The sequence below is a fragment of the Anopheles moucheti genome, chromosome 2 (genome assembly GCF_943734755.1).
Source record: "Anopheles moucheti chromosome 2, idAnoMoucSN_F20_07, whole genome shotgun sequence".
Classification (NCBI taxonomy): domain Eukaryota; kingdom Metazoa; phylum Arthropoda; class Insecta; order Diptera; family Culicidae; genus Anopheles; species Anopheles moucheti.
The window spans coordinates 83,873,534-83,980,242 of NC_069140.1; the positions used below are offsets into that span (position 1 = coordinate 83,873,534).

A 106,709-nucleotide genomic window follows, 5' to 3' on the forward strand; every position below is an offset into this window, starting at 1 on the left:
GAGCAGGAAACATGGAGTGCCACTATTTCCGAAGACATTATTTAGTGTTTATTGTTCGATTATTTTCCAATATTCATATCTCTTGTCGTCATGGGTTTAGAAGGACTCCATTTATAAATATATTCCATAAATATTCCACATTGTTATTTCTATAAAAATAAACTTGTGTACAGTTATGGTACGCGCTGTGCTGTTTGGACGAACGGAGAGAGATGAAAGATCAGTTGACGGATCAAGCGATATGATCAGTAGAGGGAAGGGTACAGGTAGATGAAATGCTACCGTCTGGTACGGATTTTTGAGCTATCTCTTCGTTTGGATGCTCTCTTGGTGTCGGAAACCAAAATTTTCACCGTTTCTGAAGCGATTTCGACGGACGGAACGGCGCAAAATACGAAAGAGATGCAGGATCCGGTTTGCCTTTTCCCCCACACTCTAATGCGTTTGATAGGAATGTGAAAGGAATGTTCTTTGATAAACCCTAATTCTCACATTCCGGTCACCAAAGAAATGGAATTTATGGGTATATATATGGGTTTGTGCCTTGCCTTGTTATCACTGACAACTATGAAAGTAAATAAACGTGAACATGGTTAGTTACTGCATGCTATTCAGTGCCAGTGCCAATCTTCTTATTCAAATTGCTGAGCATTTGCATTTGGATTGGGTAACATTACCAACCTGTGGATGCTGTGCGCAGCATCACTACGCGAACTGTTCCGTCCTTGCCAGGATGAACCGAAATAATACGCCCCATTGCCCACAAGGAAGGATGCATGTTGTCTTCTTTGACGATCACCAGTTGGTTTTCTTTTAGGGATACTGATCGACCATTGCAATACTTGGCTTGCGCTTGCAATTGCTGTAAGCCAGTGAACTGTGACTCCTTTCATGATTTCAGCCCGAATGTAGCAGCAAGCACCATACGCCACTTGTGATGCATCTGCGAAAATGTGTATCTGCAGATTTGTAGCCGAGTGTTGTGAAACCTTAACCATTCATGCTGTAAGTGCGATGGGAGTTCGCTATCCCAGTCCCATGCCTTTCCATCGTCTTAAGCGACCATAGTTGCTGCATGAATAGTTTAGCGATGATTATCGTTGGACTCAGCAAGCCGAGAGGGTCGAAGATCTTGGCTATATATGATAAAACTATCCGCTTTATCAATATCGCTGTTACAGAGGGCAAAACACTGTAATGCGTTTGATAGGAATGTGACACCGACAGGCAGACGTGATTAATGCGATTATGCGAGAAAAAAAAGCTTTATTAAATATATGGTGAGAAGTGTTACTTCCACTTGTGGATGCTCGCTTGGGATGACAAGTAACAAAACTGGCCGATTCCGGAGCATTTTGTCCAAACTTCAAATTTCGCCAGGAGCCTCTCGTGGTAACCCTTCAAAGCCCCCTCTAGCATAGGAGACTGGGCCTATGTATACAACTACTACACACATTTTTTTGGGGCCTCCAACACGGCGAGGCCCTAGGCGACCGCCTACTCCGTCTACCGTTTGATCCGCCGTTGCTCCAACATTGGACATTTGATAAGGCGTTAGGTAAGGTTTTCGGCCATCTGGCGTATGGTTAGCCAATAGGGCTTCGCAGCATTTTTCCTAAATGTATATTAGGCATAGTATTTAAGCAAACTTTAGTTCATTCAATTATCTTGAATTGTTGAATCGTTTCATCCTCATTCATAGTTTGACCTTTTGTGATTTAAAGCTTACATTAGCCTTCATCAGCTGGGACTGACAGACCTTTTTTGGATATAGCCTAATCAAAGGATCTTCAAGGATAGGATAGGATCAAGAATCAAAGGATAAGCAATGAAATGCGTCGTACGAATCGAGGATTCGGGTATAGTTCGCAGTTAGACAACACCATTCGAATTTAACCCATTTTTCAGACATAACATAAGGAAATTAAAACTGCAAATGATGAAATATATTGTTTGGCTTATCTCGATGGATGGAGCATTTAGCAGGCTTAGAATAAAATAATTGGAAGGGCTCCATGGTTCCGAAGCATCGCCGTTTAGTGTAACGCACCGAAGATTGTAGATCAAATCACTACAACTAACTTTCCTTGCTAACTTGTATAGAAAGCTAGATGCTGATTAATTTCCAAACCGTCGAAACGCATACAGAAAAACTAATTTAAGATACGATCGAATCCTATATGTCAATCGCACACATTATGATTGTAATTGTCATTTCGAAAGTATTATAAGTGTACTAAACTATATTTAATCTAACGCAGCAACGCTACATAAACAAACTCAATAGAATCACCGTCACAGGTCATTAAGCACGGCACTGTTTCTTCGATGTTCAATTACTTCAAATGAACAACAAGAACAACGAATTACGATTACGCCATTTTGCTCAATGCAATCTTCGCAGCAGCACGGCGGGCATCTTCCTTGTTCTTGCCAAAACCGTACACCTTCTCTCGCTTAGAGCGATGCGTGTAGGACAGCTTCACGTACACCACCTCATCATCCACGATCGGTGCGCTGAAATATGGTTTCGCTTCAGGATGTTCGAACAGCTGGCGTACGACCTGGATCGGTGTATCGTGGCTGAAGGAGGTAATCTCGTCGCGCATCAAACGGTAGCACACCTGCCACACCACGTTGAGATCGTTCTTGCTGTCGAGGTAGATGGCACCGATCAGTGCCTCGAACACGTCGCCCAGCACCTTCGGCACATCGACATATTCCGCCATCGGCATGTTCGACTCTTCCGTCAGCAGGCGGACCCAGTCACCGGTGCGGTTGTTGTTTTTCCCCTGCACGTCGACAAACTTTCCAATCGTATCGGTCAGCATCGGTGACTGGGAGAGGATGTACAGGTGCAGCTCGTACCGCACAAGCACGCAAGCCAGATTCACGTTGTTTACCAGCGCCGAACGGAGATCGGTCAGCTGGCCGGGTGACATCGTCGGATTCCGCTCGAAGATGTACATCGATACGAGAAAGTCCAACACGGCATCGCCAAGAAATTCAAGCTGCTGATACGACGAGGTTAGGCAATGCGCACTGTACGAACTGTGCGTGAACGCTTGCAGTAGATATAGTCGGTTGTGGAACTTGTACCCCAGTATCGATTCGATCCGGTCCGGATTGCACAGCAGCTGGTCCACCCGGTGACGGACAGCAAAGTAATCACTGATTGGGTAGCTAGCGGTACGGAGCAGCTTCGCAACGTCTGCATCTTTCGGTATCACGCCCAAATGCGACAGAATCCGGAACGACCGTTCATACCCGACCGTTTTCACACACACGCCCATCAGCGCTTCGGTTGCGTCCGCTACGACCTTGTCCGCGATTTGCACCTGCTGCAGCACGCTGTGCATGGTGGAACGGGGCGGTTGGTCGATCTTTACGATCAGCGGTAAGAACTTTTCGATCGTCGCCTGCGACGCTACGCCGCACTGGATTTCCTCCTCGGAAAGCTTCAGATTGTACAGCAGTGCGGGTGTTTCGTTCGCCTCGATCATCGCCTTGCGTATTTGTAACGGCACGCTTGACAACGGTGGCACCCAGTCGTTATTCGGATCGAACGTGTGCACCTTTATCTTGCCGGGCAGGCCGTAGTTCATCGCACAGTACAGCAGGTTACGGTTGCTAACCATACGGCTCTTACAGAACGTCAGATACCCTTCGTGCCAGCTGGTGTGCCGGAACAGTATGTACACCGATACGCTAAACTTGAGAAACGCGTCACCCAACACCTCGAACCGCTCGAGATTGAATACATCGCCAGACGATTTGGTGGTCATGGCTTGCAACAGATCCGCCTGCTGCAGGCACACGTTGGCCGTATTTTCTACCGTTAGTTTCAGCATGTTTATCACCCCTGGTCGCCCGTAACCGTCGGTAATCGCAGGCATAAGCCGACCCGCAGTAGCTTCCGCTTCCACGTGTTGCAGATCCAGCTTCGCCAACGCCTCCTGAACGTTGGACTCGGTAATCGAACTGTAGACCCTGTTCACAATCGCCTTCGCATTGGGTTGGTATTTATTCACGAACAGCGCATAATAGTCCAGATCTATCTTGCTCAACGTGTTCCAATTCCGATCCAAATCCTTCGGCTCTTCATTGCTCTCCCAAGGGAACGTGAACCGTTCGACCGCCGATTCTGTTTCGCTGTGTATCTGTTCCAACACGGCGAGCAGTTGCTTACTATCAGGCTTTTCCACATTGCGCACTTCTTGGACCGTCTCCATCTCTTCGTCGTCTTCATCATTTTCATCCTCCTCATCGTCCTGTTCGTAGTATTCGCTCAACTTTTGACTCCCGGCGGACAGTAGCCCGTCGACAACAAGGTCATCAAGCTTGCCGCACTGCACACTACCAATCTGAGCGTTTTGAGCCAGATCCATCCGTATGTCTTCCGCCAGCAGCAGATAGTGAACCCGGTGCAAGGTGCTCGGTAGCAAAGTCGCCTTCAGCCAATACTCTGCCGGAAATTCATAATTATGCACAAGCTCCGGTATCAGTATTTCCTGAAACTCCCAAAACCTCGAACGAGTGCTGATGCCGCCATCCGATTCCCCGCCCGGATGCAATCTGTTCAGGCTCGTCGTGATGCCTTTCACCTCGATCAGGAACTGATCGTCCCGCCGCACAACGACCTGTTTATGTTCCTTTTGGTAGTACTCCTCGTACGATTCATATTTCTCGTTCGGGAAAGCACTCGTCGGTCGCAAATCTTCACGCACCTGTACCACCACGTGATTCTTGTGGGGATCGTTTTTGTACCATGGATGGATCACACGCAGCTGATAGTCTTGCGGTTCGAACCGCAGCTGCTGCCTGGCACGGGTGCTCAGTTCCGCAGCCGGTTTTAGGTATTGGAACTTCCTCACCAGCTCCCAATCGATCACCTCCGAGCGCAGCATCGGCACAATAATGAAGCCATTCTCCTCTGGCAGCGCTTCCAGGACCGTGAACGATTTCCACAGCTTAAGCAGGTCGCGAAACAGCATTAGATGGAATCGCTTCAGCTTCTGCAGCTCGTTTGAGTCGGGTGCGAGCGTAATGGGAATCGGGGTTGGTACCACCACCACCTCGATCGGACCGAGCGTAACGAACAGCTTCATCATCGCCAATGGTGGCAACTTGTTGCGCGTCAGTATGCCAAAGTTATTGCCGCTGTTGTATAGCTCACTAAACAACCGCACGTTCTCGACACGGTCGCCTGCGTCGAATTTCGCTCGCATGCGTATGATGTACACGAAACAGCCTTCTCCGTCCGCACTCGGTGTACCACCGATCGTTTCCTTTGGATAGCAAATTTTATGCCCACGCACGTGCTTCATCGTTCCCGGCTGGGATTTTGCCGGTTCTTAAGGCATTCCGGAAAGAAAAAATAAAACATATTAAAAAACAATTGAGTTCATCTAAAATAATAGAAATTTCGTGTGTAAGTAGTAAAGATTAAGGCGTGTCTTGGAATCGTTTCAGGTACAATATTGAAGAAAGATGTAGAATATTGACACCTATAATGCATCTTTTCTGTGCACCTTTTTCTTAAACTTACATGCTTGTAAAGCCGTCAAACATAACAACTTTATACGCATTATTGTTCAAAATGGTGCTCGTTTGTGATTTGTAAAGTTTTTTTTTTCTTATTTTACGCGAAGTTCACCGAACTCGCTCATTGAGGAGAGATGTGCATGAAAAGTATCCAGAAATGGATTCAACCGTACCATTTGCCATTTGCCTTGCAACGTTAAAAACCATCATTAACAACCATTCTTACCATTGGACATTTTGCGCCAAAGCTGAAAGTACTGTTCGCTTAATTCCTCTATCTTTTCACGCGATGTTACTGGTAGCAAATTCATGTTCAATTCGCCAGCTTCGTACAGCCGCTTACACGCATTAAATGCGGCCGACTGCTTGGCCAGCTTCACATTAGCCATCGGCTGCCCGTAAATCGTTTCACGCACCGTTGATTGTAGCGGCAGCTTTACCGATACAGTGATCGATTGCGGTGTCTTGTCGATACGCTCCCACGTAACGTTCGAGTTTGTGAACAGATCGCGGGGCATGGTCATGCAATACCGGTTCAGTAGCTGTATCGAGGAAAGCACATCCAGTTTGGCACCGATCGGTGTATAAAACGGTGGTATCATATCTTTCAGCAGCTCTTGCTCAACATCGGATATCAGCGGTTCTGGGCGATTGATGGTTTTTCCAATCAATTCCTGTAATAAAAGCAGACCAAACCATGCATCAATGCAACACACAGCACGACATTGCTTGTAAATGGTAGATCAACCTACATCCTTCAACTTAGCTTCAATATCGCGGTACAATTTCATGCGAGTTGTAAACGCTGCATAGTCCTCCAACGGAATCATCAACAGATATCTGCTCGTTTTCATCCGAGCCCGTCCCTTCGACTGCATATAGGATGAGTACGTTGTGGGTTCATCGAACATGATTACCATGTTACATATCTGCAGGTCTATACCTTCTTCCAGCACGTTTGTCGCACACAGTACGTTTATCTTGTGCTTACGGAAATTTTCCAGTACCTAGAGAATGAGAGAAAATAAAAGAAGAATAGCTGCACCGCCTCGAATACGTTCGTTTTGTACCCACGCCTTACCCGACGATCTTCCTTGCAAACGAGGATCAGTTCAATGGATTCTTCCAACGGTGAATTATTTCCTACGATAAAATTGGGCTTCACTATCTGTCCCGCTGTCTGGGCATCGGTTTCCATACGGGCCTCAAAGTAGATCTTGATCAGATGGTAAAGCACTTTCGCGGTAAAGCGCCGTTTCACAAACACAATAGTCTGTTTCTGGTTATCCTGCAAAGTGCGATAAGACATCTCAAGAAACTTCAGCAGTTTAATGGATCGGTCGCTGGAGAATTTCATTATCTGCTGCACCACATCAAATCCGCTCATTGCCTCAACCAAATCATGCCGCACCATATCGCAAACTAGGAAAGGAAAGATGTGTTACTTACTACAATACAGAAGATTCAACAAAGCCACCGCATCACGTGTTTATCAATAACTACTTACATGAAAGCGCTGCACGATACACTTGTCGTGCTTTGTTGCACTGGGCCTGACGTTTGCTAACCTCAAGTTGGACTATCACCGCCAGTATAGCGAGCGAACCGGGGTAAATGCCAAGCTCTACCGTCTGGTGTACAAACTCGTTCAGCGCCTTCCTTACTTCCTTGATTGGTTTCGCAACGGACTTTTGCAACGTTTGGGATGACTGTGTCGAATACTCCGGTAAGTATATGTTCTCGAGTGAAACTAGGAATGTTTTCAATTTCACCGCTATATCGACAAATATCGGCGACAAATGCACCGTTGATTTGCGATATTGTACCATTATTTCTTCTGGATTGGTAGAGAAGCTGGACACAGTTGCGTGCTCCTCGTAGTTGGCAACTGTTGCTATAGTTGCGTTGAACGTATTTTCCAACCGTTCCAGCTCTGCTGGCACGTGTGCCGACAACTTCAGCTCCTTGAACAGCAACGTCCCGGACAGACCGAGCACACGGGGCCGTTCCTTGGCAGGAGCCGCCACTATTTCTTTCATTATCGCATGCATCGGGTGCTGTCCAACCGCCCGGTGGCATTCGTCGAACACAATCATATTAATGTTCGACGGACTCATGTAACCGTGCCGAAGCACATCCAGCAAAATTTGAGCCGTGCTGACAATAATCTATTAGTATAACAAACGGAAAATTTTGTCCCATGAATAATTGCTTCCTTATCATCGCTAGAGTAAGATCTTTTCTTACCTGGCCTTCGGTGAACTCTTTGTGCCAACGATCGCCTTTCCAGGCATCTACGTTCACTTCACTCGTGTAAAGCTTCACGTTGAATGGCATATGCCGGACAAAGAACTGGGCTTGCTGCTTCGCCAGGGCCACCGTGTTTGCGAGGAAAAATGTACGCTTACCGCCTTCCTCGATCGTGTTCCGCACCTGATAACTTATCTCCTTCATCGCCAGCAGTGCGATGAACGTTTTGCCGGAACCGGTCGGCAGAAAAATGATGGTGTTTTTGGCCAAACATATCTCCTTCATCTGCGTCTGGTAGTTGCGAGGTGCGAAATCCTCCATCGGTGCTGATTCACTCTATACCGCCGAAAGTATTTGGTAAGAAATTGGTTAGTTTTTATGCACTCCAGCAAATCCAGGTCTACGTGTCGCAACAAACTGCCGTCTTCTTACTTCTGCCAACATTGTAACAAGCAAGTCGAGACGAAGAATTGCATCAGCTATGTATTACTCATCGAATTCGTGCCGGCACGGCCTACCGAGTTATTAATGTACGATCTGCACATTACGATGTGTTTAGTCGATCGATCGACATTTCTTACATCAATTATTTTAGTACAGCAATATCACAAATTCATTGCACATTGCATAGGTGAGTTACAGAACACGGAAATACATTTAACAATTATTAATTTTTACCAGCCAGCCACATTCCAACAAACAACAAGAGTCGAACTGCCACTTGCAGCCAAATTGCACTTTAAACTCAAGGTAAATATAGAATAGAGAATAATATAGAGCCGACTGACGTTTTGCGTTTTGACAACTGTATTTCAATGTGATTTCAAACAAAAAAACTGATGTTCGAAGCGTCTGTTATTTCTAAACGAGCGATTGCTATCATTTTGTGAATTAATAGCTTCCTGGTTACACACCAGGTCATCGGTACAAAAAACCATTTGGACCGTTCTCCAAAGCTAAGGGCTTTCTATCAGACTCACTTGGTAAAAATAAAGCTTGGAAGCCGGAAATGGTTTGTATAGGCAGGACGTAACGACAAGAAGAAGAAGAGCCCAATTAGGCCAACGATACTCGCTTGTGCGTCAAGGATTGTAATACACGCGTAATAAATTTGGAAAAATACATAATTGTATGCTAAACATGCATCGGATGGAGTTTGGATCTATTTCCATTGCATTCCATTTCCAAACGAAACGCAGGGCGTTTTGCGCGTTGCATGCGTGTGTCACGTAGACGAAATCACAGCAACTTTTAAAACAAAAAATATATCCTCTTGAAGTAAAACCAAAACAATCGCTTGCTGTCAATGTGAATGATTTGACATACAATATGGCGTCCCCTGTATAATGTGTACCAACCTGAATGTATGCATATCACAAGCGCACACGGGCTAGTTGCGCATTTCGGGGACTAGCTGTCGATTCAACCAAATACACTTCCTCCATTTTCCTGAAGCTGAAAGATGAATGAAGTCGCGAAGCACAGTCCGTGTAACTTAGCCTAAGCACGGTAACGTAGTTCCGTCGTGCAGGAAGCGTACGAGCAAATGGTGATATCGTGAATACTGTTAAACCCCTGCAATACAAACGGTGGTGCGCGCTTATCGTAAAATTTGTGTTGCTTCTCGTTGTGTAGCGTTGAGTGGCTGGTACCAGAAGTCATTCAACTTGAAACAAAATCGATGCATCGGCGCTACCGCCGCCGTCGCGTTGTGCAATTTTTTGCCTTAATCCCCGGTGTGTTGTGTACGGTGCGTGAAGAATTATAAAGAATGCCATTCTGCTTTATGCGCTAATAGTGCTGATAGGGAAAATATGCTCCCCAGTGTATGATGTGTGCAAGTGCGCTAAATTAAGTTTCGGTAAATTCATTCCATTCACCTGTGCCTGCAATTAAAGCGCCACAGTGCATTCCGTACTTCCCTGCGTGCGCGATTGTGTTAGTGTGTGGTGCGTTTTTGGCCATCGGTGCTGTTTTGTTACAAGGAAAGCGTCACGTTTAATTGCAGAAACGATTTTTTTCTCTCGTGGAAAACAGGCGAAAAACGGTCATTGGTGACCGACATATTTGCGTGAACCGGGCGACAATTCCCTCCCGACGGGGAGTCCACCGTGTACGGTCAGCAGCGTGCCAGAACGGGATGCAGAGAGCGCTAAATAGCTAACTGTAAGGGCCGGTTTTTTACCTTTGTTTCGTCCGTCGTCACCAACACCAGTGTGGTGCGCCTGGAACGCGTCGTACAACGCTGCGCCGCGGAAGAAAGAACGCGGAACGCGTATGTGTGTGCTACGTTGTGCCTGCGAAGGAAATATGTCTTGTCCGCATCAACGTGGGAAATAGTGGAAAATCGTGGTATTCGTGGTGTTAAATGAATTGTGACTTTTTAATCGGCTTTGATACATTTTGTAGGAAGCTGCGTTGTAAACAGCGAACACAGAGTGTGACGGTTGCTAAGCAACCGATAGCGGGCAGGTGAATAAGAGGTGACAAGCGCTATACAAAAAAAAAAACACTTGCTAATGACGGCAGTAGCAGCGGCACCAGCAACGCCAACAATACAATCGTTTCGATGGGCACGATGATGGAAACGGAGTCGGTTAAGTCGGAACCGGGCAGCAAAAGCAGACGATCGCGCACATCCCAAAATCACCAGCAACAGCAGCAACAGCACAGCACACTCGGTTCCCACCGGACGCGTCATTCGCATCGAAACAGCAGCAACAATCATTCCCGCAGCGGTAACAACAAGCGTCCCGATATGGCACCGTTTCAGACGAGCGTCAACCTCGGTGACGATGGCCGTGATGGGCAGGAGATCATCGAGGTGTCGATCCTGCCACAGGACGAAACGTGGGGCGACAACACAACCGCCATCACGGGCAACACCTCCGAGCAGAGCATCTCGATGGAGGACGTCAGCTACTTCCAGATGGCGGATGATCGTGGTGTTGGGTTCGCTTGCCAGCGGTACCTGGAGCGCGGGTTGGCCGTGTTGCTCTGTGCGGTCGCATTCGTCGGTCCGCTGGCCATGGTCGTTCTACCGCGGCTTGGCTTTTTCCCATCCGCCTTCGAAAGTTTAGACCTCACCCAGAACGAACGTTTGCGACTGCTGGCCTGCAATGCGGAGTGCAAAGGTATGCTGGTATCGCTGGCCGCGCGGCTGCTGCTGCTGGCGATCGGGCTGTGGGCGCTGTTTCTTCGCCAGCCGGCCGCCATCATGCCGCGCATCTTTCTGTTCCGTTCGTGCGCGTTGCTGCTCGTGCTGATCTCATCCTTCGCGTACTGGCTGTTCTACATCGTGCAGGTGACGGAGGGTGCCCGCGCGATCGTGTCCGGTTCGTCGGTGGTCGACTACAAAACGTTGGTCGCGTACGCTACCAGCTACTGCGACACGCTACTGTTCGTGCACTATGTGGCGGTTGTGCTGCTGGAGATACGCCACCTTCAGCCGCTGTACCATGTGAAGGTGATCCGCAGCCCGGACGGGGAATCGCACAGTTACAGCGTCGGGCAGCTCAGCATTCAACGTGCCGCCGTATGGGTGCTGCAGCGGTACTACACCGAGTTCAGCATCTACAACCCGTACCTCGAGCGGTTGCCGGTGTCGAAGGCCCAGCGAAAGGCGGCCGCCGTATCGTCGTTCAAGTACTACGACGTGGACGGTGCAACACCGGCCCAGCAGCAGAGCCAATCGCGTGCCGTGCTGGCGGCCCATGCACGGCGCCGCGATTCCTCCCACAACGAGCGCTTCTACGAGGAGCACGAGTACGAGCGGCGGGTGAAAAAGCGCCGTGCGCGGCTTGTAACAGCGGCCGAGGAAGCGTTCACGCACATCAAGCGCATGCAGCAACCGTCCGGTTCGCAGCAGCACGAGCAGCAGCAGGGCGACGGGGGAACCGCACCACCTGCCATACCGCTCGATCCGCAGGAAGCGGCCCAAGCAATCTTTCCTTCGATGGCGCGGGCACTGCAGAAGTATCTGCGCGTCACCCGGCAACAGCCGCGCCACACGGTCGAATCGATCCTGAAGCATCTGGCGCACTGTCTCAAGCACGATATGTCACCGCGTGCCTTCCTCGAGCCGTACCTCGTCGAGGCGCCGGTACTGCAGAACGATAAGGAGCGCCGCACGAACCACAACTGGTCGCTGATCTGTGACGAGCTGCTGTCCCGGCCGCTCTCCGACGGCTGCACCTTCCAGCTGATCCAGAACGACGTGTCGCTGACGGTGTCGATCCACCGGATACCGCACTTCACCGTCAGCGAGGAGGTGGTCGATCCAAAGTCGAACAAGTTCGTGCTGAAGCTCAACTCGGAGACGAGCGTGTGACCGGTGGCGGCGATGCGTGGGGTGCGAAATCGGACCGGGAAGCCACCGAACGCTGGTGAGCAACGGCGGGCAGAAATATTGCATCAACTGAACCATCTACTCATTACCGGTAAGCGCCGGAACCGAAAGATACAAGACCGGTTAGTTTGAAGTGTCTGCAAGCGAGGCGAGGGTTAGAATATGGCGAGCTAGCAGAAGGACACATTAGATTCCTTCCCTTACGCGATAAGAACTTAATTTAGTAGCTTAGCTTAAGGCCTCCGGCTTGAGCAACGTGTTTATCTGGTTCATTTGGATTCGACTCGCCAAAGAGTAGTAGGAAGTAACGCAGGAACGTTTAGTACGAACGAAGAATCGGAACCCGGAAGCCAAATCTCAGTCAACCAGAGAGACCCAAAGCCGCACCACACATATCCAATGTCCCTCTGTATTTTGGTTTTAAGTGATACGATATTCTATTCCCATCGTTCGCTATCTCGCTCTCTTAACAAACAGAAAAACACACACACTAATGCACAGACCCATAAAGAAAAGTCAACTGAAAAGACCCCCCGAAGGGATACGGGCCACCGCCGCCACCCAGGGTGGCTAATGACGACAAAGCTGTCGCTTTGTCTTTGGCGTCGTCCAGAAGGCTTACACGTTTAATGAAGACACATTTGGGAAGCGTTGGGTAATGCTTCGGGAATGCATTATACAAAGAACCGATCGATTAGGTCCAAAAACCCATCCGGTCCATCGATCGAGTCAGTCCCCGGCCGGCCGAATGCGTTCCCCGAAGCTTTAATTCGTTTTTGATCGTAACGAGATTTTTTTATTTCTTGTTTCCCTGGGCCACAAGTGTATGTGGGACGACGCCGATTCGAAACTGTTTTGCCGCTAGTGTTTATTGGAAGAAAATTCCGAGAGTTGCACGGACGGGGGGAGAGAACACGCGTTCCCACCTGGGGCCGTAGATGTTTTGTCGTTAAAATCTTCCTCAGCCCCATTTTTCCGACGTCTAATTGCATGGATCACTCGGATCACGCCAAGATTGATTCCCCGGCCAAACGGTCGATGCTGTTCACCATTTTGTTTCGTTTCATTCCAGTCAAAACTGTGTGAAGCAATACGCAGGTGTATCTTCACGATCCGCACACTGCACGAACGAACCGGCGCACCCAAACGGCTTTTGGGATGGACGTTTCTACCTCATTCGGTGGTTTGATCGAATGACAACCGGAACGGATCGAATTTGTAGCCCGTACCCCCTCACGTCTTTCAAACGAACGCGAATCATGAATCGTGACCGGCGTAAAGGAAGAAGCTCGAATCGAATCATCCGGTACGAAACTGCGTTTTGTACGATCCAATCGGGTGTGGAAAATTGCATTCGCGCATCCCTTCTTCCATCAATCAACGCGATGCGGAATGTGTAATTCTGTGGGATATTATACAAAAAGAATCTTGGGAATTTGCTTCCTTGGGTGGTGCACCGATTGTGTCTTGTGTACACGCGTTTAAACAACTATGCAATTGTTTCCTTTGTAACACTAGAACTTCCAATTATGGGTGGTAATATTATAAACAATAATATTTGTTGAAGTTCCCGGTATAGAATAGATTTGTAAAAGCGCCCGAACAGCGCCCTCTTCCGTATAATACAGGTACCTACCGCCAATCTTAAGATTGCTAGTGAGAGGTCCGGTAGTTACGCTTACCAGACAAAACAACGATTCTATTCCGGAACTCTAGTACCACGCGTGAACCTCTCCCCTAAATTAGTGATGCAAATCATGCTTCTCGCTAGAAGCACCAATGTTGTTGTTCATCGTCCAAAAGCAGATTAATATGTAACGCGCGTTGAAGATACATTCCCTGTTTTGTCATTTTGGACAACGTTCTCGTTTTGTCGTTTACGCAGTGTCTTTGCCATTCTAAGGGACCAAATTAATGCGAATCCCCAAACATTTGTCGTCAGCATCGTTCAGTGAGAGAAGAAACTCGCAGATCGCTCCAGGAAATAACCGATCCGACGATTTGACGCTTCTTTACCGGCCACAATGGGTCCGTATATAAGATCAAAGCAAAAATCCCGCGCAATCGCGAATCAAATTCCGTTTCGTTTCTGTTTTTTTTTTCGTCTCTATTTGCAGTTTGTGGAGTTATGGTTTTAAGCTACTCCCCCGGGGTGGGAGCCAGTCATTAACGTGTGTAGTAGGGTGCATAAATTGGTCCGGGGTGGTCATTCCACGAAGATGGCCCGCTTCGCAAAGTGTTGGCGGGCAGCATAAAGAGAGGGAGAGAGCAAAAAAAAACAACAAAACAAGCGCTGAAAACTATTAGTCGGATTTGCATATCATTTACTAATCAAATCATAATCCTACCAGCTAATAATCGTGCGGCATAGGGGTTTTTGCTGGAACGCTGTGTCTCACGGATGCCTATGGGAAAAATCGTGCCGTGTGCAACGGTGGATTATTGTTTTAGTTTCGGTTCGACTCGGGGTTACTTCATAACTCGGGACACACCACGGCCGCATCCAGAACCGGTACGGTAAGCGTATCTTTATGTGCCGCCCCTGTATCGGGACAACTATTGCAATTAATGTCTAAGACACAGATAAGCAGTTGGAAAAAAGTAACATTAGCCTGTGAGTTACTTTCCATTACTTGTCGTTGGGGGCTTGTGTGAACCTGTCGTCGTCTCTCCATCGTTGTGCATCTTGTTTCAACATCCATGTTGCTCGAAAACCTTTCGAAACTCGATCTTCCAACTTAGCAGATCGAATGAAATTGTTTTCGCTAATAATTTATATTTTTTCACTTCCATTTTAGGCAAAAGACACTCCAAAACATTGGAAGAATCATGAAGAAGTAGTGATGGGTTAGACCAAGGTCTGTGTAGGATAGAGGTCGAGTAATATAGAGCGATTTGACAAGTAGCCAAAAGTTCGTTACACGTGATTTGACGTTTGGATGCCCTTTTCCATTCAAATGTTTTGTGTGTAGTTGTGTTGATTAATCGGGCCGGTCATAGCAACAAGATTTTTATTGTTTTAGATTTGGTTGGAAATTTGTGTCTCTGTTTTTCGATTTTAGTCCGGAATAAGATCTGAATATCTTATCGGCGATTGGTGTTCAAGGCAGGTGAAAAGGCAGAGAATCGGATTTTGTAATGCGATCATTTGGCAACGAGTAGGTGAGGCTCTTCACATATGAGGAAGAGGATGAGGCTCATCATATCTCCCGGTTCACAGTACGACGTGAAAGTCCGATCCGAAAGTCCGACCGTGTGATCAACCCTTGGTTAAGAACACTAATAGGTGATGACCACACACCACTTTATAAAACCATCAACAGTTGGCTGTTTTAACTAAAGGCATTCAAAACGAAGGAAAACTTTAACGACCAAGCTAATTGTGAAACTTTGCGATATAGTAAACAAGTAGACTAGACGCAAGGAATCTTACACGGGCGACCAAACGTCAAATGAAATCCAAAATGGCGAACCTCTATCTTAGCTATTACTCGACCTCTATCCTATACAGACCTTAGGTTAGACGTTAAAACAAACCCACCTCTTTCAACTTTCAACAAAGACACCGGAGCACAAAAACCAAACAAAATGAAACAATCGGCAACAAATAATAATTTCGATTTATAATTTTCGATCAAAGCAATCGAAAAATTACTCAACACCGTCACCTTTGCTCCTTTCATTTCCACGGTGTGACCGACCGTGCCCCGGTCGGTTGGATAATTTGATGATCTCGGGGCCACATCGCAGATTCGGTTTTGTGGTTTTCGTTCATTTTATATTCTCGATAGCTTCCTCCCGCCCTGATTGGTCTGTACCGTGACACTTGGAAGGTTTCTTTTGATTCTCCGTTCTTTGATCGGATCGAGAGCATGGGTTGCTATGCAGGAATGTGTTTCACTTCATGCGCACCGGAAGCTGCCATCCAATACTTCACGATTATGGTCGATCGGATTATTCCCTGTGCTCACGCATTCGGTATGTGTTGGAATTTTTCGAAAAAGCGTACAGATACGTTCTAATAAGATGAAAGAGTTTTTTTTTATTCTTATTGATAAACTTACGCATCGTTACTTACGTCACGTTCTTTCGTTTTAGTGTCGCCGAATGAAATTAAACGAATAGACACTAGTGATGGGAAAAACGGGTCCAGCGACGAAGCCTACTTCAGAAATGTTTGAAGCCGACTCTGAAACATCTCCAATGCCTATGACATATATCCATACCACTCCAATGTAGTGCAGTACTTGATGAACCCGAACTTACTGAACCATTTATTCCTATTGGTTCGCTAACGACATTAGGTCGATCCTTGAAAATGGATTGTGTAACTCATCACCACTCCGGAGTCGTTAGTTCGTCCGCTCCGAGCACCCCGAAGCGCGCACATCACTAACAGACCGATCTATTTCCTTACCGATAAGCCGATACCTTCCGGGCCAGCATTCGGATAGCAGCTCGACCCCTTCAAAAAGCCAATGCCGCCGCAACACACCCGCATCCCCTGTACCTTTTTGTTGTGCGTACTGCGGCTGACTACCTGCCAGCATGAGCATGAGCCAATTGTGTGCAGCCGATCGATCGACCACCACAGATGGCACAGAATTCCGCACCCGTGAAATGAAGGGAAAAAGGCATTATTCTGGTGTTTGCGTCTTTTATTTCGCTTCTCCTGCACCCCTGACCGGACGTCTTTACCCCACACACACACACACGCACGCGGTGGTGCGCTTTGTTGTACGCGATTGTGGACGTACACGGGGAACCCACCGGGTTTTATGGACAGTCGTGACTTTTATGACCAATACCGTCGATAGCGGTGTGCCCTTGTGAATCCGGCGGGGATTGTAATTTTGTTTAATTTTTCGCTCTTTTTCGTTGTTTTCTGCCGGTTTTCTTCCACGGGCACCCAATTGGTGGGAAATCGTTTTCTTTCCCTTTTTTCCACACCCGAAAACCTGGAGGGAAATTTATAAAACAAGTAGTTTTTAAGAGTATGGCTTTGAACCCGAAAAATTTCAGTTAAGAAGGATAGTTAAATTGCCAAAACTTTTGCTATTAGTTTTGTAATTTTCCTTTTCGGAAAACACCTGTTTCGGTAGTTTTAGTGTTTTCGTACAGACCTAAAATACACACAAGACAAAAATCCCCATTAGCCAGGCACACGGGCGCGCACACTACGTTACGGATATAGGTAGGTGTTGCCCTCGATCAGCCCATATATCGCGTCGTGCCATCGAAGGTCAATTAGACCTTTCGTCGAGAGATGCCGGCCCCCTTTGGTGGTGTTCCTTTGTTCCGTTTCTCTCTCTCTCCTTTCCCGGCTCTTTCCGGTGATTCGGGTGTGTTTTTCGGGACCGATTGATATTACCTGCTTCGTTCGCGGCCGATAACCATGAGTCACACAGAAGTTGCCAATGAGCCAAGATAACTTTGCGCCCTTTTTGATACCGCCTGAAGGTAGGAGAGAGGCTTTCTAGACTAGGGGCTGCGCTTTGGCGCCCTCCCGGACCAACCGTCGGATCAGAGGTGGGTTGCGAGTTGTGTGAAGGCTGAGAAATCTTCAAAATGAAGCTTCCCCCAGCCAGTAGCTCAAGGAGGTTTTGTGACACCCTGGTGAACGCTGGTGGTAGAAATAACCCATTGACCACAAACAGTCCACAAACAATCTTCACAGCCGCCACCAAGGCGAATCATTAGTTTTTCCTCACCCAAGTGGTGTGTGCGTGTGTGTGTGTGTGGGTTAATTTTTGTTGTTGAGGGTTTCGATTTTTTTTTAAACATCACGAGAAGATGTAGAAGCGGTGGAAGAAAACGGCACAAAGGTAATCACGTAAGTGGCCACTTCCGTCACGATCCGCGGATGACGACGCAAACCCGATTCGATTGCTTGTTTGCTTGCCCCCTTACCTTTTAGCCTGTAACACTTGAAAGACCAAAAATGCGACGAAACTCATCGCGGGACATCGGGACGAGGCGGTATCGACTCGGCGGAAGTGCGTCGTGTGTCTGTTTGTATGTGATTAAAACCGGTGGATGGGAGATCTTGGTTTTCTTTCTGCATCGTTTGGATGGTCCATGGTCCGTTTACCTTTCTTTCCCCCGTTTGTCAAATTGCTCAATAGGAGTGTTTGGTGTGTACTTTGGTGTGTTGTGTGTCCGTTGGGAGGGTTTTTTTTCCCCTCTTGGTGTGGTTTGAATGGAACATTAGGGGGCATCTTTTTTCTGTCGAATGTGGAGACACTATAGCGCCTAACGACGGGATGTTTGAAAATGATGGGAAAAAGGTCACACCAAAAACAGGGGGTTTGAGGGTTTTTTTTTGGGTAAGAATTTTCCAATCCCTGTAACTTCTTCTTGTGCTCCCGGTGGAGAAAATGTATTTTAATCTACGCGTGGTAGCCGTACAACCATGTTTGATAGGAGAGTCTCAATTTGTTTCGAATTAGAGCGCAAATAATGTTTTACCACCGCGGGTAGTCACAATTGGGGGTTGCTTTTCGGGGCAATAGCGGAAGTTGCTGATGGACAAGTCACCAATACACGCGCACGCTTTGGATGTAATTCTTTACTGGACATGTAGAACTTTTAAATAGTGATGAGTGAACTTTCAGAGCTTTTAGAATCTACATAACTTCAGGAAAGCTCAATCATTCATGGATCTCCTAACATGATTCAAACGAAACAACACAAGTACAGCTTGCATTCGATTGTGAAGTCCCGATGATGAGTTCATGAATCTGCGAGGCTTCTTGAAACCTTTGAAGACGTATAAATAAGAGGATGGGATTGAAGTCATCGATTAATAAAAGTATATCTGTGAGACTTTTCTTGTTGGTTTTAAGGCCTTACATGAACGGGATTAAGATAGGATGTCTGGTGGCAATCTCATGACGTGACTACCCTGTTTATCAGTGTCACAATTGACTACTAATAACACCAAACTTGCGCTTTACTTGCGGGAGGAAAAAAGAGAGCGAGGCAAAGAACAAAATAATTAAACGTGTGTGCATGTGTGTGTTTGAATGTGTGGAGAGTTAAATAGCCTGATAGGAATAACTTAAGTTTGGAAAACATCACTTTAATTGGCCAACAAACAACCGCCGACCTACATATCCGTTGTTATTCCGTACTATCACCAGTTGAAACAGTTACTGGAGCGTGTTAAACCGCAACTGTAATTCTGGCTGAGCTGATTCGTTTATTTATGAGTGTGCAGTTTTATTTAATGTGTATTATATTTCAAACTCCAGCGCCTAGTTCAATTTGAACCGAAACAAACGGCCGCAACAAAAAATTAATTATGTCCAGATTATTGTGTCACACACGCATGGGAGAGAAAATTCATATCCGTTTCAAAAGCTTGACAAAATACCTTTAAGAAAAATCATAACAACTGGTGGGGCAGTGTTATAGTGTTAGTAGGGTGATAAAATAATTTAAAATAAAACCCATTAAATTATCTTCGGGAAAGGAAAGAAGTCTGATCATGATCGGTGTGTTAGTTTTTTTTTGTTTGTTCGCACATGTATCAATTGACCCAGTGAATAGTAAGGGAGTTTCTAGCAAACGGTACCCAGGTCCGGTGCAACCCGACCCAGTGAAATGTGTAAGGCGAAAAAAGAAGAGGAAAAAACGAGTAATGATCATATAAAAATGAATTAACTTAAATTTGGCACAAACAGAAACACTGAAGCAAGCTGATATGGGGCTTGGAAAGCGTATCACAAGCGCACAATGAATGTATTATTTTACAAGAAGCGTAAAAGTCCCCGCGTAAGTCATTTATATTTGCCAACTCCTTTGGCCAACTGAACGGAACTGAATGCACTGACTGTGAGCGGTGTAGCACAATTATTTTTCTGTTTAGCGAACAGCAAACTGCCCGCCCGCGGCACAAATAATGTTTAACAAACAATTAATCAATTAAAATGAAAGGCTGACAATATGACATATAACAGTTTTAGCTATTATCCACTGCCCCTCACGTTCTATGCAAATTGCAAAACATGGCATCATCCATCTGCACAATGACAGCTTTTTAGGGAAGGCGTTCGGTTCGATTCTTGAGCCAATTGAGCGCATTTATATCAACTAAATATATCATCTAGCCAAGCAAAAACAAAACCACACCCACAATCAATTAAAACCGCATTTAACTCACGTAAGAAGGGTGTGATGAAATAGTTTTTACTAGAAAATGGTAAGCGTGCGTAGAGTAAGTGCGTTCTGTGGCTTGTTTCAAGCGTTAATAAGCATGTAAGCAGCGGCGCTGGTTTGATGGTGTGTAGCGAGAGTGTGTGATAATCTTTATGTGAGAAATATTGAATGAAAGCCACAGAACATCAAACATCACAGCTGATAAATGCTGTAATAACTGATTGCAAATTAGAGATAATTAAAGTTTTTTTTTTGTGAGAAAATCACTATCTGTCTCAGCTTATACACATAGATTAAGCAATGAATTAAAAGGCGCTTATTGCCACCGACTGTACTTACTGCTATTTTAGTAATAGGTAGTAAATAAGCAAGCGAATACATTTACATTTTTTCACATGATAGGTTCCCTGTTTTTGCATACAATCGATTAGGACAACTAGGACAAGAAAAGATTGAAAACAGACACTGACGAAAGAAAAAAAAAAGCAAAAACATCTGATTGATAATTTATTAACGAAAACCTCTATCTAATTGACATTAATAGAATTAAGTTTGCATACTTCCTAAGTATTTCCTAGTAATTAGTTAATAAGAAATTCGTTTATGGAAGAATGAGCAGCGTTCTGTTGTTCTTCAACATCATTCAATCAATACTCCTTTATTCGTACTATTACTATTTTACAAAACATTAAACCGTTGCCCGCGACAAGCGTGTTGCGGTGCATATCCGGTACTGCCCTGACATGAGAGTGATGAAGCGAGAACGATGAAGCAGTTAGCATATTAAGATCGTTTTTTTTTGTTTCTACAAAGATCTAGCCACAAGACTGCAAGAAGGCAGTGAAAATGTGTTGTATGGCGTGGTGTGAGGCGTACGGAACCGAAGTCAATGAAACTGAAAATAAACAAAACCGAACAAGTTTTAAACATTGAATGCGACCGTGTGTGTTTGTATGTTTATTTTTGTTTGTTACACCTGGTGGGAGGTCGAAGGAGGATGACACATCCAAGATATGGGTTGTACGGGTAAGCAAACTATACGCTTATAGGTCCATGTATATGGGACAGGACTTGCGGATGCATATGGACCGTCGTATTGCAAGGGATGATCATTTGAATTGCATTTAGGTTAGTTTCTACGAGAGATTAAAGATTCAGGCTTCATTCAATGATTGTTTTCTTTTAGATATGACCATGCTTCACCACCAATTGATTACCAAAATATTCTTTTCCTACATTTTTTTTTATTCTTCCCACCGAAAGAAAATTTGCGCACAACTTCGTATGCAATGTTGAACAAGACTGCATGCAACACTGCATTGCCTACGAAGTTGCGCGCCATCTACCGGGAAGCTGCTTGCTCGGCTGGTACCAGGTGTCACCTCTTGAAACATGCTCTCCTGGTGTCGGAAATCTTAAAACAATTGTGTGCGCGGCAACGGTATAGTGTTTTTTTTTGCAGTTGACAAGCTGATTTTGTCACTTGACAAATTTGTCAGCATTTTGTCAACTCTCGTGGCCCTGCACCTATTGGTTTACGGCTCTCCTACTTAACGAATGCTTACCAAAGGACTAAGTAGGCGGCGGAAAACCTCACATATCAACTAATATAGATCCAGTACGCACATACGCCTCTAAGACATGGACTTCGTCCAAAACTGGCGAAATTCTTTTTGCTGCGTTCGAGAGGAAGATGCCCTAACTGCGAAAACGATAAAATCGCAGACGAACTCGAGTGGATTAGATTCGCCACTTTATGAGGCCCGGTCAGGTCATGAGAATGTCACCGAATAACCTAAACCGTAAAGCTCTTTATGAAATGATGGCGTTGATGTATCCACCAGATAGGCCGGGATTATGGATTGGCTAACGACGGCGCTCGATGAGAGAATTTCAAACTACTGGCTACCTTTGGCAGGATGTGCGTAGAAGAAGAATGAACCATGAGTTTTTAGCTTCGTGGCGAGTATTTACTCGTTTTATTGCTAATTTATAATTACTTTTCGGTGGGCACACGCGGTGCGTAGTGGTTTCGATCGTAACGACGTGCTGGACGTTGGCAGGAGCAGAGAGCGAGATTAAGCTCGCCAACGCTTTTATATTCTGGTGCGAACGTGCACCACTAGCTGTCCTATTCTTATATTATCCCTTGCCCTGTTTTCTAATACCCAAGGATCTTTTCTCCTGTTACGTTTTGTTCGCGCCAGGTGGCGTCCTGGTCGCTACAAGTTAGTCGAGCCTAGCAGAGCTCTTGATGGTGGCCAAGTCCGGAAGGATATGCTAGTTGTGGCGCGTGCGTAGGGTTCCGTTCTCATCCTCTACGAATAACGAGCTCTTTAGCTATCCGTTAGGCACAAGATGTAGAGAAGCACTGCCCAAGCAACCTAAAGCAACATGCAGCGCTACTTAGCGATAAAAAGAGCGCTTCAATACGATGTACGAGAGCGAAGCGAAACAGTCGAAATGCAGCGCTGCCTCGTTGCCGAAATGTAGCGCTCATGCAGCCAATCCGTGAAACAGCTGCAGCTATCGTGAAGCTTTACAGATTAGCTGCATGAGCGCTACATTTCGGCAATATGCAGCGCATGTATTGAAGCGCTCTATTTATCGCTAAATAGCTAAACATGATTGTATGTCCACGTCCTTAAAATTTGAATGTTTCGTTGACATGCTGCTTTCCTCCTCATCACTTCCTGATTCGTTTGCTGTTATTACATTAGGAACGTGACAATTTGCTTCACTATTTGGATATGGTTCTGTTTCTTCTGTGGTTCTGTTTCCGGGCTCCTCGATGCTTCCAGTTGGAATTTGTGGTGCCTCTTCGTTTGAGGTCCTTTTTTTCATGTACATATCTCTTTTTCGGTATAACACACCAGACTTCCGCAACCTTTTTGCATTCATTTCACTATGTTTGCTTTATCACAACTAAATTCTCCAAGAACAAACCTCACGTACCAAAATGTAGATTGCAAATGACATACACACACCTATATTTGAACTTATACTGTGTGTATTAAGGCGATTTGCCGTAAAATCGCTGCAAAACCGCTGCAGGAGAGGTTGCTTGCAGCGAAATTTTTTCAGTCAACGTGAATCGCTGCAAAACCGCTGCAGGAGAGGTTGTTTGCAGCGAAACTGTTTGACTTCACGACATTGGCTTACAATTGGCTATAAGAGCGCTGCATGAGAGGTTTCTTGCAGCATAACTTTTACAGCAGCGAAAATCGCTACAATATCGCTAAAATAGCGCTCTGCGAAACTTTAGCGTTAAAAGTAGCATGTGAAGCAAATATAGCTATAATGCAGCGCCTCATGCTGCTTTAGGCTGCTTGGGTGCAACCTCGTTGACTGGTACAGATCCTGAAACTGAAGATTGGATACAGCTGGGGATGGAGTAGAGCTTCTCTGGACCAATTTTCCTGCAAAGGGATGAGTGATCTGGCCATGATATTAGGTTAAGAAATAAAAAAGAATATCGAAGAGCTTCGAATGGAGCACATGAAAGAATCCTCTTCGACGAATCCCCTGAAAATCTTACGGAGCTACTGATGCCAGGGAAAAAAATCTGAAGCTTAAGATAGAACTAATCCTGAATCTCTCGAAAACATTTCTTTATTATTTGATATTTCCCATATTCGGCCCTAGCACAGGACCAAAAAACCACCAGGAAAATAAATTTATTACAACGATACAACAAGAATATATACTTTCAAAACATCATCCACGTCACGAAATCTAAAACATAAATAGAAAAGTAAGTTAAATATTGAAACAAGAAGAAACCCACACGTGGTTCGGTTGTTAATTTCACACGAATTTGGTGGACTGGGTTTGAATAAATTTCCCTTAATCGAACCGGTTCGAACCGGTTTCGTTAAAACAAAGGTTATTTGTGCTTTCGTTCAAAACGGGGGTAGTTTTTCCGAACCCTTCGTTGACAGTTGTTTCGTTCAAAACTGATAGTGTTTTTCGTTACGCCGTGAAGCAATGCCGGAAATAACTTGCTCAAAATACAGAGTATTACTGCATTCTAACTGATTGCTATTATACACGGACGTTTTTACTGTTCCAAACTGTGTGAGAAATTTAAAAAGTATACCTAAAATTCTTAACGCAAACCGGTTAATTTCCTTCTTCAATCGGAATGTTTACATTTTGAATCGTTTCCCCGAAGTTGTAGAAAAACGCGCGCGCACAACCACACTCTCACGATACCTTCAGTCGAAAGGGTGGGGGTTGATATTTACGAGACAAACAACAGCACACGCACACCATGCGACGGCAGTCGGATCTGTGCGCGAGATGGTTCGCTTTCACGTGCGTGAATCGAATACACCACTTTCCCGTTATCTTTACGCGAGAGTTGCCGCGTGGAATTGACGCGCAAGTAGGCAGGTTTTGGATGTGCCAGCCAAAGGGTACGCTTATCCTTGACGTCGTCCTCAAGGTCCGATCGCCAGACTGGTTGAAACCCACGGGGTAAGTAACGGAAACGAAGGAATGTGGTTGATGTTTTGTTTGCCTTTTGTTTACGTAATTGTTTAATACTGTCTGCTGGTCGAGCATCGCGATGACAACGATTTCATCATCACATGCAACAGACGGTACGCACCCAGCTGATGTGACTTTCTCCTGAATTCCTTTGCTGTTTGGTGGTGAAGATCTGAATAGCGTGCCATCGCAGTGATGCACGAGAGGCAATTATGCTGAAAGTGTTGCTTGTTTGACACACTTTGGCAGTCCAAAGAATTGACCACCTACAAAAAAGCGTACAGCGAAATAGTAATTGTTTGTTTGTTTGTTTTCTTTTTGTAGATACGCCACCACACCACGATACGTTTCGTGGATGTTTCAGCGAGTGTCTGCTCACACACGCCTGTGAGTCGTGAATCGCAACCACAAAATGTCCCTCCGAAAGGTTCTAAAGTATGGAATCTTCGGTAGTGCCGTGCTCGGGACGGGGCTTAGTTTACACGCGAACGATTATGACCTCAACTCGGTCGGCATCGTGCGGCTTGGGCGTGCCGGTGCGACCGTATTCGATATCGCCACCACCTACAAAGCGAACCTGTACAGCCGCGAATGGGCGGACAAGAACTCGCGCGAGTATCTGCAGCTGAAAAGTGACACCCATCGTGCGGCTGCGGAAAAGCTGCTCGAGCTGTGCCGCACGAACCGTGGCGTGTACATCAAGGTGGGTCAACATATAGGGGCGCTCGAGTATCTGCTGCCGCCGGAGTACGTCAACACGATGAAGGTGCTGCACAGCAATGCGCCGCAAAATCCGGTCGAGGATCTTTATCGCGTCATACGGCAAGATTTGCGCGTCGATCCGAGCGAACTGTTCGAATCGTTCGATCCGGAACCGCTCGGAACGGCCTCGCTCGCGCAGGTACACCGGGCGACGTTGCGAGACGGACGAGAAGTTGCGGTCAAGGTGCAACACCCCTACGTGAAGGGTAACTCCACCGTGGACATCAAAACGATGGAAGTGCTGGTGAAGTTGGTCGCGTGGGCCTTTCCCGACTTTAAGTTCCAGTGGTTGGTGGACGAATCGAAGCGCAACCTGCCGGTCGAGCTGGACTTTGCCAACGAGGGGCGCAATGCGGAAAAGGTGAAGGAAATGTTCCGCCACTACCGGTGGCTAAAGATACCGGGCGTGATCTGGGAGTACACGACACCGCGCGTACTCATGATGGAGTACACGAAGGGTGGCCAGGTGAACGATCGCGAGTACATACAGCGGGAAAAGCTCGATCCGTACGATATCGCGAACAAGATCGGTCAGCTGTACTCGAACATGATCTTTCTGAAGGGTTTCGTGCACAGCGATCCGCACCCGGGAAACATTCTCGTTCGCCGTAGCGAGCAGAACGGTGGGACGGAGATTGTGCTGCTGGATCACGGGCTGTACGCGGAGCTAACCGAGAAGTTCCGGTACAACTATTCGAAGCTGTGGTTAAGCATTCTTCGCGTTGATCAGGCGGGCATGAAGAAGTACGCACAGGCACTGGGCGTTGAGGGTAGCATGTGGGGATTGTTTGCCTGTATGGTCACCGGGCGACCCTGGAACTCGGTCATTCACGGTGTGGATAAGGTGAAGCAGGACGATGCTGAGGTAAGTGGAGCGTGTGTTGTGCGAATTGGAAGCTTTTGTCCGCCTGCACTCTACTAACCCATCCTCCCAAATCATTGCAGAAAGAATTGATCCAAACCGAGGGCAAACTGGTACTGCCACACATTTCCGACGTGCTCGAAAAAGTCGACCGCCAGATGCTGCTGGTGTTGAAAACGAACGATCTAATACGGGGCATTGAAACGACGCTGCGCACACAGAACCGTATGACCGCGTTCTGGGTGATGTCCAAGTGTTGCGTGAAAAGCATCGGCAGCCAGGAATATCTCAGTGCGGCGAATACGTGGAGCAAACTGGCCACCTGTCTGCAGGAACAATGGTGCATACTGAAGCTAAACCTTTACTACCTGTACCGGGGGATCGTGTCGCTTCATTTGCTGTCCGCGTTGAAGATGATCTTCTGAGAAGCGTGCAAGAAACGACCCTGCAACAAACAAACAAAAAACATACAGATTCACCAGACAGACACCTAAAACACACTCAGGAACATACTTTGGGCATTGACGTACAGTGTTTAGCTTTATTCTGGGGAAGAAAAAATAGGGAAGGATCATTAAGAACGTTTTTTTTTGTCTGTAGACGAAAGTGTAATTAGCGAAGCACAGAACCGCATCATTTGTACGGTTTTTAGATAATGCTATTGTTTTCTTGTATTGTTACCTTTTTTTTATCATCGAACATTTTGTGCCGGAATATTTATTACGATATTAGTTTCCCTTACCACACTTTTCATAACCAGCGTGGTTGTTGTTCGCTTCATCATTAGTGAGGAATTAATTATTGTAATCGAGATATAGAGCTATTGAAGGGACAGGGAGGAGGGTGTACGGGTCACGGGTTAGTTCTACCGCGGCAGAACGAACTGGTAATTAAGTGTTCATAGTACGTAGATAAAAAAAAAGGCTTCCGACCTATTGATTTCGCTATCGTGGGGGCAGTGTTGTGAAAAAATAAATAAATGGTATGTACGTAAAATGGCGACTCAGTACACGGACACGTATTGCTGATTTGTGTGGTCTTATTCTTAGACAAATGAAATGTTGGGAATTATTTAAACTGTGAAGAAAACATAAACAAAGTGCAGGAAGAACCACGACTTCATTTACTTTGATATTAGTAGAAGCGAAGGATTCTAGACTTAAGGTTACACCAATTAAGATATATTTGTAGAGAAGCTAATGTATTGCTAGAGCTAAAGAATGGGAAACGTCTGCAAAGAAACATATCCTTTCTGAATAACTTGGTAGTCACAAGAATAGTCATCACAATTCCAGAGAGCATCTCTTCTCTCAGCACGGCAGAATTCAAAACTGGCAACACATGGTATTTAATGTACCTAATTGTCAATATCACCAGTGCACGTGTAGATCCCTATGTGATTGATCGACTTTGAACTAATCAAACAGATATTTCTGATCGTTTGGCTTGTTTGTATAATCTTTTACCGTAATGGACACATTTCGAGTTTTATGTGAGTTTTATGTTTACACGACAGGACCGGTACAACATCCTATCCGAACCGTTCCTCCGTAGCAAGGATCGACTATCGACCCAGAACAGGCAGGCATGATTTGATAACTAGAAAGTCATTACGCAATCTTAAATAAAGACTTAAATAAAGGCCTAAGAAAGGCCTATAAATAGATCGAAAAATAGTTAGTATCGCTCATAATTCGTTGTTGCTGTTGGCTCTCTCAGCAATATACTCTTGTGGAGAAAAGCTATTCAAACTTTTATTTAGACATTTTTAGTTGTATGACTTTTGACCTTCAAATACATAGAGGGATACAGATATATGAGACCGATAATTTATACAACTGGATAATGAACTCTCAGACTGCTCCGGGTTGGTGGCAGAAATGGCTTCTAGTTCTCAGCAGTTCTTCTAATATAAAGACACCAAAAAGGTTCAAAAGTCCCAACACAGAACAAGATAGCAATCTAGGCCAGCTAATAATAAAGTTCCGAAGAATGCTCTATTGTGAGGTTGGGTATGATAATTTGGAAGAACAGTTAACACATTCTACGCCAAAATGAAAAAGAGCAATACATGGTGCAACGCCAGAAGAAAACAAGAAAAACGACCCGCAATCTTGATGACGACTTTAGGTTTCAATGTGTTCCTTACGAAGCAAATAAAACAGAGCGACTTTTGTGGGTGTTATGTTTTATCAAAATAATCCGTCTATTTATTAAAACGAGTAGCTAGACTGGAAGGTTAATCAAAACTGATAAAACATTTTTTTTTCACACAAAAGAATCCATATGATGGATACCGATGGTTGAAATTCCCTCTGTACGCTGTTGTGCAGACTTTCGGTAGGTTTTTGAACAACTAAACTAAAGTATATTAATCAACAACAATTTTAGATGAAAACCTTGACCCTTATTGTAATTCTAATAATGTTAAATTAATTATTTAATTTTTCAACAATTCAAACAGCATGGCGCTTTTTGTAGGGCCGATTTCTCCCTCTTCGTTCTGTCAAACGAACCGCACGGTACGGTTTTGACAGTTCGAAACAGAAAGAAAAACCGCGAAAGAACATTGCATTCGCCCGTTCGTATTTTGCGAAGCAGCCCGTGATTTCCGTAAATTTTCTTCGCCCTTTTTTTCAAACCTTACCATCCCACCGGTAGGAATAATAAGCGGAAAGTGTTATTTTATCGGCGCCCGACAACGCAAACACGTACCGGGGTGCGGTGCAGGGAATTTATCGGAACGCAAAAGCTACCGAATTCTACTCGTAAATCATCATGCCTACACAATGGGCACTGGTTAACAAATTTTCCCTACCGGAAGAACTCTCGCTAAGCATCACATATTTGCAGCGAGCTTTGCGGGATTGTGTTTTCCAACATCAGGTAAGCCGATGGCAAACACCACGATCCGTTCTGCTATCGAAACGGACGATTTCGCCACCATGCGACATGGTTGTCCGCAAATACAATTTTCTTCTTCGGCCCACGGGAACGGATGTACGGGGGAAAAATGCTAAACAAATCCTTTCATTTCCATTCTTTTTCCCACTCTTCTTGGCAGATTTTGGCTTCTAAAATCAATAATTTACCGATGTACCAGGTAGGCAGAAGTTTATAAAAATGCACTTTTATATAAAGTGGGAGAAAAGGGCCAACAGCAAACAAAAAAAAAACAAAAGAAAAAAGGGGAAAATATTCACAACTGTCACATTCAAGCAACGATATTAACGCCTAATCACGAATTTTTTCCGTGTGTAATCTTTTTTCTTTTGCTTCCTCACCTTTATGCCCCGTGTTTTTTTTTTGTTGTCGCGGAAACGATGTGGATGTTGGAAAAATCTAAACACATTTCACCGTGTAGCGCCCCAAAGTCAAACAATACATGCTGGAGCTGGAACGGGAAATGCTATCGATCGGCGAGGAACAGGAAGGTTTGGTACGGCAGCTGTCCGAACGGGTGAAACGATTTCAAATGACGATACAATCGCAGCATCGGATTACGCTCTGCGATGATCTGCTGTACGGGTTCGTGTCCCGGCAGCTTGCCGGCCAGCACGAATCGATCGTTTTCAAAAGTACACCGAAACACATTTCCCCACGCTGGAGTGCAACCGAGCTGGCTCAGAAGTACAGGTATGTGCCGTCTACTTACGATCGGTTACGATCAGCCTGCATCTACATCGCAATTATTTCTCCTTTTAGCCTGGAAACGATCCTCGAAACGATCGATTTGAAGGAAGAGGAAAACAAATTGGAAATGCAACAATCGCTCGATTTAAATGCACCCGACGACGATGATAGCTGGAACCCGGTAATGTCAATTGCATCCACAAAACGAAGCAACAAACTATCCAAATCGGTCGCGAAAACTTACACAAGACCTTTGGCAACAGCAGAGCCTAACTTTCGTGCCGATTTCGAAACGAAACCGGCCGTATCAAAACCGCCTGTTGACACTAGCGAGCGTGCGTTTGCAAGCATTTCCGGCGAAAAGTCTACCACCGCTGAGAAAGTGAAAAGCGAAAGTAAGTTAAATGTTCCGAAGGAACCAGTATCATGCGGTACGGCGGAAAAATCATCGGAAGACGAGCAGAAACCGGTAAAGACGGAAGGTTCAGCGAAGGTTGAAGGCGGTTACCGTGGTGTTTGGGTACCGGGATGCCCGGGACGGCCACCGAAGGCAGCGAACTACGTATCCGCAGCCAAGCTGGCCGGTATCCAAGCGCGGCGCGCATCTGTCCCGCTAGCGAAACCCATCGCCCAAAGGCGTGCCTCCAAACGGATGGAACTTTTGGCGGAGAAAGTGAAACCAGCGCTGGACCAGCTGTTAGAATCTCCCGTCGAGGACGAAGATCAACTGTCGGAGGTGTTGGAAATGTCAGCGGCCGTTCGACGCGGACGTAGCAATCTTCTGCAGGCACTCAAAAAGCAGAAGCGTGGTCCGGGAAGACCACCGACCACAGACCACCAAAGAGCTTCAAAGCATGGTGCCGTTCCCGGTGGTAGCAAGCTCGTGAAACACTCATCGTATGCTTCGTCCGGTTCGTCCCCAAATTCCCGTTCATCCACACCGACCTGGGGAACGCGTCAGCATTCGGAGGATTCGTCCGATCGCCGATCGTCCTCGACCGAGTACCCTCCACTGAACGATCCGGGCGAAAAGCCTCGGTTCACAGCGACCAGCATCTACGACATGGGACAGGATGGGTTTCTGCGCTACCTCGAACTGCACACACCGGCAGAGGCGCAAGCATTGAAGGAGCGGAAACGGGAGCGGAAGCGTCGCAGCTGTTACAGTACGGAACGGAAGGATTTTCACTACGGCAAGCTGGATTACTACGAACAGCAACAACAGTACCAGGCTGTACGTGCCTCGAGACGGACCCATCAGCGCCCGGTCCTGTACTCACCACCGGTGGCCGCCATTAAGAAGCGAAAGCAATCAACGATGGCCGGCTGTAGCACGGCCACAACCTCGCTAGCGCGGCACCGTCCTCAGCCGGCAAACATTTTCGCCGCAATGGACAAGCGAACATGCTTCGTTTGCTTCAAAACTGGTGAGTTTGAATCCTTCTCTGGATTTCCGGTATTAGAAAGTCGGTCATGATGTGATGATGAAAATTTGCGATTTATTTTCCCAAACCTCCCTTTATTACACAGGTACAACCGATGAATTGAGCGCTTGCATGAATTGTTGCAACATATACCATCTCAGCTGCCACACGATCAACGAACAGTCCGATGCGTATCGCCACCGGGATGATCTGTGTCCTGTTTGTCTAGAATCGGACGAAATGAACAAATAGAGCGCAGGGATAGGGTGCTTCAGTTCCTACTTTTATCTCTATTTTTTATCATACACTACTTTAATGTTTCATTTAGCATTAGGGTAGATTTGCGTACGCTCGGAAATAGCATCGAGCCGAAAAGCTGTTTCAGTACGCAACGAATTGTGTGTGTATATTGTTGAATTAATATATATATTTTTAGGAGTTTTTGCGTAGAATGAGCGTGTGCTAGAGATGCTGCAATCGCCTTTCCATGCGTGTTTTTAGTCGTTTAAGTGAAAAATACGAGTAATTATGAACTCTATGTTTCATATTCAATAAACACTAATCCATAACGTAATCAATTACTAGCTATTTTGAAGGAGAATGCTTAAATAAATCTAGAATTAACCATTAAATAGTAATCGGATCGTTTTAGAGTTAACTATTGGTAAAGCTGCGAACTACAATTTAAGAGGACCGAGTGGAGGGAAAGAAAGACTACAACGGCTCACCTTAAGCTCGCTGATAGACTCAGATCGCAGGACAACACAACGGAAATTCATCTTTTTTTTTTAAATCATGGCGCATTTCTGCAAAAAAGAGATCCACGTGGCTTTGCGGTTGAGCAAAAATTATAATCATCTTCGAGAGCGTTATTATCATCTTGCGTTGGACGGTTATTTCCCTTGGCAGAGAAAAGTATTGGTGGTATGCATATTGTTTGAAAACCTGTGAAATTGTTGGAAAAGTGAATAAAAGCTCCAACAAATAGGACAACTTTAAACAATTGCTATTTGAGCGATATATTACAGGAATTTCTCAAAAAAAAAAAAGAATCTCGTGTAACAGCACGCAGACGTTCGATTAATCTCCGTTTTCGAGAAGTTTGTAGTAATGTGGTACAGCACAATCCAGTATTTCAGCCGGTGAGACGGAGCAGAATTGAAGAGTCCATTACAGATTCCATTTCGTATTTTGATGAGCAGTGTTCCTACCGTCTTTGTCGGTCGTGATCTCCGTTACCTATGAGGAGGTGTGTTATGGGAAATACAGTCTGGTCGCAGGCAGGTGCTAAGGTACTTCGGTTTTTTTGGAAAGATAAAAAAAATCACTTAACGGTTTGCCTTACGTTACGGTAATATTAACACTCTGGGAAAACGAATTATTAAGAGTATAATACTATTCCAAGGGTACCCCTTCTAGTGGTATGTTTAATGCATCTATTGCGAGGAGTTTACACTCCAACATTGATGGAAGTATCCTTACAGATTCAGGAATAGCTATTGATTTTTCTTGAATCATGAAGCTTCAAAATAAAGATTCAAATTAACTCATATAGTTCACACACAATACTCCATAAAAATGGGAAAAATACACCAAATGTATACGTTATTTCTTCGCCTTTCTTTCTTTTTTATTCCTTCTTTGTCTCTCTCCGCTCTCATTCCGCATCGAACTGCCCCCGGCATAGTTGTTGTTTTCCGGAACATGCCAAAAAAAAACATTCGCTCAGCTGATCCTTGCCCGTTAATGCACGCAATACGCACACTAATCAACAAGATTGCTGCATCATCACACCACACACGAAAACACGCACACTCAACAATCGTACAATTATGCACCAACAAGCACTACGCGCGAGAACAGCAAATGTACCACCAGGGACTGGACCACATTTTGTCGCTTTTCTACTATCGCAAACGATCGCAAGGACGATAATGATGGCATGCTTGTACAGCCGGGCGAAACGGTGCCGTGTGGTGGGTTGACGACGGTCTTCCACATGATGCTTCTTACTGGAAGAAGGTGACCGGGCGGCGGTAAGAGAACAGCTTCCGGTAGCGCTTGTGGTGGTATCGCTGCACCAGCGGGAATCGGATCTTGGTGTTGTGGAACTGCTTGATGTGTGCACGACGCGTCTTGGACGCAGCGATCGCCTCCACCTTGATGATCTACAAATACAGCATAAAAACAGAGCAAATCGTTAATACATGGGACAATTTGTTGTGTTTGGTGCTTGCGATGGGAAAGGACCAGTACCTGGATCGAGTGGGCACGGGCACGATGGCGCGAAGCCATGTCACTGTAGCACTGCGTGACGGCACCACCAATAGTCAGGTCACGGTACTCGCGGTACATGTTGTGCGTACCGGAACGCGAATCGTAACGCAACCAGATGCCGAAGTTCTTCACCTTCAGCGGTGTCTTCTCCATGATGCGCTTCACCGACACGATCTCACCGGTGGCCTTCTTGAACTTGCGCAGCTGACGCAGGAAGTACCAGAAGCGCGACTTGGCCACAATGTGGTCCGGAGCGAAGATGTGCATCTTGAACAGCGGAGGATTCTTCTCCTTCTCCGAGGGCAGCTTGCGCCCGATCACCTGGTATTCTTTCAGCTGCAATTACACATCACAGTGGATTAGTTTGTCGTGGATCATCGATTTGCGAGAAAAGGGAAGCAAAGAAGGATGCAAATTATGCGACCCGGCTACATCCATACATCCCGTCAACAACATGGTATTTCGGGGAAGTTGCTGATGCTGATAGTATTGCTGACCCGCTGTCACTTTGCCGACGATGAACACAAGTCCCGAAACAAGTGCGATTCCGTTGCATATAAGCCCCGAATACATCGCGTTCCAACGTCACCTAACAAACAGCACTTGTTTCCATCGAAATTTGCATCCCTTTCAGTAGGGATTTTTGTAAAATTATAAGAAAAACAGATATTTACCACTCCTTTAGCTTTCATCTTGACTGCGCTTCGTTAAAGAGGAAACGGAAAAGGACTTTGACAGCGACACATTGAACTGTAGTTGACAGTTTGGGACGAAACGTCAAAGCGTGACAGGGCCGTGTTGCCAATTTAAATTAAAATTTGAATAGACACAATTCAAATTATTGTTTCATGCCAAAATTCGTCAGAAAAAGTAGAATGTACTGTTTAGAAATGAATATGAATCATTTTCAAAACGTTAAAAATTTGTAATTGCAATAAAATAGAATAGTTCAAAAGTATTTCAAGTTTGAAACATTTGCACGTGCATTCCACGCACAATTCACAGAATCGACGACAACAAACCCCGACCTCTTTGACAGTTGGTCAGTTGATGTGCAAGCGCAAGTGGGTGGGAGCTGCATTCAAGATCTGTTTTCCCTCAGCGCCGGATTAGGCAAAAACAAACAAGGATTGCATCTTGCTATCTTCGACGAATAGTTTCTTTATCCTTTATAAAGCAGATCCGAGTGTATCGATTAAAAAAAAATAGAACAGTCTATCAAAGCCTCCGGTTGAAAAACTCAAAAAAAAAAAAAAATGGCAAAACGTGTACAACCGACGTGGCAAGCACCGGAAGAAAAACCCGCACCCAAGCTGTACCTTTACAACAGTTTGACCAGGCGGAAAGAACCGTTTGTACCGCGGGACGGTCGCAATGTGCACTGGTACAGCTGTGGTCCAACGGTGTACGATGCGTCCCATATGGGGCATGCCCGGTCCTACATTAGCTTCGACATTCTACGCCGGGTGCTGAGCGATTACTTCGGTTACAACGTGCTGTACGTGATGAACATCACCGACATCGACGATAAGATCATCAAGCGTGCACGCCAGAACTATCTGTACGAGCAGTACCTGCAGCAAGCGAAGGACATGCCGCTGGAACGGTTGCTGGATGATAGCAAGGAGGTGATGGCATCGTTTCGAGAGAATTTGGGACGTACGACCGACGCGGACAAGAAGACGATGATGGATCGTATGCTGGAGAAGTTGACCGCAGCCGTGGACAATCTTTCGCTCGCGGTGAAGGACGGAAACGACGACCGTATCCGGCAGGCGCAGGATCAGTTTCTGCAAGATTCAAAGGATCCGCTGGCGGATCTGCTGGACAGCAAGCAGGGCTCATCGGTGACGGAGAATGCAATCTTCGAGACGCTACCACGCTACTGGGAGGATGCGTTCCACAAGGACATGACGGCACTGAACGTTCTTCAGCCGGATGTGCTTACGCGCGTCAGCGAGTATGTGCCGCAAATCATCGTTTACATCGAGCAGATTATTGCAAACGGATTGGCGTACGAAGCGAACGGCTCCGTGTACTTCGATGTGGCCGGGTTTGATCGACGGGAGCAACATCACTACGCCAAGCTGGTTCCGGAAGCCTACGGGGACGCGAAACAGTTACAGGAGGGTGAAGGCGATCTTAGTGTCGGTGCGGACCGGCTGACGGAGAAACGTTCCCCGAACGATTTCGCCCTATGGAAGAGCAGTAAAGCGGGCGAACCGTGGTGGGATAGTCCTTGGGGTCGCGGACGACCCGGCTGGCACATCGAGTGCTCCGCAATGGCTTCGGACATCTGTGGCGACTACCTGGACATCCACACCGGTGGCGTTGACCTTAAGTTCCCGCACCACGACAACGAGCTAGCTCAGAGCGAGGCACACGATGGAAGTTCCGAATGGGTGAAGTACTTCCTTCATACCGGGCATCTCACGATCGCTGGCTGCAAGATGTCCAAATCGCTGAAAAACTTCGTCACGATCCAGCAGGCACTCGAGAAGCATACGGCCACGCAACTGCGGCTTGCGTTCTTGCTACACTCGTGGAAGGACACGCTAGATTATTCCGACAACACGATGGAAATGGCGGTACAGTACGAACGTTTTCTGAACGAGTTCTTCCTGAACGTGAAGGATTTGACGCGCCACGTGCAAACGGGCCCGGCACGGGATGCGTTCGACCGGTGGGGATCGGTCGAGGCGGAACTGCAGCAAAAGTTTGCCGATGCACGTGCGGCCATCCATGAGGCGCTCTGTGATAATGTGGATACGCGCACTGCGCTGGACGTGCTGCGTGGGGTTGTATCCGCCTGTAATGTGTACATCAAGGAGCACCGATCGTCCGGTTTTAATGCGCTTTTGTTGCGACGCATTGCTAGCTACTGCACGGACCTGTTGCACATATTCGGCGCCATTAATGGACCACGCGGTGGGATTGGATTCCCAATAAGCGGCGGATCTGCTGCTGATGGCATGGGTGGAGATGTAAGAATGGTTTGCCATATTAATGTATATTTAAAGCTTATTAATCGATTACTTGTTTTAGCTCGAACAAACCGTAATGCCGTACCTGCAAGCGATGGCCGAATTCCGCAATGCGGTGCGGGAGCAGGCGCGTGGTTTGAAAGCGTCCGACATTCTTCAGCTGTGCGATCAGCTGCGTGACGACGTGCTGCCCGGTTTGGGTGTGCGGCTCGAGGATCGAGAAGGTGCACCAGCCGCCCTAAAGCTAGTGCCGGCCGAGGTGTTGCTGCGCGAACGTGAAGCCAAACGTGCCGAAGAGAACCGTAAAGCGGCGGAAAAGGAACGCAAAAAGGCGGAAGCAGCTGCGGCCCAGGCCGCTAAGGATGCGCTGCGCAAGATCAACCCGATCGATATGTTCCGCAGCGAGACGGACAAGTATTCGGCGTTTGACGATGCGACCGGACTGCCAACGCACGATACCGAGGGAAAGGAAGTTAGCAAGGGTCAGCTGAAGAAGTTGCAAAAGTTGCAACAGGCACAGGAGAAACGTTATCAGGAGTATTTAGCTTCAAAATAAATAAAACTCCCTTACGCGACACACTGAAACGAGGAAGAGCTAATAAATGCATTTTATAAACTTACCCAGACAACTTTTTCGGATGCCATTGAACAACGACCATTCCGATTTGTAGATGTAGATTGTTTTTGTTTCGCGGCAAAAAATTGTTACACATCTTTAAACTTCTTGCTTGCTTTAATATTTATATATATGCATAGGGGGAGCGTATATATAACATAACACGTTACTAATATGCGTGATTAATCGCTGGGAACGGATATACGCTACACACTGGCTGCTGCTAACTGGCATTCCTTCATTTTCGCTACGCAGAATTCGATTGCCCCATAAATCAACCGTGGTACAATTTCGACAGTTTCGATAGTTTGGACGATTTTGTTTAGCAATTACTGCAAGTACCACCGGTGGAAGAAACCTACGTTCTCTCTCTCTCTCATGATTGTTTAATTGCCAAAACACTTTTGCGTTTGCCCTTTTGCCAGCTACTAATAGTACTAACCCATTGCAAAACACAAGCAAATATGGATCGTAAATCGAACAGGTTAAAACAAAAAAACAAATCGTTGGAGGTAGTTTAGTTATTAGAGGAAAAGGAGGTCATCCGTGGCCCGGGATGCCCAGACCAGATGCAGAATGACAATGGGAACAACCTTGTCGATGGTCATGATTCACCCGAAACCGAACGAGGTATTGTTTGAGTGTGTGTGTGTGTGGTTACTGGGAGCAATCGATCGGGATAAAGGACCAAAAACTGGACTTTCCCTTTTGTATAAAATCCCTTCCGTTACGGTGGAACGGTAATGTAGGAACCGGATGCTTTATTCTTCGCCGTTGGTCTATGAAGATCCGAATTCCTCCGCCAAGCAGTTACGACGTTTGATGTTCGGTACGTGCATAATGGTTCTCTGCTACTTCGCGGTGAGATTCGAACGCATCCATCCGCCGAGCATGCTTTATGATATAAACAGGATGCTTTATTATGATTAGTTTAGTTTATAAAAAAAAAAACACGAACTGGACCCACAGGTAGATAATAACATGGATGAATTGTACTTGAAAACATGGCAAATTGGGAGTAGCGTGGATGTTTCCACAAGCGACGAAACCTCCTCTTACAGAAGGTTTTTTTTGCCGTTCCGAGCCCTTACCCCGAGAGTCGCGATGCATTTGAGATTGGTGGAAAAGCTTTTCCTCCCAACAACAAAAAAAAACAAGAAACAATCCTCAACCGATCGCGTCTGAATATTGCAATGGTCGACCGTTATTGTTTTTTTGTTTGCAATGATCCGGTGTTGCTGTTATTTCGTTATCGTTATCTCCTGATTGTAACACGCTTGCTTCTTTCTGACCTCTCTGTTTGCTTATCTTAGCTTTTCTGATTGTGATCCTTTCGAAGCATTGCGTTTTCCCGCTTTTGTTTTGCACGTTCTCTCTCTCTCTCATACAGCATTACGCTCCTTCCATTAAACACTAATATTGTAACGACTTAAAAAATTAACCGATAGTCACTATGTAGTAGTAATAGTACACTGCATTGAATGGTAAAAGTTTTAACTAAAAAGAAGCAGACAGCACGGTGGTGACGGTTTGTGCCAAGGGTTTGCAATGCCTGAAAGTATGCAATTATTCTCACGTACATGCTATCATGTTTTTTTTGGGGGGGGGGGAGGGAGACTGTTGACACCACTCTGGTCAATAACTAGTGATAACCGAGGAAGTACCCGCTTAAGATGATGGGCGATTAAATTACGCACCTTCCTGTACTACGCACCCAAGACACGACCCATTCGTAGTAGCCGCGCAGTGAATAGCAGTGTGGAACAAACCGATCATTTTAGTTCAACTTTCAAAACAAAGTTCATACTTCAGGATAGTTCGTTTGCTTCGCTTTACACAAAAGTTCTGCATCATTCGATAAAACGCAAATAGATGAAGGAGAGAAAACAAAGAAAGAAAAAAAAACATTCTTCAAACTCGTACATTCGAGTTCAGTTCGAGTAGAATTCATCTGACTGAAGTTTTGCGAATCTAATATTTCGTGGGCAGAGCGCGGCGCACTACCTATCTTCTGTTAACGCTTCACACAAAAACTAAACGTAAAACGCATTAAAAAATGTATCCTTTTTCTGCAAAAAAAAAAAGTCTTAAATTTAGTATTGAAAGAAAAAAAAATACCCCAAAACGATAGCAAAATGACCGAAAGACGACTCATAGCAGGGAGTCGGTGGGGGATTAATTTGCAGTGTACTAAGCGCACATACGTGCGCCTAACTGTATATCACGATGAGCCGGATCGTATTGTATCCTTTGTCGGCTGTCACCAGTTCGGCCACAACAGGTTGTAGAGAGTGTCCCACGAGCCCACAGCAACAGCAGGAAGGTAAAGGTGAGATCCCGCCACTGCGCGCGTCACGCTCATATCTGTGAGGTGAACTTTTGAATTTGCCGACGTGGAAGATCGCCAAACACCGCTTCGCCGTGTACACTTTTGGCAAGCGCCTTGATACTGGCCGCAATATCGACCGTATCTTCCACCATCTGGCGAAAGGGGGGAGAGGGACAATTTAGCTCTTGGTTATCGGCACAGGACACACACACACACACACAGGACACGCTTACCTCATCGAGATCATCTTCGTTCGCCCGGAACGGGGCCATCATTTTCGGCATTGAAATCGGAAGACTTTTCGCGATCGAGCTGGTCTGGCGTCCGTACTGATGGCGTGGGATGAATATGCCACCTTCCGCTCGATTATTGTTATCGGGTATATCTGGAAAGGAGACAAGCGGAAAAAAACGCACATTATCGCGCGATCTTCATTCGCAATTGTTTCACTCTTACCATCATAATCTGAATGCTCCTCGTCAGAAATATCATCCGGTGGTGGCGTTTTGTCATTTTCCATACCATCAATTTCGAACATACAGTCCGAATCGAACATCGTCTGCTGCTGCTGCTGCGGCTGCTGCTGTGGTCGTTGATGGACGTTGCTGCTAAATCTATGTGTAGCGCCCGTTAGGTTGCCGACACTGCCGGCGAGCCCTGGTACCGTTGTGGCCGCCCCCAGGGTATTGCCGTGATTGGCAAAGAGATTTGTACTCATGGAATGTTGCTGCTGAGTTGGTGGTTTGCTAATGGCACCTTGGTTGCTGTTCGTAGTATTGTTGTTGATCGTATTGGCGGCACTGTTGCTCAGCTGCATCGGTGGCCGCTGATTGCCGGCAGCCGGCTGGAAGCCGTGCGTATCCGCACCGGTGGGCACGGCACCGGCCGTTTGGTCCGGGCTGATCGACGCCCCGTTACCGTTTACGATCGACGGTGGACTGTTACCGGTCGACATCGGCATACACTCCGGTGTCGCGGGTGGCGTTTCCAGGTGACTGTCCGCTACATCCGCTGCCGGTGTACCCGGTGTACCGAGGTTCGTCAGTAGCGGCTGCAACGCTTTCTCCGTCGTCGGGCTAGTGGCGGTCCCGGTGCTCTGCTGATCGCCGCTCTTACTAGCCAGTAGTTCAGGTACGAATGTTTGCGCGAGGAACAGGTAGTCCTGCTCCGCCCGATCGCGCACATGGCTCAGCTGCTCGTTCAGCTCCTGCGTGACGCGGGCGATCCGTTCGTTGGCCGACTGCGTTTCGGTAAGCATAAACGCGCGCAACGATACGAGCAGCTCGTTTGGATCGTTCGTACTGTCGAGCGTGTTGGCCGCCGCCGTAAACAGGGTGCGGTACTGGTCCTTGCGGTAAAAGCCGCGAAAATCGGCCGCCCGACCATCGAGCACGATCCTGAACGCGGGAGAATAATTTTCCTGCCCTTTGCGTCGGTTCACTTCGTCAGCGGTGATCTGGAAAGAGTTAAGCAAGTGAGAGACGTATATTTAAAAATCGCAAAAACTGGTATTACCGCAAGTGTCCCATTGATCAGGATGGTTGCCGAGTTGGAAGAATCGCGGGCAAAGACAACGGAATCACAGTTCTGACATTTGCACACGTTCCAGCCATCGCACGGGATAGTCTTTAGCATCTTTGTCAGCTGTATGGTCACGGTGGCATCTTGCAGGGGTCCAATCGACTAGAAAAGTAAAGAGAAACGCTTTATTTAGAGAAGATGTGGGTAAAGCAATTGAAATAATAACCATGCGTTGGAACTTATTATTAGTCATTACTCATCGACTCATACTACATGTTCTAAAGTATTTTTTTAAGTATTGGCAAAATGGGATCTCCAACGGTCGGAATACAGTGCTTAACGTAACTATATAGACACCTCGGAACCCGGATGAAGAGCAACCTCTGATTTTCACTCATAGATCTTCAGTATTTCGAGTTCGGGTTTGGATTTCCCGGGATTTTCCGGTCCGTCATGATTGGAATATGAAAGAAGGGTTGGGAATCCGAAACTGTTGTGATCAGAATCCCGGATCGCGATGTAAAACAAGAGCCAAGAATGTGATCAGTGATCGTGTTCCAAGGCTAAAACTAGAATCCATATTGTCATCTACAGGCTGGAATCAAGACTCTAAATTCCGATTCTTCTCGAATCCCTATCTGCCATGATTGGAATCCGGGAATATAATTCACAATGCTTCAGTGTTGGAGGTTCAGAGCTGTCAAGATTCGAATTTGTTCATGATGGTTTAGACTTAAATCTTTCTTCTTTCAGTGGTAGATTCTTCAGAGAATTTAAAACGAAATAAATTATCATAGAATAAATATAACATTTTGCGTATACATTACTGAGGAGAGATAGTGCCGTACCTGGTATATGATTTGGATTACTATTGAAGTTGAAAATGAAGCCGGCTATTTGTGTGCTTTGCTTCCGATCAAGAATTATTCGAAAATTCGCTTCGAAGGCAAATTCCGTTCGTTCGAATCGAATTTCACATTAACAGCGTTCAATCAAGTATCTTTCTTGTTCGAGCTGCATTGGGAAGATGCAGTGAGATTCATCTCCAAGAATAATTCACGAGTGAGTTCATAAGAATTAATTTTATATATAAATATAAATAACATAACAAAACCTAATTGTTTTGTTAAATTTTCCATTGCTTTTACCACACATTTTCAGTGGTTAGATGATTTTTTTCCTCTTCTCGATCGTACAGATACGACAGATCGCGCTCTGTTGATCTTTCTTGCCTTTGCACCCTTTCCCACTCGGTTACAATAAACAACGCAGCCGACCGAAAACAACCGATCATCCCTTTTACGCTCAGCTGATGAAACGGGAACGTAAAGTCACTTGCCTAAGCACCAACAATCTACCACATACCGATCACCCACACCTGTCCCCTTTCGTTTTGTCTTCCAAACATCCCCTTCTCGCATGCAAAACGAGAGCCAAAAACAGACGATCGCGCGTCATATTCGCCGTGATTATATTTTCGTTCATTCGCGCTACGCCTTTTCGGTTGCTGGTGGCGGGTTGCGGGTTGTATATGTTTGGTGTAGTTGGGGCTTGTTTGGGAAGTTGTTCTTCGTTTGCCCGGTGTGTTGCTTATTGCTCATTTTGTGTATGCTGATTTCCGTATGCATTGCGTTCGGCCGGTTTCCCATCTCAACCGGTACGTCGTAGGTTGTGCGCGAGAAGGGGTTTAGGATTACAGCACCAAACAAAGCGATATTTGCTGAGTGGTTTCGGGTGAAAAATGGTGGAAAATTTGCATGCCTCGACAGAAATATTACACATTGCAGACTTTATCGCTCGTGTTGTGGTTTACATTAAGAAAATAAAATTACGTTTTAGAGGAATATAGATTTAGTACTTTAAATATTGTAATACTCCACCATGAGCCATGTACGTCTGTTAACGTTCCAGATTCAGGTCTAGATCGAAACAAATCGAACCTTATACACAACCTAAGCTCGGGCCAATAAGCAATAATCCGTAGCGGCACCCTTTGCAAAGAATAAACGTCCGATCTTGCTTGTTAAGAGGAGCGAAACTTTCATCATCGATGTGTGCCCGGTACACACCAACACGTGTGAGCAGACGGGACGCAATAATCGAACCATCGCGAGCGAGCGAAGTGCGCGTTCTTTTCATTTCCCATATTTCTTTAAACAGGAAAAAAAAAACACTAGAACCGTTCAGATGAAAAGCTGACGTGCGATAAGTTGCGATGGTTGGCCGTTTCGTCCGTAGAACAACGAAGCGCACACCACTCTGCGTGTGGGTGCGTACACACCGCAACGAGTGCGTGCCCGTGTGCGTGGACGCAAAACTCTGAACGTAATGGACGGTAGAATAACAAAAAAAAACACCTCACCCTGCGCTCTCGGGGAGGGTCGCTCGCTCAAAGCAATTATGAAACTATAAATGTTGATAACTGGTCTGGTCTGTACTGTGCGTATGCGCCCTTTGAGCAACACCTTCCCTCGAAGATTCTATGCCTAATCGAATATATTCCTTGGTGCCTTATGCTGACTCCTAACCACGCTAATCCTAACCACGAAAGAGTCTCCTCAACCTTACTGCTAATCGATTCGCCTCAATACAGGGCTCCGGAGGTAGGCTGGTGATAATAATTCGCACCGCACTATGCATTATCACAATGACCGCAAACGATTGGGAGAGAAAGGGGAACGCAAAATGCCGGCCGGCATAATTATAGTTCGGTTGCGAGAGCATCAATCTGATTCTGAATCACAACGACGTGTGTGTGTGTGTGTGGAACAGCAAAATGGCATCGATATTATTTCGTTCCTTCTGCCGGGCGATGACTTGTTTCATTCGCTTCCAATGCGAACCCGTCAAACAACAACACGTTCCTCTTATCGTATTGATTTCTGATAATCGAAACCAACGTTATTGCATTTGTTCACCACCTGTTAGTTCCGGTTTTCGGCTAAAATGGAAGAACATTCTTGTTAACATAAATTTCGTTTTCGTTAGCAAATTTGATGTAATGTGAACATAAGCATCCAATTACCTTCCGGGAGGTGGCATAAATATGTGGTTTTATTTGAAATTTAAATTAATGCACTTGGACAGGAAACAGGGCAACATAAATGAGATGTTTAAAACATACTTTTCTATAGTGAATGTAGACTAATATTGAAAAATGTATGTATTTCCCATTGAGTGGCCTTTTTCGAATGGTTTGGAAGATCTGAGCCACTCACCTTCCTGTCCAATAATTAATTAGAGTAAGTTTATATATGTATCACTACAAGATAAATCATTTTAGACCTTGGGAATCTCATCTACTGCAAACATCTACTTATGTCGGCATTTAATTCCAAAATTCAGCTGATGCGAGAATCGCTTTGAAGACGCTACACTTATTTTCTGAGACATGAGCCCATTTCTGCAACGTGAACTCTGACCAAAGTACTCCTAAATGCATTTGAGACAAACTTAGAAAGAAGGCAACACAGGCAATGATTGTTTGAAGTATGCCTCGTGTATGAGGAAGGAAAAGTTTGCATGAAGACCGCACTATTGTGCAATAAAACACTACAGCTTGTCCACACTGCACTCTTTTAGAAGTCTTTATCAAACCCTGGGGAGAATTTTATGATAAGTTCTAGGTATCTGACGAAAAGCACGCACATTATCAGTTCTTTGCCCGTTACTAATACTTGACATAAACTCTTCTCTGTTGCCACTAGATACATCATGTCAATATTATTGATAAAGTTTATGCTTGAATGTTTTTAAAAATCCATATCAGACTCGTTAATCACATAAAACTTAATAGTACAATATTAATTCTGGAGTGTGCAGCAGTTGAACCATTTTCGAATAGATCCACCGTTCTGTGCTTCGTTAGTTATCCAACCGTAAACGTTACTTTCTTTTTGGCCTGAACTTCTACAAGGTATTTCTAATCATGCAGCAACCAACACATCACGGTTAGTATGACGCGCTGCTGGCCTGATAACGCACCGCGCGCTGTCCCGCGTGTCGATACGCTCAAAGAGTCGCGACAGGGAAAGTGATTATTTGCTTTTGCATTCACATTTTGAGCATCACACGGTTCTGTGGGGCTTTGCATTGCATTGTTCATGTACGTCTGCTCGGTATGTAGAATCTGGTTAAGCGATCGGGGTACATTACATTACTTCAACTCGAACGCGAGCCAAGCGAAGCCGTGAATGTCGTGATCGCAATGTTTATTCAACATTCTTCATCTGTGAACAACGGAATCCACGGTAGTGGAGCTAAAAAAGAATCAATTCACCACTACCAACGTGCGTTCTGGACCTGCTTGCTGCGATTATGGAATTGTTTTCTATTCCAATTTCAACGTCACACACTGGCTTCGTATCGCTATGGATTTTTTTCCTCGCATTTGCGGTGACGTGCCTTGTTTATTTCGTAATAAAAATGCAGAAAAGTCCAGAGAAATCTACCGAGAGTGTCTTGCGTGAGATGAACCGAACAAGAAAAACAAACAACCGGAGACACCCCAAAAACAGTGTACGAACACACTGAAAGGGCAGCAAAAAGAAACATAAAAATCGATCTGGAAATCTACAGGACACATGGATGGGATGCCCTTCTATTTTGATTGGCGGTTTTTGCGACGCAATAAACAAACACGCGAGTGTGTGGACTTTTCCAAAATTTTCCATGCCGCGTCCGTGCGTGCGTTATGCCGTCCGGCAGTGGGGTTCGATGTAAAAATAACACAAACGTTTCAACGGGGAAACGTAGAAGAAAAAGAAGAAAATAACACTCTTTTTCCAAATAAAAATTGCCGGCCGGCAAAATAAGGGTGGAAAACTTTGCCGTTCTCAGCAAACTGGGTGGAAATGGAAAAGCACCGAATGATTGGGAACGATGCGCAAACAACGCACACACTGTACGATAAGAGAAAAGGTGGAACCATTGTGTGTGCCTTTTTAACTCACCTCCTGGAAGAAGCTGGCCAGCTCGCGGGATTTTCCTTCCACAAGCTCGGCAATTACGGCCGCTGGTGGCCGCACCATGATAATTCCGTTCTTCAGCGTCACTCGTCCGGGGTCGGCGGTGGTTGTACTGCTGGGGATGGTGCTCTCATCGTTTACGGCTATCGACACGTTCAGGCACGGGCAGGCAAACATCTTCGGTGACCGACCGGGCACCCAGCAGGCTGCTGTTCGGTTAGCGGATTGGGAGATTTTCCGGACAAACAAAATCCGTGCGGCACCCGGTACACACACACACTCGCGCACGCAATGTACTCGACGCTCTAGCGTTGTTAGTGATGGCGATGGTGGTAGTGCTTGCTGTGGATGCGTTTGTTGCGGGTGGGTGTATGTGTGCGTATGGGGTCTTTTTTTCGCTTTTTTCTTCCCGACCGAGTTTAGGGGATTGTTCAACGATACCGATTCTTTAGTCTCGGCTAACCAGCTAACCCGAAAAATGGAAATCACGCACGCCAAACGGAGGAAGCTAAAGTTGATGAAAACTCAAGAGCGACCGCGAACCGACGTACAACCACTAATCGCTGCACACTGGTGTCTCCTCTGGTGGCCCCAAGGGTTGTCGAGTTTGTAGCGCTATATGGTACGCGATATATAAATACACAACCACACACACAGCTACACGCACAACGGGGGTTGGTTTGTTGTTTTGAGAAGCCTCTTCTTCGCTCTGAAAAATGAACGAGCGGATCTCGAAACGCTTGGGCAGTGGGACAGAATCCGATTGGCGAATGGAAAGCGATTTCTACGTCCCGTCCAGTGTACGTTCCCTATTCCGGCAGAGATAATTTTCACGACGCACGAACCGCACGCACGGATAAAGAAAAAGGATCTGATCTCGTTGGACCGCAGAAGAGGCAGAAGAAGCTGCGCTTTTCACTACAAAGCAATGCGATGCAATCGTCTATTGTTCTCTTACACACTCGTTACCTCTCTGTCTGTTACATCTGTTGGGTTTTCTTTGTGCTGTTCTTACTGTTCTTTTACCAAACGATGACACTTGAATGTGTACGCAAAACTACCCTTTCTTACGCTAATTACCGATTCCTTACGCTTGCAGGGACCTTCGTTTTGCACTTTAATGGCAGTAGAGCCGGATAAAATCGCAATTTTATTTGATTTCGCAGATTTTGTGCACTTTCCATCCACTTGTAGGGTTTGTTATGAGAAACGGTCGCGTTGTTTTTGACAGTTGTAATGTCATCGGCCATCTATTGTGTATGGTTCAGTGCTGTGCATTCAGTCATCGCGATGACCGCGGGTCGGTGTTTTGAAGAACATATGTTTCCGTCCGTTGTTGCGTGATTGTGAGGTCTACAGGAAAATACTGGTAAGTACAGAATGGTAATCCATCTTTACGGGTCACTGGCTGCCGCCTTAATATTCGAGGTTGGACAGATAAGAATCAGCATTGCATTGCTCGCATCGCATTGCTTTTGCTTATCATTTTCGCATTAAATTTACCCCCTTAAATTATTTCCGCAATCCTCAATAGTGGACACAAGACAGAGTGTACAGACTTTTAGGATAAAAAGGCCTTCTTACAAACTTAACAATAAAACAAACATTGTTCTCGTTCATATTGTACAAGAGTTTATTGAATCGGTGACTGTTAGTTGGACAACGCGAAATAATAAACTCTTTTGTTATGATGGAAGTACGCACTGTATGAACGAAAATGATAGCGAGCGTCGGCCACACTCCCCCAGGGTCCTGGCGAGAAGATATAGGAATCTTCCTACTAGTGTTTTCTTCGGTAGTTTCACGCGCAGCGCGTCAGCTCGTAAATGTAATGATTATTCTTCACCCGCACGTCACACCTCTATGCTTGCTGCTTAATACGATTCGGAATTTACGTCTCTCTACTGAGTTTATGGTTTAGCTGATTCCACGCACAAATACGTTATATCGCGCAACTGGTTCAATTGCTTCACGGGACACACGCGCACACAATCACTGACGTTGGGCCAGTTCTACCTGGGCGGCCGCCACGTTATTGATGTTTTCCTGAACGAGTGTAAGATTGGTTTTCCACGAAAGCAACAGGTCGTGGAGCTGCTGCCACTGGGGACGACCGAACGTCCGGTGCATTGTGCTCGAAATGTGAACCTTGCGGGCTCGCTGATCCATTCGCGCACGGACAAGCTTCGTCTTCAGGACTTCGATGATGAACGGTTCCACTTCCTCCTCCTTAATCTGCAGTTCGTCCTGCAACTGTTGGAAGGACATTTCCGAATTGCTCTCGGCAAGTTGCATGAATGACAGTAGACGCATTTTCTTAATGTTCTGTTCGTGATTCAGACCTGCCAGATAGAAATAATATTATTAACATCTTTTTCCATATCACATCACCTTGAAATGTTTTACCTTGCGAATTGACGAACTCCTTGTGGTGCTTGTAGAACTCCAAGTAGCTTGGCAACTTTTCTGAAACAAACACCGAGAGCAGATCGTGAATGAGCTCTCCCTCAAGAAACCGAACCGGCTTCAGAGAGAGCAGTGGGTCGAGCAGGAAGGTGTTTGGGTCGGCCAGAGCCGTAACGATGCATTTCATTGCATCCTCACGAGCGTACGACGCATTATCGGCAGTGTACGTTCCCAGCAGCTCAATCATTACTTTCGATGCCAGCTCGCTGTTCGTGTCCTTCAGCACATCGTGCAGCAGGCGGTATAGCTTTTGCATTTGCTCGTTTGAGGGTGGACACTGAGCGAATTGCGCCTTCAGCTGCTCCACTCCAGTGAACACTTCCTTCACTTGGTTCACTTGCTTCGCGACCTGTACCAGATGGTAGTAGACGTGGTACCGAAGCGGAGAAGTTACCTCCAGGTTAGTGAACAACCGCCACAAGCTAAAAGAATTCAACGGGGAAATCATGGGTTTGAACGTACAATTCAACAAAATATACCGCGTATCGTCACACTTACGACTGCAGGCAAACCCGGGCAAGGTTGGGTTCCTTCGCCTTCGTCATCTTGTCACAGAACGACAGAATCAGGTTTTCGCCCCGCTCCAATGGAATGGACACGATGATGGAAACGATGCTGTTCAGCACGGCATCGATTTCTTCCGGCGAGTGGGTGTTATCCTTAAAGCACACATCGCACACACCGATAATCTTGTGCAGATCATCCTCGATACCCTTGGTGGACTTTTCTTCGCTAATTTCCGCACCCAGCTGCTTCAAAAACTGCCGCAGCTCCTGCGCCTAAATACGGGAAACCGAAACATAACCTCAATCGATCTGTTGCCGACAAGGAGCGCACGGTAAAAGGTGCACCGCAGGATATCCGTAGGCCGGTTTGTATGATCCACTGCGTCCCTACCTGATCGTCGAAATCAGCATCAATAAAAACAGCCGGTCCTTGCATTGTGCAGTCGATTTTTTACGATAAATTCACGCACTGCAATCGAACAACACGTCGCAAAGATTTGCCTTCTTCTTATCGTTGTGGTATTGCTGTCAAACTTTATTGACAGTGCGATGTTGACAGTAGAGTCTCTGTTGCCGCAAACGAAAAAGAAGAGCAATGAAATGTTTCACGTGAAATATTTCATTCAAATGGATTCACATTCATTCACTTGGATGAAGAATGTGCTCCAATTTTGGTATTTTCTTAAAAGACTGTGCGATATGTTTGTGAAATGTATAAACAATTTAAATATGACCGCAAACATTGATTAATGTATGACTTTTTACAAAGACAATATGATTTATGTGCTCTTACAATGGCGTCTTCGTGAACCTTCCATATCCACGTGTTTTGAAATGCTGCCACGTGCTTCATTGCATACTTAGCACGTTGTTAGGAGATTACTGATTTACAGCTATGAGTCATTAGATTTTGTCATCAGTGTCACAATCTGGCAACGAATGAACGTAACTACACCATTCGCTTTATATGTCAATATTTATTTTTCCGTTTTTTTGCCGTTCATTTGTTTCGTTCCATCTCCTTTTATCTGGTCTCTTCCACCGACTCTCGTATCAATTTCGAAAATTGCTCTATAGACTTACATGCTACGGTGGCTCACCGAACCGCACTACATCCCGGAACCTGGAACCTTAATTTCCTGTCCTTCGCATTACCTTTCCCAACATCCCCGCGTCTGTTTCAGGGTTATTTTTTCTATGATTTTCTCGCGTACGCATTTGTGCACCGCCCAATGTTCCAGCTTCCCGAACGTCCTGTATAATTGGCCAACAGCGGCAATGCTGTGCTTCATTCGCTAACCCTCAACCCCTAACCAGAACCGATATTTTCCAATAAGTTTAGTAGTTTTGCGGAGAGTTGTCTCCAGCATGCTTGTTGGCTGGCTTTACTGCGTAGTGCCGTGCGCCGCATTACTATTCGCAAATGTTTTCGTCCCGCCGTTTTACGTGCCGATAAAATATACTATTTTTGTTTTGTTTTGGTTTTTGTTTGAATAGAATTTGGGCTTCCTTGTCATTTTTCTCTTTTGTGTTGTGTTTTGTTGCGGTTGCTGTTACATTGTTTTTTTTTTCTCCATTGTTAATTACCATACACACACGGACAAATGTTACAGATGGTTTATTTCGATAGAGTTACGATAGAGTTTGTGTTATTCTGATGGATAACGTTGCCGTTACTTCCAGTGGTAAGGTTGTTTTCTTTTGGTTGCTGATATCCATCTCAAACACTTGGCATTTTTTGTTTTTGTTTTCTACTGATGACGGTGCTGTTGCTTAACTATGCTTATCGGGAACGGGAAATTGGGGTTTATTTTCTTTTTTACTCTGGTGATTGTATATTTTGTTGCCGGCTAAGACTTAATTTTCGCGTAAAGGAGTGTTTTTTTTTTGTTTGGTTGAAAATGTTCGATTTCCGTACTTCAATATGAGTGTCGTTATTTAAGTGGTGTGACGTTTAGCTAAATTTCGGATTCGGATATATGGGGCTTGGAACGTGTTTTTACGAAACTCTAAACATTCGACTTTTGTTGTTGTTGCTGCTGCATGTCCTACCGAAGAACTCATCATTTATGAACAAAAGACAGGGATGAAAACGATGCGAACGCATATGTTCGCGTATTTCGTAGTGCTTTCGCTTCCGCATGGCCATAACGTATGAATCTGATAATTTCTCTATTTTGATATAGGTATCTATGTTATTATGTATATATATATATATATAGTTAGATTTAATCATATGTATCGTTGGAGTTGTATAAAATTATGTACAATCGGAGTGTAAGTGTGTGTTTGTGTCGGCTAATGAAACTTATTTTCTGTTCCCCTAATTACGTGTCAGAGTAAACAAATAGTAAATTAACGCTACACATTTTATCCTCCCTCTCTACTGTCACAGTAATAGTAGCTTACTATTAAACAAATAAAAAAAGAAACGAATATATAAAAAAAATCACATTGTTTTACGAAATATGTATTACGGAATATTAACTATTATGTAGTGTTCGTACGGTTTTAGTTCGCGAACGATAATCGCCTGCTTTAATGTTTCGTTTTTGATGACCATTTTGTTAAATCTATTACTGACATCTCCGGATATGTCGGCCCATGAATGGTCCATGTTCGCGCACTCCCGCCATGATATAACATTGTCATTACCGATCGTCTACACGACGCGCTTTTAGGCACTTTTACGCGTCCGCACTTTTATTTTGACATCTTGTTGCACAAAGGGTATGGATCATGATGGTCATAATTTATATATGGATAAAATTCAGTGACGGAAAATAATTAAAATCGGGTAGGGGAAACCCTTGTATCAATTAGACATTTATAATTCAACTTTAATTAAATTTAAACATCCGTTTAAATCATAATTATCTCAAAAATTCATTTTGACCATACCGCTAGCACACTGATGCACTGTGCAGTTGCAGCAGAAAAGCGCCCGCAAACGCTTAATGTAGACGATCGGTCACGATGGTTTAGTTTGCATAATTTTTGCATTCCTTTTTTGTTTAATACATCCTGTAATCCTGTTTTCCGATATGTGGGAATAATTTGGGTGATATAGTGGAGCATTAGATTAACGGTTTTACGGTGACTTTCTACTTCAATATCCTGCTCTGGAGTTCAAAAACAGAAAGGTTCGATATAGTTTGCCCTTTTTGCTGCAATAAAGCCATCGGCAGCAGTATTGAATGTTTTAAGTTTTGGGTTTTGGTTTCCATACCACTCCAAACACAATATGACGATGCCATTTATTCTACACACGTGTGGATGAGATGGGGTTGGGGAGGGGGACTTTAAATTTCGGTGGCGCTGTTGAAACGATTTGTGTTTTGCTTCTCCTTTGTATCAGCAGATGTGTAGAGTACATCTGAGATACATCAATCGTTAGTCGCAGTGAAGTGCCTTGAGAATATGGTTCATTTTATGTGGTCAAATAGTGCGTACATCCTAGCCGTATAAAGATTACTATTGTCTCAGAGAATTGAAAGGTTCGTTGGCGATTGGATGACTCCCCGGATATTCCCGGATGTGTGAGTGTGTGTGTGTGCTCTTGTAGGATCAGATGTGTAATTCCAATGCGGTTCCACGTTTTGACTTCTATTGCCATTGTTTTTTAGAAATGGCAAACGAAATAGCAACAAAGTTTGTATGGTGAAGTCGACTCACCGCTGCCATATCTGGACAGAAAGGAAGCGTAGGACAGTTCGGTTGTGTGTGTGTTTTGCAATCCAAAATGGGTATCTAAATGGCTAGAATACGCTCAGCAATTGTTGCTCTTCTCACAAGAGTTTGACGCATTAAATATTCTATAACACTGCTGTACGTCTGGTGGACGCCATTTCACTGCGATGTCTTAACTGGCTGGCGAGTGTTTGTCAAACAGAAATACAAAGCTTACACCTTAACTACACGCTGTACACATACAGTCACGTACATACACACAGGACATGTAGAACACTCGTACATACGATGCACAACTTCACCAATAGAAGGTCTAAAAGAGTAAAATTCTTGGATGTTTTCTGTGGAACAGAAACTCAGCTGGAACCTGACGTTCCGGTCAAGAAATAGCTGCTTCAGCAATAGTTTTTTTTAAAGATTCTTTATCAATCCAAACACATCAGTTTGAGTATCTGTTGGTGATTGGGCTCTTCTCACGGATTCTTAGTTTATCCTGTAACCTGCCATTTGCGGTGTACACATCATTTTTTCTTCCGTCGTTCCAGTCACCAATCACATACATCGATATCCAATGCGATGTTGGAACACGTTTTATGGAGAGTGGACAGCAAGGGAAAGAGGATAAAGGGAAGTGGGAAGTTTTTTTTTTCTATTTATCGTTTAGTGGGTTTTCTACTTTTTTAGTTTAATTGTTTTACGATTTCATTTCTACTACTGTTAGGGCTTAAGGTATGCTTCCCCTATTCGCGAACACGCTTCCCCCCGGTGTTGCGCGCAGTATACCGGAAAGCAAAGACATACCGTTTTTTTTAGTACATTTTACTACTGCTTTAGTACATCTTACACCTGCAAATCATTCTCTCTCTCTCTCTCGTTCGCACTATATCTAATAAGTATGTAGCGTTATCTTGCGTTATTGTTCTAGTTTTCTGTGTGAGTGCTGGCGTACCTGGAATAATGGTTTTAGCCGTTTAAGAAAGCTGCAAGCGATTTGCGAACCAAAACCAAACCCGCTAAAACATACGGCAATCGCCCATCCGGTCGGCGGCCATCTTGTGATGTCCGGGCTCGGAAAGCTTAAACCACACACACGGGGGTGGAGGATTAAGAGAAGGGAGGGAGAAAATTCAACAGGATAATTCGTATCGGTATTGTACCGGTACGCAAAAAAAACTCAGCGAGACCCGTTCTCGCTTACTGCCGATTGTGTTTTTGTGTGTTTTTATTTTCTTTGTGTAAAAATTCTAAAAACGGCAAAATACTTCCGACCAACCTTGATCCCCCAATAGGGCCAGGACAAATTGTGATGGGGTTTGGTACGGGGCATGTTTGGGGGTGTGGGTTAAGGGAGCAGAGGCCTAAGATAAAAAGAACGTGTCTTCATGTAGCTGTTGTTGCTGTTGTTGTTTTTTTCGTCCCTGCTAAAACCCCCCCTTTTTATACCTCTACAACTGCCCTCCTAGACGGCAGAAAATGGTTTCTCCCGAAACGCAACTAAAGCGAAACGTCACATCCAGTGAAAAAGGATGTGAGCATTAGCTAATGATTGTATTTTGCCATCTGTCAATTATTGTTTACGCGCCATCAACTACACGCCCCCACACACGCACGAGTGTTGCAAGGGCTACTAAGGGTTAGGATGCTACAATCGGATGGGTATGAAGTAGTGCTCGAATGAGTTCCGTGTGCAAGTTGGCGCGGTATAATGCTGTCTGTTGGAGCGTTCTCTAAAACCAAGGGTTTCACATCGTTTCCTGTGTGTGCGCGTTATGCGATTATTTCAAGCGGTAAGCGATGGGTATTGATGAGTTTCGAAATATTATCTGATTTCCCTGTTTCTTTTTTTTTATTTTGCTGTAGGATAATACTACTATTTGCACATTTCACATTTCAGTGCCACCTTCGTATTGTTTAGTGTATCAGTCATCTGTCACTTTGACAATCGGTAGTAGTAGGCGGGTCACACCTGTCAAAATATTTCCCGTTCAAAGTTATTTCCCTACCGGTACATGTGTGGATGTGTTGCGGGTAGGTTCGAAGCACTAGACACGGTACTAGAGTAAGTCTAGTTCAGTATGTCTAGTAGTAAAAAGGCTTCTCTAAGGGTGCGTATTGGAATCCTGATGCGCACTCGCGCGGCTGTGGAGCTAACGTATGAAGGTGCGAATACTGTTCAATGGAAGATAAATGCGGTACTTTTTGTTGTGGAACAGATCTGGTGTTGAGCATTCCCTGACTGTAGTTTTTCCCTGGCTGTTGGTTGATTCAAAGCAAAAAAAAAAATAGGAAGGATCTTGGTAATATCAACAACAAATTACTCGCCTACATTTGGTTTTGCCTTCCGCTATCGATCGACTACATTAGACACTTTTAGGCGTTTTTATTTTGACAGCTGTTGCTGTCATGGATCATGATAATTAGTGGTCCTAATTCAATTCGGCGTGTATACTACAAGTTTAATAAACAATTACATTTTTAAGTTCAAACTAAATTATATTAACAGTTTTGAAAATTTAAATTAGAATGTAATATTGCATAAATTATTTCAGAACTTACAGCTAGCACACTGATGCAGCAGAAAAGCGCCTAAAAGCGCCTAATGTAGACGATCGGTTAGGTTAGGTTTCATCAACTATTTCTTTTGCTCATCTTCGGTGTATAGTTACGGTCTCTAAATGAGGGCAAATCATGTTTTACTACACACTGCTGCCTTCAATTTTATCCTCTTTCAAATAGTTTGAGTTTCTTTTGTCAATAATGTACACCTAACGTCTCCGAAATTGCCAAACTGCCTGCTAGTAGAAGATACTGGAGAGCCAATTAACGAGGTGGAGATGAACTACTTTTTTCTTTTTGCTTCCCTAAACACGTTTGACGTTTTGAGGATACTTCTATAGCGGACGTACTCTAACGTACCATATGTTCGAAAACGAAGCAGTAGCTGGAAAATGGATACAACTTGCGTACTATCTGCTTACTATTATCCAAAATGAAAAATGGCCATCAACGGGGAGGTTGATTTTAACCGAAAACGTAAAGAAGAGACAAAGCAGATCGGTGAGGCTTTCTATGACATTACATTAATTATTAAGCTAAGCTTTCATCTTCGCAAGAGAGCCTGTACACGATTAACATTAAAAAGTTGGATAATTTGTCCCCTTCTTTGCTCTTGTTTTGCTCTCTTCATTCTGTTTCGGTTTGCTTCACTTTAATCTCTTCTCCACTAACGCTACAATCCTTGCTATGAATTTATTACATATTCGACTCTTTTTCATTAGTTTCTACCGATTTCTATATCTTTTTGTTTTTTTCTTATTCTCCTTCTTCTTGTTTTACTATGATTAGGTTGATTTCTTTTGCGTTCGTGTGTGTGTTTTGTTTGTTTGTTGTTGTTTACTTTAGTTTTCTTTTTCTTTATATTTACCATAATATTCATTATGTGGTATAATTGTTTTCATTAATTGCTAGAGTTCGTGTTGTTTGATCTCCTTCTGCTTCTTTGCTGCGTCACAGTTGATGTTGTTCGTTTTGTTCAACGTGTTGTTCGTGTTGTTCGCATTGTTGTTTTCTTCTTCTCCTTTCGTTTATTTGTTTGTTTTGGGTACACTGTTTACTCCCTTTTTCAATATACACCCTGCGCGGTTTTTGATGACCAACCAGACAGTCCTGCGAATGGTAAGAAAAGTTGCAAACATTAATTCTTCGGCCCAATATACTTTGGGTTCACGTACAAAGAAACAAAAACGAAAAATTAAATGATGTTCGTATGTAAAGTAACCACTTTTTACTTAGTTTGTAGCAAACAACTGTTACCGGCAATCTACACGACGCGCTTCTGGAGCATTACGCTTTTCTGCTGCAAATGCGCAGTGCATCAGTGTGCGCCTGAATTTTTGAAATATTTCATTGTGATTTAAAAAGTTGTAAGTATAAATATAAGTAATGATTATATTTACTTATATAAGTATGGTGTATAAGTAGATTATATTTACTTATATAAGTATGATGGACAAGTACTCAAAAGTAATGATTTATTTAGGCAAGGATTTCCTCTACCCATATTTCATATTCATAGAATCATCCACCATAGGGTTTTATCAATATTGTCGTATAACCGTCGAAATAAATTATGACCATTTACCATCATGATCCATTCGTATTGTCATAACAAACTGTCGAAATAAAAGCGCGCCAAAAGCGCATCGTGTAGATCATCGGTTATGGCTGCTGTCCATTGTAAGATCCGAGGCCTTAACTCAGCCCCATTAACGTAAGGCAAACTAGAGATGCGATATTAAATCAAATGTCTACCATTGATCGGATGAGCGCAGAAAATGGATGTCGAAGCAAATAAAGCCAAGACGGAACGGAAGAGAAAGGACACAACCAAAAAAGCACACACACAAAATCCAATAAAAAAGTTAACCAATAAACCGGTATACTTACTTCATATAGTGCCGAAAAATTTGTTCTCCAATTAGCGTGATTTTTGTTTGCGTCGTTCTTTGAATGAATGATGTACTGTAAGAGATGTTTTGCGTCGATATTCCGAATTCAGACGTGTTTTCGGTGGTGGTGGTAGTGATGTAGCAAGTAGTAGCTGCTGTGGTTTTTTTTTGTTAGTATTATCGGTGGTTGGTAGTGGTGGTGGTGGAATGGTGACGATCGATTATTGCACTCCATTTTATTCGAATGGATTAATGTTTCGTTTTGCATTGCGAAAGAATGGTCAGTGGGACAAGGCTGCAAGTACTAACTTGGCTTAATTTGCTTTGTTTCGTTTGGTTGTGGTGTAGCTGTGTGTTTGTAGTCCGTTCTGTGCTTTGTAGTCGAGCAGGTAGTATGCAACAGTGCCGGGCTTAATTCAACGAACAAAGCCATTGCTGATCGTAAGTGATCTTTGCTGGAGGGTAGTATTCGTGCTGATGGCCTAGCAAACCAGCACATCTGTTTCAAGATGGCGGATGGCTTGTAGAGCGCGATGTTGTTAGTGCGCTATTGCTTCCCATTCCCCACAAGCCGTCACTCGATCGATGATCGTATTCCTCTTTCGTTTTAGTGTCGCTCGGTTGTGTTGCATACTATACTTTCGATACAACTTCTCTTCATCATTATCCTCATGTGTATGTCACGCTGTCTTGTTTTTTGTTTGCTACTAGCCGATATCGATCCCTGCTGTGAGGGTTAACTTCCTAGCGGTTCTTGTGCCCCACTCACTCAAAACGTTATCTGTGCGTCTGAGCGTCGTGATGTTGTTTGGTCGTTGAACGACCCAACTAACGTGTATGCCGTTGGGTGTACTAATCACTGCGCTGGTATCGGAACCGGTTTCGTAACGGATTTGTTGTTTTTAATCTCTCATCTCTTTTTCGCTCGCTTGTTCCATACGCATTCATTCGCTCGCTCTCGCTCTCTCGCTGTCTCAGACACATTCGAACTCGCTCGTACGTTCGCACTGTTTTCGCTTGCTAGTATCATTCATTCGCTGTCATGCTGTCTGTCGTACGCTCATCAGACAAACCACTCGTCTTTCTGTGAGGTTTGTTGCGATAAATCCGGACCTAATTGTCTTAATTTGCCAGGCACCAAATGGGACGGACTTTGGCCATCAATTTGTGTGGAATGCGGAGGTACCCTGCAATAAGACACGCACATTTCCCCACGCCGGAGGATTGAATGTTGTAGTTAATCGGGGAAGTAAATTGAGAGGAGACAGGGATGCCACATTCAACAGGATATTGGTGATCGTCACCAAGATCGAACCTGCCAGCGTGCAGCTGACAGGCGTTGGGTGAAGTAAATGAAGGTTCTGTTTTTGGTGGAGGGGAACAAAAGTTAATTTACCTAATGGTCCCGCAGGGTGATGCAAGTTTCCCGAAGCAGGTAGTGTTGTTGTTTCCCGCGGCAGAGTTCCTTGTAGATGCTTCGATGAACCGTTCGATTCTATCATCTGGTTCACTGTACATGTTTTTTTTTTCGGTGTTCGGTTTGTCGTACGTTTTGTCCCGCAATGTGTTCCACGACAGTGTGCGCAATTAGTAACGCAATACATTGTATTTTGCCATCCAGCAGGATATGGTTACGTTCAGAGATTAAGAACGAAGGTAACGCAGAGCAGTCCAGCAGATGATTGCGAGCAAGTCGTACGAAGTGGCGTCCCAATATTCGGTGCGTAACGCGCGTTATTTGAGGTTACCATAAGGAAACAAAATGGATGACGAAAATGAAGCACATGAGCCGTATGAAAGAAAGAAGAAAAGAAACAAATAGAAACAGTATGAGACACAACTTTCATTACATGAGCAGGCGAGTCAATTCAGCATCCTAAATACACAATTCCGGGATAACGTCAAGCATTAGGATCAAGGTGGGACAAGGATTGGGAGGGCAATACGTTTAAAAGACTTCAGTACTAAAATATTGAACTATTAACCATCTAAGAAGCGTCATACTCGAATCGTTAAGCCTACAGAATGAGCTCTACAGAAGATGCCGATTTGCCCTTGAGGATCTCAACTTCAGGGTTCGGTACTGATCGGTATTTAACGCTTGCATGGTACAACAGATAGGCAGATATCTAATCCATACGACCATAAGTAACTTGAACTAAACCGAATCAGACAGAGCATGGAGAGGGCATTCTCGGGTAGTAAAGCACAGTCACAAGTCCCCTGAGGTTAAGGAAATTGTCCTAAGGTATACACTTACACTGTATCGAAGAGTTTAGTTGGTTGGGTGTGTTGCGTGCGTTGCGCACGTACACGCAGATCGTGATGCCGACGATGCATCCGCAGACGATCAGGCTGCTCACGCCTATCAGTATGATCCATGTCAGCTCGATGCCGAAGATCGTGTTGATGTATCGATCCGGGCCGGGGCAGTTCGCCTCGACGGTTTCATCGGACCCGTCCGCACAGTGGTTGATGCCGTCGCACCGCAGATCCTGATGTATGCAGAAGTCGGGCAATCTACACCGGAAGTCTGCGCAGTTAAGCTCTGTTAAGGAGTATGTGTGGAGAAGAAAACAAAACGAAACAGATGTTAAGATGCCGTGCCGGGCCGTTTAAACGTATCTCTTCGGTACCCACTTGAATCTTTCACGGATGTTATGACCATCTTGAAACCGTTTGTCTCCGTGCCCCAGTTGTCGGTCACGTACTTGAAGGTGAGAAAGTTCGTTTTCGTCAACAACGCTCCCACTGATTGTTTTGTGTCCTTACAGGTCAGGTCCGCCTGCGGTGGGGGGTGTGGGAGAGAGAAAACCGAGTGTGAAGTGGAAAACTTTAAAATCTTGTACTACCCCGTTACCGTGCTCGTTAATCGTGCACATCGTGAGTCGGAAGTCAGACGGGGAGCGAGTGGCACCCGGGAGATAATAAATGAGATAAGTTAGGGTAAAGAGCAAGATCCGGGATCCGCTTGCCCGCAGGAGGCACCAGGAACGGGCAACGGCGGATGATAAACGGAGTCCATAATTTGTCGAATGGATTCCACGCTGGTCCCGCAAACTATTCACATTCTTGGGACAAATCTTTTGCTGCCATCTACCGGCAAACCCGGGAAACCCCGGGGAAGAACTCCCGGGAAGCGATGGTGCTCTGCTGATTGGCGTAATATTTAAACTCTCCCGGTGTCGTGCTTGTGTTGTCTCACCGCCCAGTGACAGTTTGCCGTCCACTAGTGGGGAAGGAGGTGCACATCACTCCGAGGGGTGGCAAACGTTAATGGCGATAAGCTTTTATAATTGTTTTTTAAACTACTTGTAAGTGCAACAGCGCGATAGAGGGGGAAAAAGTTTCGAGCAATCAGACGTCCCCGTTTTTCCGAGCGAACAAAGTTATGGTTTTTAATTTCGCCCTAATGTTTGGATATTAAATATCACTTTGAATATTACTTTTCGTCGAACATTCGGGGGGTGGGCACGCTATGCACGCTGGATGCATATTGCTGACTTTTAATACACCTTCTAACTGTATAACTCACCTTATGCGTACCGACAGCGTGTGCACCGTCATATACATACAAATGATCATTACAGTCTAGTTGTAGCATATCGAAACGTAACATAAATCTCTGCAGTATGGAGTGCGTTTGAAACGTGACCACACAGTTTAGGTTCCTTTCGTTCCTCGACAGAAGGGTAGCACCATCTATTTTTCTATAAAGTAACTGTAGAAAATGATTTTTACAGATCGATTCCATGTAATCTGAAATGGAGAGAGAGAGAGAAAGAAAAAAAATGGTTAGTCCTGCGGTTTGTCCATTGTGTACAGGTTGATTGATATAATACTATGTGTGCTTTCAGCGGGTAGAAAGCAGATTGATTGGAAAGATTGGCTGCAGGCGTGTTGGGTTTGGTGGTCAAACTTTATTTTAAAAATCGTGCCACCGTTGACACAGAATTGACTCGGAGATAGAAAAACGGAAAGTTTAATTAACCTGCAATATGTGTTCAGCTTTTCGGGTGAGGCAGGTAGATGTCTAAGCTGTGGCTGTTGCCTGACAAAAAAAAAGAGACTATACAAAAACTTGTCTATACGAAGGTGGGACCTTGGTCTGTTGGTCCCAATGCTTCATCAACATTGTTTCGCCACAGGAAGTAGAAGGCAGGTAGAGTCATCAAACCGCAAGAAGTATCTTCCATTTGTGGCTAAGTGTAACAACTAAATCTCGTCCCTTTTTGGTCCCCAACCGTACGTTCCGATTCCATCGAAACGTGTGGGCCTACTGGGCAGGATGTGGTTTCATTTTTCATTTCGTATCGCGTTCACACGGTTTGCCCGCTAGCGGTTCTGTCAAATCGGCAAATCGACACAGCACACTCCCTCAAAGGTTCCTCGTTTGTCAAGCGAACAGTGTGCTCAGCTAGTGGAATGACTTTTTTTCCCATCTCTCTCACTCCATCTCTTTCGCTTGGCGCTTGGTAGATTAGGATCAGTGTGCAGGGATGGCTGTCATCAGGAGTGGGATGAAGTGTACCGATCGGCATTTCCCGTTTGGCGAGTAGCGAGTTAATAAAAGTTTACAGTCATCGAACACATCGAGAGAGAGAGGAGCAAGAGGGCAAAGCAGACAGTAGTGGAGACAATGACAAAAGCCCCAGCAGTGCTTCCAGTCGATCTATCACTGTACTGTATCGATAGCCCTCCGGGCGGTTGACGAAGTGACTATCAGACCGAGAGTTAATATACAGGGTGTTCGATAAGTTCGAATACACATTTTTCATTATTTTCCCCCCATGGTTCTATTCCATTCTGATAGTGTTATCATGTTTAACTACAGATATAAGCTTTAAAATTCGCAAGGTGTTGACTTTCTGTCAGTTGTGGTTTTTTTCGGAGATAACAACAGAAAGAGGTTGAGTATTAATTTTCCTCGCGTCAAGAATTCATTTTTTTAGACCAGATACTTCCAGTCAGACTGCGTTTAAAGTGGTTTTAAAACGTTTTACATAATATATTTTACCAGTTGTGCATGCTTAGGGAAAGATTTTACTTTAATTTACCGTTTAATTATGCGGTATTTAAAGGGAAAATTAGCATACCTCAAAGAATCAATGTCAAACATTTCAAAACTGCACGAGAGGGTAAATTAAGGGCTGCTAAATTTCTCTTAATTTACCCTTAAATAACCGGGTAATTCAGGGGTGATTTAAGGGTAATTTAACGAAATTTAGCTCACTGAGCTACATGGGGTGCAACGTGTCCAGAAGTAGCCTCCAACATGTGACAGAACGTTCCACGCTTTCCAAATGCTTCGTCCCTTACAGTTTGATTAGGGGCAGTCTCCAAATCCTTGATATTCTGTACAAAACGTCAAATTAGTGCGACGTACTTTTACACTTAGGTGCAAGTTGTTGCCTCCAGTCTTCGGAACCTCTAAAGAGATGAGCACTAGGAGCAGAATTTGTCGCAATATTGATCCAAACCTAATTACTGAACGATTCCACCAACTTTTTGAACACAACTTTGTGGGCTCTCAGTTCCCTGGGTTTGAATATTATCGCCTTTTTGTTCTCGTTCTGTGCTATGCCGATTTTGAACGAGTGCTCAATATTCAATATATTAAAATTTCTGAAAAAAATCCCATCCCAAATCCCAAGTCGTTTCGTTTTTTTAATCGTATTATGAAAGTGAATTCGAAAATTATTGAACACCCTGTACAGTTTGTTTTAGCAGAGGGTCCTGCAAGCCGGCATCGAGAAGCGAAGTAAAGAAGAACTTTAACGTACAAAAGAGATGAACTTTAGGAGGGTGACAATTTATCAAGCAAGTCGACGTATCCATCATACATTCCTTGGAAGTTTGCAATTATTGGAATATATGTGCCAGACGAGACAACTTTATGCAACTTTGCGCATTCTTACTCGGACAGTGTTGAACGTTATGCCATAACAGGAACGCTGTTGCTAGTCACAACAGACAGTCGCACCTTTAAACGTAATGAAATATTACTACACATGTCGAGCAGCATGTCGGAGCTCTGAAGTACAGAGTGCCTCAGCATGGCCGGCGTAGAACATTTTAAAAGGATTGACACGCGGATTGAATCTGTTTTTGCACTTAAGCCACTCCATTCGTCCCCGACACTCGTCTAAGTCGTCATCACCCTCAGAATGAAGGCCAGCAACCAGCAACGCTCCAATGTACGACAAGCGCTCCAAATGGCCACATGACACCACACGCCGACTTACTACTCCCGGCGTGGTAATTGGCCGTTGATTACGGTTCGTAAATAATACAAAAACTTCCGCACCCGCGCTCAATTATGCTCAATTAAAAAGTAATTACTGTCCAACTGTCGTCCAGCCCGGAGTCGGCCGGGGTTTTCGGGTCGGTCCGGATGCGTCCGTCTACTAAGCGCAACGGTCCCGTTCAGGTGATGGCGGTGACATTAGCGAAGAAACACCTATCATCAACCATGTGCCATCATTTGGGCCGATGGTGCGTACAGAAAACATTTGCGTGTCCGATGATGACAATTTAGTCGCCGGTCGCCGAGTTTTCGTGTCCGATCCGCGTGATGCCGCAACGCCGCAATTGCAAATCACGTTCCTGGTGGCAGTAAAAACGGCATTATCGATGATTTTATCGATTACATCGCATTAGTTGGCCACAACAACACCGCCGCACCCGACAGTCGGGGACTTTGCACTTCAATGCTAACAACGTTGGAGAATTCGAGTGGCTGGGTAGAGGGTTTGCTTTCTTTTATGCTTCTTGCGCCCGCTGCAGCTCCTCTGCCTGGTTTGCTTCTTCACACACACACACACACGTACGGATGCGCAGCGGCCGGTGCCGTATGTTGCCGTAATGTGCCGTGCAACGCCATCCTCTCAAGCCCTTTGCTAAGCTGCTGTTGACACTTCAGGGACACGGTGTCGGCTGCGAAGCAGACCCGGGGGTGCCATGAAGGACACTCCTGACACACTTGACACGCCAGACTTTCTTACGTGTGCGGTACGGTCCTGTTTTCTTTCCGACCACGCCGTGCCGTAGTGCTGACACTCCGAAAAAAAGGTCGCTTCGTCAAGCGGCAAAACGCGCATTTCGTGAGGCGCGCAGGGAAAGGACAACGGTGTGCGTGCCCGAGCTCGGATTCTCCGGCTCCGGGAACGTCACTCAGCAGGAGGGCTTGTTATGATGCGAATTAGTAGCAGCAGCAGCAGCACGCCCCATGCACACACGCCACCAATGGCGGGCATTCCATGCAGTGATTATTGAAACTCATGTAAAACCGTTTATGACGTTCGACGCACGGAATGGTGCCGCGTGCGACGTGCCGGGATGCGGTCCTTTTCAAGCAACCCTGGGGAAAGTTTAAACCCCTGGCAGTGTGGTTTCGCCACCACAAAACGCCAAGAAATATGGCCATTCAGCCGATTGCCAAGCGATATTGAAGGGACGTTTGCCCTCTAGTGATGGCGGAAAGCAAAAAGTGAAGGCATCCTTCTTCCCAGCTTCAGGACTTCCTTTTCTTTCCCACACGGAACTCGCTCTCGTCTTTCGTCTCTCGCGACAAAAAAAATGGGTGGATTTGTATTTTTTTTTGTTCGTTACTGTCAGAGCTTAAGTAGATACTTCGGTCGGTATGAAGTTTGTTTTTGTGTTGTGTTTGGCTATTGTGTAAAGTTTACACGCCATTGTCACCCCATCCGGCGTTGCCCGGGCCGATCCACTTAATCTGTTACATACTCTGCGTTTCAAGTTGCACTTGGCGCCACCGTCGGAGAAGGAAACAGATACGCAATTAGCGGAACCACTACAAAAACATGCCCCCTCCAACATGCTGTGGTGCTTGTTCAACCATTGTGGAAAACGTTTAAAATTTGCTAGCGGTGATTGCTGGCGCGACGTGTGTGATTGTGTTGGGCGTAGTGGTGCCGGTGGGTGGATGATACATGAAATATTTCAGTGAAACTTTTCAACTTAGTATATTTAGATGAAATTACAGTTTAATGCAGAATGTTTTTACATAAGCAAAGTGAGTAGTTTTTTCTCGTTAGAACGGTCTGGCCATATTTGGTCCTGATGGGATTTTGGTCAGGTCTGTTCGTGTGAAGACCGGCGCCGCTACCATCATGCCACCGGGTCGCCTCCAAAGTGAGTAGTTGGGATGGGTGAGTATGATTTATGAAACTGAATGAATGAATTTGAATCCCTTTATCTCTAACAACCTCAAAGATTCATGACTCCTCAGAGATTCGTGACTCCTCAAAGGTTCAAGACTCCTCAAAAATTAAAAAATCATGCCAGAGTTGAAACCCCTAAGAAAAAGCTTCATAGATGTATGATTCCTCCCATAGATGTATGATTCCTCAAAGATTTATGAATCATCCAAGATCTGTGAATTCCAAGGAGATTGTGCTTAAGGCCATGAGCGGCTTGATTTGGCACTGCTCTCAGTCTTCATGAATCTTGAGAGTCATGAGAATGAGAGTCGATTCCCGATTCGAATGATTCCTCTCCTGACGTTCATATGAATGAATCTTCTCAAAAGATTCATTAAGTACAACGTTATTCTAGAGTATTGATATCACATTGAGAATAGCCGAGGTCTTCAAATATAGACATAAATGCTGTAAATACTATTAATTCCTAGATAAATACATCTTAATATTTCTTTCACTATTTTCCTGTCACAAATGAGATGTCTTCATTATGTAACTTTCAGCACAAACCACACATCCCACGTTTCGCCCATCTGGCGAGATTAGCCCACGTGGTATGGTATTCTGGCGTATGCAGGGAAAAAAAAATCATCCGTCCTCACCTGAGCCGAATCGAAGAAAGCTAACTTTTATCGCCTCGCCCTCCGACAGGTGTGGGATAGAGCCTGGCCCTCCCCCGCTCTTCACAATTTTCCTTTATTTCGGGTTTCCTTTGAGGCAACGTTTCGTCGGGAGGGCGCAACCCCGAAAAGGTGCGTGGGTGAATAGGGATAGAATACTATGGTGGACAAACCAAAAAAAAACAAAAGAAAACAAACTAAAAGAAGGACAAAGAAGGTATCTGCTGATAAGGTTCTGAATATCCGGTCTCTTTCAACCGCATGCCCAGTGCACCGATTCGTTCGGTCGGTCGGTTCGTGCGGTTCCCACTTGAGCTCAGCGTTGCGTGAATTTCATCAGCGGTAATACTTCCATTCCCCCATTTCCCCCAGCCACTGGTGCGCCCCCCGTCCCTTCCCCCCCCCCCCCCTTCACGTCGTGGTGGACCGGAATGATCAAAGGACTAATGTGCCAGTTTCGATTCTCTTCCTACTTTTCCGCATGGCTTACGATTGGAAACATGGCTGCGGATGTTGTCCGCCTGATGCTGGGATTTGCCGTACCGGCTGCCGTACGGTACAAAAGGCTTCGCCGGCACACATTTTCGGATTCGGAGCGAAGAAGTTTAGGCCCGCAAACTGTACACGTCCACGTCCACGTCATTGAAGTCGTCAACGGGGCACGGGAAAACGTACGAAAGCGCCATTATGACAGTTGCGTATGTTGTGCTACCGGTCCCGTCCCCTTCGGGGCTGGTCCCGCACGAAAAACCGACCGTACCGGGTGGTGCTGGTAGTGGTGGTGGTGTGAAATGTTCGAATCGAATCTGTGGCACACATCTTGGTGGCTGTCTCTCCATGCTGTGTGGCCGCACACACAGGCTAGTGAAGCACATAGCTTTTATGAGGCAAATCCCTTTAATCATAGCAATTTATAAATTTCTATACCCAAACTAAAACCGCTAGAGCAGTGAATTCGGTTGCCGACTCCCGGGGTGCGGTGGAAAACGGGAAATGGAAATGGGGGCTCCGCTTTGCCGGTGGTGGTGGCATGGGCCGAAAGATATTCGCCGACAGCAAGGGTCGCGATTTCTCGTGAGGAATGAGAAAGCTTTGCGCGAAACCGGGTTCTGTTCGATATCAATTGAACTTACGCCCCGGGAAAATGTTGCTCGAATAGGGGAGGGGGGGGGGGGGGGGGGTCAATAATCTGCAGGAAATGGGCACGACCGAAGAACCGTGCATTCAATTGTACGTGGTATATCGCCATTTATCTTTCGCGTTTAATAGAATAGCGACCCGCATGTGTTCTGTAAGAGGCTAGGTCCAATTTCTGGAAGCTTAACTGCAAGCTGCACGAGCGCTTGTGAGTGAAATTTAAATAAGGTTGAATACATCTGTATTCACACCAACCAATTCATCCGGCAGCTGGAGTTCTCTTTCAGAATGGGGATTCCTGAGGAGCTCTCGTCTAATCTCAACTCACAAGCAGGAACTCATGGATAGACACTAGCTCTGTGTAAATTCAATATTCTTTTATACTTTTAAAGATTTAAAAGACATGTTAAGCTTTATATAACTTCACGAACTTCATATAAAAAGCGTATTGCGGTAAGATCCTTCAAAGATGCTGATTAAAGTACCCATATGGGTCCAATCTGACCCGATCGGTTAGCCTTTTTACGAGTGCCTCACGATGGATAGCCGAGCAAAGACCGTCAAACGTATAAATATATATATGCACGTCGAGCCCCGGTAATGAGCTTAAATTAGAACGAATAATCCACTCTCATTTCGCCTTCCATTAGTGGTTCGGATCACGGCTACGAGCCCCCGACGGGGGGGTGGGTGTATTTTTTCTTCCTCCATCGAACATTATCGTTCGCACATTTACAACTATCCCTTTTCGGAAGGGTTCCTACCCAACTCCTCCCCGGGGGTGGAAGATATTATAGATCCAGCAACAACCGTGAAGCAGCTCACCTTAGCTAGTTCAGTTGCGGCGGTGGCGAAGGAATCCGTTCGAACTTTAAGCGGGTAACTTTGCGAGGTCGGATTTTTAGCACGCAAAATCCCCCACCAAAAAAAGGAAGATGCGCGCAGCGTGTGTATGTGTGGAGCAATCAAATTACCACACAGCGGTGGAAGGCGTTAATGGAAATCTGGGCACATTTGCTGGTGGAAAGGAGCGCCACAGAAGCCAACAAAAAAAGTCGAGAAGTCGATCGAACATCGAAGATATTTCTACATAAAATTCTTCTGCCTTTCTGCCCAGACGGGGGGGTGGGACGAAAATCTGTGCCGTGTTACGACGGTGTCTGCGCCGTCGCGTCAAGCGAGTCGTCGTTATCCGGCGCAATGTTACGATGATGAAATTAATAACCTTTCTTATCGGTGAAACATTAGGCCGTATAGGAGATAATGTGTGCGGCGTAAAATACGGCCTTTCTTTTCCGCCATTCCCGCCATTGCAAGCGAAATGGTTGCGATAGAAACGTTTGCCCGAAGGGGGCTACGGTAAAAGTGAACGGAACCTTACAACAGTGGTGCCGGTGGAACGCTAGAACATTACAACCAGATACCAGTAGGCATTGGCATTGTAAGCGGAGATAAGCAGATGCTGCTTAGATTAACTTTAGCACGGCGGTAGCTTTATGTCTTTTTACAACGATTTTCCAATGATTCGAAATGGAAAATATCTTCCAGTGGTTGAGTACCGTTCTAAGACTGTTGTTTCCTTACGGGCTTTGTAAGGCCTGCTATACTGGGTTGGCCACAACACGAAAGGCCAGAACACGAAAGGGGAAAAAAAGGGAAATGTACGCTGCACCAATCATACCAACGATCGTTTACTTATGCCGGCACACGGGAACAACATTCTCCGGCAAAGGAAGCACCAGATATCTGTGGCATGCCCGGGTATGGGTGGAGCTGGTTGCCAGAACAACTTCGTTACCGGAGCACAGTATGTACGAATGTGAGGGATTTGTGCTTTTCATTCCTTTGACCTCCACCCTTCCCCCCACATTACCTCGTAATCCTGCCTTAACCTTACTTAAGCTCGTACATGGGTTGGGTTCTGTTTCTAGTCGGGCCAGAGTCGGCCTGGGCAAAGCATGGGACGGCCCCGACGAGCTGTACGTGTGCGTTTGCGGTTAGACAACATGGGGATGGCAATGTGTTTGCCGAGAAACTTTCCAAAACAGTTATGTGCAGAAATTTACCGCGCATGTAGTGGATTGTCTGCGGCCCTTAAGGTAAGGCCCAAAGCTTTCGGATAACTTATAAAACGTTACAGAAAAGCGCAAAACATTAGCTTACTTTTAGCAAAACAACTAATATTGCAGCATAAAGCAAGTGGATGCTACTATTTTTTCGGGGCCATGACTGTTGTTCACGGTGAAGCACTATCAGTGGCGCGGTTCATATTTGACTACAGCATGAGACAGTGGTGGAGCCCTATTTGCTCTCGCAACCGTAAAACCGGATGCTCATTCCTATGGTTTTGATCTTCCACGCGCAACCGGTCGCGGAAAAGTGGTTACCATTTGCCCGACATTTTGGGGCATTTTGCGTGCTGGGCCCGCTTCCATCCGGTCTGCCTTGGAAAATACCACCCCCCGAAGGGCTCGTCCAAAAACTTCGTCCACCGCGGGTTACCGTGCGCGGGGTACGCGAACCAAGGCGTCGTGCGGGCTGTGCGTGACGTCCTTTTTATGTGCTTCCATTATAAATATCGTCATAAATAATACATACAATCATATTCAATTTCCATTTCCATGACTTCTTCCGGTGTGCGGATGTACGGCAAAAGAGTTGCTTCCCTCCGCAGTCCGTTCCGTTCCGCACCGAACGGAGCGCTGTCGGAGACTTGTAGTAGTTAAGGTGTTTCGGAATTGAGACCACATCTCTGGAGCGTACCGTGTCGCTGTGGCTTGAGACGTTGCATATATTTGCAACAACAAGCAAAAAAAAAAAACCAGGGAACCTTCGTGAGGGCGACCTGCCTATAGGGGGAGACTTTTGCTGGAAGCCTTTCCGCAGCGAATCCCGGAAGACTGTTTCTACGGCATAACAGTGCAGATCGTACCGATGCCATAAATTATTCGTACTCTAATTTAGCCTCAACTTTGGCCGTATGTGTGTGTGTGTGTAGGAGTACGACCGGGAAATCAATGAATGAAGTGGACGGCCCACCCTAAAACAAAAAAAGTACAATTGATATCCATCATTTGATCGTTTCAATTGCACCGGAGCCGAAGTTTTGTGTAGCGCCCAATTTAGTCTTTCGTAACAATTTGGACAGTAATTTTGGGGGCAGACTGGTGCCCCGCTCTCCAGCAGGAGAGCAGAAGAGTTCTGGTGCTTTGTATTTTTCGCCGCCAGTCCACTGACTGACGCTAACCACCATATGTCCTTGCGGAAAGCAACAGCAGCAAAAGCAGACTAAACGGCTGCCGCCTGACCTAGATCACTATTTTTAGATTAAGCAATAGAAGTCTGGCGTCGATGTGAGGCCATGGTCTGGCTTCGTGGGAGATGATACATTGGGGCGAGAAAGAGAAGGGTGTTATTCAGCAGAGGAGGTCCAACCAACAAAAAACAGGCCTTCTTTTCCACTTTGCCACACTTTTTATCTCTCACTCCGCTCATTTCCTTTTCTTCTGGCAATGGAAAAACTTTTCCCGTCGGAAACAACAGCCGAAAAGGGAGGAAGGACGTGGATCGTGTGGTCTAATATTAGACGCGCAGTATCTTTCATTTCGAATTCGTTTCGCGAACGACCACCCCCAACACCGTGTGGGTGAGGTTGGTGGGAAAGAACTGCTAAGAGGGAGGGGGGGGGGCATTATTGTTTGTGAAACCGATCACGTACCTTGCATTTGTTCACCCCCCCTTAGGGCGTACCTCGTGGTTCGCACATGATGAAACTTTGCGCTTTGTGCTAGAGTATCCGCTAGAGGGCGCCGTAGTCGGTACAGAGCACCCAAGAACACCCGTGCGGATGCGAGTGGCGTTGCATGGTGGAGCGAGTGTGCCGCATTTATTGGCACTGGAATGGGGTTGTATCGTCGCAGGTGTATGTTTTCAATGCACTCCCTACGATGCGCTATACGCCCCGTCGGGTGTTAGCTCCATAAACATTGGCCTGAATGGTGGTGGTGGTACGTATAGTATATGCTAATGGACACCGAAAACCTTGGAGCCGTGCCTTCCATCCGTCCCCGGGTTTTTTGGGGGGGCTAATGTATGCAATCGATGCACCGCTCACGTACTGACATTACGGTGACACTGTCTTCCATTAGGGCGCTCCTAATAGGCGTTAGGTAGCATCGTTAAGATGCCCGAGTGTCGTCTTTCGAGTGCCGAGCGTGGCAAGATATCACACCCCGATCAGTAGCGGGGAAAACTCTCTCTCACTCTCCTGTCACTGGCACACCAAATAAGTAATTATTAATGGCGGTGGGGAGGGGGGGGGTCTGTGAAAAGGAAAAACTTTTCGACACTACCAAGTGGCCAGCGCGGGGTGCTGAAAGATACGCAATTAATAATGACACCTCCAGCACAGTTTGTGTGGAACTACCGTGGCCCGTACCGCGGGAGCGTTTACTTTCTTCCGTTTTTAAATGCCAAACGGAAGCAACACAAGTTTCTGCAAAGTTTTTTTTTCTCGCCCCCCCGCACGGTATGTGGATAGGAAATGAACTCTTCGCATGGCATTTGCGAATCGGTCTTAGACGAGACGAGCCCGGGGTCCATCTTTACCGTAAGTGAACTTTCGGTGAATGTGCGGTAATATTACCATTAGTTCGCAGCCAAGGATGGAGGGGGTCAAGAGCTTTCAGCTAGTTTGACCGGGTTCGCCAGTGGATGTGAAAAGTTTTGCGCGACGTAATTAATGATGCTTCGAGTGAAGATTCGAGGCGTGCTAAACAGTTGCGCACGAGTGCTTTTGCGTGTGCGATAGAGAAAAGACAAGCGTTCCCATTGCATTAGTAGCAGTAGCTTTGACGTTATTGGCAGTTATTAATTGTCATCGGTGGATCGCTCATGTTGTTTGGGGATAAGAGCGAGAGAGAGAGAGAAAGAGAGAAAATGAAAAGAAGGAATTGCTGCCCGCAAATAGTGGAAGAGTCCGTTGTCTTTTTAGCGATAGAAACACAACAGAAGGAATTAAAGACGCTGAGTACCGTGAATTACAACGCAACGAACGTAAAGAAGTACTTCAGGCTGGGCTACTTGAACACCTTCCTCGCAACGGTTTTCCACACGGCGAGTAGTACTACTTTAGGGCTACGAGTTGGACCTGACATGTCTGCCCGTTGTGCTGTCAATTACGGTTGCACATAGTTTTGACAACCGTGTACCGTGTGCCGTACCAGTAAATGTGTTGGTTTGTTTGGCTTTTAGAACGATTACTGTAACTCCGTTGTGGAGCAGAGGAATGGGGACATTATATATTTATAGACGAATCAAGAACATGATGTTTGTCTTAACGAACCATTTTGTGCCGTGTAATTTGTGGAATGGAAAGGTTCCAACTACTCGGAAGGTGAAGTCCCCTCCCCCCTATAAGGCTTTTCCTATTTTTAACGTTTAGGAGTAGACTTTTCCATGCATATCAGCATCAGAACTTTACGTACCCCCAAATGAGCTGTTGGGATTTTTCCTTCGGTAACTTAACCTTCTCGTTAGTGAGCAATGATGGTGAAATAAATCAACCGCAGGATTTCTCCAGTAGCATTATTCTCCCAACCCCATTTTTCATCAAAGGTATTTTACGAAGATAATTCTCTGCTCCTTCTTAAACCCACAGCTTACCCATGTCTGCCATCATCATCAAAATCGATGAAATTTTACCAAAAAAAAATTGGAAAAGCAGGGAAAAATCCGAATCGATCGACTACAAATGGAAAGACGGGAATATTAAAACCACCAACCATCTCAAGCCCTCTTTATGCATTTCGAATTATCCTTCGCCGCCTGGGTATAGGTTGGGCAACCCGTCGTGCCCGATCAAAGTTGAATCTTTGCCAGCCGCTAACGACTGCCGTGAGCCGGGGACATTGTGGGTTCCACAGCTCTGCTCACCGGTTATTGGTCGAAGGTGAGCCGTAAAATCAATTCTGTTGGATGTTGGAAAAAAAGAAAAGATAGTAGCAGAAGAAAGTGGCTTCGTCTTAAACGGCTGCCTTTACAAATACGGTGAGATTTTTGCATGGTTTATCACGTTGGCAGGTACAGCCTTCATCAAGGCTGCTGTTGATAAAGCTATTACCATACTAACGCAGACGGAATATGGAAAGCTTAGCATAATTTGCAATGGTTGTAGGTTGTTGCGCTGTGCAGAAAAGTGCTATTTTTCTCCTTCGAAGCGTCGAATCGAAGTGAAAGTAAAATCCCATCCGCACGAGTTCTGTTTAATCCCAAGACATTGAAGTTTCGGCATCATGTTACCAGCATGTGGGAAGAAAAGCTCTGCCCAGCAACTCCTCCCACTTCCAAACCCGGTGTGGGTAGCTGTAAACTCGTTAAACTTGATGAAAGCTCAATAAAGTGTGGGCGATTAGATCCTGCTACCATACATGGCAACACGGCGATCACGGCGATGGTTACCGACCAGCTGTACGGCGACGCGTGTATAACGAATTTTGATGGAAATGTGTAGTTGACATTTAAACTTCGCACAAGAATGCCCGCACGTGGGTAGCCCGCCCGCTGGAAACCCGGGGCCCCGAAAAGTTTACCCACCAACACGCGAACGAGACTGCGCGAAATATCAACAAAAGAAATACATTAGAAGAACAAATAACGGCATAGTTTCGGGTAAACGATTGCTCCGGAGCTCTTTAAAAATGAATGGATTTTTCATTGCAACTGTACAACCGCTTGACAATGTTTGATACGTCCTCGGTTATTTCCAGCAATATTATTTTTCTACTTGCTTCTTTTATGTAATTCATTGCAGCTTCACACTGTTAAGTTAAAAAAAATATAACAGAAACTGTTATACCAGAGTAGTTTTGAAGTTTTTTTGATGAGGGCTTGTATGGATCTCTCTGGTGATTTCTTGTTTAACTGCAGAGGATCGATCGATTGGTTTATTTTTGCATTGATTCATGTAAGGAATGATGTGCACTAGACAGCTTAGAGGATTACTCACTAACTAACTCACTAACAGCGCTACAACCGCTGCGTGGTCTTGGCCTGCTGCAGGAGACCTCTAAATCGCTCTGTCAAACCATAATCCCGATCTTTCTGGCGGACGCATCAACACCATTACTCCAGATCAATTAGGGCCTCCTCTGTCCATTTGGACGACTTAAAAGGACTTTCCGTGCTGGGTCGTCCGGTGTCATTCTCATGACGTGATCAACCTACCTCAGCCTAGACAGAGGGTTCCCAAGTATTTCAATGAAAAAGGTCCAACTTAAGGGAAATGAAATTTTGGACGACTTCGGCGCTCATCTATCAGTTGAGACGTTGTCTGTCGCATTCTCAATCTAAAGCATCTGCTAGGTAGGAGTTCGTAAGCGAATGATATCTATGTTATCAGCATATGCCAAGATCTGGATTGACTTATAGAAGATGGTCCCCGAAGTTTCCACCTTCGAGTCGTGGATGGCCCTCTCTAGTGCTAGGTTGAAGAGTAGACAAGCTAGTCCATCTCCTTGAAGCAGACCCTTGGTGATAGCAAAGGGCCCTGGGAGTCTTCCAACTACCTGGCATATAACGTTGGTCATTATCATTCGTTCTAGTTTCGTAAATTTGACCAGCGTTCGCTATGCTATCGTATGCCACCTTGAAGTCAATGAGGAGTTGGAAGAAGTGGAGCTATTCCTCCGCCATCTTCTCGAAGATCTGTCACATGGTAAGGAATTGATCAGTGGTTGATTTTCCTTTTCAAAATCCCCTCTGGTTGTATCCAAATATCAACCTTCTTGTATAGGGAGTAGCTAAGGGGATTAATTGTATCAAAATATTTATAATAACGAAAAATATCGTATAACTGAAAAAGGTTGATCTGTAAATAGCTTTAAAGGCTTCATAATTTACGTTAGAATGCTGAATATGCTGTTTATCAATTTTTGAAGCGTTTAAATGCGATGTAGTATCGTTTACTGTTACAAGTAATCATTTTCCAAGTTCCACTCTTATCCGTAGCACTGACGGCACAATTTAAAATTGTGATAACAGTAACAGTAGCACCAAAGCGATCGTACGCCAGAAAGTATGCTAATAATAAAACTTTGAGTGGGGAGTTCTCCTTTTTTTTCGTTAGTTTTACTTCCAGATGTCTACCTGATGGTGTCGAGGGACGGAATGACCTTTTTGCGTTGTCAAAGCACCCACAGCAACAAGTTGGCCTGTCGATTCATTTTCCATGTAAGACCCTAAAGCTGATTTCTTTTTCCGTCTGTCGCTGCACGAAAATGGGTGGCCAAAAACGTTAGAGAACGGTTTGTTTTTTGGGTTGTTGATTCGAAGTTGCTGCGTGTCGTAGGCAGGCTGAGATTGGGCGAGACATTATTTAAACAAAACAAAAAAAGAGCTTCTTAAAATAATCAACCGTATGGCTAAACATTGGAGATTTATCTATTCTTTTTCCTCCACCGGTCCTTATCGGTGTCGGGCCCACGACAATTGCTAACCGAATAACATCCTTCTTGGAAATTGACCGTCCAGTTGATTACCGCCAGCCAGTAGCGGGCGGCAAAACTATGGGCCACAAGCATTATCATTTCGTTCGCAGCATGAATCTTTAATCGACTGTGAAGAAATAACTAGCACGAACATTAACATTAACACCTGCAAGGTTGGGGACCGACAGTTGGACACGTACAGTATACGTGGGACGTGGAGCATTATGATTCTCCAGTGTTCCACTGAACAACAACAAGGCAACACACCGCCAGAGACAGACGCATTTCCGTTTTGCCGAATGGAATAAATTGGTACAGTTGGATGGACAGCATCTTGGACGGTCGGTTAGGGAATGGGGAACCATACCTCTGCCGGATCTACGTACTGCCACTGGCTCGTAAACAGCATAACTAACGCCAGTGGCAGTTAACAGGTTCTCGCTCTCGGTGCTATAAACGCATCGTTTCTTTGGGACGATTCGAAAAACCTCGGTCCAGGTGGCCGTATCCGGGAAAAGCGACCACACAACACCATCCCACCAAATGCGGGGGTAAATGCGGACGTTAGAATGAAATGGGTAAAACGTCCGGGGTTGTACCTTATCCACTTCAGTGGCTGTATTCTTTCTCCAGAATTCTTAGTGCACTGATTCACTGATATCTTCCATCCACCACCTTCTCACCGGCTCGGTTGAGTTGGGAATCGAGCACCTTGGTTTGCACTTGACGTAGAACTGATGGTGGAATAATGGGAGAGGTCGCTCTGTTTGATGTTGGAAATGATGCCACAGAAAATGGTGTACAAAGGGAGGGGAAGTATATCATGGCCCGAAGTGTCAGGAACAGTTTTAGCGAAGTGCTTTTATTGTTTCCAGACCGTGCATTGTATTCATTTACCGGGTATATTACTATTGCAACAATCGTTGCACTCCGTGCAAATGAAACCCCCGGGTGGCAATAGCATGTTTTCGAATGGATGGAAAGGACTTTCGCATCCGTATACCAGTTGGGTGCAACTGTTATACACAGTAAATTGTTTACTTTTTCGTGTTATTCTTGGTTATTTGTGATTTTAGCAGTGTGTACACAGCAGTATAACAGTGCGATGAAACTGTTATACACTATAACGTATTTTTACGCCTTATGGCATGCTTCAATATCATTCCACTTAAATATCTTATAAAAACTTAACGTCTCGATGGTTGGATACTCTTCCAAAGCAAAGCAAAAATTGCCTTGTCAGCAAACAAAAAGGCAAGTAAAATGGGTTTTCTTTTTCCGGATTGGCAGATTTTACCCGGAAATCGGGTACCCCGAAACCCATAAACATGGAATAATTACCATCAACTTTCCACTTCACTCGCACGCGTCGGGCGGAATCATATAATTTCGATTTCGGAGGAATTATGGGGCTGGAAATGATAAATTATACCTCCGAATGCGCCTAATGCTGTACACTCTTTGCCACGACGCACATGATTGACTCGATGTGGAAGTAGGCCGTTGTGCCGGGTGGATGGACAGATGGACTTGGAGTGTGTGGGGTTCGGGCTTTTCGCGACCGTGTACATTTCCACCGGGCAAGAATCACACATGCGAACCACCGCCATGTGGGGCGGGGGGAGGGGTGTGTGTTAGCCAAGAAAAGAAGTCCATCCTAAGCCTGTCTAATGGAAAAGGCATTTCGTTCGGCACGGTATCAATCGTTTACCTTCCTTCTTTTTGTGTTTGTTTGTTATTATTTGCCTCCTCTTTATTCTCGTCGCTTACTGTTAGAGGTAATGGTAAGGACATACACGCACCGGCCAGCAAGATAGGAGGCGATACTAAAGGAAGCGGCACCATTTGCCACCTCGCACAATTCCTCCCTTCCGGCACTCGTGTATGACTCATTTGAAAAGCAATTTCATTTTCCAATAATACCGGATGAAACGTGATATCTTTGCGAGAAAAGCACTCGATTTATGATATTTTGCACCACGCGAAGCGAAAACGCAAACGCAATAACGATGGTTCGGTTCCGCCGACTGTCGTCACCGTTTGCAACCGACCTCCACCATTCGGGGGCCACGGCTTTTCGTGCTCTGTAGTTCTGTCGATACAGCAATGTTGAATGGCGCGCGTAGTCTCACATGACAGACAAACTGACAGACGGATGGTATGGATGGACAGGAAGAATGGGAGAGAGAGAGAGAGAGAGAGAGAGCGAAAAAAAAGAGCTTGATAGAGTTATTAGAAGACGAACCGCCATGCTTCCACACTATCGCTATGCGTTTAGTAGCGAGCTGCTTCGTTAGTTTGCCGTTAGAGGGCGTTACACATTCAACGGCAAGCAACTCAAACAAAAGGCACCGCCGGATGGAAAGCTAATGGATCGAAATGGAAATTAAGTACGGTGTCGAAGAAAACTTCGTTTGTTTTCGAGAGTTGTCGCTACCACACAGCGGCCAGAGCAGAGGGGACCTGAATGGGATGGGACCCAACAGTTCGTGCCCGGCGTGTATCCGTAGCTGTAGATCGTAGCAGAAAGGTTTGTTTTCCTATTAGTGTAACAAGATCCGATCCGGGAAATGGGATCGGAATGGGCGCGTAATGTTGCGCGTAAATCAGGCACGTGCGTTACCCGTGGATGGAGAAGAATGTGGGCAGGTGGACCTCGTATGACAGCGCCCGGTCTAACACACACACATATGGTCCAACAGTGGGGTGGTCCTTTGCTACGTATGCAAATTGGATCCGATCGAGGCTTTGCCGTGTTGACATTGTGAGTGGAATATCATTAGACAGGGACGGTCGTATGCTGACCTCGATGAGTTGTGGCTTCTTGCGACGCACATCCATTAGGCCGGGACGGTAGAAATGTTGCACCCAACATACCTTCCAAAAGACAGAGTAGAGCGTGTTGTGTTTGTTATCGAACAACAATCACAAAAAACACCTTCATTTCAAGATGCTTAATGGCTTGGGCTATGGTTAAACTGCATCCCGGTTTGGTCAGGCTTTAGTCAACAATGCCCTTTCTGTTGCGGTGATTCTTAAACCAAATCCTAACCTTTTCCTCTGCCATCTGCACCACCGAACCACCTGCCCCGAGCTAATCCAGTTTCATCCAATCCCAAACTGACGAACGGTAAAGCGTACGATGAGTACTAACGAAAACGGATTCGTATACTTCAACTAATGAGTCTAAGAGTCTTCAACTTCTGCACCGGCACCGTACGCTTGGCCCCCAAAGAATCTCCCCTGGGGGGAGCAGAGGTTCTGCTCTTCCCCGCCGCCACTGGATGATCTGATTTAAATGAAGGCTGGCATCGTTCATCGGCCCACGCGAAGGCCAGTTTGGAGTGTGTTTGTTCGGTCGTTTCCCAAAAAAAAAACGCAATCTTTCTTCATTTTCCGATGCACGCGATGTGGTTAAGCTAATTGTACGTGATGAGTACTAATGGATTTGTAAAACATGAGCTTATCAAATGGTGAAGGACAGCATAACGAAAAAAACCGACGACGAAAGCTTATGGCGCAAGGTTGCGATAAGGATCATCGAAAATGAAATCTTTCCTCGTGGAGTTGCTCTTCATTACTGGCGGAGATTTTAAGTGATGGAAATTTTGTTTTTTCTGCTTTACTGAGAAGGATGTTTGAAGCATCAAAGTTTGGGCAAAACAAATTAAGGAAAGGTTTATGCTAGAAAATGTAACATAATAATAGATTCGTTTTATTAGAATTCACTTTGAAGTGTATTGAACATGACAAACACCTTAGCAAATACCAACACGTGACATTTGAAGGACCATTGCCATCGTTATTCAGCTCCAAAAGACTCGAAAAAGCTTTTATTGCTCATTAATTACTGTCGTGTGCTATTTTTACTGAAATGCTTAAACGAATGTCACACGCCACCGTTCCGGGGTATGGCTTTTAGTGAAGGTGAATATTTCATAACCATTGCCCGTGTGCTATCCGGAGGGCACTTGGCATGGATCGGTGTGTTGAACTTTAAAAATAACTTCCAGGGTGTGTGCGTGTGCATTTTTAACTAACACTCTCTCTTACGGGCGTACTATTTTTGGGTAAAAGTGAAATATGTCAATCCAGGATTGCACGATTGTCAACATGCAAGCACGTTTGATGGTGCGAGCGAAAGAAAATTATGCCATACGGTGAAAACCTGCTGGAAAATGGTCAAACCAAATGTAATGACAGCCGTGAGAAAGCAGCTTTGCTGTGCGGATTGCATACATGTTGGGGGCACGTTTAAATGCGCTAGTGAAGCATCCACAACAAAACGCCTGCAGTTATGCTATGTTGTGCGTCTTGAAAATTCCGTTCTCTGCTTTAACGTTGCAAAACTCTCGCTTTGCCGAACTTAATGCTGATTTAAAATGCAGAAGAAATCATCATCTTGTCTTGGCCTTTGCAAACAGACCACCGGGACACCATTTCCGACATTAGAAATTCCGTCAACATCACTCAATGGGAGGTTCGGTTTTATTGTCATCGCATTGATCCTTCCTCTATAATGCGTGCGTATTTTATTTGCACGGCATTTTTTTTTTATTTGCTGCTCGAACACCACACTCATTGATATGGAAATCCAATTCCATATGCTCCGATGCGCGTTCGTTACGTACGATTCTTTCGGGTGGGGGGAGGGGGGGTTTGTATCTCCGGCTTTTCCCGCATGGTTTCTACTGTACCGTTGCCAACACGTAAAAAAGGACATGCTCAAAAGCCAAATCCTCCAGACACCGGCCAAGACGTCGACATCCTGCCGCGGCACTGGTGACGGTGGTCTTCCATTTATGATATTAAATTTTATTGTAAAGCCCCCGACCGACATTTGGACGTCGTGTTTCGTATGCCGGGTAAGCAACACGTGTAATGTATGGTAGAGGGTGCAAAAAAAGCGTCTAACTTAATATCACTCTGCTGACGCTGGTCCACACTGGATGCGATCTGGCAAAATGTTTATCATTCAAAAGAGCAAACTTTTGCGTGCATCGTTTAATTATTGTGGCTTCTGGAATAGTGAAACAGCACTATAGTGCGATACCTTCTAAATTAAACGAACAAACGTCCGACAACGCACACTTGGTACGATGAAATATGATCGAAATGCTGTGGAACTGAACCGGTGCACATTGGGTTATTGGTGCGAAAAAAAAGGTTAAAAATCATCTTCTTATAAACAGTCAACCACACTCGTTTATTTCGTCTATTTGACTAAATTGAAACATCAAACGGTTTCTGTTTGTTTTATTTCTCTTTCTGAAAGAGATATTTGTCAAAAAACCCTACTTCTTGTATAAAAACCCAGCTTAATTTTGTTGTTAAAAATGTTATAAATTGTTCTACTGTAGTTTGTCCAAACTTTCCTATTTTCAAAAAAGTAAAAATGTTCCGTTAAATACCGTAAAACCTTACAAAACTGACAATTTATTGATGTTCCACCAGGTATTAATTATTCAGAATAGAATTGTACTTAAAGAATCTTTTTAAAAGATTCATTCATATGGATGTTTAGTGACGAGTCATTTGAAGTCATCAGTAGACACTCCAAAGATTCTTGTGTCTTGGAGGATTCATGATTTTTTTTAAATAGAGATTCAGATTCAACCAACACTAATTTAGAACAAAGCATAAAGTGTATGTTATTATCAGGATTCACTATCAACTATTAATGAAAGCGAGCAATTTACCAAAATTTAAATTTATTCCAACATTACCACAAAATCACCCGTTGTGCAGTGCCGCACCGGACCGAAGCCGCACGTTCGCTCATTTGTCCACCTTGCTCGGGGCTGTAAAATGGTCCAATTTCATTTGCGACTCGACACTCCTTACCCCAAAAAACCCCGAACTTCCATTTGCTAGGAAACACGCCTGGATTACTGCACGTCCAGCAATTGGAACAGGGGACGAGTAGGGGAGTTTGGGTGGAGAATTTGAGAAATGTCAACAAACGGCACGAGGTCTGATTTTCCTAGTTTTTAAGCACCACCTTCTGGGAAACGCGGAAAAATGCCCCGAAGAAAATGGTCAAGACTGGGTTTTTTGTGTCTCCCACCGTTTCATTCCTTAGCATTCGGTAATATTAGTACTGCCCGGTCCTAAAGTAAGGCTGTTGCTAGCGGACACTAAAGGTACACCCCGGCCGTACACAGCGCTAAACCCATCGGATTGGTCATGCATGTGATGTATTTGATAGGTACGTGTGCTGATTTGCTAAAACCACCGAAAATTCCCAGCCCCAGCTTGTTGGAATGACCAACAACATCCGATTTCCGGCTCGGCAGGGAAAAGCACCGACCGAAAAAGGTGAAGCAGGGTTTGGGGGTGGAAGGATGTGATGACAAACATATTTTCACTTCGTTATTTTCCCTTCGGGGTGGGGCGTGATGGCAGATTTGTTTTACTATTTTATTTTCCCGTGTGAGGTGTGATGTGCTCCAAACTGGTGAGATTCGAGTAAAGCGGAACTAAACAGCAACAATCCGGATAGGCAAGAAAAACCAGAAAAAAAAAACCGAAACACACTCAAACATACACACTTGTACGTGAAACCGTTTAACGTCGATGTTGAATGTTGGGTGGTGGTTTTGGGAATGGGGAAAGTGGGAAAGTGGAAAATGGGAAACTATCTTTCCCCCCACAAAATGGTGTGGCTGTGCGGTTGTGTGTGTGTGTTTGTGGAAATATAAACTGTTTTATTTACCGAAAACATCGCTTTTGGGGTGGAAGCAACACAAGAACGAAGAAGCAAAAAAAAAAAACAGAATGGCATGAAGGAACAAAACCCAGTAAGGAACGTCCTGACAGTGCACATATTGACTGTGGTGCTTCCATGCTGGTAGAATATCTCCCAATTCTCAATATGTCCAGTGTGTGTTTCGGGCTGTAGACGTGGGACACTGTGACAGCAAGTTCGATGGATTTTTTCTTTCTCTCTCTCTCTCTCACGGAAAGGTTTTTCTTTTGCCCCGTGTGCTAACAACTTGTCTTCGGGGTTTTTTTTTCGTTTCGTTGGGGGTTATTTGAAAATGGAGATTCTACCACTCTGCCGCTGTGGGAGTTGGTGCCTCCGGCAGCGTGTAAGCGCCCCCTAGCGGAATGCATATCTCTTGCCGGAAAAGACATCGAAATGATAAACAGACAACAATATTCTGCATATGAATGTGTGCCTTAGCGGGGACTTTGTCTGTGTTATCAGGTTCCGGTAGAGGAAGAACAACAAAAAAAACTACCTTGGCTGTGCAAAACATCGCTACTCTAAGCTACTTTCGGAAGTGAACCTTTCCTCGCTGGACCGAAGCAGCCTTGGAATCTTCCACTTCGTTAACTATAATCCTTTCGCGTGTTATGCTGGTGGGAGCGGGGGGAGGGGAGGGCTTTATCTCCTGGAGGTGGCAGCAGCAGCAGGAAGAAACGCAGCGTAAAATCCACGGAATTTCCGACGATACGGTATAACTCCCGTGGTAGAGCCTGGGACTCCTCCATGCCCAACTCGCAACTTATGCTGTGGAATGTGGTCGTGATGTGTGCGGGCGTGTCTGGGGAGTTTCAGCAGTTCCGGGCGTTCCGGCAGGTTTAGAAAACCTTTTTGACCTCCTCGGAAAAAATGGTGGAAAAGCGAGGTGGCAAAAAGAGAGAGAGAGAGAGAAAGAGAGAGCGATCGAGATAGCAAGAGATGGAAAGACAGGAGATAGCGAATGTCAACTCTTCAAGCTGCATGTTTTATTCAATCTTGCCTATCAGGAATTTCTGGATTACTCATCCGGCTGACGTGACACTAAAGCACGATACCGTACGCTTTCGCTGTAGTAAAGAACGAGAGACATCGAGAGCATTCTAACAGGACACATTTTCTGGGCAAATGTCAGCAGCAACAACGAGCCCGGCGAGGCAAGCATTCCACGCACCCAGGGCTAAGCATCAGGCCGTGCGAACGAAATGCTACTCTTACAACCTACCGGTCCCGTCCGGAACAGCAGCACCAGTATCGGTGCGTTTCGCAACTGGCTGGGATTGCTGGGCCCCAAAATTCCATCCCTTACTCAACGGCAAAAGCGTAGAAGAAAAAAAATGACAAAGCATTGGGCAGCACCCACCACGTGTTCGTGCAATTTGTTGCATACATGTAGGCGTATAGGATCTGCTAGGATCAAATCGATGTTTATGTGCCACATGCCAAAATCGACCGTTATTTGTTTAATTAGTAATGAGTTATGAATAAATCATATAAATTTACATTATTTTAAGTAATTATTGTATCGCTCATTTGGAAATTATTTCTATTGGGGTATATTGTCATGAATAATTGAATCGTACAACTAATTAAATTAAGTATTAAGTGTTTTTAAATAGAGTTCTATTGAAAGATACAAGTTAATGAAATGTTTTGTTATTTTTTATTTCATATTTAATAGCGCTAGCTCAAGCAGCAATTTGACAACCCTGTCACAACTTTCGCCCCTGCGGTTATGCAATTTTTTTTGGTGTCCATGTAATTAAAGTTTTTTATTATTTTATCGAAAAAATATTATTACAAACATCGTTGCCACGATTTAAGAAATCGATTTGGCCTGTTTTCAGCCCTGTTTCGAGCAGACTTTTAAATACTTAGCTTGTAGGTTGTATTTTTTTTAGTATTTAAAGTGTCTTGCTAAAATGATGAATCTGGTGTATGTGTGTGTGTGTTTTACGATGTCGATTGCGTGCTCCCAAACGTTAATCTTGGTTTTTAATTGAAACAAAACATGGCGTAATTATACGTATACGGGTGCTTTATGGTAGCACGGTACAGTAAGCGGCAGGCCTGCGCTGTTCCTTTGGAGATACGGTGTAGTATGTGAAATAAAAGAAAAAACAAAACTTCCTTCCCTTTATAAAGCGAGGCAACAGTTTTTTTCCACGCACAAGAAAAAAGCATATTTTACAGAGCTAGAAAAAATGGCGTCTTTAGCGTGAAGAAAATGAAGCTTGAGGGGGAAGGAAAAATACACCCACCCATGGATAAGTTGAAAATGGAGGACAAGAAACCGAGGCACGCTTCCCGAATTCTTATCCCAGGTCGTTTCCTGACCACTGGTGAGTGTAAATCTTGCAACGAAAAGCCAGCTCACAAAGGCGCAACCAACACAGACGCGCCCACACGAAAAGGATGGAATGTGCGTTCGGCCGGCGCTGGGAACGGAAGAACCGAACAAACACAGCGCACAGCCAAAGAAGCGAAAAGAAGATGTTCGCGCTTTCAAGTTTTTGCGCGCATCCTCGAGTAAAACCTCCGAAGAAAAGAAATATCCGAGTCGCCCATTTCCCATTCAACAAGTTTTCACCATCCGCTGGCGCTGAAGCACTCCGAGATACAAACTCGCACAGGGCAAGCAAGCAACCAACCGAAAAAAAATCCCGAAAGCAACAAAAAAACACTTCCCTCTCACACACAGGGTTTACCGGGGCCTTCCGCAAAAGAAAATCGAGCCACTTTTCGGACCCGGTGGTTTGAAGACGGATCTACCGGCCGTCAAACCGAATAATGCGCTCTCGGACCCTTGAAAAGGAGGCGGCTGGTGCGTTGGTTTCGGCTGTGATGGAACACCCATAAAAGAGGCCCCCATTTCTTCTCACAAATGAATGAACGAATGGTTATCGCTAGGAGGATGAAGGGAAAAAAATACACGAACGTTCATCATAAAAATGCTGGTTGCATGGCGTGAAGAGGGAGGGCGCTCGCTAGCATTACGTTTGGTCAACGAAGGCAGAAGGAAGCAGCAGCAAAAAAAAAAATGTGTGTCAGTGTGAAGATGCTGAAGCCGAGCCGAGCACCGGATGGATATAAACACAACTCAAATAACTAATAAAGAAGGCTGGCTGAAGTTTGTTTTCTCGGCTGTGGGAGGACACCGCGGCGGCTCTTACACTTCGGATTTATTCGTCATTCGTCCACGCGGGACGTATAAAATCCAAAGATATTGCATTTTCACAGCATGTCCACGACGTGTCACATTGGCGTAGAGCCGCCATTGGAAAGTATGGTGCTCGTAGCTGAAATGTCTACATCATAATAAAAAAAGAGTAAAGAGTAAACGTTCGCGTGAGCCGGAGACTAAGTGAAAAAGGAAGTAGTGACAGATTTATGCTGCAATGAGGAAATGTAGCTCTCGTCTAGGAAAAGGTACAAATTTGGGATATGGATTTGTGGTGTTGAATCAGTATGACTAATTTTGTTTTATCCTAAAGTGTTGCAAAAAGTATAAATATTTAAACAGAATCTTTAAAATGTACCAGAACTTGCAAGCGTTCTCAGTAAAATTGACTCTATTCTGTCACAAGTCAAATAATTGTTACTGATATGCTGCCATTTGTTCGCTGTAATGTGAGGATTTCTGGTGGTCTCATTCTTTTCCGCCTTGTGCATAAAAAATTCACCCATTCGAAAGGTTGCGAACTAGTGCGGTGGAAAATTCATCCCCCCCAGCCGCCAAACTAATCCCCACGGTATCAATCTTCACCGTCTGGTTCAACGGTTTTTGGGGCTTGATTATTTCATTTCATTCCCACCCATCGTACCCAGGCGCACTGGAATCCGAGGGTTCCGAGGGTTAGTGCACGACCACCGAAAAACCGAACCAGAAACGAAATGGAATTCTTCGGTACCGAAAATATGTTTTCACTCCGCAGGTTTTCGTTGCCCGGTTTCGGAAGGATTTGAGCACCGCCGGGATTGGATTCATTCCGATTTCCGAAGAAGATGGGGCACGCGATTTAGAGCCGGTCCGTTGAATATTGGCGATGAAGCTATGCTATTGCGGAATATGGGGGAAATTTTCACTTACAGGTTACAAATTCCACTTAAGTTTGCTGGCGGGTCTATCAAAGGTGTATAAAATCATTCAACACAAATATGTAACACATTCTGTCGTACGGGTTGCATACTTTCAGGCAGAAAAAAAATGTAACCTATCAAAAAAAGGTGCATTAAATCATTCGCCATAAAAATATAACACATTTTGTCGTGCGGATTGCATACATTCAGGCATCACATTCGGTGCAGCGAAAAGGATCTCGTGCGGATTGCATACATTCAGGCATCACATTCGGTGCAGCGAAAAGGATCTCAGTAACGTCAATTGAAATTGACATCTCAAATGTACGTGCGGTATAGTATAACTTAAGGCGCCAACAAGCTCGTGTCAGTAAGCACAATTGACACATTGTATCGTTTTAAAAAGTCGCTCTATCGCATCGGTGTGTGTGTGTGGCTGTGCGAGTATCAATTTGATTCGCTACCCCCACTTGAAATCGACACAAACGATACATCAAAAACGTGATTTGCTTTGTTTGCAGCAGTAGCTGCTGTGTGTGGCAGAAGAAACGTTCCTTTTTCGATGGCAAAGCGTAAGCGATAAAATTAAATGTATCGAACGTGTTGACAATGGTTCATTCGCCAATTTCCTTTGCTTGCACAAAACTCCGGTGGAGTTGGTGGGGGTGCAACTTTGTTGCTCTTTATTTTCGTGTGATACCGTTCCGTTGTGCGAACAATGGAATTGCAGCAAATGATGCGATTTTACAGAACAAATACGAAATCAAACGAAGATTACTTTAATGAAAATCGAATACTTTTTGTGGTTAATTTTTTACGGCATTTTTCCACGTTCTCGCTAGGTACCATTTAAATATGGAAGCGATTCCCTCTTGACACCGTTTGACACACGCAGACAATTAACCCCGGGAAACCCGGTAGATGGAGGTTAATGATTGTAATGTTTTGCCGCAGGTCACGTTAAATTGAAATGTAAATTGAAAACACATTAGCTTTAAGTGGTTCACCATTTCTTTTTCCCGGTTTCCTGCAGTGTTTTTGTTTTTTTTTTTAATTTTATAATTCGTGTTTTGCTCCTTCACCGTACCAAAGTGCAAAATGAGATGGCAATAAAATGCGCTTAACTCTTGCCATTCCCGTGTGTGTGTGTCTGTGGCGATACAGGGACGAGAGTCGTGTGAGAAAAGTACAAAAAATCGGTAGAAATAAAACACTTTATTTAAGTGCATTGTACTGACCTCGATTCTATCCACCCGGGGGTGGGAGATTGAGTGTGTGTGTGTTGGAACGGGAGCAGATGTGTATCGCCTTTGCTTCTGCTTCTCTTTAACAATCGCACCAAACGTTGTTAATAAATTTTAAATGTTCTTTTTTTGGTTTCGTGTTTTTTTTTTTCGCCCATTACCCCTTATGGGGCGCGAAACGGAAGTTGAATCGTGGAAATGATTTGCAATAATTATTACCAACTGATCGTTGGCCGTGTTTTAGGTTTCTCCTTGTTTTTTTTTTGCTTTTTGTTTTCGGGTGTTTAGTACATGTATGCATTCCTTCGGAACAATTTCGAGTTGCGAACACGAAGAAACTGTTTGGGTTGAAAAAAAAAAACAAAAACGACCAAATCTGGGTGCGCCATTTCGCCATTTTGCTGAAACAGTTTCAGCTCTCGATGCCGAGGCAACCCCGACATAACGCAGCCCAAGCCAGAACCGGAAAGACGATAAATTTAAACGGCCGAATGAAGTTTCGCAATTGTTCGCAACTTGGTTTATTACTGTTATTATTACTTTGGTTCGGTATAGCGGTGCGCACAACGGGTTTTGCGGGGGAGTAGTGCAGGCGAATGCGTTTTCCCGGCTGCCATTTACCGTGCTGCTATAGCACGAAAACCGTCGGTACCAATTAACGGTCGGAAGTTAAATTTAGTGCGCCCGTTTTGCTGTTGCAAACAGACGTTGCAGCACAACACAGCTGCCTGTCGTGGGGGAGGAAGAGTAGTCGATGCGTTCGATCAAAGTGTGTGCTTTCATTAATGTAATATCCAAGTAGGTCGTGCGTTTGGGAAGATGTTGAAATTGAACCATACGTTTGTCGCAATTGAAGACCGTAAGGGAAATTAGTTTGCAGCGAAGCATAAAGACGAAAAATGGACTAACGTTCAATAAACTTTCAATAATTGTACAAATTTTAAAGAAAATTCACAAATAGAATAATAGTTAGCAAGTTAAAACTTCCAATTCGCTGTGGTTAAGAAACCCTGCGGACGGGAAACATGTTTACTAATTCAATGAAACAGCTTGACCATACACAAAAAGCAAATCGTAACATTTTAATTATAGAAGCAAGTTGTTGTTTTTTTTGTTGGCAACAGTTTGTACAAAGAAACTCCTTCATAAAAGCTTTCCTTTATACCGGGGCTGGCCTTTATCGCCAGCAGCCAAAATAATGCAAATTATGTCCATTCCCGTTTCGTTTAAGGCTGTCCGAGGTTTTCCCCCTTTTTTTTTTGTTTATTGGCAAAACGGCCCACCAGTTCCCTTTTATACTTTGCTGTACCTTTTGCGAACCTGAAGGCTTATCAATATTAATGCTAAGCCCATTCATTCATCAAGCTATTGACCCGCACCAGAACGGCCAATAGCGGTGGCGTTGTGTGCAGTGTGGGTAGCTTAAAAGTTCATTTCAAAAACATACGCGCACTTCCGCTACCGCCCCCCCTCCAGTCGGAAAACTGAAGCAAAACACCAGCGAACAGACAACGAAGAAGGGAGAGAAAAAAACCCCGACTTTTCATACTGGGTGGGTGTAACAATTTGTGAAGGTAGAAGTAGCAAACAAAAAAAAATGGAAGAAAGCAAAACTTTGCTCGATACTAATTTTCCCACCCGCACACGGAAAGGCCACTGTGCGTGAGTGTCGTGAATCGGTGGTAGCATTGTTTTTATTTCGCTGCTTCTGTGCCTGTTACAGTAGCTCCGTTCTCACGACGCTGAAAGCATTAATCAGTTTTTGCATGATGAGAATGTAATATATTGCTCGGGGTGCTACAAGCTGCCCACATACACACACACACACACCGATACACAAACCCCTCCGAACAGGAGGAGCGCGAGGGAGCGAAAGCAGTGACTCGATAATTTGAAAACCACCGGTAACAAAGTGGATTTTTATGGGTAAAAGGGTAATTTGTTAACCATTTTGTAGTGATTCTCTTTTTTTCTCCGTGTTTTCGCTTTTAACTTTCGGAAGTTTCGGAGAGTGTAGCATAATGCAGATGAATACAAGGCGATGGCGTGTGGCAGGAACAGCAGGAACCGCGTGCACGTGAACACAATAATGAGGACGCATATTGTGGAGAGAAAACTGGGTAGTGAAAAATAAGATAAAACACCATTGATTGAGTTGCTCGTTTAGCGTGATGAGAAGAAAAGCGGCAGTTTGCAATGAAAATATCGAATAACTACTGAATTTATTTTTTTAAATAAATGACCAGGCGTCTCCATCAACGTGGTCTCCATCAACAACCAGGCGTCTCCATCGATCTCGCTTCCATAAACAACCAGGCGTCTCCATCGAAAAAGTTGACAACAGCGACCAGGCGTCTCCATCATGTGTAACACGTGCCGCTTAGCGGTGTAATAATTTTTACGCACTATTTCGATAAGATTTGTTTTTTTTGCTCTCACTCAAAGTAATTATTCGTTCCCTAATGCTAACCAGAAATGAAGCGATCTGGAAGCACACTGGGCCGGACATTTATTTACACCTCGAATGGTTAATCTGGAATGTCAGCGGAAAACAGCGCCCAAGACCGGCACAAGATAAGGGATGTTTGCTTTTGCACGTGCGCTTGAGCGCTGCACGAAACCTGCCGTCCTGCGGCACACCACCATGCGGCCTAACGCTAATGCAACACGCCCGGGACGATGATAATAACAAGTGATTATGGGTTTCCATCGTACGAAAACCCCGGGTTTGGTTTGCTGCTATTGCGGAAGCTGCGAGTGTCGCGGTAAGAAGATAAATCTAATTTCAACTTCCATTAATAATTTTTTCTCGCTTCATCTTATTCTTCCCTCCCTTCCGATTGCCTAGTGTGTTCAACGGCTCGGAAAACGCCGTAGTAAGGCTTTGGTTTTTGCGGAAAGCGGAGGGCAGGGGGTGAGAAATAAAACAAAAGTTTTTCCTTTATCCACTGTCCAAAACGATGGACACGAGCGGCAAGCCACGGTTGCATTTGTGTCCGCGCCATTCGTTTTGTGTGTCTTGGTTTGTCAAAGAACGCCGGAAGAATTTTCCTCGCAAGAATATACGAACCGGCGGCGGGATGGAGCAGAAAAAACGAAAAGAACATTCCATTTCGGTTTTCATTTCCACGCTGGTCCATTTTTCTGTTGTCCCGCATGTTTTTGGCTTACCTTCTTGGAGGGTTTGTGTTTCATGATATTAAAATTATGCCCGTTGTTCTGGGATGGGTCTGGCACGCGGTGAGGTTCAATCCCGTGGATTCAAGGTAAACCACCACCGCCTGGGTAGTAATATCAATTTGGCGAATCTTGAACGGTTGTTAAAAAAAAGCCACCTTTGATTTTTTGTTTTGCTCGGTTGTTGGCTGGACGCCATTCCTTGAAGGGCCCAGCAACAACCGTGACATGGATATCGTGCCAAATTAAATTAAGGATACTGCCACCGAATGAGGGGTTTTCTGTTTGTTTTTTTTTTTTTATTTTAATTTTAAGAAACAAGTACGATCTTTTGTGATCTTAATTCATTTTGCCACACAGCACGGAAACGGGGTCCAGCGGGCCAGCTGAGTTCAAAATTTCATCAATATAAAATTAAATTTATTAATCTAAACGCAGATGCAAGCCCCTTTTTCGGCGGACTTAGGGACGGGAAGTGGAAATTAAAATTCGGTCCGGCAAACAATCGCAACATTCAATGCGGGTTGTTGTTGTGTGTGCAAAGCAGCTAAACCCGAACGGTGGTGATAGTATTGCTGCGTCTCATGAATGTGTACATAATTTAAAACACCCACACCAACGGTAACGAGAAGAGTAAATAGCATGACCGTACTCCTGCTGTTTTTCGTTCATCATCATCATCATCGTCGTCGTCGTCGTCAACATCATCTTACAGTATTCCTTTCATTTGCACAAACATCCAACATGCCTCTTTCGTCTTCGTTCTATCCTTTTCCTCCCTTTACAACGCTTCGAGTTTCGTAACGGTTAGTCAGTCGTGACATTTTTTAATCAAAAGAGAAAAAGCGGTCATACAAAAAAAGCAACAACAAGAACACTTGGCCAACATTCGTACGGAAGCGTAGAATTTGGGATATGGAAAAGAAGAAACGTATCCACTAAGAAAATCCTTACACACAGCACCATCACCATCAGCAGAACGGGTGTAGGGCACAAAACAAAATGGCTAACGAAAAGGAAAAGAACGAACGCAGCATAAAATCCGGAACATGGAAAACAGGCGCCCGTGCAGAGCGAAAGCGATGTAATGTTTGATTTTCATTCGGGTATCCTTTTTATTTGCCCTTTTTTATTTGCCCCCCCCCCCCCCCCCACGCACTATCCCCTCCGGGTAGGCAACTCGACAGGCAGAGTAGGCCCGCGTGACCTTCAACTCGTCGGTACCTTTCGTTTTGATTGGAGCTTTTCCATCATTCGGATGCTGGCCGCGTGTGCTTACCGGCGGGGGGGCTTATTGCATTGCAAAAAGCCGCTTGAAAGGTGAACCATGTTACGCCGAGTCTTGTTCATTGAACCCGGACGAATTACCATCGATCTTAACCATTAATCCCCTACTGCTGCTTCTTTTAAACCGTCAAATTGAAACTCAATGCGCAGTGAGATCGTTTCGGGGTGGGTTTTCTACGGATGGAAAAATTGTTCCCACTGGCTTCCTCTTCACGGTTTGGTGCCGTTGTCAGAAAATCCATTCTCGGCCTTTCTGTCATCAACGCCATCACTCCAGATCAATTAGGATTTTCCATGCCTTCTTTGTCCATGTGGACGACCTAAAAGGACTTTACAGGCTGGGTAAACCGGTGTCATTCTCATGACGTGACCAACCCACCTCAGTCTAGCTACGGTGAGTTTCTCGTACAGCTCATAGAGCTTGTCATTGTCTCATTGTGTCCTTCCACACACACACGGGCCCAAAAATATTTCTGAGCATTTTCCGCGACTAAAAGAATCTCATCAGCTTTGGACAATGTCCATATCTCTGAGGCGTATGTGAGTACTGGAACTATATAAGTTCTAAATAGTCCCAGCTCAATGTCAAGTCAATGATGAGATGGAAAGAGTGGAGCTGTTCCTCCGCCATCTTCTCCAAGATCTACCGCATGGTAAAGTTCTGATCAGTGGTTGACAAGATGATCTTGTAGTGTAAGGGAGAATATCTTGTAGGCAGTATTCAACTCCGTAATACCCCTGTAATTGCGACATTTTAGTGTATTTCTATGGTAGATGATACCATGGCGGCCCGTTGGAATGATGGTACCGGCGCGGATCGGACCAAAATCGCATCCGGATCAATCTCTTGTAGGCAGGACTGACCTCTTGAGGTTGTTGTGCCGATAAGAAAGATGATACTAATATTTACAATCACAAGGCTTCCATTCACTATCCCATACCTCAGTAAGAATTGGATAAATAATTCACAATTTCGCTTAATAGTGCTGCATCTCCATTTTTGATCAGTTCGACTACTAATACATCGGTGTCAGGTATCTTATTATTCCTCAGCGGACCCCGAAAAATTACCCAATAGATTCCCGTTTTCAAACTTTACAAAACAAGCCAATTGTGTCATGCGGCATGCATACCTTAAGGCGCCATTTCTAAAGCCACTCGATCAATTACGTCTGTATGTATGCAATATTTACTTCCGTAAGCTCTATTTAATCCGCGTTTTAACTAATTCACCGCGCCGAATAGAAACGAACTTTAAAGCGCTCATCCCGTAAACAATTATGAATGTTTGTGCCATGTTTGTGCGGAGGGGTGAATAAATTACCATTCACGCATGCCATCGGCGGTCATTGTTCGCTTTAGAGACAATTTCCCTCGCGGGGTGTGGCACACCTCGGTTTCACTTAGCTTGGTAAAACAACCAACGAAAAAAAAAAGGACATGTAACCCACCACTAGTGTCCTTTCAAATTAATCCATTCGTAGAATTGGGGATTCTATGTGTGTGTGTGTGTGTGTGTGGTTTTTTTCGTTTTTCTTACGCACACATATAAACATGAGTGCACACGCTGCGAAAGCCACAGCGCGAACGGAAGTAACGCCGAAACTGTGCACAATTTATCAATCAAATAAATCATCCACGTGCGTACGGCCCCGTGCAGGGGTCACCCTTTTTTTGGGAGGTCGGTTTTATTTTTGATGAATATTGCTAATAAAGCGAACTCGGGGGGGGGGGGGGGGGGGGAGGGGGGTGTGATGGCAGCAAAAAGGGAAATGAAGGTGAGAGAAAATGTGCGAAAGAGAGAGCTAATACGAGCGGTTGATTTATTGAACGTTCTCTATTCGCCTGTGACAGATCTGCTTTGTCCAGCTGTCAACTGTTCGTTTTTATTTGTTCCTTGATGCGTTTTTGCTTCCCTTCTTCCGTTGTCCTGCTCAGTTTGCCATTGCGCTGTCTCTGTCAACGACGCGAAGTGATGATTAATTGACTAAAGTGCCGCAAAATGCTGACTGGTACTGGTTGGGGTTTGTGTTTTGTTTTTCGCTCGGATGCACCGAGCACTATTGTTTAATTGTTTAAAGGTGGAATTTTTGGTGTGACGTCGAGTCGGTAATTTTGAACAACACCCAATCCCTAAATTGCCCCGTTCTTCGGGATGATGTCAATTTTGAGCCTGCAGTAAGTGAGCGCGGGTTCAAAAACTGATAACACTTTCACTGGCCCTGCACAGCAGGTGCACAGGGGATGCCCCCCGGGGGTGGTGGAGGGGGGGGGGAGTTAGAGGTAACACACCCTGACATACATTCACCTGTATGCCACCGTTCGTGGAAGACAGCAGGTACCTCCCCTGTGGTTTGTGCTCCCGGTCCCGGGTATCATCAAACCCTGCCCTCCCATTCATCGCCCGGGTCGACTTCAGACATCCCAACCCAGAGAAGCAACCCTGCCGCCGTGCGCGTTGTTTTACACCTACAGCAGCGAACCCGCGACATGATCTCACGAGGTTTTTTGCACGAGCGCGCGCGCATTTTGAGGTGTGTTAGCCTACGGGGAATTCGGCGTGACAGTCTCGGTTAGACGTCAGACGCCAGAATAGAGACTGGCACCGGGCACGCGGTGTGCGCTGAGGGTTTTTGGGGATAGTATAAATGGGACCGCAACGCACCCGAGTTCGTCTATCGTTCCGCGAACGGTGCGGTGTACGTACGCGTCCTGTAAGATGGATTCACGCTCCGTGAGCAATTTCGAGCTGAAAGCAATCAATGCCTGGGATAAGCGTAATTTTACGCGCGGCATTAAAAGTTTATTTCTGGAGTACTGCTCCAACAGTACGGTGCACGGTGTGAAGTACTTTGGCTGCAAGCGACGAACCCTGTTCGAGAAGTAGAGTTGTCTGGTGGCAAGTGCGAGTGCGGAACGCGGATGGAATAATTATGCCGTTGTGGTGTGTGTTTCTTGCAGGATTTGGTGGATCGCAACCTTCCTGCTGTCGGTGTACGGTTGCGGCCGGCTGATCCAGAACATCTATCGCAAATGGGACCAGACGCCGGTGATTGTGAGCTTCGCGGAAAAGTCCACCCCGGTGTGGCAGATCCCGTTCCCGGCCGTTACGATCTGTCCGGAAACGAAGGCGCTCGGCGCGTACCTTAACTTCACCGACATGTACTTTCAGATGAACGAAACCTACCGCGAACAACTAGCGAACGAAACGTAAAGAGCGCCATCTCAATCCAGCTGTCTTGCGTCCTGTGTCGCGTTTGTGTGGGTGATCTTTGTTTGTTTTCTTCTCCCTCCTCGTTTTAGTTACGATCGGTTCCGTGCGGTTGCGCAGGTATGCGATGCGCACATTCTCAACGGTGTCAGCTTGAATCAGACGACCGACCCGTACTGCGTCGATCTGCTCCGGAACGTCTCGATGCCGCTCGACAAGGCACTGTTCTTCTGCAAATGGCGCAACGAGGGTGGAGCTTGCGGCGAATTCTTCACAGAAACAATTACCGAAGAAGGTATCTGTTTCACGTTCAACGCCCAGTCCGCCGGGGAGATGTTAAGGATAGACGAGCTGCACGATGACTATGAGTACATATCGGAGAAAAGGGAATCGCCGCTGTGGTCGCTCGAGCAGGGTTACGCAGAAAATACGGATATCGATACGTACCCGGTGCGGGTACTGGGGGCCGGTGCGAGGGCCGGTCTCTACGTGTTGCTGAATCTGTATGAGCAAGATACGGACTTTATCTGTCGCGTAAGATGCAAGTCCCCATGGGAGAGAGAGAGAGAGAGAGTGGAGTGCAGATATTAATGTTCTCCAATTTTCTTCTTGATGTCTTAAAGGGGCCTGTTCAAGGATTTAAGATCTTGCTTCACCCGTCGAGTGAATATCCGCAGGTATCGAAGCAGTACTACCGGGTACCGCTCCACCAGGAGGTGATCATATCAGTCAAACCGCAGATGATTACCACCTCGGATGGATTACGCGATTACACACCGGAACGGTAAGGCGGTTGCAATATCCCTCTATGTCCAAAGGCTAACCCTTTTTTGTTGGGGGATCTCACCTCCAGACGACAGTGCTTCTTCAACCACGAACGTCACCTGAAGTACTTCAAGGTGTACACGCAGCAAAACTGCGAGCTGGAGTGCATCACCAACTACACGCTGCAACGGTGCGACTGCGTCAAGTTCTCCATGCCGCGGAACGCACGGACGGAGGTGTGCGGCGCTAGCAAGATCCAGTGCTACAACGAGGCGGAGGACGAACTGCTGGAGGAGGACGTCAAGTACATCGGCGACAAATCGCACGACTATCGCGCAAAGTGTAACTGTCTGCCGGCCTGCACCTCGGTGCAGTACGATGCCGAAATCTCGCAGGCCGATCTCGACTGGAAGAGCATGTTTGCTGCGTACCGGCAACCGCCCGATGCGGAAAACAAAGGTGTACAGTTTGCCCGGCTGTCGATCTACTTCAAGGAGGCACAGTTTATCACGTCGCGGCGCAGCGAAATGTACGGCGTGAACGATTTCCTCGCCAACTGTGGCGGTTTGCTGGGGCTGTTTATGGGCGTGAGTTTGCTCAGCCTGGCCGAGCTGATCTACTTCTGCTCGATACGCCCGTTCACCATACTGCGTGCTTATCGGGCGAAGAGACGCGAGTCGAACGTCTTCTTCGAACCACCGCCGATAGTGGAAAAAGCAAAGGACTTCTAGTTCTAGGGACGATCGTAACAGAATGTGAAACAACCAATCGCGCAGCTGCTGACGAGTGTTTCTCGTGAGTAAATAAAATGTTTGAAATCTTCTCTGCTTCTACAATCATTTGTGCTTGTTTTGTTCACCGTCACCATCGCTGCACAAAGCGTTCATTATCTACCACTACACACCCCCTGTTGGCAGGTGGTGTTCTACCATCAGCATCAACGTGGATGAACATTCTTCAGCCTGAAATTGATGAATCTGTTCGAAAAGTTGGTTGCAAACCAAATCCGACCGAAAGCGTTCGAACGAAATGCTGAAATTGAATCAGCACCATCACGCTGGTCCCGCTCCCTTCCACACCAACCGGGCATCACGGGGAAACGCACCATCATTGCACCTTAATTTTGCAGCGACCCGAAGGGGGTCCGAACACGGGTAAACCACGGCGGAATGCTGGGGGGGGGGGGTTTGAATTCGAAAATTGCAACTGCTCTTATCTAATTTATATGCAAATGAAAAAGCATTTTGTGGCTTCGCAGGTGACCTGCCGGTGGTGCTGGCACCACATTTCGGAAAAGAAAGCCACCACCACCATCACCCTGATGATCTTTTGCACGTGTTGGGTGGATGCATTATACAATGAAAGCTGCTTTGGGTGGGGGGGTTGAGGGCTTGGGAGCCAAATGAAAGCGGACCATTCGAGCAAAGACAATCTCCACAGCCCGGGCAAACGGCATCGTTCGTCTTCGTCTTCTGGTGGTACGGCGGGCACATATTGGTCTTAAAGGAACGCGAGCGTCTTCCACTTCGCAGAACAGAAGATGCAAAATTTGATCGACACTTTTGAAACTTTTCTGCCCTAGATTTGTTCTCTCTTGCGCAGCGCAACGAAACGAGTTGCAACTAGAGAAGCAACCAATATAACCGATAGCACCTTCTTCGATCTAGGTCGATTCGACCGATTCGGGGTATCACACAAGACGTCGCCCTCACACACACACACACAGACCCACACAAACCGGGAGGAAAAAAGGGAATTTATTTTCATTATAATTATATTATCTCTTAAAGTGCCCTTTTCATTGTACGTTCATGCTTGCCCGAAGTGGAAATCCACCTACTTGGATGATTGCAACCTACCGTGGATCACAAAGTAGATGCGCACGATAGAATCGTTCCTCTTCGTACCCTCTTTTGTGTGACAGCTGAACACATCCTTCCCAAACCGGATGAAAGACGAAGCTTAGTGAGCGTTTGCTTAGTGCACTGTACAAAGCGATTGAATGGTGAACCTCACTCAGCAGATAGGAAATAGAGAGTTGTTCAGGGGTAGGAAAACACTTGTCATCACTGCAATGACCATCATCATCATCATCATCAACCGCAACCGTACGGGAGTCAAATCAAGGACGGCCGGTCCGACACAGGTCAGGTGTGTGGCTTCGTTTCGGAAAAACACCAAAATAACATTAATTCGTCCTGTTTACCGAATCTACGCTTCACGAACCCGCATGGTGCTCCCTTGAGGGTCTCTCTTCCCCCGCTGGAGGAGAAGGTGGAGTAAGCTGTCAATTTCCAAAGAAGCACCCAACGGTAGTACGCTCTCGAGCGGGTCTCGGTCCGTTCGTGTCCACTGTGGTGGCGCTACTTTCTGCGTGCCATAACAATGACATCATAGACGTAGACGAACCCGCCAGGAAAACGAGATGTATGTTGTACCAACACAGAGGTCACCCACACCCCGCACCGGTACCGGAGTACAAGCACCGGTACATACGTATCAGTTCCGGTGAATGGGGTATTCAGCCAACGTACTGCTTGAATCCGTTACCTTTCATCCGTTTAATGACTCTTCCGGAAAGATCACACATGTTTCCACCGGGAGGGGGGAGGGTGGTCCAGGAAAGAACGGGACGGTGCGGCACGTGTTGTTTGTACGATTGTTTGCCCCCACAACACGGGTAGGAAAAAAGGGACACCATCGCATCTTGCCATTCCGATTGTGGGTGGTTTCATTTTGCGACAAACGACAAACAAACAAACGCCCACGACGGATGCATCTTTCGGGTTGGGTTTTGGGTACAACCGGGACCTGGGAATTGCACTCCCACACACATATACATGCTCAAGCAAAAGAAGGAGATACAGAATGGGGAGCCAAATCCCTTTAGGGAGATGCACGTAACCGTAAACGTACCGATCTCTCGTTTCCCTTGTGGAGGTAGCAATGCTAAAAGAATTCCACCCAAGGGTTGTTGGCAGGGTGGTCTGAGGGTGGTTTCAATCATGACGTAACGCTTAAATTTATATTTTTTCAACGCTCGATTGACTTGCTAAATCGATGCTGATAATTTGTAACGGTGTTGGGACCTCACCTTCAATCTCTATAGCGAGAGTCATAGAACGATCGAGAGTTTTCAGCCAGTCTCAATATATTTCATTAATATTTCATCAGATTAACTAAACCCAGACCAGGTTCTTGATGAGGCAGTCATCTTCCAGAATACACGTAGCCATATCCCCAATCACTATAAATACCAAACGTAGGAACATTGTCCCAGTCGCTGTTCAACAACCGCAAAAGAAGCTCGTTTGAGAGATTATACTACATAATACCTACGCAAATCAATGTCATCCATTAATAACAAGATTTCAAGCTTGAACAGCACTAGCTGCCATTCTTTTAGGCGACTTGTCTACTGTTGAAGTAGTTCGTGACAATATCCACAAGTAGCTCTTCGCCATTTCGTCAGTTTCACCGATCTCCCGATGAAGTCACTTGGTCCTTGGTATTCTTATTTGGTATCTCAAACATTATTGTCGACGCACTTTTTATTGGGGAAAAACATGATTAAAGTGGATTGATTAGCACTGTGGAACTCGGCACCATTAAAATAAACTATTTGTAGCTGGTATGCTGACTTCGAACACCGTCATACAAGCATCAATCATGATGCCGCACGTTCTAGTTGTCGAAAATCGATCATTGTTCCGAGAATAAGCGTCCAAACACTTAAAGATATTGAATGAAGAGCTGATGAATGATGAAAACTGAAGTTCTATGAAATAGCTGATACTTTGGACGTATGTAAAGGCAATGAATTTACAATTTTGAACAACAATTTGAACATTTACCAGTAAATTTGAGAAAATGAATACCTCAATGGCTCACAACGCACGAGGATTCTGAGACTGTTAAGAGTTCTTCAAGCGCAATATGAGACAACTTGTGACAATGGATGGGTATTGAATCGACTATTACCCACTTGAATCTAAAAATCCAGCTCTTAGTGGATATTATTTGGTATGAAGACCGAGACCTTTTCACCTTCACCTTTTAATATCAACAGATGGATAAATGTTAAGAAAATGGAAATAAATAAAAAAAATCCCTAAATTACGTTAATTTTTCATAAATAAAGGATGAGGTGGGAATTTAAGTTTTATTTTATTGCACGTCAAGTAACAAAAAGTTGATCCCTACCTGCCCACTATGTAACAAATCGTAAATCGTTGCTACTAACCTCGCATCAGCGTTACGTAATAAATGGATGTTCCCTAAGTTGTCCCTAACTTTCACATGCGTGGTTTGCTGGAGTGGTAAAGTGCTACGCATTCATTCGGCATGTTGTTTGAGGGGTTTTCGGAACGATGAGTCACTTGCAAAATGGTTGGCTCTTTGCTGGAACAAATCCTTGCCAGGGGCAAAGATGAATCCTTCGCCTGGAACGGGACACAACCGTTCGGAGCACTTTGTAACCCGGAAATGTAGAATCTATCGATTGTCGAACGCAATTGGCAAATGTGCTTTTATTGTGCTGGTTGAATAAGGTCGTACTGGCGGTCACTCTTGACCATCATGAGCGACCATAAGGATGCGATGATGATGATGATGATGATGATGATGACAATGGTAATGTGTTTCCTGGGGGTGCAGTGGTTTCGGGGCAGTTCAATTTTACGCTAAAACACGTACAAAAGGTAGACATTTTGCGACATTGGGACAAGATTTATTTCTGCACCGAGAACATACTTTGCCCCCCCACCGGTACACCGTACGGTCTTCATTGGAGAACCGTTTACAATTAGCTACCGAAATGGGTTTCTGGTATGGCCACCGATACGTGATCTGCCTGTAGGATAGAGAGGCACCTCGATACATCATTACTTTATTGCCACTTTGTGCAACGATCTAACGCTACCTGAAGCGGCCGAACATCCTTGAGAAAGGTGGTACGGTGCCGTGATTTAGTGCGATGCATAAACAAATAAAAGCTCGACCCAATAAACAAAAACCTCCGAACCACTGGTGGCCGAAGTATCAACAAGTAAAGCCGGTTCGGTTACACTATTTCGCTCTGCTCCGCCTCACTTCTTCGGGGTGACGTCTGAGAAGCAGGGGAATTTACTGGAAAGGGGAAGATAGCGAGAACTTTTCTGCCCGCAAGCCACGAACAGAACGAAGGATGCGACGGTAGACATTCATCTCGAGCCGGCCGTGTTTTCGTGCCGGCCGCTGAAGAACATATTTATGGACCAGCACTAAAGCGAACTGTTTCGCCAGCGAATCGAACATTAAGTGAGGTTATAAGGTGTACAATCTCGCTCGTATCAGTTGTTTGCGATAAACACGTGCTTTGGAGGTTTGGCTGTCGTCTTGCACGGAATGGTTAGATTACTAGCTTCATAAAAATCGCCCTCCTTCCGCAGCACTCACTACTTCAGCTGCCCGAAGTTATCCTTTGCTTTGGTGCAACACGCAACTCCCAAACGGAATTTGGGACAGGTGTGTTAGGTTATGTTTCGCACAATGAAAGCTTCCTTGCGTGTGTGCTTTTGTTGTTCTCATTTGGCTTCCACTCAAACCCTTTCCCCACCACCATCCCGCCATCCGCTTCGCTTTTCACACATCCGCCCACATCCGGCGCTCCGGGGGAGGGAGAATGCTAATTAAGTACACCAACATTCAATTACATATTACAGCGCTGCCGTGTCTTTCCGGTGGTTCCTGTGCGGAGTGCCCTCCCCCCCCCCCCCCTCGCTCTGCATCGTATCCGGACCGAACACGGAAACTTTTTTTTTGCGTTGCTTACCGTAGCACGCTTAATTGCACCCAATTGCTTCGCCTCGTGCCGTGCTTTCGATACTGTTTGCTTGATACTGCTTCCGGTTCGGATTGTGGTCGGCCGAATCCACCGAACACACTGCTTAAGGGGACGAAAGCGTACGGTGAAAGTTAAAATTACAACGAATAATTTTGGCCTTTGAATTGGACTCTTTGTGTGTGTGTGTTTTAAATTCTTGATTGGATCATTCGCTGTTGTTGGGTTGTTATTTTCCATAGCAAAAAAAAACAACAGATGGAAAAGGCAACAACAATAAAAACAACTGCAAAAAAACGGATGGTGTTTGTTTATTTTATTTTAAACTCTTTTTTGTGCTTTGTTTCAGTGCGCAATCTGTTTTTCCCGGGGCTTTCAGCAAACTTGCTCATGCAAACAGATTGGAAATTGTTTCTCGCCGTGTTTACATAGGTGAGTTCGAAGCGCCAATCATAGTAGTGGCCTGCTTATGTTTGTTAGTACATTTGTGGTACTAAAAATATCTGTTTGTAGTATGGTTGTTGTACTAAAAATATAAATTAGTAAATCAATTGTATTTATATTGGAACGCCGATTATCCGGGAGCTATTAAACCGGGTGTCCGATTATCCGGCGAGCTCAGAAATGACAGTTTAAAAAGGGATTTGACATATAACTTGCCATTGACCATTGACAGACGAAATTAAAAGACTAATTGTTTAACACGTTGAGTGCCATGTCAAAAACGTTGAAGATGGCCAAAATGACGGTTAATCAGAAGTTCCACGGTTAATAGGAAAATTGCTTCTCACAGTGTTTACACAGGAGAGTTCAAAGTGTCAATCGTAGTATGCATGAATGACTATCGTTTAGTATATTTGTTGTACTAAAATGAAAAATAAGAGCGGAAATTGTTCTCGTAAATATTTTACAACAATTCGCGTTAAATAAAATGTTGGAAATAAAAAAGCATTTTTTAAACCCCTTTTCTAGTTCAGCAAAACTAAACAACGTGAAAAGTAACAACAATAAGCGAAGAGCTCAAAATGAAAACCTCAAAAGAACCCCGTTTATGTCAACTTTTTTGTTACCCTATCGCACGCCAAACGATTGATGGAGCCTTCATACAATGCAAGTTCGTTACCACAAAGTGACCCACTGTACAACTGTTTCTTCACCTTCGGCATTGAATAGAGAATGCCCTCATCCCCCGTTTGGCTGGATGTCACCCGTACAGCCACGGCATCACGATACCGCGGACGACTTAAGGACGACAACGAAAAAAAAAAAGTGATGAAGGTTGCTGTTGCTGACTTGTACTACGATTCGATGCCACTTGCCGCCCTATAATGCGCCAATCCATGTCTGCCAGCCGTCGGGTTTCGGGAAGGGGAGCGTTTGTATGTTTTATTGGTCTGTGACATGAATGCCAGAGGGGCTCGATTGGGTTGGGTCGCACGCCCAGCTAATAATAAGGCAGTAATGATGGTGATTGGAGGTGACTAGCACGGTGACTAGCACCAGTGTATATATGTGTACAACGTCCCCCCTTCTTTAGTCACCGCACCAGGTCGGGTTCCGTCCAACTCCGTCGCCGGAAGACGGAAAACGAAACCAGCGCACCAATAAACCAGCGCGCGGTCCCCATATCGAATGGCTTTCGCGTGTTTCCGGTGCCGGTTTTGTGTGAGTTTGGCATCGCGTTGTACTTTTCAATGTTTACAGAAATGCAATTCCGGTGCAAAAAAAGGGGGAGAGCGCCTGCCAGGGGGACATGGATGGGATTTGCTAGGCTTTAATTTAAACTTATTTAATCGACTTTGATTCACGTCGCCGGCGATACACCGTCACGATTGAGGCTTTCAATGGGAGAAACAAACATGTTTCGACTACAGGTTTGTTGTACAATTTCGAGGAATTTCTATAATTATCTATCGCGATGAAGTTACTAAACAAGTTCCTGGTAGTAAGCGGCATTCTTGTAGATGTCTACCGTAGCTGAGACAGAAGTGCAAGCAACCGAGACACCCTTTGGCGCTCATTGAAGCGTGATCCATTCGTGGAAGTTACGCCAATTTTAAAATCAATTGTGGATTAAGTTACTACACAAGTTCTTGATAATAAGAGACCTACTCGAATACCTGTCTTTAGCAATGACAGACACTCAGATTCATCACTGAGTGTGCCATTCGAGAAAATTAGACCAAACTTCCACATCAATCTTGCCAGTACTTACATGTCTTCGTTTTCTCGCCGTGCACGCTGCCAAGTTGCCCGACGGTGAGCAGCACTAGAAGCAGCGCCACCCAAACAGTGCCCAGCTGCATCCAACGATACGGCCATGATCTCCCCCGTTGCGATGGTGCTGCTGTTCGCTCCGCTCGAGCGGATGACGGTGGTGGTCTCCCGGGACCACAGGACGTCACTTCTGACGTCGCCGCCATATTGTGTGTGTTTTTTGACGTTTGGAGTCTCCCACCCCTCCCGTCACTGGCTCACTGACTTACTGCACGTTCACTTCGGTGCCGTTTCGCGGTGGCAAACGGTAACACACCTAGAGGATTCATGATTGCACATGCACTTTCAAATGCCAACGAGGGCACATCACAACAATGACACACGCGAAGAAAACTGCACCATTCACCACTGTTTGCACATTGTCTGGTGGTTGTTGTTGTTGTCACCTGTCACTTTAAATGTTTTCTAAAACACTTTTGAGCTATTTTATATGCCTGTGCGCTGGAAGAAAGTTCAAATGAAATAAGTCAATTGTAGGTCAAAAAAGTAACTTTAGTTATTGTTGTGAGTAAATCTGGAAACCATTTATGGGGGGGCTATCTGTCATCAGCCATTTTGAAGGAGCGAAATTTAGACACACGTACACTCTTTTCCTAGGAGATTAATTAATAAGACTTACTTACAATTGTTCTTTTGCTAGGACTTAAAAACTAATTTAATTCTCCGCGTAGCCTCTCCGCACATAGATAAGATAATAAAAGTTAAATCCTTATTATTACGAAGGCCCACAAGAGACTCGAACCACCAACCTCGGTATACCAGACTTAGCGCTGTGTCACTACACCATGAGACACCCGCTTCTTGATCTCCACAAAAACCTCTTCAGCTTGTTCTTCGATCTTTTTTTAGGTTGTATCTGCTTAATTTAACAGAGTGCAATTACGCTTCTAGTTGTACAATCATTTGCACAGCGTAATTTAATATCAAGCAGAGCTATTAAGTGAACAGAAGTTTGCACATGTTTAAAAATAACGAAAACAAAAAATGAAACACACTCATTCGTTGGTTGAGATAATTGCGCAGAGCACAGGTTGAACGCGAAACTCAAACACACCGCCACCAACGCTAATTGGTTTGCTTGGCTTTGTTATCATTCGCTTCACTTTCGGCTGATGCCTGTTTCTATTAGTTCCACTATCAGCCCACTTCCTCCGTTGCTACACACCGCCACAGGTACACAGGGTGCATGGGGTGTTCCAGGGAAGGGGATGAGATCGCAAGCACGCATACACGAAATTTAAAATAAATTGCATGGAAAATTGATTTTCTCCACCACATACTGCTGCTGTGCTTCTTCGTAAAGTTAACTTCACGGTGGGACCTCCAGTGGGTGGTCTCCATTAGATCGGAAACTGGACCCATTTGCACAAACCCACACACACACACATACACATAGCGCTGTATGTGTGTGCGATTGTAGGTGTCCAGGTGAGCCGGTGGATCTGGTAGGCGTCGCTGAATTCAATTAAGTTCCGTTGAAATTGAAATTACTTCTTGCCCATCGGGAGGACACACGCAACAGGGAAACATCCGAATCGGTGATGAAGGTTCACTTCTAGAAGAATCTTTCAATGTTTGTGCTACCGTTTGTAAAAATGGCCTCCCTGCAGGTGCTGCCGTGTCTTCTTGTGGGTGCTGGAGCAAAGGTAGCAAAACATGGTTATGGTTACGTGCGTTGGTTTCACCATCGAGCTAATGAACTGACCAGACACATTCACACACCTACACAACACACACACCTAGTTTAGGTCCCCTGGCGAGAGGAATGAACGTTGTACTTTGGTCCCGTCTCCCGACGGAGATGGATTTTTTTTTCCCATCCACGGCCCCTGGACTCGGGAAATCACGTCGGAACAATAATTCATTCACACGTTGTTTGCTAGAATGTGATTATTAGGAAGCAAATCTGTGCAGGTGACTGCTTGTGGAGCGTTTCTGATTTTTTGTTTCTTATTAGTGAAATACCCCTGGGGGTTTCATTGCGAGGTTTTAAATAAATTTCGACCATCATTCCATCTTCCCCACTGGGTACACCTGGGCAATGTGTGGTTACTGATCTTCAATCCTCAATCTGCCGGTAAATCTGCCTGTAGTTGATTGAATTTTTACTATTCGTTAAATGCCACAGGTATTAAATTTAATTAACAACCGATTACGTTTAATATTTTGGGACTACGGTAATAGAAAAGGACAACGATTTAATTCTGTTGCTGGTCAGTGCTGTCGTTACGTTATTCTATTTGGCATTTTAACGCGTCCGAGAATAAAGTTGGCTTGATCCTGAAACAAAAAGAGAATGAAAGAACAGCTGTTAGATTTATTCACTTTAAAACTAGGAAAATTTTGTATCTTTTAACAT

The 106,709-nt window shown here is 45.2% G+C and overlaps 10 protein-coding genes across 12 annotated transcripts; 5 read left to right on the forward strand and 5 right to left on the reverse strand.

Moving 5' to 3' along the window:
• Positions 1–1,916: 1,916 nt before the first annotated feature.
• On the reverse strand, positions 1,917–8,329 carry LOC128309637 (endoribonuclease Dicer). The gene is made up of 7 exons (XM_053046070.1): positions 8,227–8,329; positions 7,792–8,130; positions 7,052–7,712; positions 6,626–6,966; positions 6,297–6,551; positions 5,771–6,218; positions 1,917–5,353 (listed from the first exon to the last, which is right to left on the reverse strand). The coding sequence occupies exons 1-7, from the start codon at positions 8,236–8,238 to the stop codon at positions 2,373–2,375; spliced, it is 5,037 nt and encodes a 1,678-aa protein (XP_052902030.1). The 5' UTR covers positions 8,239–8,329; the 3' UTR covers positions 1,917–2,372.
• A 2,013-nt stretch (positions 8,330–10,342) lies between these two features.
• On the forward strand, positions 10,343–14,345 carry LOC128310729 (vang-like protein 1). Of its 2 annotated transcripts, none has more exons than XM_053047440.1 (2): positions 10,343–12,233; positions 14,260–14,345. In XM_053047440.1, exon 1 carries the CDS (start codon positions 10,364–10,366, stop codon positions 12,122–12,124), a length of 1,761 nt encoding a protein of 586 aa, XP_052903400.1. In that variant the 5' UTR covers positions 10,343–10,363; the 3' UTR covers positions 12,125–12,233; positions 14,260–14,345. The 2 variants fall into 2 exon arrangements, with proteins under 2 accessions (XP_052903400.1, XP_052903399.1); XM_053047439.1 differs by lacking the exon at positions 14,260–14,345 and adding an exon at positions 13,215–14,011.
• Positions 14,346–24,649: 10,304 nt separating this feature from the next.
• LOC128296779 (aarF domain-containing kinase 1) lies at positions 24,650–27,427 on the forward strand. The gene is made up of 3 exons (XM_053032263.1): positions 24,650–24,781; positions 25,118–26,420; positions 26,501–27,427. The coding sequence occupies exons 2-3, from the start codon at positions 25,206–25,208 to the stop codon at positions 26,840–26,842; spliced, it is 1,557 nt and encodes a 518-aa protein (XP_052888223.1). The 5' UTR covers positions 24,650–24,781; positions 25,118–25,205; the 3' UTR covers positions 26,843–27,427.
• Positions 27,428–29,083: 1,656 nt separating this feature from the next.
• LOC128297593 (uncharacterized) lies at positions 29,084–31,999 on the forward strand. Its single transcript, XM_053033264.1, has 5 exons — positions 29,084–29,303; positions 29,482–29,520; positions 29,782–30,053; positions 30,123–31,477; positions 31,581–31,999. The coding sequence occupies exons 1-5, from the start codon at positions 29,196–29,198 to the stop codon at positions 31,724–31,726; spliced, it is 1,920 nt and encodes a 639-aa protein (XP_052889224.1). The 5' UTR covers positions 29,084–29,195; the 3' UTR covers positions 31,727–31,999.
• Positions 32,000–33,075: 1,076 nt separating this feature from the next.
• LOC128299016 (60S ribosomal protein L18a) lies at positions 33,076–34,507 on the reverse strand. Its single transcript, XM_053034849.1, has 3 exons — positions 34,426–34,507; positions 33,731–34,087; positions 33,076–33,642 (listed from the first exon to the last, which is right to left on the reverse strand). Exons 1-3 carry the CDS (start codon positions 34,441–34,443, stop codon positions 33,484–33,486), a joined length of 534 nt encoding a protein of 177 aa, XP_052890809.1. The 5' UTR covers positions 34,444–34,507; the 3' UTR covers positions 33,076–33,483.
• Positions 34,508–34,821: 314 nt separating this feature from the next.
• On the forward strand, positions 34,822–37,336 carry LOC128299013 (cysteine--tRNA ligase, cytoplasmic). The gene is made up of 2 exons (XM_053034847.1): positions 34,822–36,735; positions 36,797–37,336. Exons 1-2 carry the CDS (start codon positions 35,008–35,010, stop codon positions 37,289–37,291), a joined length of 2,223 nt encoding a protein of 740 aa, XP_052890807.1. The 5' UTR covers positions 34,822–35,007; the 3' UTR covers positions 37,292–37,336.
• A 985-nt stretch (positions 37,337–38,321) lies between these two features.
• LOC128299015 (uncharacterized) lies at positions 38,322–46,986 on the reverse strand. The gene is made up of 5 exons (XM_053034848.1): positions 46,154–46,986; positions 41,196–41,363; positions 40,137–41,136; positions 39,914–40,065; positions 38,322–39,832 (listed from the first exon to the last, which is right to left on the reverse strand). The coding sequence occupies exons 1-5, from the start codon at positions 46,343–46,345 to the stop codon at positions 39,710–39,712; spliced, it is 1,635 nt and encodes a 544-aa protein (XP_052890808.1). The 5' UTR covers positions 46,346–46,986; the 3' UTR covers positions 38,322–39,709.
• Positions 46,987–47,783: 797 nt separating this feature from the next.
• On the reverse strand, positions 47,784–49,656 carry LOC128309415 (eukaryotic translation initiation factor 3 subunit M). The gene is made up of 4 exons (XM_053045794.1): positions 49,532–49,656; positions 49,133–49,413; positions 48,575–49,056; positions 47,784–48,510 (listed from the first exon to the last, which is right to left on the reverse strand). Exons 1-4 carry the CDS (start codon positions 49,574–49,576, stop codon positions 48,161–48,163), a joined length of 1,158 nt encoding a protein of 385 aa, XP_052901754.1. The 5' UTR covers positions 49,577–49,656; the 3' UTR covers positions 47,784–48,160.
• A 994-nt stretch (positions 49,657–50,650) lies between these two features.
• LOC128299554 (uncharacterized) lies at positions 50,651–104,744 on the reverse strand. 2 transcript variants are annotated; one of them, XM_053035555.1, is made up of 7 exons: positions 104,289–104,744; positions 60,814–61,037; positions 59,919–60,063; positions 59,539–59,826; positions 58,675–58,788; positions 57,277–58,465; positions 50,651–56,496 (listed from the first exon to the last, which is right to left on the reverse strand). In XM_053035555.1, the coding sequence occupies exons 1-6, from the start codon at positions 104,494–104,496 to the stop codon at positions 58,401–58,403; spliced, it is 1,044 nt and encodes a 347-aa protein (XP_052891515.1). In that variant the 5' UTR covers positions 104,497–104,744; the 3' UTR covers positions 50,651–56,496; positions 57,277–58,400. The 2 variants fall into 2 exon arrangements, with proteins under 2 accessions (XP_052891515.1, XP_052891516.1); XM_053035556.1 differs by lacking the exons at positions 57,277–58,465; positions 58,675–58,788.
• On the forward strand, positions 94,996–96,983 carry LOC128299553 (pickpocket protein 28-like). Its single transcript, XM_053035553.1, has 5 exons — positions 94,996–95,159; positions 95,238–95,486; positions 95,580–96,021; positions 96,111–96,271; positions 96,341–96,983. Exons 1-5 carry the CDS (start codon positions 94,996–94,998, stop codon positions 96,981–96,983), a joined length of 1,659 nt encoding a protein of 552 aa, XP_052891513.1.
• Positions 104,745–106,709: the final 1,965 nt, after the last annotated feature.

Coding starts and splice junctions, on each gene's coding strand:
- LOC128297593 (XM_053033264.1), top strand. CDS start 29,196: ATGCCTACACAATGGGCACTGGTTAACAAATTTTCCCTACCGGAAGAA. Junction 29,521..29,781: donor ATAATTTACCGATGTACCAG/GTAGGCAGAAGT, acceptor TTCACCGTGTAG/CGCCCCAAAGTCAAACAATA. Junction 31,478..31,580: donor CTTCGTTTGCTTCAAAACTG/GTGAGTTTGAAT, acceptor TTTATTACACAG/GTACAACCGATGAATTGAGC.
- LOC128299016 (XM_053034849.1), bottom strand. Junction 33,643..33,730: donor CCCGTGCCCACTCGATCCAG/GTACTGGTCCTT, acceptor CTGTATTTGTAG/ATCATCAAGGTGGAGGCGAT.
- LOC128296779 (XM_053032263.1), top strand. CDS start 25,206: ATGTCCCTCCGAAAGGTTCTAAAGTATGGAATCTTCGGTAGTGCCGTG. Junction 26,421..26,500: donor TGAAGCAGGACGATGCTGAG/GTAAGTGGAGCG, acceptor AAATCATTGCAG/AAAGAATTGATCCAAACCGA.
- LOC128309637 (XM_053046070.1), bottom strand. Junction 7,713..7,791: donor AAGAGTTCACCGAAGGCCAG/GTAAGAAAAGAT, acceptor TTATACTAATAG/ATTATTGTCAGCACGGCTCA. Junction 6,967..7,051: donor GTATCGTGCAGCGCTTTCAT/GTAAGTAGTTAT, acceptor TTCCTTTCCTAG/TTTGCGATATGGTGCGGCAT.
- LOC128309415 (XM_053045794.1), bottom strand. CDS start 49,576: ATGCAAGGACCGGCTGTTTTTATTGATGCTGATTTCGACGATCAG. Junction 49,057..49,132: donor GCCCGGGTTTGCCTGCAGTC/GTAAGTGTGACG, acceptor GAATTCTTTTAG/CTTGTGGCGGTTGTTCACTA. Junction 48,511..48,574: donor GGAGTTCGTCAATTCGCAAG/GTAAAACATTTC, acceptor TCTATCTGGCAG/GTCTGAATCACGAACAGAAC.
- LOC128299013 (XM_053034847.1), top strand. CDS start 35,008: ATGGCAAAACGTGTACAACCGACGTGGCAAGCACCGGAAGAAAAACCC. Junction 36,736..36,796: donor CTGATGGCATGGGTGGAGAT/GTAAGAATGGTT, acceptor TACTTGTTTTAG/CTCGAACAAACCGTAATGCC.
- LOC128299554 (XM_053035555.1), bottom strand. CDS start 104,496: ATGGCGGCGACGTCAGAAGTGACGTCCTGTGGTCCCGGGAGACCACCA. Junction 59,827..59,918: donor AACATCCGTGAAAGATTCAA/GTGGGTACCGAA, acceptor ACTCCTTAACAG/AGCTTAACTGCGCAGACTTC. Junction 58,466..58,674: donor TCACCCTGCGGGACCATTAG/GTAAATTAACTT, acceptor GTCTTATTGCAG/GGTACCTCCGCATTCCACAC.
- LOC128299015 (XM_053034848.1), bottom strand. CDS start 46,345: ATGTTTGCCTGCCCGTGCCTGAACGTGTCGATAGCCGTAAACGATGAG. Junction 41,364..46,153: donor TGGCCAGCTTCTTCCAGGAG/GTGAGTTAAAAA, acceptor TTACTTTTCTAG/TCGATTGGACCCCTGCAAGA. Junction 41,137..41,195: donor TGATCAATGGGACACTTGCG/GTAATACCAGTT, acceptor AACTCTTTCCAG/ATCACCGCTGACGAAGTGAA.
- LOC128310729 (XM_053047440.1), top strand. CDS start 10,364: ATGGGCACGATGATGGAAACGGAGTCGGTTAAGTCGGAACCGGGCAGC.
- LOC128299553 (XM_053035553.1), top strand. CDS start 94,996: ATGGATTCACGCTCCGTGAGCAATTTCGAGCTGAAAGCAATCAATGCC. Junction 95,160..95,237: donor CGACGAACCCTGTTCGAGAA/GTAGAGTTGTCT, acceptor TGTTTCTTGCAG/GATTTGGTGGATCGCAACCT. Junction 95,487..95,579: donor GAACAACTAGCGAACGAAAC/GTAAAGAGCGCC, acceptor TCCTCGTTTTAG/TTACGATCGGTTCCGTGCGG.